Source organism: Budorcas taxicolor, chromosome 5, assembly GCF_023091745.1.
Source record: "Budorcas taxicolor isolate Tak-1 chromosome 5, Takin1.1, whole genome shotgun sequence".
In the NCBI taxonomy this organism is placed as follows: Eukaryota; Metazoa; Chordata; class Mammalia; order Artiodactyla; family Bovidae; genus Budorcas; species Budorcas taxicolor.
Window position 1 is genome coordinate 154,277,372 of NC_068914.1, and position 114,694 is coordinate 154,392,065.

The window sequence follows — 114,694 nt, forward strand, 5'->3', positions numbered from 1 at the left end:
ACTACAAAGAACTCATCTCTAAGATTCTAGCTTGTCATTAAAAGGATAACTAGGGATCTCTCTGTTTTTTAGAAAAATAATTATCTATTTGGCTGCGTCGGGTCTTACTTGGGTCATGTGGGGTCTTTTGTGGTGGTTCAGGGACTGTCTAATTGGGGAGCAAGGCCCCGGAGCCCTCAGGCTCAGTAGTGGTGGTTCACAGGCTTAGTTGCCCTGAGGCACATGAGATCTTAATTCTCCTACCAGGGATTGAACCTGCATCCTCTGCTCTGCAAGGTAGATTCGTAACCCCTGGACCACCAGGGAAGTCCCAGCAATTTCTTTTGCTTATTCTTAATCTTTAAATCTTCCTGTACTCTTCAGATTGTGCCTTCTATATAATCTCGTTGGGAGCCTTCCCCAGTCACTTGATCTTGTAAAGCAGTCTCTCCCCTCCTCAGACCTTATCCACACTGTGGATTTTAACTTAGCTTCTTCAGTGCTAGTGCTAATGCTTAGTCAAATACTCGACTCTTTGCAACCCCATGGACTGTAGCCTGCTAGGCTCCTTTGCCCATGGGGATTCTCCAGGCAAGAATACTGGAGTGAGTTGCCATACCCTCCTCCAGGCAATCTTTCCAACCCAGGGATTGAACTCAGGTCTCCCGCATTGCAGGTGGACTCTTCCCCATCTGAGTGGTTAGGGAAGCTCAAGAATACTGGAATGGGTAGCCTATCCCTTCCCCAGGGCCTTTCCTACCCAGAAATCAAACCAGGGTCTCCTGCGTTGTAGGTGGATTCTTTACCAGCTGAAGCCCAGGCTTTTCAGAGATGAAACTATTTTTTTTGTTTTGTCCAGCACCAAGCGCATAGGCAGGCTGTGTAAATATTTTGGACAAATGGAAGGGTGAGCCTTCCATTTTAGGGTATGTTTGTTTTAGCATATACGTAGTTGGACCTCCTAGGTCTCTCTAACAAAAATGCATTTCTCTTCCCTGGGGGGGTATGAGGATAAGGAGCCCTTTCTCCCAGAATATACAAAAGTGCAGTGTGTGTCCTGGCCTTCAAGTCTCTGGAACCTTCCTTTCTTGCCATCCCCCAGATGGTTGGATGACATTACCGACTCGATGGACATGAGTTTGAGTAAGCTCTGGGAGTTGGTGATGGACAGGGAAGCCTGGTGTGCTGCAGTCCATGGGGTTGCAAAGAGTCCGACAGGAGTGAGAGACTGAACTGAACTGAAACACCAAGCCCATCGCCCCCGGCATTTTACGAGTTTAACCGGCTCTCCTAGTAGCCAATGGAGCCTTTGTTTCCTCAGGTGTAAAACAGGAAAAATCACGTCTAAATCAAGGAGTCACTCTATTCATTCAGTGAATACATGATGAGTGCCTGTTACCAGATGCTGTTAGACTCATTATATGTAATTCATTATACAATTATAGTATTTACTATCTCAGTCAATCTTCAAAATCTCCTGAAACTTTAGTAAGCAAACAATTCACCAGGCAGCTTGTTAGAATATGGATTCCAGTTCAGGATAGGGTGGAGAAGGCAATGGCAACTCACTCCAGTACTCTCGCCTGGAAAATCCCATGGATGGAGGAGCCTGGTGGGCTACAGCCCATGGGGTCGCTAAGAGTTGGACACGACTGAGCGACTTCACTTTCACTTTTCCTTTCATGCATTGGAGAAGGAAATGGCAACCCACTCCAGTGTTCTTGCCTGGAGAATCCCAGGGACAGCGGAGCCTGGTGGGCTGCCGCCTCTGGGGTTGCATGGAGTCGGACACGACTGAGGCGACTTAGTAGTAGTAGTAGGGGTGCCAAGGCCACTGGTTCATGGAACACAGTTGTTTTTTCCTTTTTGGTTGCGCTGAGTCTGTTTTGGTGTGCGAGCTTCTCCTGTTGTGGAGCACAGGCTCTAGCGCATGTGGGCTTCAGTAGTTGCGGCGTACCGGTTTAGTTGATCTTCAGTTAGGATCAAACCCGTGTTCCCTGCATTAGAAGGCAGATTCTTTACTGCTGGACCACCAGGGAAGTCCCAGGACACATTTTAAATAGCAAGGCCCTAAGTACAGCTTATTGCTTATACCCATTTTATAGCCCAGGTCACTGAGGGTCAGAGTGGTTGAGGGGCCCACAGCTGGCAAAGGTGGAGAGGAGTTTCAGGGACAGAGTCCTTCACACTTGGCTGTACATTAGAATCATCCATGGAGATTTTTTTCACCACACATGGAGGCATGTAGGATCTTAGTTCCCTGACCAGGGATCAAACCCATGCATCCTGCAGTGGAAGTGTAAAGTCTTAGTCTTAACCACTGAAGAACCAACAGGGAAGTCCCTGGACCACACTTGGAATTGACAAGATTCCAGCTTGTGATTCATCCAGCCCAGCATTTCACATAATGTACTCTGCATATAAGTTAAATAAGCAGGGTGATAATGTATAGCCTTGTAGTTTCCCAGTTTTAAGCCAGTCAGTTGTTCCGTGTCTGAATCTGTTCCTTCTTGACCTGTGTGTTAACATTGATACCACATAGACACATGGGAGAAACCCATGAGTAACTCAAACATGTGGCTCAACGTCAGGCTTATTTTGCACCTGCAACAAAGGACAACCGAGTTGTAGGGAAGTGACGAGAGGAAGGAAATGGCTTTAAGCTTCCAAGGTGGCAAATAGTGGGGAAGTAAATACTGGGTTAGTCAAAAAATTCATTTGGGTTTGTCTGTAAGGTGCTGTGGAAAAAGCTGAATGAACTTTTTGACCCACTCAATATATGGGGGAAAATGAATGGAATACAGTTTGTTTTCAGATTCCTCCGGTGCTGTCTCTGGGCTAGGAGTCTAGAGTTGTCTCCAGGAAAGGAAAATTTATACCCTACAAGAGGGAAGGGGAAAGAGAGATTTTTCTGTATTTGCTACTTCTTAATTGTCTTAAGTCTTCCCCGGTGGCTCAGTAAAGAATCTGCCTGCAGTGCAGGAGACCTGGGTTCAGTCTCTGAGTTGGGAAGAACCCCTGGAGAAGGAAAATGCAACCCACTCCAGTATTCTTGCCTGGAGAATCCCATGGACAGAGGGGCCCAGTGGGCTACAGTCCATGGGGTCGCAAAGAGTTGGACATGACTGAGCAACTAACCCCCACACACACACAGTGGTCTTTTAAGTTCAAAAGGACTCTTATGTCAATGAGACGTGTTTTGGGGTGACATATTCTGGTTTCCTTCAATGATATTTCTGTATAGTGAAATAGTTTGCAGCCTGTTGACTAGAATTAGGTAGATCTATAAACAGTGACTTGAGAAATACATTGTTAAGTAAAACAAGCAATTCATGGAACAGTGCAAATGCCATAACCCTACTTATTTAAAAACTAGATGCATGTCCATGCATATACAGTGAGCAAATTAATAGAAAAATGACCAGAAGGTAACTTATCAAACTGGATACATTTGAGCAGCGTCATGGGCATAAGGGATGGGGTGCAGGTGACTCCCCAGATAGTTTTGTGTATGGGGCTCTATTCTTCACAAAAAATGTACCTGGTAATTATTTATACAATTAAAAAAATAAAAACCAATGTAAATTTCTGAGAAGAAACAAAACAAGAATCATCTGGGCTTCTTCAAAGTATAGATACCACCCCCGGGGCCTGCTGAGTCAGGAGCTGGGGGAAGGAGAAACACAGCTATGTGTAAAGGAACCCCAGGTGATTTTGATGGGCACGCCCCATTAAGCACCACTCAGCTAGGGAAAGCATGAGCAAATCATTTAAGCTTAAAATCCAAGTAACTGTATATGTCTTGGCTGTATACCAGGAAGCTCCTGTAGGATATTGCAAAGCTCATGTTGGAAGCCTTTGTTGTTTAGTCCCTAAAGGGAAACAAGGGAAGTCGCTCAGTCGCGTCCCCATGGTCTGTAGCCTACCAGACTCCTGGGTCCACGGAATTTTCGAGGCAAAAGGACTGGAGTGGGTTGCCATTTCTTTCTCCAGGTAGTCCCTAAGTTGTGGCCAACTCTTTGCGACTCCACGGACTGTAGCCCACCAGGCTCCTCTGTCCATGGGATTTCCCAGGCAAAGACACTGGAGTGGGTTACCATTCCCTTCTCCAAGGGATCTTCCGGACAGGGAACTAACCCCTGTCTCTTGCACTGTAGGCGGATTCTTTACCGCTGAGCTACCAGGCAAGCCCCAGGAAGGAGCCTTAGAGCAAATTCCTTTCCATCTCTGGAAAATGATGTAGTTGAACCAGAATCTCTTTCCTGGATGATCCCAGGCCCCTTCCACTTAGTTTTAGGATTCTAAATGGGCTGTGTTTCTAATCCAACCAATCAAAACCTAGCACTGTGCTGTTAAGAACAAAACACCAGATAACAACTCTCTTAATAAACACAGAATAAAAATAGAAAAATCACCCCTTGGTAATCCCTAATTGAATTAGGCAAGTATTGTCAAGAGACCTTAAAACCCTTGGATGAAACACAGCTGAAAAACACTCTAGTCATGCAAAGTATCAGCTACAGATTGCTTATTAATCAGCAAGGAAGAGCGCACTTCAACATCAAGGAGAGACTGACGGTCACACTTTAAGCTAACAGCAGATAGTGGGACAGTCTGGCATTGTGTCTCTCCCAACTAGATGCACGCTGAAGTGCACGACATCATGTGTGAACTACTGAAGTCCAAATGTTTCAAATACATGTTGTCGTGAGGAAACAGTGGAGAAGAAAATGGCAAAACACTCCAGTATTCTTGCCTGGAAGATCCCCACGGACAGAGGAGCCTGGCAGGATACAGTCCATTGGGGCGCAAAGAAGCGGCTGAGCACGCACTCATGCACGCATGAAGATACAGACGAGTCATGCCTCTCCGGCTTTCACTTTCACTAGGCCCCTTCTCAAGCTCTCCCTTCAGCCCTCTACATTTATTGCAACTCCCGCAGACGCGGTTTGCAGTGTATGCAGAGGTGACGTATGACAACTACAACATAAAGCAGGAAGAAAGTGAAAGTCGCTCAGTTTTCTATTTTTACTCTTTGCGACCCCATGGACTATACAGTCCATGGAATTCTCCAGGCCAGAGTACTGGAGGGGTTAGCCTTTCCCTTCTCCAAGGGCTCTTCTCAACCCAGGAATCGAACCCAGGTCTCCCGCATTGAGGGCGGATTCTTTACCAGTTGAACCACAAGAGAATTTTTTTTTCTTTTGGCTATACTGTGTCTTCGTTGCTGCAAGATGGCTTTCTCTAGTTTCAGTGACCTGGGAATGTGACATTCTGGAATGTGAAGTCAAGTTGGCCTTAGGAGCATCACTATGAACAAAGCTAGTGGAGTTGATGGAATTCCAGCTGAGCTATTTCAAATCCTAAAAGATGATGCTTGAGAGTCCCTTGGACTGCAAGGAGATCCAACCAATCCATTCTGAAGGAGATCAGCCCTGGGATTTCTTTGGAGGGAATGATGCTGAAGCTGAAACTCCAGTACTTTGGCCACCTCATACGAAGAGTTGACTCATTGGAAAAGACTCTGATGCTGGGAGGGATTGGGGGCAGGAGGAGAAGGGGACGATCGAGGATGAGATGGCTGGATGGCATCACTGACTCGATGGATGCGAGTTTGAGTGAACTCCAGGAGCTGGTGATGGACAGGGAGGCCTGGCGTGCTGCGATTCATGGGGTCGCAAAGAGTCAGACACGACTGAGTGACTGAACTGAGCGACTGAACTGAACTGAAAAGATGATGCTGTGAAAGTGCTGCACTCAATATGCCGGCAAATTTGGAAAACTCAGTAGTGGCCACGGGACTGGAAAATGTCGGGTTTTATTCCAATCCTAAAGAAAGGCAATGCTAAAGAATGCTCAAACTACCACACAATTGCACTCATCTCACACACTAGCAAAGTAATGCTCAAAATTCTCCAAACAAGGCTTCAGCGATATGTGAACCGTGAACTTCCAGATGTTCAAGCTGGATTTAGAAAAGGCAGAAGAACCAGAGCTCAAATTGCCAACATCCGCATATCATCAAAAAAGCAAAAGAGTTCCAAAAAAAAATCTATTTCTGCTTTACTGACTGTGCCAAAACCTTTGACTGTGTAGATCACAACAAACTGTGGAAAATTCTAAAAGAGATGGGAATACCAGATCACCGTACCTGCCTCTTGAGAAATGTGTATGCAAGTCAGGAAGCAGTTAGAACTGGACATGGAACAACAGACTGGTTCCAAATCGGGAAAGGAGTACGTCAAGGCTGTATATTGTCACCCTGCTTATTTAACTTATATGCAGAGTACATCATGAGAAACGCTGGGCTAGATGAAGCACAAGCTGGAATCAGGATTGCCAGGAGAAATATCAATCACCTCAGATATGCAGATGACACCACCCTTATGGCAGGAAATGAAGAACAACTAAAGAGTCTCTTGATGAAAGTGAAAGAGGAGAGTGAAAAAGTTGGCTTAAAGCTCAACATGAAGAAATCTAAGGTGATAGTATCTGGTCCCATCACTTCATGGCAAATAGATGGGGAAACAGTGACTGACTTTATTTTTTTGGGCTCCAAAATCACTGCAGATGGTGACTGCAGCCATGAAATTAAAAGACGCTTACTCCTTGGAAGGAAAGTTATGACCAACCTAGACAGCATATTAAAAAGCAGAGACTTTACTTTGCCAGCAAAGGTCTGTCTAGTCAAGGCTATGGTTTTTCCAGTAGTCATGTATGGATGTGAGAATTGGACTGTAAAGAAAGCTGAGCACTGAAGAATTGATGCTTTTGAACTGTGGTGTTGGAGAAAACTCTTGAGAGTCCCTTGGACTGCAAGGAGATCCAACCAGTACATCCTAAAGTAGATCAGTCCTGGGTGTTCACTGCAAGGACTGATGTCGGAGCTGAAGTTCCAATACTTTGGCCACCTGATGCGAAGAGCTGACTCATTTGGAAAAACCCTGATGCTGGGAAAGATTGAAGGCGGGAGAAGAAGGGGACGACAGAGGATGAGATAGTTGGATGGCATCACCGACTCAATGGACATGAGTTTGGGTAAACTCCGGGAGTTGGTGATGGACACGGAGGCCTGGCGTGCTGCAGTCCACGGGGTCGCACAGAGTCGGACACGACTGAGCGACTGAGCTGAACTGAGCTGAGTGAACGGGGGCTACTCTCCAATTGCGGTGCACAGGCTTCTCATTGCAGCGGCTTCTCTTCTTGTGGAGCACAGGCTCTAGGACACGTGGGCTTCAGCGGTTGCAGCACGTGGGCTCAGTAGTTGCGCACACAGGCTTAGTTGCTTCGAGGCATGTGGAATCTTCCCAGACCCGGCATGGAACCCTCATCCCCTGCATTGGCAGGCATATTCTTAATCACCAGGGAAGTCCTAGGGTGGTGAGGTTTTTACATTGCACTTGGATCAGCCAAGGTCCTCCAGAGAAACAGAACCGACAGAACGAATAAAAATATATGTACAGTTTATTTATTTTAAGGAATTAGTTCATGTGGTCGTAAGGGCTGGCAAGTCTAAAATCTGTAGGGCCAGCCAACAGACTGGAAATTCAGAAAGGGGCTGATGTAATCTGAATTCCTTCCACTCTGAGAAGCCTTAAGGCTTTCACCTGGTGAGATGAGAGGGCTACCCATATTATTGAGGGTAATCTCCTTTACTTAGTCAAATGAGTGTATGTTGATCACATCTACAAAATACTTTCACAAGAACCTCTAGACCAGTGTTTGACCAAATAACTGGGCACCCTAGCCATTAGCAAAACTGCGCCAGGGCATTTAATCACTCTGACCAGCTTCATCACTAATTCATTCCTCAGATGCATTCATACTATTTTCTCCACCTATTGTGTTCTTTTTGTCAATGTTTATATTTCTCATTCAATACTTCAAAGGAGTTCCCTGGCAGCCCAGTGGTTAGGATTCTGGGCTTTCACTACTGTGCCCTGGGTTCAATCCCTGGTTGGGGAACTGAGATCCTACAAGCCGAGTGGCCAAAAAACACAAAGGTTCTATTTGATTCACTTTATTTCTTTTTGGCTGTGCCAGATCTTAGTTACGGCATGCGAGATATAGTTCTCTGACCACGAATGGAACCCAGGCCCCCTGCATTGGAAGTGTGGAGTCTTAGCCACAGGACCACCAGGGAAATCCCACCACCCTACCCCAGCTCCCCCCCCCCCACCACCACATGAGCAGCCTGTGTTTCTACTCTGTGGTATTCAGCTGGTACACGAGTCAGTCTGGAGGGTTCAGGACAGTGGTGTTGGTGGCTGGAAAAGTGCTGAGTCCTAACCACTGGACCACCAGGGAATTCCCTCAGCTGGGATTCTTGACCCAAGTGTGAACATGATGTCTCAGTGGTGTCAACACTGACTCCTTACATGACAGCTCAGGGCTGAGTGTTCCCAGAAGGGGAATGTGAAAGCTGTTTTTTCTCCTTAAGTCCTGGGCCAGGAAATGGCACAATGTCATCCTGTTGATCAACGAATCTCAAACCTGCCCATGTTCAAGGGAAGGCGAACTGGACTCCACTTCTCTGTAGGAGGAGTATCAGAGAGACCATTCTTCAGTGGCCTGGTGCACAGTGGTGCTACATATATACGGAACAAATGACTCTGAGCGTGCAACCGAGGCCTGGAGCGAACTAGATCTGTGTGCGCCTCCTACCTCCCCTCCTTGGGAAAAGACAGGGATTGCTATATCAAAAGCCATCAGTTGTTTTTTTTTTAAATAAACTTTTTATTTTGTACTGGAGTGTAGCCGATTAACAATGTTGTGATAGTTTCAGGTAAACAGTGAAGGGACTCAGTCATATGTATATATGTATCCATTCTCCCCTAAACTCCCCTCCCATTCAGGCTGCTATATAACATTGAGCAGAGTTCCCTGTGATATACAGTAGATCCTTGTTGGTCATCCATTTGAAATATAGCATTGTGTACGTGTCCATCCCAAACTCCCTATCTCTTCCCTCCATTCTCCACACCCCTCTCACCATGCAACCTCAACCATAGGTTCCTTCTCTAAGTCTGTGAGTCTGTTTTGTAAATAAAAGGCACATTTTTTTAAAAAATTCAGTTGAAAGACACGGCCAAACAGCTCGCCAGAAAGGTACCTTTGGCAAATTTTTAACATTATCATTAGGCTTTGGTTCATCCACTCAAATACAATGAATGCATTTTTTGCCCAGGCAACTCCACATTCAGAGAAAACAGACCTAACACCTACAATACTAAAGTAGCCTCCAGGGGGCAGGAGACAAGGAGCAAAGGCAGGTTACAGCTCGGTCTGGGCTGGGAACTGGAATGTCCGGACAGAACAAGGCAGCTCTAGGTTTGCAAAAGCTTGACCTACAAAGGACAACCTGACTTCCTCCTTCAGCTTTGCTGCTAATGCAGAACACATAAATACAGACAGTAGAAGAGGAAGCTGTTCCTCTGACCTGCGACGATAGGTAAAAAGGAGAGATTCCTAGGTAAGTCAGGAGGCCACCCCCATGTAGGGCTTTGTTTAAGAAAATACCTACCTACCCTGTCGTACACACCTACCTTGAAGACCAACGGGGCTGGGAGGCTAAAAGCCTTTGTGTCAGGCACTATTCCAAGCACATTTTGTGCATTCTCTCATTTAATCCTGGCGGTAATCCTCAGGGATAGGCACTAAGCTTATTTCCAGTTTTCAGATGAGCAAACAGGCACAGAGAGTTGAAGCCATTTGTCCAAGGTCACACAGTGAGTGGAGGAGGGTCGGGGGAGCCAGGATGCCCACCCAAGAATATCTCAGCCTGAAGTTCAGGTTCCTAAATACTACCCTTTCTGAGATTTTTTTCATTAGTGTGATCAGACTTTACAGCTGGAAGGGCTAGAGACAGTCTCTAAACTCTTCACACTTATGGCCCTATGCCTAGCAACAAGCCTAATGCAAGGTGGGCTTCAAATAAATATTTATTGAATAAATAAATAAATGAGCATGGCTCACTGATCTGAATATTATTCACGGATTCAGACCATCAACCTTGCTCACTCTTCTCTCCATAAAAAAATATAGGAATAACTAAAACACATTGAAAATCACCCTTTTTATGGACATTTTTGCAAAATTTGACAAACATATATGGTCAATTGTGTAACCATCACCCCAGACAAGATATAGAATGATTCCATCATCCCCCCAAATTTCCCTGTGCTTCTTAGTAATAAACCCTACACACACACACACACACACACATACACAGACACACACACCCCGCCCCTCACCCCCAGCCCCTGTCAACCACTGGTCTGTTTTTTGTTCCTATAGTTTTGCGTTCCCAAGAATGTCACATGAAGGAAGTCACACAGTCTGTAGTCTCTTCTGTTTGAGTGTATTAATTGTTCATTCCTCTTGATTCCTGAGTAATATTTCATTGTATGAATGTTCCACAATTTGTTTATACAATCTACAGTCAAGGAGCATTTGGGTCATTTCTGGGTTTCAGCTATTCCCAGTGGAACTTCCATAAACATTGCTGTGCAGGGTTTTGTGTGAACATAGCTTCTCATTCCTCTAGGATCAATATTTAGCAGAGGAATTGCAAGGTCATATGGCAAATGTGTAGTTAATTATATAAGAAGCTGCTAGATTGGCTTCCTAAGTGGCTGCACTATTTTGTATTTCCACCAGCAATGTACAAATGTTCCAGTTGTTCTAAATCCTCATTAGCACTCAAAATTGTCAAATTTTAAAAATGTTAGCTATTTTAATAGGTGTGTGAAATTACAGTATCTCATTCTGGTTTTAATTTGCATTTCCCTAATGACTAATGATGTTGAGCATCTTTTCATGTGCTTATTTGCCATCTGTATATCTTCTTTGGTGAAGTGCGTCTGTTAAAATCTTTTGCCCATTTTTTTTAAAGGATTGTTTTCTTAACGATTGACTTTTTAAAGTCCTTTATATATTTAGGACACAAATGCTTTGTCATAAATATGCTTTGCAAATATTTTCTCCCAGACTGTGGTTTGCCTTTTCAGTCATTCTTTGAACAAGGTCTTTTGATGAGTGTTCTGAATTTTGATGAAATCTAACCCATTGATTGTTTTCTTTTATGGATCATGCATTAGGTAATACATCTAAGAACTCTTTGACTAACCCAAAGTCACAAAAAAAATTTGTTTTCTCTTAGAAGTTTCATACAACCATAGAATACGATTGCTGTATCAAATGAGATAACATAAGCAAAGCCCTTAGCTCTGGGCCTGCTGCAGAGTTAACATAAGAAGCAATAAACAGAGTCTAAGGTGGATATTTGTGTATGAAATGTTTATAAGAGGTGCCCTCACACCCACCACATTTCCTCTGCACAGATCTGGTGTCCTGTCATTACAGAATTCAAGATATTCTGTCATCACCGGGACAACAAAGGCCCCTGCAGATAGATACCCTTATCCAACCACCTCCTGGAACCAGTGGGGACACGGAGGCCCTGGGGACTACGAGTCATCCTAAGAGCCAGACTTGGAAGCCATCATCCTCACTGCAGTGAACAGTCTTCCATCCAGCCTCTGTTTCCATGATACCTGGAGCTCTAGGCCAAGCAGTGACGGGGTGATGGGGACTAGGGTCTGTTTACTGAGCACCTACTGTCACAACAGACTGTGGAAAATTCTTAAAGAGATGGGAATACTAGACCACCTTACCTGGCTCCTGAGAAATCTGTATGCAGGTCAAGAAGTAATAGTTAGAACTGGACATGGAACAACTGACTGGTTCCAAATCGGGAAAGGAGTATGTCAAGGCTGTATATTGTCACCCTGCTTATTTAATTTATATGCACAGTACATCATGCAAAATGCCAGGCTGGAGGAAGCACAAGCTGAACTCAAGATTGCCGGGAGAAATATCAATAACCTCAGATACGCAGATGACACCACCCTTATGGCAGAAAGCGAAGAACAACTAAAGAGTCTCTTGATAGTGAGAGAGGAGAGTGAAAAAGTTGGCTTAAAGCTCAACATTCAGGAAACGAAGATCATGGCATCCAGTCCCATCACTTCATGGCAAATAGATGGAGAAACAGTGGAAACAGTGACAGACCTTAATTTCTTGGGCTTCAAAATCACTGCAGATGGTGACTGCAGCCATGAGGTTAAAAGATGCTTGCTCCTTGGAAAAAAAGCTATGACCAACCTAGACAGCATATTAAAAAGCAGAGACATTATTTTGCCAACAAAGGTCCATCTAGTCAAAACTATGGTTTTTCCAGTGGTCATGTATGGATATGAGAGTGGGACTATAAAGAAGCTGACCACTGAAGAATTGATGCTTTTGAACTGTGGTGTTGGAGAAGACTCTTGAGAGTCCCTAGGACTGCAAGGAGATCCAACCAGTCCATCCTAAAGGAAATCAGTCCTGAATGTTCATTGGAAGGACTGATGCTGAAGTTGAAACTCCAATATTTGGCCACCTGATGCGAAGAACTGACTCCTTGGTAAAGACCCTGGTGCTGGGAAAGATTGAGGGCAGGAGGAGAAGGGGACGACAGAGGATGAGATGGCTGGATGGCATCACCTATGCGATGGACAAGAGTTTGAACAGGCTCTAGGAGCTGGTGATGGACAGGGAGGCCTGGTGTGCTGCAGTCCATGGGGTCGCAAAGAGTCAGACAGGACTGAGTGACTGAACTGTGACAAAGTAGACAAAATCCACACACTAGCAGAGGAAGACGGTGAACAAATAATACTAATTACTGGAAGCACAGTATGATGGTGGGCTGGCGTTCCTGCACGCCCAGTTCTGTCCCACACTTTGCAACCCCATGGGCTGTAGACCGCCAGGCTCCTGCGTCCATGGAATTTTCCCGGAAAGAATACTGGCGCGAGTTGCCTTTCCTCCTCTAGAGGATCTTCCTGGCCCAAGGATTGAACCGTCATCTCCTGAAATGCCAGGCAGATAATTTACCACTGAGCTACCTGGGAAGCCTGCTGGTAGGGTGGGGGTAGGCAGGACCTCTCCAAAAGAATTTATTGTCCTTCTTCCGCCTTTGCTTCTGAGCCAAGTATCGCTGACCCCTCCAGGCTGGGAGTGGAGGACACACAGGACTTGAGCAGTGAGCGTAAAAGCAAGGTGGAAGGCTAGGAGGTTGGGCGGGGGGTGGGGAGCTGTGCTTCAGAAGGCTCTCGAGAGAAGGGTTATTCATTCACGGTTCATTCATTCGAAAAGTCTTCCTGCGGCACCTCCTGTGTCCCAAGCACCCCATAAGGAGGACAAGGGCGGTCCCTCCTCGCTCATTATATTGGGGGCGAGACAGATCGCCAGGAAACCAGCAAACAAGTAAGGAAGGTGGTTTCATCCCAGAGCCGCGTAGGCTCGGAGGGGGCAGTGATGGACGCAGGGCGGCCCGGTCCTGGGGGGCGGCGACAAGTCCTGCATTTGCTGCACACACACACCCCCTCCTCGTCCCCCCGCCCCCTCTACTTAGCAAAGAGGTCACCAAGCCGGCGACGAGCGCGCCCTCCGCCGGGACCGCAGAACCCGCGCCCCCGCGATCGAGGGCGCGCGAGGCCCACCCCCGCGCCCGCCCGGCTCCCTCCGCGCACAGCGCCCCCTCGCGGGAGCCCTAGACCACGCGGGTGGCGCGAGCCGGGGAGGGGGCGGGGGCGCCGCGCACGCGCACGGGCCGGCGGCGCGCGCCGAACGGGGGGCACCGCGCGGGTGCAGCCACGATGGAAGGGGGTGCGTACGGAGCTGGCAAAGCCGGGGGCGCCTTCGACCCCTACACCCTGGTCCGGCAGCCTCACACCATCCTGCGCGTCGTTTCCTGGGTAAGGACGCCCGGGTGGCCCGGCCGGACTCGGGGTGGGGAGCCGGGGTGGGGGGTGCGGGCAAGGGCCGAGCGCCCGGACGGACGCCAACTACCCCCGGGGCACCGGGGGACCCGGGCGCGGCCGCTGGTGGGGAGCCGTCCGCGCGGGGTTCTGACGCCCGCCCCTCTTTCCTTCCCGAGCCCCCGGACGGGGGTGCCCAGCGCTCGCGGAGGCTTTCCTGCTCCCCCACCCCTGGCTTCCCGGTGACCCTACTACTTGCTCTCCCCCGCGTCGCGGTGACCTCCAGGCCGCGACCGGGCACCTCACGGCTCGGGCTGCGTGCGGCCGCTTGGGCGGACTGGCGACCGTGGGGACCAAACCCTGGTTTCAGGTGGCTTTTTTTTTGAGGGGGGGGTGTGTGTCGGTGAATCACCAGGTGGCCTTGTTTTTGAGAGTGGGGGGGTGAATCAGGGCGTGGATCGTCTCGGGGGGGTGCACGCGCGCTTGCCATGGACGTTCAAGGAGGAGAGGGCAGGAAACCGGGCTTTTGTGGCTTAACCTGGACAGTGTGGAGCGACGCGGCGGGAGCCGGATTCCTGGCTTCCACTGGGAACTGCCTTTCCCGCAGCGTGACCTTGGGCTGGAAGCCACCGGAGAAATGTTCATGGGAAACGAGTAGTTAAATTCCGAGATGGGCAGCGTCACCTCCTCTGGCTTGCCTCAGTTTCCCTGTTTGTGGCGAGATGGGAGGAGCCTCCTTGAGACCTCCTTGGGCTGGGGACAAGCGCTGAATACACCTGGATGCCCCAGCAGTGGGGCGTGGGAGCCGGAGAAAGGACCCCTGCCCACAGAGAAGGGCAGAGAGGCCCGATCTGGACCTCCAGCCTGGTGAGGGCAGAATACCCCAGTGCAGAGAGCTGAGTGGGGGGGGGGGGGGGTCCCTGTTCAAAGCTGGGGTTGAGGAGAGGATGGGACAGAACCAGCACACGGCGAAGGGTTCACATGGCCTGGGAGGCACCCCCAGGGAAGGGAGGCCTGCCCCTCTCTGGAGAGGGGTATCTGGGGCTCCCTCGGGTTGCCCAGGCCCACTCACTAGAGGGTCTTGCCTCTGCAGGCCTGGGGCCCCTGCCTGTGGGCCTATGTTAGAAGTGCCCAGACTGGGGACACTGGGCAGGGGCCCTACCAGCCACCCCAGGGGGTGCACCTGAAGCCCGCTGAGGCCAAGGCATGCTCAAGCTCCCTCACTTCCTGGATTTTCAGGGCCACAGCGTGTGATGGGTGGGACCGTTGGGTGTTTATCTCTGGCCTCCCAGAGGAAAAGGGAGCTATTTACCTTTGCTTTGTCTAAAAATGTTCAAACCTGCCTCTGGTGCCTCAGGAAGCATTATGGCAACATTTACACTCCAGGCTTCTCAAGTGCCCCCCAGATGGGGAGCTCTCTGGGGACAGGGAAGCCCGGTGATGGCCCACGGCCAGGCACCCCAGGGGTACATCTTGGAAGGTTTGTGGTGCCAAGTTCATTCATCCGTGTCGTCTCCAGCTCCGCAGAGACCCTGGCAAATCCTCGGCAACAGTGCAGCTCTGGGGGACACCTGCCTGACCAGGTGGGCCGGCTCTGTGCTCTGCTTCCCTCACCTGGCCTCTGGGCCGCTGGCCTGGGAGGGTGAAGTCACCGGCTTTGTGAGGGGGTGTGGGCGTTTTGTCTGCCTGGGTCACTTCTGCTGGTGATGGCTTCATTTAGCGAAGCTTTATTGAGTCGGCTAGGCCCAGAGGGAAGGTGGCATGACTCAGACACATCCCTTTAGTGCCAGGGAGCCTCCGGTCCTGCCAGGGAGTGAGCCAGGCACCCCCAGGCAGAGAGGCTGGGAGTGCTCGGGGAGGAATCAGAGAAGCTTCCTGGAGAAGGTGATGTCAAATTGGGCCTGGAAGAATGAGGAGGGTTGACAGGCGTGCACATCCAAGCACAGGGAGGACCTTCCAAGCAGAAGAGAGAAAAAGCCACTACACACCTACTGTGTGCAGGACTGCACTCACGATTGCTCACCTATTTCCCCCGGAGACGCACTTGAGGCATCCAAGGTTCAGAGAGGCCCAGGGTTACTGAGCATCGCGGTGGCAAATGGAGAGGATTTGAACCCACATCTTCCTGTCTCCAAAGCACAGTGCTTTCCCTGGATCAGGAAGCATTTGGAATCCTGAGATCTCAGACTGGGGAAGGATAAGGGTCATCTGGGTCCACAGCCCCCATTCAATATCCCAAAGGCCCCCACAGCCTCCCAGCCCTGCTCACTACCTTTGCATGAGCAGAGGCGTCTGATACAGGCTGATTGACACTTTTAAAAATGTACACAGGTTTTTTTCCTGATCATTAGAAGTAATACCTGCCAATAAACAGAGAACACAAGTCACTTGTGATGATTCTACAATGATATATACATACTTAGCACCACTGATCTGTACACTTAAAAAATGGTTAAGGTGGTAAATTTTACGTTGTGTGTGTGTGTGCTCAGTGGTGCCCGACTCTTCGTGACCCCATGGACTGCAGCCCAGCATGGCTTCTCTGTCCAAAGGGTTTTCCAGGCAAGGTTATTGGAGTTGCCATTTTCTATTCCAATGTTGTATGTATCTTACCACAAAAAAAAGGAAGAAAAAGCCCATGTGATCCCACCTCATAAGAAGGGCCTCTGTCTCCTTCCAGTCTTTCTCAAAAACACGTGGTGTCCTGAGACATTTTAACATGCTGGGGTCATGTCGTGGACACATGTGCCGACCTGTCCTTTGCCCTCGTGTTCCTTCTGCTCCCCACAGAGTCTGGCAGGTCTTAAGCTTCACCTTTGAGCTAGTGGAGTCTGAGCACCCATCACCGATTTTCCCTGGTTTGCCAGAACTTTCCTGCCTTCTACACAGGAAGTCCCATATCCTGGGAGCAGCCCTGTCCCAGACAGACAAGACGGCCGGTCACTCTGTCCAGGATTCCTGTGCTCCCCAGACCCTTCTCGCAGCCCTGGAGGGGCCCTAGCATTGAGAGCACATGGGCTCTTGATTGTGTAAAAATCTGTAAAAGATCTTTGTTATTTCTGTTATTTATTTGAAAGTGGGCCCCCAAAGCATGTAAGCTTCAGAGAGTCACCAAACTTGGACCTACCCTAGAACCCGAGCCCCCAGGCCCACAGGACCCCCTGATCTCATGACTGAGGCTTTTTCAGCTCCTCTCCACCCCTGTTCGCCTTCCACTCCCCTAGCTTGCTCCTTCCCCCAACATGCGAGGGTGATTACTCACCACAGTGATTGAGAAACTGACCCTGAGGGTTAAGGTAGGGAGGGAGCTGATGAGTCCCCTGGTGGAGTCCAGCTTGGGCCCTTCCTGACCAGGGCAAGGTGAAGTTCAGGTACAGCAGGTAGAGCCCAGAGCTGCCTCCTCTGTGCTGGCTGGGGGAGCAGGAGGTCTGGCGCCAGCCGTGGCCCCCACTGTGCCTCTGTCTCCCCGTCAGAGGTGCCCAGTCTGGCTCTGATCCGGCAGCCTGTCAGTGACCCCTTTCTTTGTCCAGAGCCAGGTGAGAACAAAGGAGTTTGAGCAGGGAGCTGCTGCTGCTAAGTCGCTTCAGTCGTGTCCGACTCTGTTCGACCCCATAGACGGCAGCCCACCAGGCTCCCTCGTTGCTGGGAGCTAGCTGATTTCATATGAAGGCCCTCCTTCTGTTTGAAATGTACATCTTTACTTTTAGAGCATTGAAATGACCCATGGGAAAAAAAAATAGTGGCGCTGATGAATGAGAGGTTTTCTTTTTCTTTCTGGATTAATACTCTGTTTTGGCACAAATTAACCAATAAACTGTTTGAGGTATTGCTGTTTTCAGAGTTGATCTCGTAAGGGCTTTAGCTTATACACTCAGGATGCTGTAAGTAGAGTGGGACATCTTTCCCGCCAGGATAGAAGTAAGGGGCAGGCTGGAGGTGACTCGTCTGCTCTTTGGAGACAGAGACTGGGCCTGGGACTCTCAGAGCCGCAGTTCCAACCCAGCCCACTTGGGTCCACATTCAGTGTACCACCCGTGGCTTCCCTGTCTGAGTCGCGGTGGCGTCAAGGAGTGGCTTGAGGGAACAGTTTTACACCCTCATTTTTATCAGATTCCCTCAATCACTGCAAGCAAACACTGAGTATAAAAGCTGAATTGGCAGGATATCCCTGGAGGTCCAGTGGTTAAGACTTGGTGGGTGCTTCCACCGCAGGGAGTGCAGATTCGATTCCTGGTTGGGGAACAGAGACCCTGCACGCCATGGACTTGGACAAAAAAAAAAGCCAAGTTTGCTTTGCAAAGGCAGCGCCTTCAAAATTAGACCCCCTGTCTCTATTCCCAACCATTTGCCCTCCCTGTCCTGCCTAGAAATTCTGGAGCCTGCAGTGGCAGTGGGTAAAACAGGTCCAGGGTGGTGACAGAGCCTGTGGCTAGCTCTGGCGTTCGTTCATTCCACAAACACCAAATCCCTGCTGGATGCCTGCCTGTATGTCCCACCAGCAATCCTCTCATCCAGTGAAAACAAAATTGAATCAACAGGAACCATCCAGAAGGCTTGGAATGTGTCAAGGAAGAGAGGAGGAGATCCAGTGCAGAGTGGCTACCTCTGCCTGGGGGCATGATTCCTGAGCTGATCCTGATAAAGAAGGTGGGGGAAGTGTTTATTCCAGTTGGGAGGAACAGCAGATCTGAGTGGGCTTCAGAAACAATGCTGAGCTCTTAGGGACCCTGGGTGTGTGAGTGAGAGTGAGAAGTCGGTCCAGAGGCATGGGGGCAGGCAGGGGGGCAGCCCAGGGCAAGCCTTGGATGCCAGTTGCACAAGCTGAGCCTCATCTGAGAGCCATGGAAAGCCTCAGAGAGGGAGTTCAAGCCGAGAAAAGAGGCGTGTTTTGGAAGCTTCCCTGCAGTGGGAGGTGTGACTTAGGGAGGATTCTGGGGGAAGGAGGCCCAGCAGGAAATGTGTGGAATGGTCCAACCTGTCCTCTTCTGGCACCAGGCAAGGCCCTGCCACTTACTTAGGGAGCTGGGTCCGGGGCTCCTTTGGCATTTATCGTTGAAGTTCTTGAAATCTTCCTCGCCTGTGGCTGACCTGTGCCTGGCTGGTCCCGTCACTCTCAGGCCTAGGAGGGGGTCAGGAGAGGGCTGGTAGGTTTCTGTGTGTGTCTTGGGCATCTCACGTCCTGGGACGGTATAGGAGCTTGAGGAGTCTTGGGTTTGGCTTTGACCACAGGGCCGCCAGAAGGGGACGGAAAGTCCCAGCCTCATCAGTAGCATGGGATTGGGGTACCCAGGCTCCAGGGGATACCTGACTCGGTTTGTGAAAATGGACTGATAAAGGGCCTGCTGCCCAATCCGCTCCTCTGGGCACGACATCCCTGTCCAGTGGGTTTCGTCCCTCCCCCCCACTTTAAGTGAGATTGCAGCCTGCACCTGACTTTCAGGACGTGGCCCCTGCTTCCTGCTTTGGGGAGTCCCCAGCCACATGGGGAGTCCCACACGGCCACTTGTGCAGAGCCGTGCAGAGCCGTTAGGCGGGCCTGAGCCTGGGGAGAAAGAACGAAGCCTGGGGGAGGGAGAGCGGAGAGAAGGAAAAGCCAGGAGGAGGGGGTGGGGAAGGGAAAGGGCAGATGGTAGAACTGGCATGGGAGCCGCGTTGGCACCTCCACCGGAAGAACCAGCTGTCTGGTAGGAGGGGAGGCCAGGCCGGGCGTCAGGAGTGTCTGGGGCCCAAGGCCTGAGGCCATGTTCTGCACCCACTCCGACTGTGACGGGTGGTGTGACTTGAGTAACAGGCCAAGATGGGGCCTCCGTTTCCCCATCTGTCAGATGGGAACAGGAGACAGGTTGGGCTGGTGAGTTCCCAGCCTTTCCACCCTCCAAGAACCCTCCTCTTGCTCCTAGCACATTGCAGGTGGGGAACTTTGAGACCAGTAAGTGTTTGAAGAAGCGATGTCAACCTCCCCCTGCCCCCCACCAATGCTTTGTGGGGGTCTGCAGAGCGGGCCTGGCCCTAGGGCCAGAAACGTGTGAGCCGGACAGTGTCAGCTGGAGCCGGCAGGGTGGCCCACGCCCTCCTCGTGTTTCTGGGGAAGCCCTCCCACCCAGGAGGGAATCGTGCTCACACCCCCTCTGCTGGGGAAGATGCATGGGGGAGGGGCACCGTGGGGACGGGGTGGCCTTTTGGCTGGAACAGTCCCAGGCTGTTTAGAAAGCAAGCCTCCAGGAGCCCCAACCTTCCCGGGCTCCTCAAACAGCTCAGGGTCCAGGGGTCAAGAGGACATGGTCTGTTCCCAGATCTCCGACCCTCCTCTGAACACCCCCTGACCCCTTCCTTAAAATTGCAGGGTAACCTGGTCCTGCCCGGCCCTGCTTCCCCGGGCCAAGAATGACAGGCCGCCTTCTTGGTGGGGACTACTCTTTGCTTCATGCCCTCCCTCCGCTGAGCCTGGAGATGGGACAGAGTCCTCCTGGCTCCTGAGGCTGCTCGCAGACCTTTCTCCCCCAGCTTGGAATCTCAGGCCAGCTCCGGACCAGCCACTGGTCCCAGCCCCCGGGTGGCCCAGCCCCCGGGTGGCCCAGCCCCCGGGTCACTTCCCCTGTCCCTCGAAAATGCAGACTCCACGCCGCGCCTGCCCGCCCGCCCCACCACCGTCCTGCCTGCCTTCCTGGTCTCTGCAGCTCCCTGCTTCTCTCCAGCTGGCCTCCTTCCTCTCCGCCTCAGCCACTCTCACCCGGCATACCCTGGTTCTGGCTGTCATTCTTGGTGAGAACTCAGGTGTCCGCCCCTCACCTCCCCTCCCATCTTCCCAGCTCTCTCCCTCGTGTCCTTGACCCGGGACCCTCCCGTGGTGCCCCGGCCCTCACCCCATCCTCTCTGTGCCCCTCTCCAGCTTGGGCTCCTGGGTGGTCTCACCCACCTGTTCTGGGCTCTAGCCTTCCTGCGTCACTGCTGCGCTCACCTGGCAAAGTCCTGCTGGCATCCACCCTTGGCCTCCGCTCACCCGCCCTCCCCCAGGCTCTCTCCTGTTCCGGCGGCCAGGCCAGCCTCGCAGGGTCCACCGGATGCCCCCGTCACCTGCTCAAGGACTCGAGTTCCCTCTCTTCCTCCTTCCCCACTCTCGCCTCCATCCTCCACTCTGGCTCTCTCCCGTCAGCTTACAAACGCGTCTCCTTTCTACCCCCTCGCCCAGTCCTCTGGTTCTCCAGAAGGTTTGGCTGTGGTTACTGTCCCTGCTGTTCCTCACTGGTTTTCTCTCACACGTGCGCCCCGTTCAGGCCCTTGCCCCCACCCCGCCACCTTGTCAAGATCGTCCGTGACCTTCAAGCGGCCAGATCCCACGGCCGATCGTCATTAATGCCTCTCTCGGCCGCATCTGGCCCAGTGAGGGGTTTGTGCGTCCTCCCGGTGGTTCCAGCAGGATCTCGCCTCCTCTTTAATGTGTCCGGTCTGTGCGAGGCTCACAGTCTAGCAGAGGGAAATGCAGCGGAGAAACCACTGAAGATGCGGAGGTGAGCGCAAGACCTAGAGTGAGGGGACAAGGAGACACTCAGGCCGGGACGGGCTGGAGCGATGGGGCCAGCCAGGCAGAGGGGGGATGTTCCAGGCAGAAGGAAAGGCAGGGGTGGAGGTCGAGGCCGAGAGGTACCACGTGGTGATGTAAGTTCTGGGGGGCAGGGACCGTGTCTATCAGGTCACAGTCACGTCCCCAGTGCTAGACGGCGCCTGGCATCCCGTCGGGGCTCACATGTGGGTGAATGAAGCTGGGAACTTCCCTGCCCCACCCTCCTTCCACCCACGTTCTCCATTCAAGTCTCCCGTCTTCAGGGCGAGTGGGTCTCAGTTTCCCCATGTCTAAGGGGGCTCCCTGCCCCACTGCGGTTATGCAGCCACAGGAGGGGAAAGACGGGACGCCTTCGGATCAGCAGGCTGAATCTCAGTGCCTCGGGGACAGGGCCGCTGCCCAGCAAGCCCACTCCCACCCCCACCGCGGAGAGCACACGCGGGAACAGCTTGCAGGAAGATTACGGCCTAATCCGCCGCAGGTCGCTTCCAAGGCTGCGGAGGGGGCAGCCGGGCCAGGGAGGAGAGAAGGGAGCCCGCCTGCCCCGCCTCGGCCCCGCGGCTCTGCACGAGGCTCTTGGGGAAGCCGAGTGCCCGCCCGGTGCCCGTCATGCGCCGCTGTGCTGGCTTCGGCCCCTCCCCTCACATGACTCCGGGGGAGGCAGGGCCCATTTCCGGGAAGGGAGCCGTCGCAGCCTGACTCGTTGCTCAGATGCCTGGCTGCCCCTTCATCCACCCTTCCCCTGGAGGCCCAGGAGGCGGAGGTTTCACAGGGACGCTGGCAGGAAGGCGGTTCAGCTCTCACTGAGGGAGAGGACTTCGCAGCCTGTTGTTAGGGAGCGAGCTCCCCGTGGTTAGAGGTGTGTAAGCCAAGGTGCCAAGGAGAGAATACTCTTTCAACTCAAGTGCCCATCGTTCAGGCTTGCTCTTCACTCCCGACCCTCCCTCTGGGTCTGAGTTAGAGACATACACCCAACAACAGAAGCGATACATAAGAAAAAGAAAATACGTAATGATGTTATCAAGAAAATAAGTGGGTGCATTGGCAAATACTGGGAGTCAGGTCTGGAGGGCTTCTCTGAGGAAGTGGCTTGTATTGAGATTTGGATATTGAGAAGGAACCAGCAGGAGCCAGCTTGGAAGACCTGGGGGACTCTAGGCATCCCAGAGAAAGGAAGCAGCTGTGCAAAGGACCTGAGGCAGGAATGAGCTTAGGAGGGAGCGAGAGGAGAATGGCAGGAAAGGAGGCGGAGTGGAAGGCAGGAACCCTGGGGTTTGTGGTGGGGACGGGGCTCTCTCCGTGGAGGTGTGGGATGCAGCAGGGGGTGACGTGATCTGGCTTAGGTCTGAAGAGAGCTTTCCAGCTGTGGCAAAGTGGATGGGGCAGGGGGCAGGAGTGGCACACAGGCCCTGGGAAGCTGCTGTCATCGCCTGGTGACGGGGGACGGTGGCCTGGACAAGCGTGTGGGGCGTGGAGGAAGCAGAGTTGTTTGGGGAAGGCTGAAGAAATAGGCCCACGAGCCAGGTTGGATGGGGTTTGAGGACACGCCCACTCTGGGGTCTGAGCAGCTGAGTGGGGGTCAGTGTGCAGACGGATAAGGGGCTGGAGGTCGCTGAAGACTGGGAGAGACCAGAGATGAGACCAGAGGCCCAAGTAGGGGGACCTTGGGAATCCATCTTAGGGACTGGACTTTTTGCTCAGCCCAGGAGGGACTGAAGGCTTCCCTGGTGGTTGGGTTGGTAAAGAATCCACCTGCAATGCAGGAGACCCCGGTTCGATTGCTGGGTCCCGAAGATTCCCTGGAGGAGGGCATGGCAATCCACTCCAGTGTTCTTGCCTGGAGAATCCCTGTGAACAGAGGAGCCTGGCGGGCTACAGTCCATAGGGTCACACAAGAGTCGGACAGGACTAAGCACGGCACAGGAGGGACTGATGAGAGTTGGGGGGTGGTGAGTGCCCCCTGGCGGCCATCTGGAGCCGGCTTGGAGGAGGCTGGAGAGGTGGCGGTCCTGGTTCAGGCAGCAACATTGCGGCCTGGGAGTGGACAGCAGCCCAGACCGCGAAGTGGAGAGCCAGCGAGCAGGTCAGCTGGCTGCCTTGCAGTGTGAGGCTAGGACCAGGGACTCCTCCCAGCCGCCCAGTTTGGAAGCAGACGCCCCTGTACAGGGTGAGGCAGAAGATGCCATCCAGAAATAGCAAAGGAGGTGGGCAGTATAGGCTCCCGAACTCATCTCTCCATAGTTTATGGGGAAAGACTCTGCAGGTGCCTAAAGGTGTTTAAAGCCAGCCCTCTGGGAAGTTCCTGGCAAACAGCAGTGACCTCTGCCCCCACCTCCCCCTGCCACCCCCACCCCCCGCCCACCCCACCAGCTGGGCCAACCCTCCCTGGAGCCCAAGTTAGCCTTATGCCCGGCAGTGGGCCAGGCCCAGGCTGCCAGCTCCGTGTGCAGACATGGAGGAAAGTGGGCCAGGCCCCTCCTGCACTGTGGGTGGAGACAGGCGCGGGATAGCAGCTGTCACTCCTGGGGTTCACCTGCTCCTGGAGTTTGGGGTCTGGAATTCGCTTCCTCATGGGGAGGCAGCTGAAGGTTAAGGGTTGACTCACATCCTGGAATGGGGCTGGCAGGGGCGCTGAGCCTGGGAGACCTGGCGCCACACTGACCTGCTCCGGGTGGGCTGGCCACGGGCAGGCCAAAGTCTAGAGAAGCTTCAGCTTCCCTGTCTGTGAAATGGGCTGAGTAAGCCTGCTTTGGGGGGGTGTTTTCTTGCTGCTGTTTGTGTATTGAAGTGTAGTTGATTTACAATGTTGTGTTAGTTTCTGGTGTGCGGCGGAGTGATTCGGTTTTACGTATATGTTTATGGATTTTTTTAGATTCTCTTCCATTACGTTATTATAAGATATTGAATATAGTTCCCTGTGCTATCCTGTAGGACTTGATCTATTTTATATACCGTGGTGTGCATCTCCTAATGTGTAGGGGGGTGTTTTTAGTTTTTTTTTTTTTTTCCTTGGAGGTTTTGATGGGGATTAAACAAGATGATTTTGTCAAGCACTCCCAGTGGATGCAGGGCCCCTGTGGAGGCTGTGGGTTGGCTCAGGGTCTCAGCGGGGGACAGACCCATAGATGACTCCCAAGCAGGGTCAGGGTCGGGGAGGGTGACTAGGAAAGGGTGTCCCAGAGGGCGGCTGCAAGTTGCCACCTCCCAGCAGGGCCTTGAAGGGTGTGAAGGAGTTCATTCCTATTTGAAAAATGGAAAAGGTGGGGAAGAGCGTTCTGGGAGGTGGGAACTGCTGGGGCAAAATGATCAGACAGCCTGTGGCTTTGCCCACACTGGCCCTCTGGGATGGCTGAATTGCGGGCTGAGAGAGGAAGAGATGGGAGGCCAGGCAGGGTCTGGCGGTCCTGGAGTCTCTGTCTCTGTGTGTCTAACTCCAGGAGCCTGAGATGCTGAGGTCCCTGCCGATTTATTTTTCTGAGTTTGGCATAGCTCTGCTCTAAATGCCATCTGGAATCTGGGTTTTCTTTTTTTTTAGACACAGGATTGGATTATAAAGATGGTGGAAAAAAAAAAAAACAGCGTCTTGGCCCGGTTTACTTTGGTGCTTTTTTTAAAAAAAACATTTTCTTTAGTGCAAGGGAAGGATGTTGTTTTTCCTGTGCCTGCCAGTAACCAGGGCCCCCCGAGGCCCCCACCCTCATTTTCTCTTGCTTCCCAGCTGCTGAATCTGCCTCCGCAGACCTGCCTCCAGTCCCTGCAGCAGATCTGCTCTGTGGGGTGAGCGTCTCCCTCCCATGCCTTTGCAGCTGTGGCCGGCATCGAATTTCATCTGGGTTTCATTTCTGGTTCTCTGGTGACTGCCCTGTGTACACCTTGCCATCCCTGTAGATCCAGCCTCAGCAGGTTACCCCAGAGGATGCCTGACACAGGGCACCAGCCTTGGATTCAGAGAGACCCGGGTTTGAGTCTTCATCCACCCCAACCAGCCATGTGACCTGGGCAGGCCCCCCGGACGCGGGTAGAATGAGAATAAGGACAGGGACCTCGCGGAGTCAAGAGCGTGTGCTTCACTCCCATCATGGGTCTGGAGGAATCCCGGTTCCTCCTCTCTCTGACTGTGGAACAGAAACCTGAGGCTGGGGCCTGCTTTTAGCGGGGGCTGCCTCCCACCCTCCCTGATCCTGACCCTGCATACAGTCCTGTTTGGGATACATCTGTGGGCCTGGCCCCCACTGAGATCCTGAGCAGCCCACTGAGTCAGGCGGGGAGACTGCAGCTAAACAGAGGAGTTCACCTGGGCTCAGAATGTCTGTAGGGAGCGTGGGCAGACTGCAGGGGCCTGCTTGTGTGTTCATAGCCATACTTCTTCCCTTCCTGGAGCCTCAGTTTCTTGACCAGCAGACTCTTAGCCTGGCCTGGGGAGGCTCCCTGTCCTGGCCCAGCCCTGCAGCCAGGGGACCTGGCATGACCTCCCACGCCCCCCTCCCCTCCCAGCAGCGGGCCTCTGTCTGCAGGTTCTGGTGACGTTCCCTCCACAGGACAGTCCCCTCCTGCCCCTTCACCCCATCCCTTGACCCACACCAGCCCTGCCCCCTCATCCCTCACCTGGTCCCGCTGGTCCCCCTGCTTTTCCCTTTGACCCACAGTCTTTTCTCCACCTCTCCGGGGTGATGCTTTTTAAAACCTAACTCAGATCAAGTCGCTCACCTTCTCCTGAACTCCGCCTTCCCCTTGAAGCCCTGGGCGACCTCACCTTGCTCATTCCCTTCAGCCATACTCTGTGTGCCTCTCCAGCCACCAGACTCATTCCTGCCCCAGGGCCTTCGCACTTTCGGCTACTTCTCCGCGGAGCATCTCTCCCAGATATCTCCATGGCCCTACATCCCTGCAGACAAGCATCTGTTCAGAGCTCACTGGGTGACCCCTGTTCACCCAGTCTGTCTCCTCCTGTCCCGCTTGATGCTCCTTTAGGCTCCTTCTTGGCTCAGCTCAGAAATCACTGCTCAGGGCTCTCTCCCTGATCGCTGCCACTTCCCTCCCATGAGTCATGGCCTACATTATCTGCTCCACTTGTGTAGGGTCAGTCTGGCACCTTTTGGATGCTCCAGGTCACAGGCTGATCCTTGCATGCAGGACCTCACTCATTGCTCACAAAACGTCAATGGTTTAGGTACTGTTATTGCCCCACTGTGCAGACTTGGAAACCGAGACTCAGAGAGGTTAAGTGACCGGCCTGAGGTCACCTGCTAGACAAGGGACCAGGCAGATTCAGCACCCAGGCTAATGTGACCCAGGCTCTTGCCCCCTTGCTCCTGTCCCTCCAGAGCTGGTCAGCTCCCGACAGCTGTATCTCCATAGAGGTGGTCACCCTGGACGCCCCCTCTCAGCCCAACGTGAGGCACCAAGAAGCCTGTGACCTGTGATGAATGCCTTCCCGAGGCCGTGTCTGTGGAGAGAAGGGCAGGGAGCTCTGAAGGACAGGCGGCTAGGAGCTGGCCTGAGGACCCCTCCTTCCGCTCTGCCTGTGGTTCCTCCAGGCCCCTCGGAGGCTGTTTTGATCTTGCTTCATCCCCTCTTGGGGACACGTCCTTGCCAGCACTTTCCTCTGGCCTCCCTGAGGACTCCCTGCTCCTCTCCCCCAAGAGGGCTTGTCTTAATGGTTCCTCCTCTGCCAAAGCCCAGACTTCTTCCCATCTGCTCCCCTCCCCCCACAACCTCCTGGAAGCCTGCTTTGTAGGGGGGCCACCGGAGGGGGGGCCCACCCTTGTTCCAGCCCCCAGGGAGCACGTCTGTCAGGAAGTGTCCAGGGCCTCTGGAGAAGGCAGTTAACCCCACAAAGTTCCAGCCACTCTGCTCTGGGTACTCACTGATGTCGTTCTCCCATCAGCCCTGGAGGGAAGGTTAATTTTTACAGAGGACCAAGCTGAGGCTCAGAGAGGTTATGTCATTTGCTGGAGGCCACACAGCATGAGGAGCAGGCTTGGGGTTTAAATCCATCCAGTCTGTGTGACTCCTCGTGTCTGAAGTCTCTCTCTAATCAAGAGGCTTTTAAGACCCCAGTTCGATTCCTGGGTCAGGAAGATCCGCTGGAGAAGGGATAGGCTACCCACCCCAATATTCTCAAGCTTCTCATGTGGCTCAGCTGGTGAGGAATCCGCCTGCAGTGCAGGAGACCTGGGCTCGATTCTTGGGTTGGGAAGATCCCCTGGAGAAGAACCCACTCCAGTATTCTGGCCTGGAGAATTCCATGGACTGTATGGTCCGTGGGGTTGCAAAGAGTCAGACACGACTGAGCGACTTTCACTGTCTTTGCATTTTGCTGGATCGGTGGTGTCTAGTGACCGAATCTGAAGACAGGGCCTCAGATTCCCGACCTGGCAGTTTTCTGGTAGGAGTCTTAGACTGATCTCGGTCATAGTCCAAGGGGCTGTGTGAGTGGTGGACCCTGGAGCTGTGCAGTGCACGGCCCAGGCAGCTGGCTGTCAGAGCCCACCTTCATCTCACGTTGGCGTCTGCCTTGCTCCTCTGGGCTGTGTCAGTAGCCCGGGGATCTGTCTGACAACCGCTTTGAAGTCAGGACTTCCTGCTTCTCCCCTCCTCTGACCCCGAACGCCAGACCTGCCGCTCTGGCCCCACAGCCTGCTTTCCTGCTGATCCCCTGGGTCTCTGGAAATAAAGGGTCGCCCCTCCTTTAGGGGTCTACCTCCTGAGGCCGAGCCAGCTTGGTCAGGTGGAAGAGAGCCTAATGCTGAGACTGAGGGGAACTGGGCTCCGATTCAGCCTGTACTCCTGACAGCAGTGTCACCTTCTCTTTCGGAGCCTCAGTTTTCCAGCTCTGTAATTTGGGGGCAGTAGGGATCGCCCTCACTTGTTCCATGGGGTGATTGTGAAGACCGGAGCCTGTGACTGGGCAGAGCTGTGAGCCCGGAGGCCTCCACAGGCCTGGGGTTGTGGTGACATGTACGTTCCCAACTCAGGATTGGCAGACGTGTAGCTCACGGGCCCCCACTGCCCACTTCGGTGCCCGTGGCTAAACCAGAACACAGCCTATCAGTCCTTTCTTTTTTGTTTCTTTTTTTTTGAATTGAAGAAAAAAATTGACATTACCCACAATGAGCCATTTCAAAGTATACAGTTCCGTGACGTTTAGTGCATTCACAGTGTGTACAACTGCCGCCTGTCTAGTTTCGAAGCTCTTTCATTACCCCCGTAAAGAGCCCCCACGCCCGTTAAGTAGTCACTCCCCATTCTCCACTTCCCCAGCCGCTGGTGATCTCCGGTCTGTTTGCCGTGGTTTGCCTATTAAGGGTATAATACATAAAAGAAATCATAATACTGACCTTTCACGTCTGGCTTCTTTCACTTCTTTCTTCATCAGTTTCAAGGTCCCTCTAGTTGTATCAGAACTCTGCCCCTTTTAGTGGCTGAATAATATTCCACTGTATGGATGTGCCACAACTTTCTTCTCCACTCATCTGGTAGTGGATATTTGGGTCAGAATCCTTAATACACAGTGTCATGAACCAGTGATCTCCAAACTTTAGATCATGCACTCCTTTAGGGAAAAAAATTTGAGTCAGTCCTCCCATGAAGTGTGAGTGAATCTGAAACCCATGCACTTACGGTCAATTAGCCTGTGACAAAGGAGGCAAGAATATACAGTGGAGAAAAAGCAGTCTCTTCAATACGTGATGCTGGGGAAACTGGACAGCTACACATAAATGAATGAAATCAGAGCATTCTTTCACACCATATACAAAAACAGACTCACAATAGATTAAAGACCTAAATGTGAGACCAGAAAACATAAAACCCATAGAGGAAAATATAAGCAGAACACTCTTTGACATAAATCCTAGCAATATTTTGGGGGGATTTATCTCCTAAAGCAAAGGAAATAAAAGCAACAATAAATAAATAAGACCTAATTAAACCTGAAAGCTTTTGCACAACAAAGTGAAAGTCACTCAGTCGTGTCGGACTCTTTGCGACCCCATGGACTATACAGTCCATGGAATTATAAACAAAACAAAAAGATAGCCCCACTGAATGGGAGAAAATATTTGCAATTGATAAGGCTGGTAAGGGGTTAATACCCAGCATAGGTAAACAGCTATTACAACTCAACACACACACACACAAAATCCTGTAAAAAAAACAACGCTGATTAAAAAATGGGCAGAAGATCTGAATAGACATTTCCCCAAAGGGGACATGCAGATGGCCAACAGGCACATAAAAAGATGCTTAGCATCACTAATCACCAGGGAAATGCAAATCAAAACCACAATGAGGTATCACCTCACATCAGTCAGAATAGTTATCATCAAAAAGAACACAAATAGCAAATGTTGATGAGGATGTGAAGAAAAGGGAATCCTCATACACCTTTGATGGGAATGTAAATTGGTGCAGCTACTGTGGAAAACAGTATGGAGGTGTCTCAAAAAACTAAAAATGGAAGTACCGTATGACCCAGCAGTTCCACTCCCGGGCATATATCTGAGAAAACCAAAAACACTGACTTGAAAAGATACATGCACCCCAAGGTTTATAGCAGCATCATTTACAGTTGCCAAGAAATGGAAGCAACCTAAAGTGTCCATCAACAGATGACTGGACAGGAACTTCCCTGGTGATCCAGTGGCTATTTCTATACTGCCAGTGCAGGGGACCAGGGTTCAATCCCTGGTCATGGAACTGGATCCCACGTGCTGCACTAAGAGTTTGCATGCCACAGTGAAGATCCCGCGTGCCACAACTAAGACCCCCATGCAGCCAAATAAATAAAAATAAATATACTTTTAAAAAAAAGCAACCAGATAAATGGATAAAGAAGATGTGGTATATATATGCAATGGCATACTCAGTTCAGCTCAGTCACTCAGTTGTGCCTGACTCTTTGCTACCCCATGGACTACAGCACACCAGGCTTCCCTGTCCATCACCAACTCCTGGAGCCTGCTCAAACTCATGTCCATCAAGTTGGTGATGCCATCCAACCATCTCATCCTCTGTTGTCCCCTTCTCAGGCTGCCTTCAATCTTTCCCAGTATCAGCGTTTTTTCCAAGGAGTCAGTTCTTTGCATCAGGTGGCCAAAGTATTGGAGTTCAGCATTAGTCCTTCCAACAAATACTCAGGACTGATTTCCTTTAGGATGGGTTGTTTGGATCTCCTTGAAATCCAGGGGACTCTCAAGAGTCTTCTCCAACACCACAGTTCAAAAGCATCAGTTCTTCGGCACTCAGCTTTCTTTATAGTCCAGCTCTCACATCTGTACATGACTACTCGAAAAACCATAGCCTTGACTAGACAGACCTTTGTTTGCGAAGGTCTCTGCTTTTTAATATGCTGTCTAGGTTGGTCATAGCTTTTCTTCCAAGGAGCAAGCGCCTTTTAATTTCATGGCTGTGGTCACCATCTGCAGTGATTTTGAAGCCCCCCAAAATAAAGTCTGTCACTGTTTCCGTTGTTTCCCTATCTATTTGCCATGAAGTGATGAGACCAGATACCATGATCTTAGTTTTCTGAATGCTGAGTTTTAACCCAACTTTTTCACTCTCCTCTTTCACTTTCATAAAGAGGCACTTTAGTTCCTTTTCCTTTTCTGCCATAGGGTGGTGTTATCTGTGTATCTGAGGTTATTGATATTTCTCCTGGCAATCTTGATTCCAGTTTGTGCTTCTTCCAGCCTGGCATTTCTCATGACATACTCTGCATATAAGTTAAATAAGCAGGGTGACGATATACAGCCTTGACATACTCCTTTCCCAATTTGGAACCAGTCTGTTGTTCCATGTCCAGTTCTTACTGTTGCTTCTTGACCTGCATACAGATTTCTTAGGAGGCAGGTCAGGTGGTCTGGTATTCCCATCTCTCTAAGAATTTTCCACAGTTGTGACTCACACAGTCAGAGGCTTTGGCGTAGTCTATAAAGCAGAAGTAGGTATTTTTCTGAAATTCTCTTGCTTTTTTGATGATCCAGCGGACGTTGGCAATTTGATCTCTGGTTCCTCTGCCTTTTCTAAATCTGTCTTGGAATGGAATACTACTCAGTCATAAAAAAGAAGGAAAATTTGCCATTTGCAGCAACATGAATGGCCTTGGAGGATATTATGCTAAGTGAAATAAGTCAGATAGAGACAAATACTGTATATCAGTTATATATGGAGTCTGAAAAATGCAATAAACTAGTAAATACAACAAAAAAGAAGCAGATTTACAGATATAGAGAATAATTGTGGTTATCAGCAGGGAGGGGCAATACAGGGGTTGGGGATTAAGAGGTACAACTATTATGTATAAAATAAGCTACAAGGATTTATTGTACATCATGGAGACTATAGCCAATATTTTATAATAACTGTAAATGGAGTATAACCTTTAAAAACTGAATCAAGTATATATTATATACTTGTAACATATAATATATAATTATACTTCAATAAAAAATGTAGATTTGTTTTATATATATATTACTACTACACTGATATATCTAGTACGTTATACAATCCATGTGTAGACATCTTAAAAATGCAATTTAAAAAATGATGCTTCTCATATTTTTTTCTCACACCTGCCATGGAGTCTCTACCCATCCAGGGTGTTAGCTAAGGACAAAAATGTATCTGGTTCACAATGAAATTATAGTTCCTCATTGTGGAAAAATTGGAAAGCAGAATGAAATGGGAAATGGGCAATTAAAATCCTCTGCATTAAAATGGATAACGAACAAAGACGTGCTTTATAGCACAGGGAACTCTGTTATGTGACAGCCTGGATGGGAGGGGAGTTTGGGGGAGAATGGATACATGTGTATGTGTGGCCGAGTCCCTTTGCTGTCCACCTGAAACTATCACAACTTTGTTAATCAGCGGTGTGCTTAGTTGCTCAGTCGTGCCTGACTCTGTAACCCCAAGGACTGTAGCCCACCAGACTCCTCTGTCTGTGGAATTCTCCAGGCAAGAATACTGGAATGGGTTGCCATTTCCTTCTCTAGAGGATCTTCCCAACCCAGGAATCTAACCTACATCTCCTTTGTTTCCTGCATTGCAGGCAGATTCTTTACCCAGTGAGCCATCGGCGAAGCTTAATCAGCTATACTTCAATATGAAATAAAAAGTTAAAAAAAAAAAGCCCTATGCAGCTGCACCTCAGGTTCACTGCAGGCCACATCTGAGGCTCTGTCTTCCTGTCTGAGTGTTTGTCCATTGACTGTGGTTGGGCCTCTTCATCCTCAGAGTTTCAGGGGAGGTGAGAGGCAGGAGGAAGAAGCATGGACTTCAGAATCAGGTCGCTGGGTTTGAAGCCAGCTCTGCCACGTCCCAGCTGTGTGACTCTGGGCGCATAAACTGACACCTTCACCTTCCCTGTCTCATCTGCAAAACGCCAACGATACTGACTGTATTGGTTAGCTGCTGCTGTGCCACAGCACACCCCCAAATGTAGTGACTTAAAACAGGCAATGTTCGGGGACTTCCCTAGTGGTCCAGGGGTTAAGACTCTGCCTTCCAGTGCAGAGGATGCTGGTTCAATCCCTGGTTAGGAAACTGGGATCCCACATGCGGTGCAGCAATTAAGCCCACATACCAAAACTAGAGAGAAGCCTGCACGCGGTAACCAAGATCCTGCAGCAACCAAGATCCTGCACACTGCAGCTAAGCCTTGATGCAGCCAAATAAGGAAAGCACACGTTAACAACAACAACAACAGAAGCGCTTGATTCTCTCACTTTCCGTGGCCAGGAGCCTGCTTAGTCAGGTGCCACTGCCTCGCACATCGAGGTGTTGGCCAGGGCTGCGGTCTCATCTGAAGGCTGAGGGTAGCTCTGCCGTCAGGCTCACTTTCATGGCGCTGGCAGGCCTCATTCCTTGTGGGCCGAGTTCCCTGTTGGCTGTTGCCTGGAGACTTCCCTCAGTTCCACGTCCGTACGTTTCTTCATAAGGCAGCTCCAAATCTGGCAGCCGCTTCCCTCAGAGCGAGCAAGGAGGGGCCGGAGAGGATGAGCTTGACCGAGGCCGGGTCTTTGTAATCTCCTCACACAAGTGACATCCCGTCACTTCTTGCCATAGTCTGTTTTGCTGAGAAGCAACTTGCTAGGCTCAGCCCTCAGTCAAGGGGAAGGAGATAGCACAAGGATGCAGATGCCAGGAGGTAGGGTCAGGAGGGACCACCCCTGCTGGCAGCCAACTCAGCTGAAGTAGACCCGTCTTGGAGGTTGTTGGGGGCGTTAAAGGAGGTAACGCCTGTTAGGCTTGGGGTGCTGCAGGTTGCCCTGTAATTGACAAGGTTGTAACTGGTGTCTTTGTTCCTTTGTCATTCTTTCTGCTTGTCAGCGCCTGGGCATCAGGGAAGGGTGGGACCAAGGACAGGGCCTGAGAGCCCAGAACAGCCTGTCATTCCGCAGAACCCATGATGGGGCTGGCTCATGCCACAATCAGCCAGGGGCTTGCAGGCGTGGCAGTTCACCACCTGGAGGGCTGAGACCGCTTCTTCCGGGAGGCTGGGTCCAGTCCTAGAGGAACCTTGGTGTCAGGGCCCAGGAAGGCCTCTTAGCACCTGGCTGGAAGGGGAGTGGGGCCACATCTGTGGTTGGGCGGTGGGGGGGTCCTCAGTGCCTCCAGCTGGAGAAGGAAGTGATTGACCCCACCTGTGCTGTGTGACCCCATGCAAGTTTCCCTCCCTCTCTGGGCCTCCCCCTCTGACCTGAGTGCCGCACCTCGGCCCTGTGACTGTTTGGGATGAAGAGGGCTCACAGAGGGGCAGGCAGCCGGCGCTAGGAGGGGCCTGCCCGGGTCTCACGGCCACCCCCACCCTTCCCCTGTCGCCACAGGTGTTCTCCATCGTGGTGTTCGGCTCCATCGTGAATGAGGGCTACCTCAACAGCCCCTCGGAAAGCGAGGAGTTCTGCATCTACAACCGCAACCCCAACGCCTGCGGCTACGGCGTGACCGTGGGCGTGCTCGCCTTCCTCACCTGCCTGCTCTACCTGGCCCTGGACGTGTACTTCCCCCAGATAAGCAGCGTCAAGGACCGGAAGAAGGCCGTCCTGTCCGACATCGGCGTCTCGGGTGAGCCCCACCCCAGTGGGTACTGTGCCTCCCTCCCCCCGCCAGCAGCACAGAGTCTGCCAGGGGCTGTCCTGACCGTGGTCCTGCTCAGCCTCACACACACCTGGGAGGTGGCTGCCACCCTTCTGCCCATTTTCCAGATGGGGAAACCGAGGTGCAGGTGGTTGCAAAGGGACAGACTTGGGGTCACAAGGCTGGCAGCAGGGTTGTGTAGGACCAGGGCGGGGCCCGAGACCCCAAGACAGCCCACAGCTCATGGCAGAGTAGGAACACAATGTCCGGAGGGGGTTACTCTGCTTTCACTGGTCTCCTCTGGCCCCCCTCCCTGGTGGAGCCCTGTGAGTACTAAGCCGAGCGATGGCCAAAGGCCCTGCAACACATTAGGTGCCGTGGGAGGGTCAGAACTTGGGGCTGGGGAGCTGCCCTTGCCCTTTAGAAGTGGCTTTGGCAGAGGTGCCCTGGCCTCTGTCCCAGTGAGTCTGAGAGGCTGGAGGAGGCTTGGGCTTGGTGTCCCTGGCCTGGGGCTCGGTCTGGGGCTCCTCCAGCCACTTCCAGGACTCTCAGGATGTGCCTGGTCTGCAGGCAGTGAGGCCTGGGGCCCCTTCGATTTGAAGGTACAGATATGCCGCGAGTGGTTCTCAAGGGCTCCCCAACAGTGCCTCTGGGAGTGGCTGGGCTCTAGGTGCCAGCCCTTGGGCATGCATGCTCTTCATCCAGAGCAGCTTTGGGCCTCTCTAAGTAGACTGTGGGCATCCAGAGGGGAACTTGTCCCCACAAGGCTCCCACCCCTAAAACTCCCAAACCTGGACTCTCAAAGGAACCCTCAGCCACCTCAAGGCTCCGTGGGACTGCAAACAGACGTGTCCCCTCGTCCTCCCCGGTCCAGTTCTCTGGGAGGCTGCAGCCAGGTTGGGGGTGGGCACAGGTGGCCGGCCGCCCCTCACAGAAGAGCTGCAGGCCTCAGGCTGGACCACGGGTCAGTCAGGGATTAAGCCGGGAAGCCTGTGCTGGCTGAGCTTAGAGCAGCGAGGCCGAGGCTCACTGACTTTTCTCTGTCTCTCCCTCTCCCCGTCCCTCCCTCTCTCACTGCCCGCCCCTCCCTGACTCTGGTCCGGGCCTGGCTGCCTCCTTCCCCGGGGTCTCTCTCCTGCTCCGGGTCTGGCCGGCCTCTCTGTTCTCACCTGTGCTTCCCCGCGCTCCCCGCACTCTGACCCCCCCACCTCCTCTCCCTCTGTGGGTGGGGAGTGTGGGAGACGTGCCCTTGAACCTCCCCGGTTCCTCGGTCTTTTTTCCCGTCTCCTCCTCCCCACCCGCCCTCTCCGCCCATGTGGGCTGCCTGGCCCTGCGCCCACCCCAGCCTTCTGGGCCTTCCTCTGGTTCGTGGGCTTCTGCTTCCTGGCCAACCAGTGGCAGGTCTCCGAGCCCAAGGACAACCCGCTGAACGAGGGGACGGACGCGGCCCGGGCTGCCATCGCCTTCTCCTTCTTCTCCATCTTCACGTGGGTGAGTACGCCGTCCAGCCAGCCCACACCTGCCCGCCCCAGCCGGGCTCCCGGCTGTGCCTTTGAGCACAGCCAGGGTCTCTGTTCTGCTTCCCGCCTCAATGCACACGGCGGGGCTGCTCCCTGAGGAGGGAGACCGCTGCCTTTTGCCAGCCAGGACGTCGGGGGTGATAGCAGACCCTGGCTCTGGTTCAGGGCACCCTTCCTGTGGAAACAGCTTCCCCTCCTAACCACTCTGGTCATTGGGTGGTAGTTATTTATTGTTCCCTTTTACAGACAAGAAGGTTGAGGCCTAGATGGGAAGATAAGGCTTTGAGGTTCAAGGCTGAGAAAGAGCAGAGGCTGAGAGTCAGGAGACCTGGGTTGAATCTTGGGGCTTCTCCTAATTTTCTGGGCCTCTGCCTTCCTGTCTGTAAAATGGGGAGATTGGGTTTGCAGTGGGCTGTGTCACAAACACAGGTGCCCATCTGGCAGGCAGAATGAGAGAAGGCGTGAGTGGACCGGGCGGCAGGTGTTCAGCATCCTGAAAGGGCACCCTCTACCCAGGCCCTGTTCTGAGCAGGACTGGGGACCCACAGAGGCCAGGGCCTCTGATTTTCCCAGGGAGGCCAGGAATCTGAACTTCTATGTGGATTCTGATCTTTGTGTGTTAAAAATACATGTATATTTGACCTCTACATATATATGTAGGTCAAAAAAAGCATGTCTCTGGGCGCCCCTGGCCAGAGGTCGCCCCCTTTGTGGATTTTGGATCTGGTGGTCTCGCACGCCAGTCGGTATGGCAGCGTGACTGTCCCCTCCTCCCACTGGCTCCCTGTCCTCTCAACATGTTTTTTCTTCTCCCATCTCCCTCCTGCAGATATCTTAGGTCATGTAGGCTCCCTTCCCCCTTCCCAAGGGTTCTCCCTTCCCCTCCCACATCCCCCTCCAGTCCAGGCCTTCGAGCTGTCCTCGGCCTTCTGCAAGAAGCGCCCCCCCACCCCCCACCCCCGGCGCTGTATATAGGCACCAGCGCCGGCCACTCCTGTGAGACCATGCTGCAGCCAGCCTTCCCTGTTCCCCTCCTGGGCCCATCCTGGCCAGATTTCTTCTTCTTTTTGTGGACACCTAGACATCCCTTTTCCCCTGGGGCGGGGCTTGCAGAGGAGGAGTGAGTGAGTGGTCACCGGGACTTCCAGGGGCGGAGTCTGAATGGCTGACTGACAGGTGCCGACCTGCCCCCTGAAGCCAGCCTCCCTGATGGCGCCTCTGCTTGCCCCCTCATCTTCCGCGCTGGCCTCACCCCTGCTCTCTCCTGGCAGAGCCTGACCGCAGCCTTGGCCGTGCGGAGATTCAAGGACCTTACCTTCCAGGAGGAATACAACACGCTGTTTCCCGCCTCGGCACAGCCGTAGGCCTGCACAGCTTCCAGAAGCAGGAAGCCCTAAGTATATGCTCAGTGGCAAGGTTGAAGGGCAGCCCACTGCCTGGACCAGCCAAGATGCCAGGGCGTGCAGGGTAGCGGAAGGCTGGCTAGAGGGGCCAGTTAAGGCTCACCACTTCCTCATCACCTCCTTTGTTGATTCTTCATGTGTCTATTCATTCAGTAAACATTTATTGAGCAACTGTTCTGTGCCTAGTGATGAATCACAGGTGGTTCCTGGCCCCAGGAGCCCACAGGCTGGGGATGGGAAGAGAGACAAACCAAAATCTCTCTCAAATGCACTGCCAGGCTGGAGGTGGCTCCATAGGGCTGAGAGCCCCTCCCACAGCTGCAATACGAAGGCCAATTTTACAGTTCCAGTGGAGGCTGGCTGCCAAAAGGGGCCTGGCCCAGCACAGCAGGGGACTCCTGGTCTGACTCTGCTCTCGTGTGCTGTGGGACCCTGGGCAGAGCCATGCACCACTCCGTGCCTCAGTCTGCCTCCCTGGATTGAGAAGTGATAATGAACCAAACTCTCAGGGCTGTTGTGCAGATGAAACGAAGGTTGGCACAGGGCTTGGCACAGAGATGCTCAATAAATGTCAGTTCTTTTGTTCATTCATTCATTCTCTCCAAGGAGTCAGGGACACCTTCATAACTTCTTCTTTGGGAGTGATTCCTGTGCGGTGAATCCCTGATCTTCCAAAGGACCTTGGCCTCCAGTCCTGCACAGGTTCGCTCCTTGGGGCCCTCAGCTGCCCTGGAACACAGACCGGCCCCCAGGGCAAAGCCCTGCGCAGTGGAGATGCCGCAGAGAGTGCGCCTACTCTGAAGAAGCAGAGCCAGGTGGACCACTAGGTCCCTGGGCTCTGAACAGAACTCCCAGCTTCACCTCTGCACCCAGGCCCAGCAGGGGCCCACACCCCCTCCACGGTTCCTGTCTGTGGCCCTTTGAACTGGATGGCTCAGAGAGTCCTTAACTCAACTGGGGTGAAGGAGTGACTGCAGAGATAGCACTAGCTGCCTGTAGCCAGAGTCCTGCCCTGGAAGGGTCTGCAAAGGTCATCAGCTCCAGGCCTCTGCCTCCGTGCAGGACAGCAGTAGAGCCAGGGAGCTCGGGAGGACCATGTCTGCAGAAATTCCTCTCAGGAACTGATTCATCCATTCCCTTTGTGCTCTTGTGGACTCACTGATGGCTCAAGGGGGCTGGAGACGGGGTCCCTACCCTGGGTGGGGGAGGAGCTTCCCGTCTCCCTTCCCCAGGCCCCTGCATCTGAGCACCCTGTAGCCAGGACCTCATAGTAACATCGTGGAAAATACGAAAGGGCCGCTCCTGATTTCCTCGGCCTACCTCCTTGAGGTCTGGTCTGCCTTTTCCAGGCCCCTGGCACTTTGCCCCTGCCTCTCCCCTGTTGGTCCTCTCAGGTTCCTGGTTGACTTAGTGCCTTGTCAACTGGCTGATCGAAAGGAAGGAGATGGGGAGGGCCCTGGCCTAGGAAGGGGCAGGACCCCTATGTTCAGATCTGGGTTCTGGCACTGACTCTGCCATGAGGCCCCCTTTTCTAGGCCTCAGTCTTCCTGGCCCCCACACAGAAGTACGTAGAACATAAGCATTTTCCCATCACAGGCAGATGACTTTGGTTGGGAAGACCTCTGGAGAAGGCTTTCAGCGTAAACCTGTGAACCTGTGAACACTGTCTTTTAATGACAGGTTTAATTTATTCCCTAGCTTGGTGTGATCAGTTTCATTGTCCTTAATAATAATGTAATTGCTTTTACTTAAAAAGGGTTTCACACCTATGTATATATGCTGTAGACAAGTCTTTCCCAACTGAGTTGTATGTAAAAAGGGCTTCAGTGGTCAGATAAGTGGTTGCTTGCTTGGGGATCCCAGCATACATGAAATAATCAGAGCTCTGATGACTCCTGTGGTCCTCTGTTTAACTCAGTTTCCCAAACTTATTTGATTAAGCATTAACGAATTAGGTTCAGCAGCAAATGACAGAAATCACAAATGACAGTGGTCTAAAAAAAGTCTAAGTCTGGGAAGACAGTCCAGGGCTGGCATAAGTGACTCCAGAAGTCTTCAGTGACTGAGGCCTCTTCCAGCCTTACAGTTTGGCTCATGGACCTCATGGTCCATTATGGCAGCTACAGTGCCAGCTCTCACATCTGCATTCCAGGCATCAAGTCAAAGGGTGAGAAGGGAACTTGGGGCTGACCCATTGGCTAGAGCTTAGTGATATGGCTATGCCTAGCTGCAAGAGGGACAGAAAACTTTTAGGAGAGGCCGACATTTATCTGTCCCACCAAGAAATTTTTTTCTCCATCCCATCTAACATCCTAAGAACACAGTTGGAGAAGGATATTATGGGGCTTAGGCCATTTTAACACTCCAGAGTGGAGACTCTAGAAATTTTTTTTGCCCTCAGTAACCTTTGGCATTAGGGGTCATCAGGTAGGTGATCTCCACACTTCTTATTGGCTGGACAGTGTGGTTCTGGGCTGGCTTCTGAGGACAGCTTTCCTCCATCCCCCCTCAAGCGTGTTTTGAGGATATTTAACCCTCTACTGTCCGTGTCCTGTGGACTAACCTCTACTAACCCAGTGCTCTTGTCTGTCTCTCCCCTAACCACCCCGTCCCGCCTGTCCTTGTCCCTGCCAACCCCCGTCCCCAGGCGGGCCAGGCTGTGCTGGCCTTCCAGAGGTACCAGATTGGCGCCGACTCGGCCCTCTTCTCCCAGGACTACATGGACCCCAGCCAGGACTCCAGCATGCCTTACGCCCCCTACGTGGAGCCCAGCGCCGGGCCAGAGCCCACCAGCATGGGCGGCACCTACCAGCAGCCGGCCAGCGCCTTCGAGCCCGAGCCCCAGGGCTACCAGTCGCAGGGCTACTGAGCCACAGGGACCACCTGCCCCCCGCCTGCCCCTGAGCCACCCCAGCTGCCCCCTGCCCCCTCCCTCCACACCCAGCCCCCCTGCTCCCTCTCTGGCTGCCCTGCCCGGCACCTCCAGGTGGTTCCACTGAGGTCCAGGGCCACTCAGGTGGGCGGGGCAGTGAGGTGCTGGGGGTGTCCACACGTGTGTGCAGGTGTGCGGCGCCCTGGGGGTTGCGTTCGTTCCTTATGTCTGTGAGCCTTCATTGAGCACCTACTGTATGTCATGCCTGTGCTTGGCACGAGTGCTAAGACAGATGGTCCCCGGAGACGAGGAAGAGGGGATGTGGAGGAGGCCCTGCTCTTAACCAGAGGTAGGAATGGAGAGAATCTTCCACCTGGAGGATGCTGGGAAGATTTGACTGCGGGGTGTGAGTACCGCAGGACACTGGGGGCTGTCATCTGCTAGGAGTGACACCCCCGCCCTGCTCGGAGTGTTGGGCCGTCTCCATTTTATGCTTGAGGAGACAGGCCTGGCGAGGTCAGGGTCACTCAGGCAGCCAGTGATAGAGGTGGGGCCACCACAGGCTGCCCGACTACAGAGCACTTTTTGTCCCCCAGGGTCCCCACCATCTCCCATCCCCGAGCCCGGGGTTCCGCCGCTCAGTGCTACAGTCCCTCTGGGAGGCCTTGGGGACCTCAGCCCATGAGACACCCTGATTCTGCTGCAAGCCAGGGGCCTGCTCTGCCCCGACTGTTCCGCCCAGCGGGACAGCCCTGCCTCCAGGCCCCTCTCCCCACATCCCGCTGGCCTCTCCCCTGGCTGCCTTCCCGGGCGAGAGAGCCGAGCGGGCCGGCCTGGCTCCCATGTACCACTCCGAGCTGGGTGCATCCTCCCTTGAGCTCCAGCAGGCCTTCACGGCCTCCCGACTGATTGACCACTGTCCCTGACTCTAGGAGTGGCGCGCTAAGTCCCTGCCTGGGGCTGGGTGGACAAGGAGGCCTGGAGGGGGAGTGTCTGGCCCAAGATCACAGTGAGTGAGTGGCAGAGCTACTCGCCCCAGCCACCCCAGCAGGTGCCCCCTTCCCTGCCCCTGTGACCTCCCAGGAAACAGAACTGATCTGGGACACTGTGTCATCTTTCCTTCATCCGGGGTCAGCTGGGGGCCGAGGGGTGGGGACGGCCAAGCCAAGGCCTTCCAGAAGGCCTGCCAAGTGACTGGGCTCCCTGCGGGAAGACAGGGCTCTAGACCCAGCTCGGCCTACGCCTGAAAGCTGCTGCTGTGGGACAGACTGTCCCCAAGATGGGTGGCGAGAGCCCCTCGGGCATGGAAGTCCGGGGGAGGCCGCAGGCCAGGGGAGAGGGTGGCAGGTGTCCCCCGAGGCACGGGGAGGTTGAGGAGGGACTCTGGATAATGCAGGCTCTCCACTGAGCCTTATGGGGTGGGCAAGCCTTGAAGCGGGGAGACTGTGGGGACAAGGTCCAGCCGCCAGTGCCTCGGGGAATGGGGCAGCGGGATTGTGGGTTGGTACTGCGCTGGGTAGTTCCCACCACCAGCCCCCACGAGAACCCTACGAAGCAGGTCATAGCCACTCACTTTCCTTTTGACTCAGCAGTGATGGGGCATTCGTGGCAGGAACACAAAGGGTGGGGTGTCTGCCCTCGAGGAGCTGACTGTCCTCAGAGATGAGCGTTAAACCGACCGCTGGACCCTGGGTCCCTTACGGGGGCCAGGTGCTGTGTGAGTACAGCTGTATGGACTGCAGGTCCCCACGGAGGGGCCCGGAGGACGGGCAGGTGTTAGCATGCCAGTGAGGGAAGGAGCGGGAACTCCCTTGGCAGAGAAGCAGCATCATTGCCCCCACTTAGCAGAAGGAGAAACTGAGGCTCAGCACACGAGTGAGTTGGCAGTGGAGCATGGATCAGGTCTGATCAAGTCCTCCCAAGGGGCAGCGGTGACGGGAGAGGACCCCAGACAGCCGGGTGACAGCTGCTTGTTGGGGACTTCAACTTTCCACATCTGGGAAAGGGGCTCCCCCAGGGTGGCCCAGGTCAGGACAGGCTGGGACTCTGGTATCCTCCAAGTTGAGCAGTGGAGCCTGCACTAGACCAGAGGTTTGCAAAGCAGGTCAGGGTGCAGGTGGATGTGGTCTGTTTCTGGCAGAGAAAGTTTGGTGTCCACACAAGATGCTATGAGAAGTCCTCCCCCTCGTCCCCTCCCTGCCAAAACCCTCCCTTGCTGGGGAGACCCCAGGGTGCTGCCTGTCTGTTCCCTGGGGCACTGACCAGCTGCTGGTGATGCTGGGTGAGAGAGCAAGGTACTGGGTATTTATTACAGAGTCTCCTGCCCACCCCCCCAGATTGGGAAGGTTTACCAGACCCCCTGCCAGGAGTGGGGGTGCTGAATCATTTCACTCAGCATTCCCCACTAGTCCTGGGGTGCTGCCCAGGCAGGACCCCACCGTGGTCAGGCTGTGCCCTGGTGGGTGAGAAAGAGAGGGCCAGAGATGTGGAGCGCAGGGCTTAATCGAGACCCAGGGCTCCTGACTCTCCTTCTCACTGGTTGGTGGGGAAGTCTTGCTGCTTCTGTTGGCTGAGGACAATCCCCTGGAGGCCTCAAGCCTGGAGCCAGTGCTCACAGATCAGTGACACCCTCTTTCCCTCCCTGCTGCCCCTCCTCTGCCTCCCCCCTGCTTCCAAACCTTTCCTTGGAGAAGGGCACCCCTGCAGTCTGACCTTGCTGAGTTTGGACCCCCTCCTCCCATCGAGTACAAGAGAGGGCAAGGAAAACTGGGTTCCACACGAGTTTAGAGCTTCGAGGACCCTTATGGGGCAAAGTCCGGGCCAGGAAGACAGTGACTTGTCCACGGTTGGGCACAGAGCTAGAGGTTCCGGATCCAGGTCTCCAGCCTCTGATTGTGCAGTCACAGGTCATCTGCCCGGGTGTGGCTCCTGCCACTCCTGGGGGGGGTGGGTAACTGTTGGGGCTAGCTCAGACGGTCCCAGCATCTTCTCCCCACTCCAACCTTCCCAGGTGATTCTTGATCTTCAAAGACTGTTGGGGGTCCCAGGCTTCCCCCATGTAACCAAGACCCCCTCCCCCCATACTACCCCTTGGGAGCCCCCAATCTTGGCCCAAGACCCCTTTGATTCTCTATGGAGCACAAAGGGGGAGCACCCCTCCTAACAAGAGTTCGTGGGAGGATGAACGTGTCCACCCATCTCCTGGCGCTGCCCCTCAATGTGACACTCCCCGTCCCCAGGTGCCCACAGCCCTTGTCTGGGTGCCCCCGCCTTGCCCGCAACGTAACTGCCTGTGTATAGTATAAATATATATATTTTCTATATATAAGATGTATAATATAAGGCTCCACAAATATATCTGTGTGTGTGTGCGTGTGCGCAGTGAATGGCGGTCCCCATCCTGGGCCCCCACTCTGGACTCCCCCACCACCTGGTTAAGTCTCTCAAGAGTGAGTCCAGTGGCCCCGTGGCACCCTCCTCTATGACATCTGTCCATTTGTGGTGAACCAAGTGAAGGTGGTGACTTCTGGTGACATAGTAATAAAGTGAAGACTCAAAACCCACCAGCGGATGCAGAGCGTGATGGTGTTTTTTTGTCCTTCGTGAGTGTGGCTTGGCATTTCCCTATCGCCTCTGTCTCCCCTGACCTGGAACATGCTTTATTCATAATTGTTTAGTTAAAATGTAAAATCATTACAGTTGAAGCCAGTACCCCCCAACTTGACTTGTGTACACGCACACACACCCCATCGCCACTCCGTAGCCTGGTCCCTTCTAGAGGCAGCCAAGATTAGGAGCGTGACCTCATTCCTTCCAGACCGTTCCCATGCGCTTATGTACACACATGTTTGCAGGACACTGTTTTTAAAGTTAGCTGCCCTGAGCTGTTTTAATACTTAAACAGATCCTGTAAAGTGCCAGACTCTGTACGGGCCTTAGGAGTTCAACAGTGAACCGGGTAGACAGTCCCTGACCTCACAGAGGTGGCCTTCCAGCAGGGGAGATAGATGTTAAACCAACATGCAAGCAAAAATCTCAACTGCGTGAGTGCTGAGCCCCTCTGAGCAGACGACCCTTAACCTGAAGCAGACCCCTGGGTCATGGTGGGACTGGGCTCCAACCCTTTGGGTTTGGCTAGACCCTGGGCCTCACTGTAACAGCCTTTCCCTTCAGTCTTCAAGATTTATAAACGATGAGATGGTTGGATAGCGTTACTGACTCAATGAACATGAGTTTGAGCAAACTCTGGGAGACAGTGAAGGACAGGGAAGCCTGGTGGGCTACAGTCCATGGGGTCACAGAGAGTTGGACACGACCGAGCAGCTGAACGGCGGCAGTAGTCACATCGTTCTCCATTTGCACTTTCTGTCCTTGAATCTTTATTCAGGTGTTCCCTCCACCCTGCAGTGACCAAAGCACTTACCACATATGTTACCTGTCAAAAGACTTCAAAAATTGACAACGAAGGACTCAGATCTGCCATCTGGGGTGGGGGTGGGGGAGTGATTCAAAAGACTATGTCTTGGGTCAAGAAGATGGGTCCCTAAAAGGGCTGAACGGGACATCCCAATGGAGACTGCCAGCCTTCCAAGATGACCAGCCCTCCACACTGATGTGGGTTTTCAAAAAGTCATCATATGATGGCCATTCACTGGACTGGAGGGAAGTCTGTAAAAGCCTGAAAGGCTTAGTCAGGACAATTGGGGAAAATGCGAAAATGCTTTAAAAAAATATTACTAGTTTTGAGAATCAGGGCCACTATATAATTTTCAAAGCCCAGTTCAAAATTAAATGCACAGCCTCTTTGAAAAGCAATAAAAGGGACGTCCCTGGTGGTCCAGTGGCTAAGACTATGCACTCCCAGTGCAGGAGGTCCGGGTTCAATCCCCAGTCAGGGAACTAGATCCCACATGCTGTAACTAAGACCCGGCACAGCCAAAAGAAAGCAATAAAAAGCAGTACAGTTAAAGGTACTAGAATATAAAGATTTTTCCTTTCAAAATATTTTATTACTTATACGTAAGAGGTAATAGTGATACATGAATAACACTATAAACCTAAAATTGCAAAACAAATTTTCATTGTCATAAATTTATATAATACAATACACCTTGTTAATATGATATCTAATTATTAAACTTTTTTGACTCACTTTTTTGCAAATTCAATTACCAAAACACATACTTTTGCTAGTATCATTTCAATTGAAATAATGGAAAGCTATGACAATCATTCTTGGCTAATTCACGATCACAATTTTTTATAATTTTTAATTTTGAGAAGGACCTTTCTGCTGCTGCAACTGTTGCTGGAGTTGTTAAGAATATTTCATAGGCTGTCACATTTGGAGAAATTTCTAGTAAACTTTCAAAATATAAGTTGAAGCGCATCTACACATAGTGATTCTTGTGGAACCATTTTCTGAAAAGATTTAACTCTTCATGCAAATCAATTTCATGTAAGTCTGACTTGTAATTTTGAATGTAAATTTATACAGTGACATTTTAATGTTTTCCCCAACATTTTCTGTAACTTATGGAAGTTGTATAAGAAACTGGGAGTGACTTCATGATTTGTATATAATTTTAATAACTTGTTTATACATTAGCTTGCTCTACCTTCAGTTACAAGGAAAAATTAATTTAAAAAATGCCTTCCTCACTAATAATGCAACTTCACTTGAAAATGGAATTCCTCTCTATAGAAGATGGTCTGTAAATTTAATTTCTATTTCTAAGCCTGTGAATACTTGCAATGCTGCAGCAGTTTTCAAAATGAGAGGTTCAAGCTCTGAAGAATTCTAATGACTCCCTGACATGCTTTATAGCAACATCCACGTGTATGCTTTGGTTTTGTAATAATTTACCGACAGTTTACTGCAAGAGTCCTGGCAGTTCTTCTGCAGACTTGGGCTGCAGCGTTTATATTTCTGTAGATGCTACAGGATCCACTTCCATGTGGGGTCCCTTCTCATCACAGCCTCGATGGACCACAGCCATCTTCTACTGCTGCCAGTCTGGGCACAGATCCTGGCCCCTTGCAGCCCCACAGTGTCTCAGATTGCCCAGCCATGTGGGTGCACGCCCAGTGGCCAGGCCAACTGCTCCTCACCCAGACTGCCCACTGCCCGCCGTTTTTGTTGGCCAGAGCCTGCTTGCTGCCACCTGCTGTATCTTCCCTGCTCACACACATGCTTTGTCGTCCCGTTGGATTTCTCTTACAAAACAAGCTCAAGGAGAAACTCGTTAAGAATTTCAAGATGCCACATGCAGACAGTAAACTGAAAAATGGATCCCTTCTGAGAGCAGGTCCTTGTGTGACTGCACTGGTCACATGCCCGTGAGTTCAGTGCCCTCTCTACTTCCCCTTTACCCGATTCTGAATCTATTTATTTCTGGCTGTGCTGGGTCTTTGGTGCTGTGTACAGCCTTCCTCTGATCGTGGCAGGCGAGGGCTAGCCTTTGTTGCGGTGTGGAGGCTCCCAACTGTGGCGGCTTCTCTTGTCGCAGAGCATAGGCTCTAGGGCTCAGTAGCTGTGGTGCCAGGCTTAGTGGCTCCACGGCATGTGGAATCTTCCCAGATCAGGGATCGAACCTGTGTCCCTTGAGTTGGCAGGTGGATTCTTATCCACTGCACCACCAGGGAAGTCCAGTTCTGAATCTTTTATTTTTTTTTTTTCCTCCGTTTAGTCTCCTTGTCGGGTAGACAGCTACACTTGACTGGGCCTGTAATATTGTGCTGTAATAAGAAACATATACTTAGTCTTCATCCAATCCGAGTTCCTGACCAGCACAGAGCTCCTAAAATCCTTGGAATTTCTGAATGATCTGGCTAAGAGAATTGTCTTTTATGTTCGTAATAAGCCCCTTTTAACCACACCTGACCAGATGTTCATGAGGTGACTTGGAAAGCCCCTAAGGATGGGGGATTGTTTCCAGGGGTATCAACCCTGTGATTAAAGGGTTGGAACTTTGAGCCCTACCCGCTGACTTCTGGAGAGAGGGGAGGGGCTACAGATTGAGTTCAATCACCCATGGCCAATGAGTCAATCAGTTATGCCTAAGTATTGACACTCCATAAAAATCTTAACCTAAAGGGCTTCTGAGAGCTTCTAGGTCAGTGCTGGGTAGATGGCAGACCCAGAGATAGTGTCAAAGTCCTGCAACCCCTTCCACATGCCTTGCCTTCTGTGTCTCTTCCATCTGGCTGTTCCTGAAAGGCATCCTTTTATGATAAATAGGCAGTAATAAGTAAAGCACTATCTGGAGTTCTGTGAGCCATTCTAGCAAAGTATTGAACCCGAGGAGGAGACCATGGGAACCACTGATTTATATCCAGTAGCTCAGGAGTATTTTCTGAAGTTAGGGTAGTCCCTGAAACTGATCTAACTTGAGGGATGGGACCCTAACTCCAGGTGCATAGTGTTATAACCAAATAGGGGACTTCCCTGTTGGCTCAGTGGCAAAGAATCCACCTGCCACTGCAGGAGACACGAGTTCGATCCCTGGTCCAGGAAGATCCCACATACCTTGGAGTAGCTAAGCCTGTGCTCTAGAGCCTGGGAAGCACAACTGTTGAGCCCATGTGCCACAACTACCGAAGCCCAAGCCCCCTAGAGCCCGTACTCAGCAACAAGAGAAGCCACCACAATGAGAAGCCTGTGCCCTGCAACGAAGAATAGCTCCCACTCGCTGCAACTGGAGAAAACGCCTGCGCAGCAACAATGACCCAGCAGAGCCAGAAATAAATAAATAAATACAATTATTTAAAAACAAAAAACCAAATAAGGTTTGGTTAGGACACTCAGCTGGTGTCAGAGAATTGGTTGGTGTGGGAAACCCACATACCTTTGTTGTCAGAACTGGGAGTAGAAGTATAGAAGAAAATTGTTTTTCCCTTTAGGGCCAGCTCTATGGTAGGCACTTCATAGTGTCTATTTCACTTTTTTTACACCTGTGGATAGAGGCACTAAGCTTATTCCATTCTGCCGAGGAGGAGCTGGGCTCCGCTAGGGTCACGCTGAGGCAGAGCCTGAAGTACTATAGGGCCCCACCTGCAAAACCCATGCTCTTAGGCATTTTGCTGCCTTTTGTTGAAATATTTGTATATATTTCCAGTAATTCACAGATCCTTAAAGGCTTTTATGCAGCAATTCCCCCGGCTCTGAATGTTTCTGAATCAGCAAAGGCTTTGGCTTTGGTAAGCCATCCACCCTCCTCTGGGTTCACCCATCTCTGCTGTCTTCCCAAGCCTGTCCCAATTACATGTCCTAGAAAATGCTACTTCAAATGCTGGAAAAACTTCAACAAAACCAAAAGCCTTTTCCTCAAGCTTTTTCCAAATCCGCAGGCTTTTTAAAAGTCACATCAGTTGGGCCACTGGCATCGGCTGAGCCTTAGCTGTCAACATGGCAGACGCCCAGTCCATCCTTGGCCTTCTCCATCCACACTCGCTTCCTGGGTGAACCCACCTGGTCTTACGGCTTTAAACATCCACTGTAGGAATTCCCTGGTGGTCCAATGGTTAAGACTCTGTGCTCCCAATGCAGGGGGCCTGGGTTCAATCCTTGGTCAGGGAACTAGATCCCACACACTACAAGGAACATCAAAGATCCTGTGTGCCACAACCAAGAGTATGCATGCCGCAAGCCAAGATCCCAAACTCCAGCAAAGACGCCACACGCTGCAGCAAAGATCAAAAATCTTGCATACTGCAGTCAAGACCTGTCTCCAGCCTCCTGCCATGACTTCAACCATTGCCCAACACCCCCCCAGCCCACCCCTTGTTTGTGCTGTCCCCTTGGTCCAGAACGCCCTTTTTCCCTTCTCTGTCTGCCTAATTCCTCTGTGCTCCTAGACTCAGCTCCAAGGTCACCTCCCCCGTGAAGTCTTCCCTGATCACCTGCTCCTACCTCCCCAGCACTCTGTAATTACCATCATCTTCCCGGGGCTCACCCATCCAGTCCTCACAGCAAAGTCACCTTGGCTGAGGTGACTAACAGGCCAGAAAAGCAGTTTGGTGGCCCAAATGGCAAAGGCCTTAGCACCTTCTGTGAATCTGGAACTGTTCCCAGAATCCCAAGGTCAAACGGTAAATGCGTATGGCATGAGGAGGGGGCAAGTGGGACTGGAAAAGAGAAGGAGAAGGGACAAGAACCAACACCTTTGGAGCAGATTCTATGTTCTCGTGCAAAAGGCCCTGGAGATGCTACTTCATTGTTAAATCCCTGGGAGGTAAGGATTTTAAAAACGAACTGGCGTATAAGAGTTACAGAACTAATAAAAGTAGCATTTCAAAGCAGTTCAAGCGACTATGCAATAAAAGACTTTAATATGAAATCGGCTATGTATATGGAAACAATCAAGTTGGATCCCTTACATGGCATTAAAACTCCAAATGGAATACGTTAGTTGCTCAGTTGGGCCTTACTGTTTGCGACCCCATGGACTGTAGCCCACCAGGCTCCCCCATCCATGGAATGCTCCAGGCAAGAATACTGGAGTGGGTAGCCGTTCCCTTCTCCAGGGGATTTTCCTGACCCAGGGATCCAACTGGGGTCTCCCACACTGCAGGCAGGTGCTTTACCACACAATCATTTAAGTGACGATTTATGTGAATTTGGGGTAGAGGAGGTCTTTGTCAGCCTAACACAGAAGGCAGTGACCAGAAAGGAAAATACTGAGAGACCCGACTATGTAAAAATGTAAGTGCTTCTTATGTCAACAAATAAAGTGAAAACGAAAAACCGGGGAAAATATTTCCTACATGCTACCAGATAGAAAGGGCTTCCCTGGTGGCTCAGCAGTCAAGAGTCCTCCTGCAATTCAGGAGATGCAGGTTTGATCCCTGGGTCAGGCAGATCCCCTGGAGGAGGGCACGGCAACCCGTTCCACTATTCTTGCCTGGAGAATTCCGTGGACAGAGGAGCCTGGCGGGCTACAGTCCAGGGGGTCGCAGAGAGTCAGACATGACTGAAGCGAGTGAGCACAGCACGGCACCAGACAGAAGTGCAGGTTCATAATCTAAACAGACGATTCACACAGTGAGAAATGTAGATGGGCCAAAGTTCAATTTCTCCAGTAATCACAGAAATATGAGTTAAGTCAAATTGAGGTACTGTTTACCATTTACCAAATTATCTGGGACTTTCCTGGTGGTCCAGTGGCTAAGATTTCATGCTCCCAAATGCAAGGGGCCCAGGTTTGATCCCTGGTCAGGGAAATAGATCCCACATGCAACTAAGACCTGGCATAGCCAAAGCAATTAAATAATAATGAAAGTGTCATGAGGTACCATGGGAGAGTGCACTATATAAAACTGCTGATGATAGAAACTGTCATTGTATAGGTTATAAACAGCTTTTGCAATCTCGGGCAGGAGAGGGGATCTGCCTTTGTTCCGAATTGTTTTGTAAAGACCCTTTCCTCCAGCCCTCTTAGTCAGGCAGCTGCTAAGTAACAGCCTCCTGATGCTCTTGGGGACATTCCAAGCTAGCTGCTTTAGACTAAGGTGTTAAATATTCTAATCCATTATATAAACTGGGTAGGTAGTTAAAGGACGCCCCCAGCCCCAACCCCAAACTTGATTTTGGACTGCTCTCTGCAGGAAGGTGCAAGAGCAGGAGCTGAAGCATGCTTTAGATGGGAGGCCAGGATTCTTCTCCCCTGCGGTGGTGGCTGGGGTGGTCTGCATGCTGGGCAGTAGGCTGCACGCTGGGGAATAGGGGTCCAGTCGAGGGCATTGAACCCCTATCCAGAGGCCGAGGTGGGCTAAAAAGAAAACAGTCATGTGGCCCCCGTGGAGAATCCCAGACTGTGGACTTTGGCAGCAGCGACCTCGGGTTTAAATCTGCCTTTTGTTCTCCCCAAACCTGCAGTCAGATTTTTATTAGGTTGGTGGTAGCTGTGTTTTAGGGAATTCAGGGAGAGTGTTGAGCCTAGAGAAGCCGTCCTGGGAGCTGAAGCCTGGAGATGTCAGCAGATGGCAGGAGGTGACCCATTTCTGGGAAGAAGGGCAGTGGTCCAGAGGAAGGGAGGTGGCTCAGGTGATGAGTGGCAGCCAGGTCAGAGCAGGAAACAGGAAGCACGGCTTGCAAGTCACTGGGCAAAGTGAACATTCGAAAGCTTGGTCTCACGGGCTGTGTTAAAGAGCAGTGTTGCCCAAGGGCCCAAACCCCAGAATTCCAGGACCCTTGGCTTCGTGTCGGAGGCAGGAGAACAGGCCCTTTTCTATGCTGGGTGACTGGAAATGGCAACTGCAAACTGGGAGACAATTTTCCAGTTGCAGCAAAATCCTTAAAAATGTGCGTACTCTGATCTTAGTTCCCCAATCAGGGGTTGAACCTGGGGCCATGGCTGTGGAAACACTGACTGGGACTTCCAGGGAACACTGACACTTCCCTGGGACTGCCAGGGAACTCCCAAGAGCTCATTTCTTTTTGTCTTTGATAATATTCCATTGGTTGTGTGTCCCACAGTTGTTTGTCTATTCGTCTACTGAAGGACATCTTGGTTGCTTCAGTTTTGGCAATCATGAGTAAAGCTTCTATAAACATCCATGTGCAGGTTTTTGTGTGAGTGTAATTTTCAACTCATCTAGATAAACACTAAGGTGCGTAATTGCTGGACCATACAGTACAACTATGTTTAACTCTGCGAGAAACCACCACACTGTCTTCCAAAGTGTCTGTGCTGTTCTGCACTCCCACGAGCAATAAAGCAAAATTCCTATGGCTCTACATCCTTGTGAACATTTGGAGGTGTCCACGTTTTGAATTTCAGACATAATAATAGATGTGTAGTGGTATTTCATTGTTGTTTAATTTGCAGTTCCCCAAAGACTTGTGGGGGACTTCCCCATTGGCTGTGATAAAGAATCCACCTACCAAGCAAGGAGATGTGGGTTTAATCCCCAATCTGGGAAAATCCCCTGGAGAAGAAAATGGCAACCCATCCCAGTATTCTTGCCTGGGAAATTCCATGGACAGAACGGACAGAGGAGCCTGGCAGGCTACAGTCCATGGGGTCTCAAAAGAGCTGGGTATGACTTAAGCGACTGAACAACAACAGTGAAGACATGTGGAGCATCTTTTCATACACTTATCAGCACTTCTGTTCCAGGTTTGGGGGATTCCCAGGTGGTGCTGGTGGTGAAGAGCCTGCCTGCCAGTGCAGGAGATGTAAAAGACACAGGTTCAATCCTTGGGCCGGGAAGATCCCCTGGAGGAGGAAGTGGCAACCCACTCCAGGATTCTTGCCTGGAGAATCCCATGGACAGAGAAGCTTGGCATGCTACAGCCCATGGGGTAGCAAGAAGTGGGACATGCACTGAGGTGATGGGTTCTGTTGGAGGGCTACTCCCCACCCCCGCCACTGTATCAGTTAGCCTTTGCTGTGTTAACGCACTATTCTAAAACAAAGTCACACATCTGTAGGTGTTGTGGGTCTCAGCTGATTGTGGCTGGGTGAGGCTGGGTGCTTTAAGCCGCACGGCTGGGCCTGTTCTGTCTCTCACTGTGGGTTTCCGGGTCTGCTGGGGCGGCTCTGCTCCACGGTCTCATACCTTCTTTGGACCACTGTACCCAATTTAAATATATATTTTGATAAATGCATTTCAATATAATGGATCTCCTTTATAAACTTTGGTATATTATTTTGTGCATTTTAAAATACTATTGGGGGGGTGGTGGTGGTGGAGGCTCCTGCTAGTGGTCAGAGGCTCAGAGAAAGTTAAGAAATCTTAGTCTACAGGAATTTGCAATGCAACCTTGAGTTGAATCCTGAACAGGAAACAACCAAGACATCACACAAAGAAAACTGGTTAAGTAATCTTGGTTTTACTTTTACAGTGGAATACCATTACCATAAGGGAAGTAAGAACTTTCTTGTAGAAGAATAACAAAATAAAACATTAAAATTACATTCAGTGGAAAAAAGTTTATAAAATAGTACATACAGTGCTCTCCAATTGCTTTCCGGCACCCCTGATAACCACTGATCCACTTCTGATGACTAGAGCTTTGCCTAAGAATTACTCATTAAAGAAAATAAACAATTGATAAGATGCTCAGAGGGCTTCCTTAGTGGTTCAGATGGTAAAGAGTCTGCCTGCAATGCAGGAGACGCAGGTTTGATCTGTTGGTCAGGAAGACACCCTGGAGAAGGGAATGGCAACCTACTCCAGTATTCTTGCCTGGAGAATTCCATGGACAGAGGAGCCTGGCGGGCTACAGTCCGTGGGGTTGCAAAGAGACGTGGACTCAGTGACTAACAAACACTTTCACTTTCAAGATGCTTAGAGAAGTTAGCTGAGTTGCCTAAGGCTGGGCACCTCCTGGGAAACCTTCTGCATTTCCACCTCTCCATCCTCTTAATTCCTCCCCACTCCCACCCCATCCAGCACATTACATCTGTGACGAGGTTCTGGGGCTTAGGACTTCAAATATGAATTTGGGAGGACATGATTCAACCCTTAACAACACTGTCACAGAGTAGGGGGTCACAAAGACAGCCCCTGAAGCAAAGGAGCGCCACTGCTTCCTAGCTGTGTGACCTTGGGCAAATGACCTAACTTCTCTGGGCCTCAGTTTTCATGACTGTAAAATGGGGATTGTGTGTATCGCTGACAGCTGTCTCCAGCTGCTGCCTTTCCAGATCCACCCTCATGTTGCTGCTGAGGTTGCAGGAACATGCGGCAGTGACTGAGCAGAGGGGAGCTAACGTGGGCTAGTCCCCACGAGACACATGGTGCCTTTAGCCAGGACTTCCCAGGTGGCCTGGCTGACACTGTCCTCCGACTGCACTGAGATCCTTCCTACCCCACCCCCCGTACTGGCCATCCCCCAGGCGTCAGACTTTCAGACCTGCATCATAGTCTGATGGCATATCCTACCCAAAGGTAATAGTAACACGTTCCACAGGGGTAGTTATGACAACCCTGCACAAGAAGTCATATGTGTAAAGAATTGAGAAAAGCGCTTGGCACTTGTTCGGTGCTCAATAAAAGTTTATTCATTCACAAAGCATTTATTTGGTATCTGCTGTGTGCAAAACACTGGGGTTGCAGAGATGAGTAAAACCTAGTCCTTTCTTTCTCGCTTATTTTTTAAAAAAATTTATTTAGTTAGTTATTTGGCTATACCAGGTCTTAGTTGAAGCATGTGGGATCTTTAGTTGCAGGATATGGTATCTAGTTCCCTGACCAGAGATCAAACCCAGGTCCCCTCCATTGGGAGCTCAGAGTCTTAGCCACTGAAGCACCAGGGAAGTCCCTCGTCCCTGGTATTGAAGAGGTATACCCAAGTGAGGTAAACCCAAGTGAGGATAGAAGTAGTGCATGGAGAAATTGAGAGCAGGGTATGGGGGAGGGGTGAGCATTCTGGAAATTATCTTAAAGGAGTAATTTAGGAGAAATAAAAAGCTACAAAGGTGAGGATGCCCAGGGCACTCTCCACCACTCACAATCCACCCTGCACCCAGGAGTCCCAGTGATCAGAAAGATCATCCTCAAATCCAGATCTGATCACATCTTTCCCCAGCTGCCAGGCACCTGGGGGCCCCCCAGACTCCCACGGTCACGAAGCATCAGTGGTCCAGCCCTGCCTCTGCTGCAGCTTTGGTTCAATCTCACCAACACCAAGGGCTTCCCAGGTGGCGCTAGCGGTAAAGAACCTGCCTGCCAACGCGGGAGACATACGAGACAAGGGTTCGATCCCTGAGTTGGGAAGATCCCGTGAAGGAAGTCATGGCAATCCCTCCAGTATTCTTGCTTGGAGAATCCCATGTACAGAGGAGCCTGGCGGGGGTCCATGGGGTCGCAAAGAGTCCGACACGACTGAAGCGACTTAGCACACCAACAGTGAAGCCAGACAGACCATCGCTGTAGGCTTCAGCCACCGCCTTTCTTTCTCTACCAGGTCTACGCTCTTGCAGGTACCTCTGCCTGTAACATCTTTCCCTTCCCTGTCATTTGACCACCTCCTATGTATCCTTCATGGGCTTCCCTGACAGCTCAGTTGGTAAAGAATCCGCCTGCAATGCAGGAGACCCTGGTTCAATTCCTGGGTCAGGAAGATCCCCTGGAGAAGAGACAGGCTACCCACTGTAGTATTCTCGGTGGCTCGGTGTAGTATTCCCTTGTGGCTCAGGTGGTAAAGAATCCACCTGCAATGCAGGAGACCTGGGTTTGATCCCTGGGTTGGGAAGATTCCCTGGGAAAGGGAAATGCTCTCCACTCCAGTATTCTGGCCTGGAGAATTCCATGGACTCTGTAGTCCATGGGGTCACAAAGAGTCAGATACGACTGAGCGACTTGCACTTCACTGTGTATCATTCAGGCCTCAGCTAAGATGGCCCTTCCTCTGGGCAGCCCTCCCTGATTTCCTAAGTCAGAGAGGTGGCTCTCTTCTGGGTCCCCTAGCCCCATGTCTGCCCTGTCACACTGCTCTGCCAGGGCCTGGCTCTTTGTTTTCCTTGCAGGACTGTGAACTCCCAGAGGGCAGGGACTGTGTTTACATTTCTATTTTTAGTTTTTCATTATGAAAAATTTCAGACATCTACCAAAAAAAAGAGAGAACAGCACCATGAAACCCCATACACCCATCACCCCGGAGCACACTGGTTTTGTCCCATTGCTTCACTCTCTCTCCCCCTTTTTTACTTTTTTCCTCCTTTACTAAAGTATTGTAAAGCAAATCACCCCCACCCCCCAGGTATTTCACTATGCTTCTCTAAGAAATTGAATGAATAGTTTTTAATCACATGAATGACTGCTGCAGAGCTGTTTATAACAGCTCCCAACTGGAAACATGCTTATTAGCTAACATTTGAAAATGAAGGGGTGACCAGTCAAAGGACTCTGATGCATCTCTTCAGAGGATCAATATGAAGACCACAACAGCCTCCTGGCAAGATGCTCGTGACCAAGAAAAGCCCAGAAAAACAAAGAGCTCAGTCCAAGCTGGTCTCCGCACTCTTTTTTTGGCAAGCAGGCCAACATAGCTGCCTGGGTTCCCAGTTAGAACAGAGAAAGCAAAAAGGAAGGTGAGGATGAGGGTGGTGAGATGCGGGCGAAAATGCTCTTCTCCCTTCCAAATGTTCTTCTTTGTTCTTAACATCATCTTTCCAGGCTGTTACCTGCAAACCAGACTTGCTGCGGGCTGTGTGTGAGGCTGAACAAAGTACTGGTGGCATCTGCTGGCTCCGTGGGGAGCTGGCTGGAGCCACTGAAAGCCTTGCTGCAGACCTCATGACAAACAGTGGATCCAAACTCTGGGCAAAGCCCGGAAACAGCCCGTCTCAGTTTCCAGAAGGTGGTCGACAAGCCACACGGCTGTTTGTTCTTCTGATGCCAGGGTTTTAGAAAGGCCAAGGTGTGGTGGCAGGGAGTCATCTGATGTTCCAGGCCATGTGTATGCTTCAAATGCATCAGGGTCCTCATCCCAGCCAGGTGGCCCGCCCACCTGGGCACCTGGAGCTTGCTCCGCCTGTTTGAATGGTTGCCGGGGTGAGTGGCTTTGAGATCTCTGTTCCTCTGGCAGGCACTTGCATTGATGACAAACCCTGACCCAGACGGTTGTCCTGAGGAAAACAGGACCCACTTTTCAGCTGGGTTCCCAGGCACGCTGACCCCAGAGGAGAAGGGGGCCTGTCCCCAGCAGACTTCCTTGGATCCACCCCTACTCCTTGGGAGCTCAGTTCAATTCAGTTCAGTCACTCAGTCGTGTCCAACTCTTTGCGACCCCACGGACTGCAGCACGCCAGGCCTCCCTGTCCAACACCAACTCCCAGAGCCTGCTCAAACTCATGTCCATTGAGTCGGTGATGCCATCCAAACATCTAATCCTCTGTCATCCCCTTCTCCTCCCCCCTTCAATCTTTCCCAGCATTAGGGTCTTTTCCAAGGAGTCAGTTCTTCACATCAGGTGGCCAAAGTATTGGAGTTTCAGCTTCAGCATCAGTCCTTCCAATGAACATTCAGGACTGATCTCCTTTAGGATGGACTGGTTGGATCTCCTTGCAGTCCAAGGGACTCTCAGGAGTCCTCTCCAACACCACAGTTCAAAAGCATCTATTCTTTGGCACTCAGCTTTCTTTATAGTCCAGCTCTCACATCCATACATGACTACTGGAAAAACCATAGCTCAGCATCCTGTAAACAGGAGGCGTGATGACTTCATACTTATTCTCACAAGTGCCATGCTGAGCCCAGTGTCTTCCTGCTCCCTAGAAAATCCAACTTGAGGAATTCTGGAAAGAGGACCCATCAGAGTGCATTGGGGGCAGGGATGGAAAGAGGCTTGGGGGTACATGTCTGGAAGCCCTAAGTTTCAGTTCCAGCTCCCCATAAGTCACTTGGGAACCTTAGGACTATCTCTTCCACTTGCCACATCTACCAATGTGTTCATTCATCTCCATCTCACTCTAACCAGTGTGATGCCACACATGGTCATTAAGCAGCTTCCTGGGGGCCTGCAAGGAGACCCACAGCTGACCTGCCATAGTTCCTGTCCTTGGAAAGATCACTTCAAACAATAACTATGGTTTTAAATGATCAAAAAAACGACTGAGGGCGTGATTTGTAGTGAGGGAACAGATGGGGTTCAGGGTAGGCTACCCCCAAATATGCCACTTTGGCAAATTGATTATTTTGAATTAAAGTTTCTTGGGGAACAGCCAATGGGAGAACACGTGTCCCCTTGAAAGAAGGAAATAAATCTCCCATGTGAAGCTATTCTCTGTGTACTGGGACGAGAGGAGAAATCCTTATCTCCAGAAACGTGAAATGCAAGGTCTCAAGGCCAAGAAGGCTGCCTAAACAAACTCTTGTTACTCTTTCATTAACTTGCTACCCCAAGCAAAAAGCCTTTTGTTTTGTCCAAACTTCTCAAATAATTGTTTCTTTGTCTGCAAGATACAAAAGCTGCCTGCTTCAGTCACTTCTTTGAGCTTCATATGTTTGGGGCTCCCTAATGGATGAAATTAAATTTGATTTTCTCCTGTTGATCTGTCTTTTGCCAATTTAATTCTATTAGACCATCCAAAAAGAACCTAGAAGGGCAAAGGGAAATTCTTCCTATCCTAGAGGATCAAGAAAAATGCCAAGGGCTTTCATTTGCTAAGGGACTTTGAAGATGGAGCAGAAGTTCACTGGGAAGGCATGCGTGGGAACAACAGGGACAAAGATGGCGGTAGGAAACACATGTGTTTGAGAAACTTGAAGCAGTTGAGCTGAGGCTGAGCTGGGAAGGGCCTTGGAGGGTCTGCCTCCCTCACAGGGTTTCCAGGAAAGGTCTTGGCATCTTCTACTGACGTGTTTTTACCCACAATAGCAGGACACTTCTGAGGGCAAGCTTGTGGATTCCCCCAGCAAACAATTCTCCAGTCCTCTGCAGATACCAATGGGGCGCCCTGTAATTTAATTCATTCTAACACTAACCACTTGGAGTTAGTGCAGACCCCACTGGTTAAGAGGGTTTCCCAGGTGGTGCTAGTGGTAAAGAACCTGCCTGCCAATGCAAGAGATATAAGAGACAAGGGTTCAGTCCCTGGGTTGGGAAGATCCCCTGGAGAAGGGAATGGCTACCCACTCCAGTATTCTTGCCTGGAGAATCCCATGGACAGAGGAGCCTGGCGGGCTACAGTCTACAGGGTCGCACAGAGTCACACAGCTGAAGCGACTTAGCACACACACATGCCACAGGTTAAGGGTCAAGTGCCGTAAGACTGCCCTCCTTTTCAGTTGCAAACAGAGGGTCCTCAGCTTTCCCACATTTCTGTCCAATTTGGCTACAAATCAGATCCCTTGACCCCCTTCTCCCATTCCATAATTTGCTGTAACAGCTTACATAACTCAGGGCAACACCTTACTATTGCTGGTTTATTACAAAGGACACAAACAGCTACACAAAGAGGTACATAGGTAAGCTCTGTTAGGGTGCACAGAGAGCAGAGCTTCTGTCTCCACGGAGTTTGAGGTGTGCCACGCTCCCAGCAAGTGGACGTATTCAAAACTCAGAAGCTCTCCAAACCCCTTCACTGAGGGTTTTTATGGACATTCCATTATCCAGGAATGAGTGATCGAATCATTGGCCACTGGTGACCAGCCCCTCTCCCCTTTCCAGCCCCTTTCCCCTTTCCAGCCCCTCTCCCCTCCCCTCAGGTGGAGGGTGGGGGCCCTAAAGCTCTAGCCCTCTAACCACACGGTTGGTCCCTCTGCAATCAGCCTCCACCCAGAAGTTATCTAAGAGCTTCCAGCCACGTCATTCATTATCTATAAACTCCAGTACAGTGAATAAGTGCTTGCTATGAATAACAAGATGCTCCTATCATCGCTGTCAGGAAATGTCAAAACTCTTATTATTTTTAATTTTTAAAAATTGCTTATTTTGTTTTGAAATATTATTTGGCTGCACAAGGTCTCAGTTGCAGCATGTGGGATCTTCGCTCATCACTGAGGCATGCTGGTTCTTTAGTTGCATCATGTGGGATCAGAGAATGACTGACGGCGTGATTCGTAGTGATGCCCTGACTGGTGATCGAACTCGGGCCCCTTGCATTGGGAGTGGGAGTCTTAGCTACTGGACCACCAGGAAGACCCCCAAACCCTTTGAGAAGCTCTGTGCTAGGACCTGGGAAGAAGACGAAGAATCAGAAGACTGGAGTTCAAATTCTGACATTCCTGTTGGCTGACTTGCTGAATTGGAGTTTTCTGCCTTATGAATTAGGATGATTACAATACCCATCTCACCAGGTTGGAGTGAGAAGTAAATAAATGTGTGATGAAAAAACATCCAACAAGTTCCTGGCATCCAGTAGGTGCTCAATGTATATTCTCTTTTTAAAACATTAAATTGTAATCTGAATGTAATTAACCTCAGCACCTGCCATAGGTCAGGTCTTCCTGTGGCATCTCATTTAATCCTTACAGTCATTCAGCCAGGTAGATTATCACTCCCATTCTATAGAGGACACTGAGGCTCAGAGAGGGCAGGTGGCTTCTTTAAGGTCACACAGGTGACAGCATATGGGGCAAGAGTTAGAAAGAAGTGGGCTGGACTCCAAATCTTAATTCTTTCGACTTTTTCTCAATAGACAAACCACCAAGCCTCTCCTACCTTCATTGCAGAGACTGCACATAGCCTCTTGGTATTCATTTCCCAATCTTTTTCTGTAACACGACTTGTAGTAGGTCACTTTGTAGCTCCATTCAAAGCCTTCATTTCCTGACCTCCTTTTCACCAAGATGTGGTCATGGGGGCTAGGATACAGCCATTGAGATGTAAGGAGAAGCGTCATGAGGCACCTCTGGGGTCTCCTTGAAAGAGAAGGGAGATTGTGTGCCAGGCTCCTTTGTCCATGGAATTTTCCAGGCAAGGACACTGGAGTGGGTTGCCATTTCCTACTCCAGGAGATCTTCCCAGCCCAGGGATTGAACATCTCATGCATCTCCAGCATTGGCAGGTGGATGCTTTACCGCTAGTGCCACCTGGGAAGCCAGTGAGATTGGGTGCGTGCGTGCATGCTAGGTCGCTTCAGCTGTATCTGATTCTGTGCGACCCTATGGACTGTAGCCCACCAGGCTCCTCTGTCCATGGGGATTCTCTAGTCAAGAATACTGGAGTAGATTGCCATGCCTTCCTCTAGGGAATCTTTCCTAACCCAGGGATCAAACCTGTGTCTCTTATGTCTCCTGCATTAGCAGGCAGGTTCTTTACCACTAGCAGCACTTGGAAAGCCAGTGAGACTGGTTACAAGTAAATGTTAATTTGAAAAAAAAGGAAAAAAAGGAGGAAGACAACGCCATCTTCCTACTTTTCTCTTTCCTTTCTGCTGGCTGAACTGAGATGAAATGGCTGAACTCAAGGAGCCATCTCGGGCCGTGCGGAGCTAGCTGTGTTGGTAGGACAGCAAGATGGTGAATCACCATTCCAGTCGTAGACTGCCTCCCTCTTCCCCCTTCTGAATGTTAGCTCTTCTCTATTAAGCCTTTCTTTCAGCTTCCAAACAGGCTCAAGTTTCTCCCAAGCTAAAAGAAAACACCCTCCCTCAAACCCATGTTCCCTTCCCTGCCTCTCCCGAATCCACCAACTGGGAGGAACCACCTATTCTCAAGGTCTTCGTGTCTCCATTTCCCTGCCACTCCTCAACTCACTGTATCTGGGTTTCTGTCCTACCATTCCATCAGAATTGCCTGGGTCAAGGGCCTGGGATGGCTAAATCTAATGGGCTTGCTTCGGTTACCTTCTACCTGGGTCTCTCAGGAGCATGCCCTGTTGTTGCCCATGCCCCACCTCACCCTGGTTTCTGGGGCACCTCTGCTTCCCTTGCCTCTCCAGCTGCTCACTCTCTGTTGTCTTTGCTTGCAAACCCTCTGCTTTGAGCTCTAGTCCTCTGTCTAAGGAATGATCTGATTCCTTTTCTTGCATGTCTCAAAAGCATCTCAAACTCAAGACGTCCAGGGAATCCTCTGGCAGTCCAGTGGTTAGGACACCAAACTTCATTGCGGAGGTCCCAGGTTCAATCTCCAGTCAGGGAATTAAGATCCCACAAGCTGTGCTGCACAGCCAAAAACGAAGCAGAAAACAACAGAAATAGCATCAACATGTCCAAACTGAAAATCCTCCCTCTCCAGAAACCTAGCTGTTCTTGTCGGAAATCTGAATCTCTGACACATCTCTTCCCATCATCACCCACAACCAATCCACGGTCAAGCCTTGACAGTTTCATCTCCTAAATAAAGTCCACCCGACGGCCATCAGCTGACTCAGGCCACTCCAGGGGCTGTTGCCTCGATCTAGTAAACAGTCTCCTAATCTGTCTTTTCATCTCCACTCCAATCCTCTTCTAAACACCAGTTCTGCACACAGTAGTCAAAGGAATCTTTCTACCAACAGGGTCATGTCAATGACTTGCTCAGAAGTCAACAACTTGCCTTTGTCCTCCAGATGAATAGCCCAACTCCTGCCTGGGCCAGCAGGGTCAGAGTCCCCCGTCTTACCCACTTCCCTTCACTCCCTCTCCCTCTCTGTTCCCGCCTCTGGCCTTCTGTGACACCCACGCTTCCTGAACTCACCACTCCCTTTCCTCGCGCTGTCCCCTCCAGTTCTTCCTTGTTGTCAGTTAACCTGCCACACTCTCATGCCTGCTACATCCATAAACTCTCTTTCCAGCAAGTAGCACCATTCAAATGACTTACATATGTTAATGTTGTCCTCCCCTGTCTTGCTTGCTGCTTCACCCCCAAAGGGTCAGGCACAGTTATCCAAAGAATATTTATTGAGTGAATGAATAATTCGCCCGCCTCCACCCCCACGCGAAGAGCTCACTCATTGGAAAAGACCCTGATGGTGCGAATGATGGAAGGCAAAAGGAGAAGGGGAGGGCAGAGGATGAGCTGGCTGGGCATTGAATCGGATGGGCATCACCGATGCAGTTCATGGGGCGGCAGAGTCGGACACGACTAAGCGACTGAATAACAACCGCCCCCAAACTGCTCATAAAGTACCCCAAACTTTTAGGAGCCCCACCTGACACGGATTCTGGAGAATGCTCGCAAATAAAGGATGAGCAGCAACCGCAAAAGGAAGCGCGCTTTTTCCCGCTTTGGAGCAAGGACTCAAAAGCGCGCCTGCGCAGTTCGCTTCGCTCCGGCCGCATCCTGCTCCGGCCGTGGGGTGGCGCTGCGCGCATGCTCCCTGATAGCGTGGTCCTCCTGACTGGCTCCGGGCCGCTCTAGCCGCCCTTTTCGACTGCTCCGCCGGGAGGCGGGCGCGTCCGCGGGGGTCCCTCCAAGATGGCGGCGCAGAGGAGGAGCCTGCTGCAGAGTGTGAGGAACCCACTCGTTCTTCGGGCTGGGGGTTGGGAGCCCCGGGGGAACTGTCGGGTGCAGGCGCGGCCCCCTCTGAGCCTTTGGGCTGCCTCCCAGTCCCTGTCCGGGTGTGGCCGTCACCCTTCCCGTTTCCCGGGCCGGCCCACCCCCCTCATTCGTGACCGGGGGGCGCGTGCAGCCCCGCAAGGCCTGCGCGTGCGCGCTGCTGCCCAGGCGGTCGGGGGCTCGGATTCGCGGCTAGCGGCCGCGAGCGTCAAGGGCGCGTGGAGGGTGCGAGCGTCCTGAACCCTGCAGGGACACTGGCGCGCGGCCGCCGAGAGAGCCCGAGCGGCGAGCCCACCCCGGGCCCCGGGCAGGTCGTTCGGTAATCCTCATAGCAACACCAGCCCGTTGTGTATGGCTTACTGTATTCCAGGCTCTGTGCCAGTCGCTTTACATTTGTTTGTAAGTTTAATTTTCATATCAGCCCCGTGAGGTAGATACTATAATTCTTCCTGTTTTACAGATGAGGAAACTGAGGCACAAAGAGGTGGTCCTTTGCCCAAGGCCACACAGCTGGTAAGTGGCAGAGGCAGGATTCAAGTTAGGGATTCTGATTCCAGAAACTCTCTTAACCTCTAGGTTATACGGAAGGAATGGCTGGGTTCAGACCCTGGTTCTAATTCACTATTCCGCCATTGGCCTCAGTTTCCTTAGGTGTTAGGTTAGAGTAGGTAGTGTATGTGTGCGGGAGGTGGGGGCGTGTCTTGAGATTCCACTCCTCTCAGTCTGGACCCTCGTGGGCTTGTCACTGTTGTCTTCCAGCCTCTGCATCCTTTTGACACACGTTCACGTCCATGGTGCATGTTGGCGCCATGGACCTATTCTGACTTGGAAGGGCAGGTTGGCAGTCACCTGGGTCCCCCTCAGACATGGCAGTCTGTTGTACTTGTCTGTGGACTTGACTGCCTCCCGTAGTGGAAAGTGAAGAGAGGGATTTATGATCTACAGTGAAGAGTGTCACCATTTCGTACCTCCACTGGGTGGGCATTTAATACATTGTAAAGCGTTTGAAGGCAGGTCCAGTGCTCAGCCTTCCCTGGTGGGGAATGCTCTCTTCCCCTCCACACCTTTGGCTGCCCCTTTATTTTACTGCTGCCTGGCAGTTTGGCCTCACCCTTGAGTTGGTTAGGCAGGCCTAGCCTTCTGTTTTTTTAGGAGGGCAGGGCCCCTGTGCAAATGTCCCCAGTGTAGTAAACATTGAAGAAATACCGGCTGGATGGTGGCAAGTGCTGGAGTGGTAACTGTAGGCTGACTTGGCTTGCTGAAGAGAGTGGCTACCAGCTTCCCTCGCTTCTCCGTGCGATGGAGCCCAAGTGACTCGGATTAGACAGAGGCGAGCTTTGCTAGCTCCAGAATGTGTTCCTGGGTGGTGTGCATTCTTTTAAAAAGTTGGCTGGTTAGCTTGAAGCACATAGCATTGTGATGAAAGGCGAAGGAATGGTGGGCGTGCCCACATTAGGCCCCTCCCACCCTAATGACGTTCAAGACATCTTTGCTCACAGGGTGTCCAAGCGTCCATGCACAAGTGCTAGGCTTGACCTGCCCTCCACTGTCCCGAGTCTAGTTGAGAGGAGCTCAGACAGCATCATTCCGCAGGTAGCTGTAAGGGATGCTGATCTGTAGTTACTGCACCTGGGGATACGAAGATAAACAGGGCGGATGTCCACCCGTACTGCATTTGCCGTGCTGCATGGAGAAGCTTGTATCACAAAGGCAGTGATGAAGGCACTCTCCTGTCAGTGTGAAGAGGGCCTGCTGATGGCCTGATTTGACCAGGTCATTGGAGGCTTGTAGGAGGGGCTGGGGACCTGTTGACATGGGGTTGGGAGGGGGCGCTGATTAGCTGACAGATTAGCTGAGTGCTTCATGGGATGTCGTCCTGAGGAGTTTCACCTTTGGTCCCCAGGTGGTGTAGTGCCTTGAAAGGTCTTTTGAAGAGAAGATGAGCTTTTGAAGTAGCTTCAAAAGAACACGGGCCCTTCACAGCCTCATAAAACAGCTCACCAGTCCTGTATGCCCTTGGGCAAGTCACATAGCATCCCTGAACCTTGATTTTTCTCTTAACTTCCCTGAACCTTGGTTTCCTCAACCGAGGGTACTCCCGGGAGCGTTATTAGTATTAAATGAACATATTACATGCCTGACCTGGTGTGGTTATGCTCCAGCCATGAACCTCCACCTGCAGTTCTGCTCTGAATGAAGGCTGCATTTCTTTTCCTGCAATGTCACCGACTACTCACTGTGTGGCAGGCACTGAGTAGGGGCAGGGGACTCTGCCCTCATGAAGCTTATGTTCTGGTAAGGGAGACAGGAAACAATAAGTACAGACTGTATATGGTATTACAGTTTCTAGGCTATAACACAGGAAGTGGTACGAGGAAGAAAAGGCAGGATTCACAGGTAGGATGATGGAGAGCCTGTTGTAGAGAGTGGTCGGGGAAGACTGACGTTTGATGAGATGCACGGGCCATGTAGGAGGGAGTATTTCCGCATGAGGCAAGGGGGATGCAAAGGCTCTCCTGTTCAAAGAGCATCAGGAGGCCAGCATGGCTGGAGTGGAGTGAGTGTGTTGGGGGAGTGGTAGATGCCTGATGTCTGAGGGAGCTCTGGGTTCTGTGCTAAGTGTAATGTGACGCTCTCAGGTTTGAGTCGAGGCATGGAGCCATCTGATTTGTGGCAGGAGCAAGAGCCTTCCATGGAGAGGCGGGCACTTGAGTGGCGAGAGTGGAAGCGCGGTGCTCTTGGTCGTCCAGTAGTGAGATGACCGAGGCTCGGCCGGCGATGGCAGAGGGGTGGTGAGGAGTGCTGGGTTCTAACTGCATTTCGGGGAAGAGCTGATAGGATTTGGTGGCAGATCAGGCACGGGGTGTGGGACAGAGGAAGAAGAGTTGAGAAGGACTACAAGGTTTTCATTGAAACAACAGTGGTGCCATTTACTGAGGTGGGGGACCTTGGGGGCAGGGAGAATCACTAGTTTGAGTTTGCCTAAACTATTACTTGCTTAATTGTCAAAAAGTTCACTTGAAATCAGTTTTTTTCCTGAGCAGTTATATCTATGATATCCCAAGTCCTAGCCATATTTTCCCCCCAATGTGTATGAAAATAAACATACAGCCTTAGAGTGAAAACATCCTTTAGGTCATCACCTGTAACCATCTCATCACCATCAAAATGTGGTCTAGCTGCTCCGCTGCTGCTGCCGCTAAGTCGCTTCAGTCGTGTCCGACTCTGTGTGATCCCATAGACGGCAGCCTACCAGGCTCCCCTGTCCCTGGGATTCTCCAGGCAAGAACACTGGAGTGGGTTGTCATTTCCTTCTCCAGTGCGTGAAAATGAAAAGTGAAAGTGAAGTCGCTCAATCATGTCTGACTCGTAGCGACCCCATGGACTGCAGCCTTCCAGGCTCCTCTGTCCATGGGATTTTCCAGGCAAGAGTACTAGAGTGGGTTGCCTAGCTGCTCTAGGGCACAGTAAACTCCGTGGTTATCAGGTCTTTAAGAGTGTATCAGGTCTATATCTCTGATGAAAACAGAGAACCTTTGATGGAAACCCTAGTGAAAGATGCAGGCGCCAGGGGTGGAGTTGCTCCCAGAGAAGCAGGGAAGGAAAAGGAGATCATTCAGAAAGATGGAGGCGGCATGAGGCGTCAGGGTGTTTTAGGCTTTTTGGAGAGAAAGAACTGTCCGCCCCCCCCACCCGGAGTCATCTTCCTGGGGGCTTTATTCTCCCTTTCTGAGCTTTCTTTTTGCCTCTAAGGAATCCGGGTACTTTCGCCGCAAAAACGCTTGGCCTTTTCATATAATAATTTGATATTCAAGCTGTGGCCTGAACTTGGAATCATGCTTTTGTCCACTTCTGCTGCCCAGGAGTTTGAGCTGTGTCTCCACAGGGGCTTTTATGGAGGATTTTTTGTGACATGGTGACATATGTACATGAGGTGCTAATGCGTAAATATATGTGCACAAGGTGTAACGTCCTTAAAGGGTTAAATACAGTTGAATCACTAGAGAAATGCATTCCAAAATATTAATTTTGGAAACTCCCTCACAGTCAAAGTTAGGCTTTTTGAAACAGATTCTTTCTTGTGAGAAATGAATTTGTAGCCTATCGAAGAGCTAAGTGGGCCATGCTCACAGTTGCCTGTGTTTATTCGGCTCTGTGAGCCGTGAGATGCCCCCTTTCCAGCTTCTCATGACTTGTGTTCAGGCGCTCTAGCGCTGCTTGCCGCTGGCGCTTCGGGCCTGGCATTTGCAGGCGGGGGAGAAAGCATGCATCAGTGGGTGCCGGCTGGAGGGGTGGGTGGTTTGTGTGAATAGAAAATAAATGACCTTTCCGAAAACTGTTCAGAAATGTGGAGGAAGGAAGCAAGAGGGTAGGCAGTCTGGTGGGTTTTAATAGAATCAGCAGGGAATGCTTGGTGTGGATAATCCCCATGGAGGTGGAGAAAGGGGGGAGAATAGAACTGAAGCGTACTTAGCCACAGCGGGGTGAGGATGATTTTGGGGGCCACTGCTGAAATCAGGGGGGACCCAGTACTCTCCCACTCCAACATGGGCAGCACCTCCTGGAATTCTCTGGCGACTTGTTACTGAACATTTGCGCTGCCATGGGGACTGCAGTCTAGCTACCTGAGAAATCGCCCAGATGTCATCGGGTCTAAGACGCTTGTAAGGACACATCATTATTTTGTATACTACTAAGAAAGAAAGCACACTGCTGATTAACTTGTAATACACCAACTGCCGAGATAGTAAAAATGTTGAAAACACGTCTTCTAATCAGTGAAATAAAGGAGCCAATTAACAGTACCAGGCTACAACCTGAGAGTTGCCGCAAAGCCAAAGAACTAACAGCCGGGGGGCGGGTGCCCGGTGTACATGGTTGTGCAGGGAAAGGGCCCTGCCGCCTTGGGCGGTATTTTCCCAGAGCCTAGGACACATTCATGAGGTGGTCAGTGTGTGCTGGTATAAAACTCATTGCTACTTATGAAAGTTATTTGTTCTTTAGTTCTCTTTCAAACTTTGTGATGCTCTCAAGAGAAAAGCTACTATGTACGTAGGACCAAACACCTTTCTGATTCTTGCTAATCTCCCTTTTTTTCAACAGAGAGAACAGGGCTTCAGCTCACAGTGCAGTGGGCCAAGAGATCAGTTAGAATTTCCTAACCTTGTTTTGTTTTCCTTTTTATCACCATCAAGATCTGGCAGGCAGTAATGTTTTCCACTTGAAATACTAATAAGTTCACATTCAAAATGAAACCATTTGAATTGAAAAAAAAGGGGGGGGGGGAATTAAAGAAGAAACATGAAAGACCTCCCTGGTGGTTTAGTAGCGAAGACTCCACACTCCCAGTGCAGGGGACCCAGGTTCTATCCCCGGTCAGAGAACTAGATCCCACATGCTGCAGCTGAGTTCACGTGCTGCAGCTGACACCTTGCACAGCCTAAGAAGTTAATAATATTAAAAAGAAAAAACATGAAGTGGGTGATTTGTTGAAGATAGTGAGTGGATGGTTGAGGTTTGGGAAGCACGAGCCTCCAGCACCAGTTAGATTTGAGCAGGGCTTTTGGGGATGGGCAGGACTTAGAAAGACAGAAAGGGGAAGGCCTAGCCCTACCATAGATACTTTTTAATATGCTTTTTGGGTAATTTTTTTTGTTTCTTCTTTTCTTTCTTTAAATGGCAAACCAAGTTAAGCTGTCTAGAAACTCAGCGTTTCAAGAGTGCCAGTGTGAAATAAGGAGAACTTTGCTCAGCATGGTTCCTATGCATGAATAGTTGGTTTTTTTAAAGTGTGTGCTTGTTTCTGGGACTGTACCTCTAGGGTCAGTAACCTCTTCATTTGAGGCTCCAAAAATACACATGGCTTTTCAAGTATCATAAACCTTCAGTGGAGGTGTTACTTCCTTTCTGTGTTTGCTGTGGACACGTCCTGTCAGAAGTGGGTTAGCTTTCCACGCTTTTTGTTCTGGTCACAGTTTTTTGGAAATCATTTGGAACACTCTGTAGCAGGCCTTATCTGTACAAGACAGCTAAGTGAGATTGTCCATCTGTCAAAGGGTGAGATTCAAAACTGTGTCAACAGGCTGGAAGGCTGAGATGAAAGCATTACGATGTAATCCAACCGATAAAAATTTAGGCTTAAAAAACCCTCTACAGGAGTGTGGTTGCAGGGGACTGCCTCAAGAGAACTTCAGAGAGAAAAGATTTTGCTATTCTAGTTGACAGTAGGAATCTTCCCGTGGAGGCTAGATGCCCATCTTTTCTTTAGGTGTATGAAGGCTTTTGACTTTTTGTGTTGATTTTCTATCCTGCCACCTTTATTTATTTCCTTTGAGTGGGTTTTATTATTTATTCTTTGGGATTTCCAAGTACTGTCATATCAAATTCAGATAGAGATAACTATGTTTTTTCCAAGTCTTAAGCCCTCCTCCTTTTCTCTTGTCTAATTGCATGTGCTAATACCTCTAATTCGTTGTTAAGTGATGGAGGTTGCAGTATCCTTGCTGTGTTCCTGATCTGAACACAAATACCTCTTGTGTTTACTCACTAACTAAGACGTTGGTGTTAGGACTGACTGAAGTGTACGTAGAATAGTACATTAAGAAAATATCCATCAATTACAGTTTCCTTAAGTGTCTTTATGGACAAAGACTGCCTTTAAGTAAAAATAGCCCTGGAGTACTTACCCGTTGACCTAAACACTGATTGCCAGTTAATAAAATAATATATTTCCAAAATATTAACAGCTCATCATTATGAAAATCAAATATCAGAAAAACCACTTGACATTGTTTAAGTATCCAGACAGTAGGCATAAATACTCTCTGAAGAATAAGGTGCTTGCTGAGTAGATTGACCACTGTCAGACACGCAGTCTCTCTGGTTTGGGGAGCTTGCTGTGCTCACGTCAGCCCCACGCGGCTGCAGCCGCCAGTGCAGCGTCAGCCTGCGCCCGAGAGCAGCATCGTGTGTTCCCATCATGAAGTGCTTTTACACGAATGGTTCCCCTGCCACGGCACACTGACGTGGCGAGTTCCCCAGTCATCCACCTGAATTTGTTTCCTTCCTGTGAGAGAAACTAATGTACCGGTCTTTCTCATAGTGTATTTCTCAGTGCTGAGTGGGGCCATAAGTTGCTGGGGTGATAATTTATTTTTTGCTGGAAAGTATGAATGTGTTGGAAAGATTCAAGTCCCTGGAAACCTGTGTCTGTCCCTCATGGGGGTTAGAAAATGGCAGGGGAAGCACGGTGATTACAGCATGGATGACAGGTTTTGCATCGTGGGGGACATATTTGTATCGTTCATCTCATATTAGAGGACGAGTTCAGTCCATCTTAATCTCAGTGTTAATCACAGGCAGGATTCTAGAACATGTAAATGTATTCTCCCATGCTTTAAAACAGTTAATGGCATTTCGGAGTGCCAAATATTGGCTTCTTGGCCCATCTTTTCAAGAGGACAAGTGACAGTTGTGATTGAGGAGTTGCTTTTATGCCTCTGCTTATTCTTGTGCTTAACTTCATCCCAGTTGGAGGCAGGAGAGAGACCCTAGAAAAGGAGTTTCTTGTGAAAATTTACTTGCCAGGTTTCCTGAGACCTTTGTGAGGTTCTTGGGGATGAAGATATATTAATCAGATCTAAGGTAATAGGGGATGATTGGCAACATGTTTCTTTCTCTCTCTTTTTTTAAATTAGTTTATCTTTGATTGTGCTGGGTCTTTGTTGCTGTGCACGGGCTTTCTCTAGTCGCGGCGAGCTGGAGCCACTCCTCACTGCGGTGCACAAGGTTCTTGCGGCTTCTCTTGTTGCAGGACGCAGGCTTCGGTAGTTGGGAACATGGGCTCAGCAGTTGCGGCTCGCCTGCTCGAGAGAGAGAGCAGGCTCAGTGGTTGTGGTGCATGGGCTTAGGGCAACATCTCTCTCTTGAAAAGTAACTCCTTGGCAGTGAACTCCTTTCTGTGGCCTGAAAGGCCTTCCTGTGTCCCCACCTGGGCACACACGTGCATGCATGTGTGTGACACAGGAACAAGCTACTGTTCCTGCTCCTCACCACAGAGGCGATGCCCGCCTCATGCTCCCTTAACCCTACTCATTTTATGTTCTTCCTCAGGGTCTTTGCGTGTACTGTCCCCTCTAACTGGAAGGCTCCTTGAAATGACCACTGCTCCATCATCACTCAGGTCTGTCTCAGAGGTCACCTCCCCAGGGAGGCTTCCTGTAACGTCCTCGTCTAGAAGAGCCCTGCCCATCCCTGTCTGTCCCCTTACCCTGATGTGTTTTCTCCGTAGCGCGTTTCCCTGTCCAGAAGTGCCTTGTTTATTCATTGTATAACATGTTTGAAGTCTCTCTCCCTAGCAAGGAGATTTCAAGTTAAGGACCCTTGGTTGTTTTTTCTGCTGTGTCCACAGCAGCAGGGGTAATGTCAGCCTTTTGTAAATGTTCAGTAAATATTTGTTGAATGAATATATGTATTAATCAAATATACTTTCATCATGTAATGTTGTATGGGGATTCCAAAGAGTCAAGCTTGCACTTACATTGAAACAGACATTTTTGTTGCTTTTAAATGAGACAGGTTAGGATTAGAGCAAGAAACAATTTTGTGTTACCATGAAGTAGTTTTTTGTTTTGTTTTATTTCCCTGTAGCTCAGCTTGTCAAGAGAGTCATTAGGTTGGTGAAAAAGTAATTGCGGTTTTGGGTCATGAATTTTAAATCATTATAACTAGGCTGAAACACAGTTATTAATCAAAATGTGCTGTGCTTAGTCACTCAGTCCCATCCGACTCTGCGACCCCATGGACTGTAGGGATTCTCTGTCCATAGGGATTCTCCAGGCAAGAATACTGGAGAGGGTTGCCATGCCTTCCTCCAGGGGATCTTCCCAACCCAGGGATCAAACCCAGGTCTCCCGCATTGCAGGCAGTTTCTTTACTGCCTGAGCCACCAGGGAAGCCCCAAATAGTCAACACATTACAAAGTCAACACATTTTTGCCAATGAGAAATAAGTCTGTTTATTCCTGTAGCATAAAAATCCATGCTTCAGAATTCAGTGAACTCTTAGAAAGCATTTTCTGCCTCCTGCTGGTTGTGGAAGCATTTTTCATGCAAAAAGTTGTCAGGCTGCTTGGTGGTAGTCCGTTGGTGAGAGGTCACATCAATATGGCAGATGAGGCAAAACTTCATAGCTCAATTCATTCAACTTTGGAAGTGTTGGTTGTATGACGTGTGGTCGGGCATTGTTGGAGAAGAATCGGGCCCTTTCTGTTGACCAATGCTGCAGGCCTTGTAATTTTCAGTGCATCTCATCTATTTGCTGAGCATACTTCTCTGATTAATGTTTTCGCCAGGACTCAGGAAGCTATGGTGGATCAGACAGCAACAGACCGCCAGTGACCATGACCTTTTTATTTTGGCGCAAGTTTGTCTTTGGGTCTAAGTTTGAAGAAGCTTTGGATCTTCCTCTCAGTCCAGCCACTGGGCTGGTCATTGCCAGTTGTCACATAAAATCCTTTTTTGTTGCACATCACAATCCAAGTGAGAAATGGTTCATTGTTGCTTCGCATAAGAGAAGACGACACTTCAAAATGATTTTAAGGGTCTCCTTGGTGTCTCAGTGGTAAAGAATCCACCTACCAAGCAAAACAATGATTTTTCTGATTGCGATCAGCTCCTGAGGCACCCACTTATTGAGCTTTCTCACCTTTCCAATTTGTTTCAAATGCTGAATGACTGTAGAATGGTCAACACTGAGTTCTTCAGTAACTTCTTGTGTACTTGTAAGAGGACCAGCTTTGATAATGGCTCTCCATTGGTCATTGTCAACTTCCTGGCCGGCCACCACGCTCCTCATCTTCAAGGCTCTCGTCTCCTTTGCAAAGCTTCTTGAACCACCACTGCACAGTGCATTCGTTAGCAGTTCCTGGGCCAAATGCGTTGTTGATATTGCGAGTTGTCTCTGCTGCTTTATGACCCATTTTGAACTCAAATAAGAAGATCACTTGAATTTTCTTTGTGTCTAACATCATTTCCCTAATCTAAAGTAAATATAAACAGCAGTAATAAGTCATTAGCAAGAAAAATATTAAAGGGAGAAATGTGTATTAAAATTATGTATAACATAACTACATTTATTTAAGGATATATGCCAGTATCAAACAGCAAAGTTCATCAACAGTGCAAAACCAGTTACTTTCACACCAATCTAATAAATAGCCAGCATCACCGGGAGCTGAGCAGAAACTCAGCTCTTATTGCTGTTCCTATTCCACTCACAGGTTTCAGTCATATTTTATGTTGTCACGGGATAGTTTTTTAGCCCTTATGGTGAAATTGTGTGTATTTTTAAAAAATCCTGTAAAGAAAACACAAGGGCATTTAAAGACATACCATGTTGATGAATTGCAAGATTCAACCTAGTGAAGGTATCACATCTCCTCACATTGATCTATAGATTTAAAACAATTCCAGTCAAAACTCCAGCAGGATTTTCTGGTGGATACAGACAAGCCGATTCTAAAATTTATAGGAAAGGGTAAAGGAACTAGAATAGCCAAAACAATTCTGAAAAAGATTAAGGTTAGAGGCATCACACTAACCAATTTTATAATGTCGATTTAAAATATGGACTTAAAATCACATACGACTGAGCGGCTGAACTGAACTGAACTGAACTGAAAGTCGCGGTAATCAAAATCATTGGATTGGTTGAGGAATAGACACATAGATCAACAGAGTAGAACAGAATCCAGAAATAGACACATACAAGCATGGCCAGTTAATTTCTGACAGAGATGCAAAGATAATTCAGTGGAGAAAGAACAATCTTTTCAACAAATAGTATCAGAAAAAATGGACATCCATTTGCAAAAAAAAATTGACCAAAATCTCCTGCCTTATATAGAAATTAACTCAAAATGGATCGCAGGTCTAAATGTAACACGATAATACTTTTAGAAGAAAACAGAAGATCTCTTGACCTGGCACTGGGCAGAGAGTTCTTAGACATGACATCAAGAGTATGAACCATGAAAGAAAAAAATGATTAAATGGATTTCACTAAAGCTAAAAAGTTGCTTTTCAAAAGACACGAGTAAGTGAATGAAATAGCAGGCTACAGACTGGGGGAAATATTTGCAAATCCCATATGCAAGAAATGACTTTTATCCAAAATATATAAAGAACTCTCAAAATTCAGCAGTTAAGAAAACAACTCAATTAAAACATGGGCATGAGACTTAAACAGATGCTTCACCAAGGAGGAGATGTGGATGACGAAAAAGGCCCATGAAAAGATGTTCCACGTCATTATTAGTCATTAGGAGATGCAAATTAAAGGTGTGATGAGATATAAGTACGCACTTCTTAGATTGCCTGACTTAAAAAAAAATACTACCCAGTGGTGAGGATGGAGAGCAGCTGGAACTCTTGTGCGTTACCTGTGGGATGCAACTGGTACACTGCTCTGGAAGACAACTTGACAGTTTCTTACAAAGTTAAACAGCAGTCTCACTCTTAGGTATTTACCCTAGCGATATGAAGAGCTATGTTCACACAGAAACCTGCCCATGAGTGTTTATAATAGCTCTCTTCATAATTACCTCAAACCGGAAACAGCCCAGATGCCCTTCAGGGGATGAATGGATAAACTCTGCTACATGCGTATGATGAAATACTGCTCTACGATAAAAAGGGACCAGCTGTTGATGCAGGCACCAACTTGGATGAATCTCAAAGGCATCATGCTGAGCAAGAGAAGCCAGCGTCCAAAGGTTATGCCCTTAAAGACCTGGAGTACAGTAGTGGTGGCCTGGGGCTGGAGGAGGGGGAGAATGGAGAGTTTTTGTTTGATGGGTTTAGAGTTTCAGTTTCACAAGATGGAAAGAGTTCTGGGGATGGATGGTGGTGATGCTGCACAACATTGGGAATTTATTTAATAGCAGTAAGATGTGCACTTACAAATGGTTGCAGTGATAAAGCTTATCTTCCATGTGTTAACCACAGTAAAAGAGGGAGAAAGTTATGTACCCTGTGATTTCATTTATGGCATTCTTGAAAAGACTGCATAGTGATGGGGCACAGGTCAGTGGTTGCCAGGAGTTAAAGGAGGGTGTGGCTTCAAAGGGGCACCTGAGGGTACGTTTGGGGTTGCTGGGCTGTTCTTTGTCTCAGTTGTGGCTATTCGGTGTCTCAGTTTGTTACACAAATCTCTACAAGTGTTAAAATTCATAGGCCTACCCACCAGAAAGGCAGTGTTACTATAGGCTAATTTAAAAATAAAAATGAACTCCCACAGCCTGCTGAAGTTGCTCCATGGTGCAAAGCATACAACTAAACTGCTGAAATAAGTGCAGCATAGAAGCAATTAAAATGGAAAAAAAAAAAAGCCGTAAAGTCCCTCCCTGTCAATATGTAAATAAACAAAAGACGAAATGTGCCACAAAAGCTAAACCACAGGCGTTTTACATATCTGATTGCAAAAGCCGGCTGAAGTGGTTTTCACATCCTTTTTTGAAGACTGCGACTGCTGACTTGTAAGAAGTTGTGCACAGTATTCGTGCTTGTTCAATTTTCAGTAAAGCTTTCGATCCAAATGTTACTCTCCTTGAGCTGAACTTGGATTTTCCCAGCTGTTTTAGTTTGCTCTAGTTCAACATGGTGGGCACAGGAGTGCCTCTGTGAACCAGGCACAGCTCCCCGGTGGGGGCCGGGTGGAGGGGAGGCTTCCAGTGGGACGCCGTGGATCACACCTGGGCCTTGTGTCAGGGTCGTTTCCGGGGCTTAGAGAATGCAGGTGTTCAGAGTGTCCCCCAAGGAGCTTGAGGAAATGCAGAGTCTGTCTGAGCTGGCGCCTGGACAGCTGTGCATGTTTTAAAGCTCCATCTTGGTTGTACTGAACAGCCTGCTTTGAGACCTATGGGATAGAATGGGAGTCAGACACAGGCAGGGTTGGGGGGACCAGGTGTAGTAGGGATACGCAAGAGGGCTGGCAACCAAGTCTGGAGGAAGGTCTTCCTGAAGGAAGACTGCTTGGAGGTGGTGACTCCCTAGCCAGAGTCGCGAAGGACAGGGAGAATTACTAGACAAAGAGGCTGTCCATACAGGAAGAAAGAGTGAGATGTGGGCAGGCACTCCAGGCATTTGATACTAGTAAAGAAGCATGTGGGGGTGGGCGCAGATGGGACTGGACTCCAGGGTGAAGCAGGAACCAGGGGTGGAGACCCCAGTACCAGGAAGAGTGAGTGCGGCTGAGCTTGGTCAGTTTCTCAAGGTTGGGAAGAGCTGCCTGTACTGCAGACAGCCTGAGCCCCACCAGGATCAGACACTCTGGAAGGGCCTGGAAATCTGCAGTTTGAAACAGCGCCCCAGGGGCTGCAGTGTGAGGTGGGGACCACCAGGGAGTTTCACGCGAGGAGTTTCCTTCACTTGTGTCTGTGACTCGTGCTCCGTCCGTAGTGCAGCACCTTCCTGGAGACCACTGCTGAGCCTTGCGTTTGGGGACTCCAGTCTTTTCCAGGTGTCGTGGGGACCGTTTGTGGATTAGACGGAAACCATACAAACCCTTCTGCAGGTGTTTGTTCATAAATGCATCGTTGTTTTCCAGGAGGAAGTGGAACCTTCTGGGTGGGGCTTTGGGCTTGCTAGGTTTTTGCTGGGGAAGAAAAAGAAGATGAGGTGGGGTCTGCCCTGGGTGAGAAGGTAATGTGTCTTGGTGTCCTGGTGTCCTTCCCAGGAGCAGCAGCCCAGCTGGACGGACGACCTGCCGCTCTGCCACCTCTCGGGCGTCGGCTCAGCTTCCAACCGCAGCTACTCCGCTGACGGCAAGGGCACCGAGAGCCATCCACCAGAGGACAACTGGCTCAAGTTCAGGTGAGGTGCCGCCACTGCTCTGCTGGGTGGCAGAAGCAGGCTTGCAAGAAAAGCAGTTTGGCAGCTCTTTTGCGTGGGGCTTACCAGTGCAGCGTGGCCCATGGGAGGTGGTGTCTGTGCTGTCCCTTCCGCATCTAGACCTCAGACTAGCCGAGGGCCTGCTCTAGGGGACAGAGGGCATCCCAGAAGGTCATGGCCAGAGAGAAATGATGGTCAGAGTGGGACCCAGGTGCTCACCTGAAGCCACAGACGCTGTGTCTTTTGTCTCCCTGGCTGCTTTCCTCATCCTCTCACTCTGGAGCTGGAGTCAGTCTCCTACGAAGCCCTGGTCTCAGGCCTCTCCTGCCCTGTCTCCCTGTCAGGAGTGAGAACAACTGCTTCCTGTACGGGGTCTTCAACGGCTACGATGGCAACCGGGTGACCAACTTCGTGGCCCAGCGGCTGTCGGCGGAGCTCCTGCTGGGTCAGCTCAACGCTGAGCACACCGAGGCCGACGTGCGGCGGGTGCTGCTGCAGGTACCGGGCTCGGGCAGGCCGACTGTGACTTCCAGGGTTGGCCCAGAGGAGATCCTCCTGGGGAAGGGCTTATGGGCATCACCTTGGACCCAGGGCTGAGGTGGGAGTTGCTGAGCCCTGGTAGAAGCAGGGTGTTTAGGGTGACCCCTTTCTTTCCACGAGGCTCAGACGCTTGGCCTGGGTGACTGCAGCTCCCGGGCCCTGCTCCCTGCAGCCCCTCACTCCTGGTTGGCTGGTGTCGTTTTCCAGTTCTGCGTTCCTGCTTGCTGCGGTTCTGGAGTTTCTCCTCCTGGCATCTCCTTTTGGAAGCGAGTCCCAAGGCATTAATTGTAGATGAGAATGGTGGATTCTGGTTCCTCGATAACAGCGTTTCCAGCCTTTTTCCTGCCTTGGCACCCAAAGGCCTGATCACTCGGGGCCAGGGCCCAGAGCTGTCAGCTGCCCCTGAGGAAGGTGGTGGCATGGCCCATGTCAAGGGGCCTTCAGGATGTGGCGGTGACATTAGCTGTCACTGACCTAGACTCACTCTGAGCCAGGGCTGGGTGCTCGGGGGGATGCTCTCAGTGACTCTCAGGCAGCACTTTCTCTGTGTCATCGATGAGGGGCTGAGACTGGCCGGCAGGGGCAGAGCTGACGTTCACCCCCAGGTGGCCTGACTGCAAGCCTGTGCCCTTAGCCTCTCTGCCATCTCTTGCTTCTCTGGTTGCTCTGTGATGCCTCCTGGAAGGTACCAGCCCCACGGGGCCGTCTTGGTCAGACCTTGCTCTGCAGGAGCAGCAGTGCCTGGCGGTTCCCTGTGTGAAGCCTCATCACGTGGCAACCTGTGGTTGCTATGACTTGTTGCTATTAATAAGGGGTGTATCAGCCTCAGGTGACAGTGGTATTTCAACCTGCCTTCGCTTCCTTGTCCCCTGCATCTAGGCTTTTGATGTGGTGGAGAGGAGCTTCCTGGAGTCCATTGATGACGCACTGGCTGAGAAGGCGAGCCTCCAGTCCCAGCTGCCCGAGGTGATGTCCTCAGCCTGTGCCCCTGGAGAAGCAAGGCCCGTCTTTGCTTGGAGCAAGGACTCATCTGCTGTGTCCCTCCCGAGCCATTGACACAGCTGGGCCAGAGCAGCAGGCATTAGGGGGATAGTTCCTGATGGGATGTGGGTGGGCGAAAATTCTGTCCTTTAGGGACCTTGTTGGCTAGCTGTGAGCAGCCGTGCTCTGAGGCTCTGCTAGGGTGGGCAGGGGTGTGAGAGAAGCCCCTGTCAGGTCGGTCCTTGGCCCGAATCAGTCCAGGCCTCGTCACCTGCCTGCTCATGTCATGCTTTAGGCGCCTTCGGGGCTGCCGGGACAAGTGAGGTCGTGGCCTGGTTGTCCTGAAAGACACCTGCTCTGGCGCTGCAGCCAGCTTCCCTCCCGGCCGGGCCTCAGATGCCCGCTCTTTAGGGGGGGCAGGTGGGTGAGATGGTCTCCAGGTCCTGGCCTGCTCTGAACCCCCATGATGGCTTCTAGGGTGTCCCTCAGCACCAGCTGCCGCCTCAGTATCAGAAGATCCTCGACAGACTCAAGGCCTTGGAGAAGGAGGTCTCGGGAGGAGCCATGGCCGTCGTGGCAGTCCTTCTCAACAACAGGCTCTACGTGGCCAATGTCGGTGAGCCACCTGCCTGTCCCGAGGCCGCGGTGGGGAAGAAGGTCACCTCAGGATCCAGGAGTCCTTTGGGTAGCCAGCCTGCTCCCCAGACACAGAAGACGTGCAGCTCAAGTGTCCTGAGGCCGCTGGGTGTTTCCCGTTACTCCACACGATATCTCGGTCCCAGCCCAGAGTGTTTGAAGTACCTGCTAGGAGGCGGGCATCCCAGCTTTAGTCCCTACTCTGTCCCTAACTGGCTTGTGGCTTGGGGAGTTGCATCCTCTCTCTGCTCTACCTCAGTGGCTTCCTCTGAGAAGGAAGAGGCTGCCTGGCTGTGGAAGACCCATGTGGCGTCCTGTGAAGGGGACCAAGATGGGCTAGGTGCAGCCTGGAGGTGGAGCGGGGTCCCAGGGCTGATGGGGTTGTAGGCAAAGAAAGGCCATCTGGGAACCCGAGAAGCTGGTGCCCCGTGGGTGCAGGCTACTGCAGGGGCTCCGAGAGATCCCTCTGACATGGTGCCTCTTCTCTTCCTCCTTCCCTTAAGATTTCATTATGGGAAAAACTCAAAAGTGTAAACAAATAGAATAGCATTTAATGAACTTCCGTGTGCCCCTCTCCCAGCCCCAACACCCCTTCCCCCGGCCAGTTTCGTTTCATCCACAGCCCTCTGCCCCTGCCTTGTTGTGGAGCAAATCCTGACACTGTCGTGTTATCTGTAAATATTGCAGTGTGTCTCCTTAGAAAAAAGGTCTCTTACTCAAATCATAATCATCCTTGGTTGACACTGGAAAAGTCTGAACGAATTCCTTAATCTCATCAGCTGTCCCCAGCTAGTGACTTGCTCCAGTGGTCTGAGCCTGTCTTCTTTGCTCTTTTGAAGGAGTTCCGCATGTGAGACGCCTGCCTCTTGTCTCTCTTTTTTACAACGTGTCCTATTCTTCGCTGTGCTCTCAGTCTTAGCTCAGCTGCTCACATTCTGCTGCAGGTACGAACCGCGCACTCCTATGCAAATCCACGGTGGATGGCCTGCAGGTGACGCAGCTGAACGTGGACCACACCACAGAGAATGAGGATGAGCTTTTCCGGCTCTCGCAGCTGGGTGAGTGGGGGCGGGCAGTGCAGGCCGAGGGCTCTGGGGGGAGGGGCTCGAACCCAGCGGCTCATTCTGCACCTTCTGGTGGCCGTGTAGAGAGAGGCACAACGTGGACAGGCTGTGACCTTGGGCTTGGGACCGGCCTGCCCGGGCTCGAATCCCAGCTCGGCCACTTACTCGCTGGTGGTTTGGGATCTTACTCGAGTTTTCTGTGCCTCACTTTCCCCTTCTATGCACCGAGGATAGTAGTAACACTCAGGATGGTGTAAGGGTTGAAAGGGTTATCACGTGTGCGTTGCTTCCAAGTATCCCTGGTTGCTCACTGTTGCTGGTGGAGCCTGAGAGGCCAAAGAAGTCCTGGGATTCCAGCCCTGCCACGGCCACCCCCGCTCTCCCCTGTGAGCTCAGGCCACAGAGGGAGCCTGGCTGGCCGGTGCTAGGTCTCGTCTCCCGTCAGGGAGGGACTCTGAGCCAGGCGTGTTCCGACAGCAGGGGGGCTGGGGACACTGGGGCACTTGGGGTTAGCTGCCTTCCAAGGCTCCCTGCTGTGACCTCGCTTCCTGTTCAGTGGGTCCCCATTGCTTTGTTTTTGTGGACATGTCTGTGTTGTCCCCTTTCGGTTCTTTTTTTTATTTTTTATTATTGGTTTTGGCGGCGCTGGGTCCTTGTTGCTGTGCACGGCTTTCTCTAGCTGTGGAGAGCGGAGGCTCGTCTCTGGTTGCGGCATGCAGGCTCCTCCCTCTGGTGGCTTCTCTCATGCAGCACAGGCTCTGGGGCCTGCAGGCTCAGTAGTTGTGCACGTGGGCTTAGTTGCTCTGAAGCACGTGCTATTTTCCCAGACCAGGGATTGAACCCTCGTCCCCTGCACTGGCAGGCGGATTCTTAACCACTGGACCACCAGGGAAGCTGCTGGGTTCTTCTTTATGAACAAAGCCTGAGGTGTGTTTTTCTCCCTTTGGTAGGTTTGGATGCAGGAAAGATCAAGCAAGTGGGGGTCATCTGTGGGCAGGAGAGCACCAGGCGCATCGGGGATTACAAGGTCAAGTACGGGTACACTGACGTCGACCTACTCAGGTAAGCGCCGGCCCAGCTGCCCCTCGTTTGTCTGGAAGACCAGAGGCCCAGGGGCAGATAACAGATTGTAGGCTCTGGGGACAAGAGGTAGAGTTGAGGTAGTTCAGAGCCCAAGGAGATTCTTTCATCCTCCCAGAGAGGTTGGTGTAGGGCAGGCCCTGGACCCAGTAGGCTAGGAGTCAGGATCCTGTAGACCAGGCTGGCAGGGGGTCAGTTAGGGAGCTGGGTCAAAGCCACAGACAGCATCCGGTGCCACGGGGCCTGGCAGGCCAGAGTTGGCATGAGCGGCCTCGTGTGGACAGAAACAGACTGAAGCCTGTTGGTCAGCGCTCTCGTGGCTGAGGCCAAGGCGGGGGTGCTAGATGGGTTGTCCCCGCTAGGCGCCACCCAGTGCTCGCAGCAGACGGGAGAGGGTAATAATTGTGAGCCTTCATCTAAGCCGGTGCACGGCTCTTCACATCCATGCTCTTATTCCGTCCTCACTCAGGCCCTGTGAGGTGGGTGCTGTTTCTGCCCCAAAAATATTTTCATATGAGGAAACTGACACATGCAGACAGTGGGTAGCCTGCTTGGTCTCAAGGCTAACAATGGGCTGAGTCAAGACTTGCACCCAGGGAGCCTGGATTCAGAGCTTGGGTTTAAATAATCAAGTTTGGAACCTTTTGTCTAATTCACAGGGTTGTGTTTGCTTTATGGGAAGGCACATTGCATTTTAGAACAATTCAAGAAATGCCCAGGATATGGAGTGAAAAGTGGATCTTCCCCCCACCCCAGGCTCAGACTCCTTCCTCAGAGGCTGCTAGTTTCTGTGCACGAGTGTATACGTGGTGGGGGGGGAGGGGGGTGTGTGTGGGTGTGGTGGGTGCAGGGAGGGGGCAGATTTCTTTTTCAGAACAGCTACAGATCTCACATCCCATGCCGTGTTGTGCACCTGACTGTTCTCAGCATAGGCGTGTGGCTCTCCTTCCCTGCACACCTGCAGTCTCGGCTGCCGCATTCTTGGTAGCTGCAACTAGGATTCCAGGGTGCAGCTGTCAGCACCCGCCTAACCTGCCCCTGCTAATGGACTTTTGGGGTGTTTCTAGACTCACTCTTTTAAATCCTATTGCCAGGATCATCCCCTCATCCTTGCCCTGCGTGCATGTGTTGGAACTTGCTGACATTGCCCCAGCTCTGATGGACCAGCAGCTCATGGTCCCTTTGCAGCTGCAGTGTATTTGGACTCTAGTCAGCTTCGGGGAGATGTGGACTTCTTTATGGACAGGAGATGTGGGGTGGGGCCAGGATTGGGCCTTTGACCTTGGCTGTTCTGACCTCAGCTGCCCACTGACTTTCCTGGCCTGCTGAGCTTTATTTTGGCAGCTGTCCTCAGAAGACAGGTCTGTTTTCTTGGTTTTGCTCTTTCCTCTATTTCTTTTGCTCTTGTCAGAAGTATGTTTTATTTTACATTCTGGGTGTAGATTCTTCTCACCAGGATAAATGTCCCAGGGCCCATTCCAAGCACAGCTCTCCCCTCCACTCTCTTCCCACAGCGCTGCCAAGTCCAAGCCGATCATCGCGGAGCCTGAAATCCACGGTGCACAGCCCCTGGATGGGGTGACAGGCTTCCTGGTGCTGATGTCCGAGGGGCTGTACAAGGCCCTGGAGGCAGCCCACGGGCCTGGGCAGGCCAACCAGGTGAGCTGGGCATGGGTAGAGCGTGGCTGACCAGCCTGCCGGGTGGCATGCTCCCTGGGGGCTGCAGTCAGCTCTCCCGCTCAGCTCCAGGGTAATCAGGGACGTAGAGTTCTGATTCTCAAATGCTTTTGCTAGACATTGCTGTGTTCAAAACTGGGAGAAGAAAAAGCCCAGAGTTCTAAGCAAACCCATCCCACCCAAAAGCTTTGCTCTTCCGGACCTGAAGCAGTGTCAGTCCCCAGGGCCCTGAGCGGAGCCTCAGGGAAGAGGGTGAGGAAAGTGAAGGCAGGCATGGCTCTGGAGACTGTTGGGAAAGGCCTGGCCTGCAGGGGTGCAGCCTGGTACACAGAGTGCCAGATGAGGACTCGGGCCTGCTCAGGTCCCACTCCACTGCCTCTTCCACTTTGCTCTTTGAGCTGAGACGACTTATAGTTTGAGCCTCATTTCTAAGATGAGGATGCTGACCTCTTAACTTTGTGGGGCTGCGGTGAGGGCCGGGCGAGGAAGGCACAGGTCCTTAGCCCATGGGAGATGCTGCTTTCCCCTCTGCCTCGGAGCGTGTGTGTGTCTCTGAAGTGGGACTCGAGGCAGTCACTTGAAGGATGACCTTGAAGGGAAGACCTCGGCTGGCGGGGCCGGGCAGGGAAGTTCAGCTGGTGCTCCTCCTTCCATCTGTGATTCTGTCCTAATGAGAGTAAGAAGGGTAAGTCTAGGCGCCTAACTGTCTCTTACCACCCGTGCTCTAGGTTTTCGCCTATTTTATCTCATTCCTTCCAGTTGCCTGATAACGTAGTGGGGGTGAGGGCTCACTGCCATGTCAGATTAGGGACTTTGGGGCTCACAGAGTCCAGGGTCTTGTCGGAGGTGACACAGCTGCTCGGTGATAGAGCTGAGCCCATTTCTGCCACCTCCCCCGGACCATGCCCAGGTCATTTCCTGTTACCTGCTTCTGCTCTCCTACCTCCAGGAGACTGCGGCGAGCAGTGTGATTTTTTTGTTGTTGTTGTTTCTTTGGTCTTCACAATAAGATTATGTAGTGGCTTTTTCTGGCTTCTAGAATGCACTGAACAGTGGACTTTTCTGGGGACAGGGCCCCGTCTTCATCCTGTGTCCTCAGTTTCTGGCAAAACTGGCATATTATCTCCTACAGTAAGTTTGTTCCAGGAAAGAAAGCTTATTCATAATGACGGTTTGTACTGGGCTTTGTAGTAGTCTCTGAAGTGTCCTCACATCCGTTTTATCCTCATTGTAATGCAGTGAGGTGGATGTTACTCCCCCATTGTTTTGGTCTGAAAGCCAAAAATCAGAGAAATCACAAGGTCACATCTTCTCTAATGAGAAAGTTCCGGGAGAGTTATCCTGACTAGCTTGAGAAGCTCAGATCGCAGGCTTGGCTGGTGACCCCTAAGTGTCCTGATTAGACTGTGAAGACGGTGCAGTTGGGGCCTGCAGTCGCTGGGACCGCTCATTCCTCACCGGCTTGGTGCTCGCCTCACCCCCAGGAGATCGCCGCCATGATCGACACGGAGTTCGCCAAGCAGACTTCGCTCGATGCGGTGGCCCAGGCCGTGGTGGACCGGGTGAAGCGGATCCACAGCGACACCTTTGCCAGTGGCGGGGAGCGTGCCAAGTTCTGTCCGAGGCATGAGGACATGACCCTACTGGTGCGGAACTTTGGCTACCCCCTGGGCGAGATGAGCCAGTCTGCACCCTCCCCAGCCCCAGGTGTGTATGCCACGTGCACAGGAAGGCATCCGAGGCCACTGTCTGGGGCTGGGCTCGGGCAGAGCAGCTGAGGCCTTGGGCCTCGCTGCCTTGGGTGGAGTGGGGTTGGGAGTCCTGCCTTTGAGCACTTCCAGGTCGGGTTCTGACTTGAAAGCTCTCTGAGCTGCGCTTACATTTCCCTTTTTGTCTGTGAAACCAGGACAGTACCTTCTGCCCTGGCCTCCCCCTAAAGACCTGAGCTGCGGGAAGCACTTTGCAGTGCCATGGGCCACATCTCTGGGACCATGGCACCCGCTGGCCCAGGGCCTGCTGTGCAGCAGGCACCTCACCTGCCACATTTCCTTTCATCCTCATTAATGACCATTTACAGAAAGGAAACCAAGGCCCTGGGAGGAAGGGACCTAGGCACAGTTGGCTGTGTTGGAGGTGATTTGGTTTAATTCTGAATCGAGCTGCCCAGGAAGAGAGGCGATTGTGCTTTTGCCCTCCCTCCTAGTGCTGTGTCGTGTCAAGACCATCAGTTCCTGAGGCTGCGTTTCCTTTTCTTTTTTCAAACAAGCGAGCCCCAGCACTCAGGCCTCCGCAGAGGGATTCGTTCTCCCACGGACAGCGGGGTTCCTGCAGTTTTAGGTTGTTATTGCAACCATATTTTTGTTGGGCCAACCTCACCCAGGAGCATTCTTAGCCCTCGGGTTAAAGCATCGTGGGAAGCCATGCAGTAACCCTTTCATTGAGGCAGCGCAGCCCTGGTTTTTTCTCCTGCTTGAGCACCAGCGATGCTTTGCTGCTGAGAGCAGGCCCCCGCCTGGCCAGGACCTTGTCTCTGCCAAATACTCCTTCGCCGTCCCAAGAGGCAGAGGGCCAAGCTCGGGGCACCAAGCCGGGCCCCTGCCTATCTTCTCAGCTCCCGGCGCAGTCCTGTTCCTGCCACCCCAGGGTTCCCCACCAGCTGCATCCCGTGGCCCACCACTCTCTTCCTCCCATAGCCGCTGGAGGACGTGTGTACCCCGTGTCTGTGCCTTACTCGAGCGCCCAGAGCACCAGCAAGACCAGCGTGACTCTGTCCCTCGTCATGCCCTCCCAGGGCCAGCTGGTCAATGGGGCCCACAGCGCTTCCACCCTGGACGAGGCCACTCCCACCCTCACCAAGTAAGCGCCCACCCCCACCCCCAGCCGCTTTCAGGCAGGCCTGCTTCCCCAGGACAGCCCTCGATCCCTGGATGGAGTGGCCACAGGCCGCGTCCTGTAGGGTCTTGTTCCTCTCAAACTCCCCAACTCCACATCCCTGGGTAGGCCTGCGTAGATCTGGTTCCAGCAGCTCCCTGAAGCCGGGCAGAGAGGGATGGGGACAGGCGGTTCATGCCGACAGCCTGCCATTCACTTCTTCCTGCAGGTGCCACGGGTCAGTTTTCATTTAATAGGAATGTTTTCCTCTTGTTCTTTGCTCCCGGCTCAGAGTGTGTGGTTTGGGAGGCCACCCCATGGCGCCCGTGCTTGTGGGGCATTGTTTGACCTGTGCTGGCCCGTGGGAGCTGGTGCGCTCTGACTGAAAGTGTCCAGTGTTAGCTTTGAAGTGAGGCCTCTAGTTTCAGGCTTGGGGAGGGGTGGCTGCAGCTGGGGGGTCTGGATCCTGGGGGTGTGGCAGGCAGGTCTTCTCCTCACTCTGCAGGGCAGACCTGCCTGACAGGTCTGGTGTCTGCCCCACCCCCTCCATTCTGGGGAGTGTGTCCCGCCCCCCAACCAGCTGCCACAGCAGGGGGTGGGTCCGGTTTCCACATTCCAGCCCCCGCAGAGAATAATAGAGATGCCACACCCGACCCACTCAGGAGCTGGCCAGTTGGAAGGGCCACCAGTAAGGTTTCCCTCTGCCTTGCAGGGGGCCTTTCCAGCTCCCTGCCTGCCTCCCCTGCCACTGCCACTGTGGGATCAAGGGGCCTGCCAGGCCACTGAGTAATGGGCATCTCCCCGCCCCTGCAGCAGAGCCACCAGCTGTGTCCACAAAGGCCGGGAGTGGTAGCGGTCGTCCCGGACCAGGCAGGGAGACTAGGCGTTCTGTGCCTCCGGCTCCCCAGGACCCCAAACAGCCTCTTACCTCCACCCCGCGCTGGAGCTTAGTTGGGCCCCCGGGGCTGGCCCAGTGCAGAGTGCTAGGCAGTGCGCGACGTTTGCAGGATGGTGGGTTGGCAGGTAATTCCCAGATGTTACAGGCTCTGAGGGTGGGTGCCTGGGGGGGCCTGTCCTGACCCAGCAGTGAGAGGAACAAGGAGAAGGAGTGAGGAGGTTTCCTGGGAGAAGAATGCTGGCCTCCCTGCAGTCAGTGGGGTCTGACGTAGGGTGGATTCAGAGAGCCTGGAATAGATGGCATCCAGCTCAGCACAGCTTGGAGGGCGACGCGTTCTGTGTCCCACACAGCAGCCAGTAGCCCCTCGTGATTGTTGAGCACTGGCGTGAGTGGTCCGTTTTACTTAATTCCAGGTAATTTAAATAGCCACTTATAGCTAGAACTTCACAAATGCTTTTCACTTTTCACCTGCCCCAAAGAACACCTGGCCGGGCTGGCTTTCGTGATGGCCTTTGTCAGAGAGGCCTGTGCCCAGAGGGATTGGCCAAGGCAGGCGCCATGTGTCCCCAGGCCAGAAGCCAAGGCCTGTGACTGACTTGCCTCTGTCGTGCCCACAGCCAGAGCCCGACCCTGACCCTGCAGTCCACCAACACGCACACCCAGAGCAGCAGCTCCAGCTCGGATGGGGGCCTCTTCCGCTCCCGGCCCGCCCACTCCCTGCCGCCCGGCGAGGATGGCCGCGTGGAGCCCTACGTGGACTTTGCCGAGTTCTACCGCCTCTGGAGCGTGGACCACGGCGAGCAGAGTGTGGTGACAGCGCCGTAGCCTGGTCCTGGAGTGCTGCCCAACAGGATGGGGCCCAGGGACGAGGGGCCCAGCTCCGGGCAGGATGGACCTTTTCCTGCCATTTGCCTGTGCTGTAGGGGCCGGCAGGGCCCCATCCTCAGCCTGCGTCGTTCTCTCACCCCACAGCCTTCAGTGCTGTGGAGAATGTTCTCCGAGTGTGCCAACGCAGGCTGGGCCCCTTATTACGGTGCCGGCACGGGGCTTCCTCAGCCAGGACCGTCGTGTTTCTCCGAACGCGGGGTATGCGTGCGGCAGCCAGGAGCCCACCAAGTGGGGCCTTGCGTGCTGCAGGCCTGCGGCCCTGCTTTCCCGAGCCCATCCCTTCCCACCCCCGCCTGGCCTGGAAGAGCCTGTGGCCACTGCTGGCGCCCCCCTTCACCTCCATGGTGGTTCTTGCCTTTCTTCTCTGGCCTCCAGAGGGGAATTCCAGTTGGCGTCTGCACCTTTGAGGCCTATACCTGTCCCTGGGCCCGCCTGGGTTCAGGCGGACTGGGATGACTGCAGAGGGGTGGTCAGGTGGGAAGGATCTGGAAGGAACTGGTCTAACAGGAGCAGTGGTCCTGGAGCCCACCAGAGCTGGGTGAAGGAGAGGTGAGGACATGCCTGGCCTGAGCGGGACAGCGGCTGCTCTTCTCCGGGAGCCGGTGCAGCTCTTTCCCTCCCAGACCCGGGGAGCCCCAGGTTGGGGAGCCACTAAGATTGCAATCTTTACCACTGACTGTGAGTCTCTGCTGTTTTCAGGGTAACAAACAGGTCTTCGGTCAGGCCACGGGGCTCATTAGAAACAGAGAATGGTGGGAAATGGTTCCGAAAGGGAAGAGGTCTTGGAGACGAGCTGCTCTGGGTGGTCTGGAGCTTTGGAGATGCGCACTGTTTCTACAGACTCTTAGGGCAGGATCAGGCCAGCCCAGGCCCCGAGTCAGATCGTTCCGTGCCTGTGGTCTGCCTTCAGCGGAGAGGGGTGCCACTAGGGCTCTCAGCTAGAATTGCCCTTCGTGTTTTCAGAGGAGGAAGCAGGCCCAGGTCACACAGTTAGGGGTGGCGTGTAGGCTTAGTCGCTCACTTGTGTCCAACTCTTGTGACCCCATGGACTGTTGCCCTCCAGGATCCTCTGTCTTTGGGATTTCCCAGGCAAGTGTACTTGCTCTGCCCTTCTCCAGGGGATCTTCCCAATCCAGGGATCAAACCCGTGTCTCTGGCATCTCCTGTATTGACAGGCAGATTCTTTACTTTTGTGCCACCTGGGAAGTCCAATTAGTGGGGGGGCAGAATTTGCATCTTTCTGTCAGTCTCTGAGGTCCCCGGGATTCTTACCACCCCCTCCCCAGGTCCCAGGCTCCTGCCCACCACTCCCCAGACAGCTAACCAGGGACTGGCCACAGTGTGTGGCGTCAGGTGTGCTTGGAGTGTGAAAAGTCTGAGGCTAGTTCCAAGGTCCCCTGTTGGCTCTGTGGTCCAGGAATGTGTTTCCCTGTGGTGGGGCAGGGCCCCGTACGGTGCTGGTTTCCATGAGGAGCGGATCTCAGCAGGGAACCCTTAGCCCGCCCCAACTGCGAGGCCGTCTCTGTTGTGCAGGTGAGCAGATTTCAGATCAGTCACAGAGGCTCGGGAACAAAAGGAATTCTCTTCCAAGAGTGTCTGTGATGCTGTTTGGTCTCTAGAAATAGAATCACTTTTTTACTGCAGTAAAGAAATAATAAAGGGTGGTATTATATGCCGTGGTGTTAAGAGTCTTTCACTCATATCTCGTGTAACTCTCAGTGGCCCTGGGAGGTGGCTGCTGTTGCCTACCCTGCTCGGCACCTGGAAGCACCAGCTCCCCAGGCCGAGAGTGGCAGAGCCGGGATGCGGACCCGGCCTCCTGACTGGACCAGAGCTGCCGTCTCCCAGCCCCAGGGAGAGCGCTGTGTTGTCCAGGGCCCCCCAGGTCCTTGCACATCTGGAGAGGCCAACGGGTCTCTCCTGCTGCGGGCCAGGTCCTCCAGGCCTGTGGATGGTGGTGGGGCTGTTGTGTGGCCCCCAGTCTTCCTGGTGGCAGGCTCGGTTCTCAGCACAAGTGTGGTGTGGCTGGCTGGGCTGCAGGCCTCCCATCCTCACTGGTTAATACATGTTGAGAGGGTTGCTCAGCTTCATTTCAGTTTTGTCTGCGTGGAAGCTATTCTATGAATACTGGTCCACAAAGAGCCTCTTTCTGCTTTACGGGACTTGAGACCTCATCCCTCTAACACTGTGGAGTCATGTATTATGAAGACTCTGCCTGGTCATTGCATGTAGCAGGTGCTACCGGCCGCTTATCCCAGGAACCCAGACATCAGGCCATGGGTGTGGTTCAACCTCTTCTCAGTGAAGCCCAGAGGGAGGCTGTCAGCCAGGCTCCCAAACGTTTCCTCCAACAAGAGCATCTTCTGTGATTCTTCTTTCTGGGCCCCCTCCTTTGAAACCAGACAACGATGCAGATCACTGCTAACCCGGACAGGCTTGGCATGAGCACACGCTTGGTTCCCCCACACAGGTGATGTCAGCTTAGAGCGGAGCTGGATGTTTCCATGAGTCCAGGTGGACTCCTCGAGGACAGACAGTGTCAGGCGGCCAGTTTTGAGGAGTATTGACACCAGTTCATAGTCTCCATTCCTGCCTCTGTGACCCCCTCTACCCCCCCACCTTCAGGCTATCGGACCAGCTGGCTCATTCAGCCCCTGCTTGCCTTGTTCTCCCAAGTCACTCAGTGGGCCAGGGTGGACCTCAGAGCCCCACCCTCTCTTTCGAGGCCAAAGCCCCTGCCTGTTTCCCGCAGTTGTCTCTTCAGCAAAGCCTTCCTGTTGTCCAGACGATGCTGAGCTCAAGAACCTTCCATACCTCCTGCCTCCACCTCCCGACACCTGCTGTGTTGCAGTCCTTCGTGTTTGCTCACTCCTCTCCTCCGCCCCCTCCAACCTAAACCCTCTTCTTCAGTCATCTCAACAGGCCAGCGCCTGGGCAAGTCGAAGAAACATCAGAGGAGCAAGAACAGGCAATGGGTGAACTGCCTGGGGGAGAGCTTCTAGAACTTTGCTACAGGAAACATCTCTAGCCTATAGAAAACTACTCCCACCAGTACCCCCCTCCCCAGAGTTTGGAAGTGTGTAAGCAATTAGATGTCTTATAACTTACTTTGAATATCTAGGTGAGTTAATTACTTACCACCAAGTAAATCGATGCTTCAGGAAGCACTCCATGTCAGACCTGTAGATTCGGAGGCCTCGGCACATTGCAGGGAGCCCAGCAGTTCCCAGGTTGAGGGACCCAGGTGACCCTATAAAACTCTTTAACTACTCTGTGCCAGGTGGGAACCTGCAAGGCATTAACTTGTGAGGGAGGCCCTCAGGGTGGCCGCCCCCCACATGCCTCCCAGTGCCACCAGGCGGGGATGTGTGCCCGAAGGTTCGCTGGGTCCTGTTGGTAGTCCTCGCTTTAGAAATGAAATAAAGCACAGGTGGGACTTTGAAGAGTGATCAGGAGACAGAGTTCTGCTCAGGAGAAGGACTTGCTAGTAAGCCTGTGAGCTGTTGAACGTCAGAGGGGGCTACCTGCGCACACCGTAAACGTGGAGATGTCCATCTTCCTGGTGTGTGAGCCGAGCTGCACCCCTGGCATCTGCTGGAGCGGAAGGGTTGAGCTCTAGACCCAGCCTGTCACAGACACTGAAGAGGGCGTAGTTATTAAAAATACAGATTCCTTGGCCCTACCCTGGACTCACAAATCACCCCCTCCAGAGGGAGACCCCTGGTCTGGAACCCCACAGGACCAGGTACCCCTGGAGTTCTTGCCTGAAGGCCATGCTGCATGGCCTCTGCCTACCTGCCCTCTCTGGGTGGCCTTCCATGAGTTGGTGCTTCTGTGAACGGTACATCTCTGTGCCCCTGAGTGGCCTTGGATGAGGCCCCAAAGCTCTCTGATCCCTGTCTCAGTTCCAAATGAGGGTTTACAGCTCAGCTTTCTGTGAAAGCCCACAACTATCATTTAATGAATTGTACTCATGTACCAGGCAGGTACCTAACAATGAGGTCTCGCGTAATAGTTACCAACCTGGCCAAGCAGCAGATGTCAGTGACCTCACCGTAGAGAAAAGGAAACCAAGACTCAGATGAGCTGGTGCCCAGGATCACGTGGTAGCAGGAATTTGAACCTGAGGCTTTTCTCTACGCCCCAGGAGGTTGCCTCATGATTTTCAAAGGACTTTCCAGGCCTGAGAGGTGGGATTTGACAGCAGTCCCTCAGTGTGGGTTTAACATATCCTGACCCCCCGGGTACAGGAGGGGAACTTTCACAAGGACCCTCTGAGATCACAGGTCACACTGGAATTTTCTTGCCAGGTCTGACTTGTCCTCTGGGATTTGGGGACAGGGGAGGTACCAGGCTTTCCCCCACACTGGGACGTGGCCCTCAACTTCAGACCAGGCAGGAATCGGCTATGGCCCTGTCCTGGCTCGCAGTCTGGGGTTACACCTGACCAAGATTCAAGGGCTCCTGGAATATCGTCTGGAGGGAGTGGGGTGGCATCTTGACAGAAGTAGCATTCAGCTGGGTAGAGAAGGAAAAGAAGGCAGCTCCGGGTGGCCCGAAAGGCAGGAGCACAGGCCCAGGGTGTGGAGGGCCTGTAGGGCTGGCGGCTGCAGTGGGCCTGAGGAGGCTGTGGCGGTCAGGCCACCCTCTCCGGGGAGGAGGCGGCACACGTTTTAGCAGGGAGTGGGGCCGGGCTGACAGAGCAGGCGGCAGGGCGCTGGGCAGAAAGTCAGGCCCAGATAGTGGGGGCGGGCGGGTGTGCTGGGTCCAGCCCTTCCCTGAAGGTCCCAACCCTGGGGCTGTCTGTAGCACCTAATGAGGTTGGCCCTGCCTCTCAGTGACCAGCAGGGCCTCGGTTCCCTTTAGTGGGGTGGCCTGCAGTTGAGGGCCTGGTCCCAGCCTTCCTGAACTGAGCACTCCTGGGGTCTCAGGCCCAGGAAGAAAACCCAAGGAGAGTTCAAGGACAGGTAGGAGGTGATCCTGAGATGAAAGCAGAGGAAGGTCCCCTCACACTCCGCTTTCGTCAGCTCCAAGCCTTCGCGCAACAGTCGCTTCTTCCCATGTATCCTTTGCTTTCTTTCTCTGTCTAGTGGCAAAGCACGCTGAGCGCCAACTGTGTGCAGCCCTGGGTCAGGGGCTGTGGGTGGGAGGGTGGAGAGAGGGGGAAGTCCAATGAGATTCCTGCCCTGGAGGGAAGATAACCCAGCACCTGGAACTCCAGCTGGAATAGGCCCTGAGACCCAAGCTGAGTGGGAGCCCCCCTTCTTGCTGACGGGTTCGGAAACTCCCCAGAGCCGGGGCTGGCATACTCCTTAAGGATATGGGCTTCTAGTCTAGTCACGTCCCAACAACTTTGCTAAAGATGGCAAACGAAACAGGCACTTTCTTCCCCTCTGAAACCCTGTGAAGACTACACAAATTTTTTTTTTAAGTATAGAATTCCCTGACTGTCCAGTGGTTAGAACTCTGCACGTCCACTGCTGGGGGCCCAGGTTCGATCCCTAGTTGGGGAACTAGGGATCTGCACCTGCAAGTTGCATGATGCAGCCAAAAAAAAAAAAAGCATAAAAAGAAAAAAGATAGCAATGTTTTGGCAATTCCCTGGTGGTCCAGTGCTTAGTGTGCCACACTTTCCCTTCTGAGGATCCAGATTCAACCCCTAGTCTAGGAACTAAGACGTAGCAAGCTGAATGGCATGGCCAAAGAAAAAAAGGTGTAAGCCATGAGGATGGGGCAAGCAGGACGGGAGACAAGCCAGTGCAGTTCTGAAGCTGGAAAGTAAACACAGAGTGGTGGCCACGTGCCGAGCGAGCAGGGTGGCAGCTGAGCCCCAGTGTGGTTTACCCCATAGAACCACCAAGGGTTTAGCCTGATGGGACAGCCCCAGGTAGGGTAGCGGGAGGGGGCGAAGTAAAGAGTAGTTGGGCCCCCAAATCCTATTGCAGAACTGCTAGGTAGCCACCCCTCCCAACCCCAGCAGGAAAAGAGTCGTTCTCTGGCGACAGGGATCCCTGGCCTGGGGATAGGGGCGTCATACTGAAAACACAGAGCCAAGAGGTGGGGGCTTCTGAGTCCAGAGCCCCTGCCTTATCTCCTGTCCTGCTCCAAGCAGCAGCCAGGCCTTGACCCTCCAGGCAGGACATTGAAGGACCCTCTGGAGATTTGAATCCTCTAAGAACAGATTCCTAAAAATAGTGACATGGGGGGCATCCCCAGCAAGTACCTCCCAGACCCTACTTCAGCAGGTTCAAGGGTGTGTCCTAACACACCGCAAGGAAGCTGTTGGCTCTTTGAAAATGTATATCTAGGATTTTGGTACATAAGTAAGGTAAAAAAGACAAACAGACACAGCCGTTACCAAGTGACCCAGGAATTCCATCCCAGGAAATGGAAACAGATGTCCGCACAGAATTTATACACAAATGTTCACAGCAGCACAACTCATAACAGTCAAAAGGCGGAAACAACCCCAGCATTCCTCAGTGGGTGGGTGGATCAGCTCATGGTGGTCTGTGCATACAGTGGAATATTATTCAGCCATAAAAAGCAATGAAGGACTGATGTACTCTGTAAAATGGCTGAGCCTTGATGACATTATGCCCAGTGAAAGAAGATAGACACGTAAGGCCATGTGTTGTCTAATTCCATTTATATGAAGTGTTGGGAATAGGCAAATGCATAGAGACATAAGGCAGATCAGTGGTTGCCATGGCCCGGGGGGGGGGGGAGGGGGAAATGAGAGTGTATCCTTAGTGGATATGAGGTGTTTTTCTGGGGTGATGAAAAAGTCTGAAACTAGGGAGAGGTGGTGGTTTTCCAAGGTTGTGAACACACCATGTGCCACATAGAATTGTGCTCTTTAATGTGGTTGAGTGTATGTTATGTGAACTTTCTCTCAATTAAAAATAAACAAGAGAGCCAGCCAAGGCTTCCAAGCTCCACACTCCTCCTCTAGACTCAGCAATCACCTGGATTAACCTGCCAGGGTTATGTTTTCAATAGACAGGAAGTTTGAATCACAAATGCCATGCTGGATTCCTTCCGAGTCACACTCAAAAAGTGAAAAGATACGAGTGAAACTGATAGGCACAGAGTAAAGGGACAAAGTAGGTGATTAAATGGTTCACCGCCCTAGGGGATCATGAGTAAAGAAAAAAGCGTGGGAGACCTCTGTAAGCTGACGGCCACTCGAGAAAGCAGTTTTGCTTAACCACAAAACTGGGCAATAGGAGCACGATGCCCCCAAACAATAAAATAATGTTGGCGTGAGCCCCACATCCAGCCTGGTGAGCTCAGTAAGTTAACGATTCGTAGGATACACTCCTCTGTGTACCCTAAAAGCCAGACTATGCGGAGAGGGTGACTTTATACTGAAACCTGAGATGACTTGCCGTATTTTAGTGTGTGTCACCACCTTTCTGCTCATTTCTGTTGCGCTATGACAGTCCAGGCTTGGCCATGCAGGGACAAGAAAACTCCTCCTTCTGTACAGGAGGAGCTGATGATGGAAGCTTGACATCTGCTCCAGAATGAGGAAGAAGGCGGTCCCCTCCTCCGCCCCACTTTTCCTTTGACTATAAAACTGTAGTCCATTAAGTTCTCGGGGCAGAGCACCCTCTTGCCTGCCCACTGGTAAGCCTCAAAAGCATCCCATTCTAATCAATCGCTTCTCATCTACCACTTTGCCTCTCACTGAATTCTTTCTGCGCCGAGACAGAGAGAACCGCGTGTCTGTGGTTTCAATATTAATTGTAATACTCTACTTCCTTTAACCCAGTATAGCCAAAATATGATCATTTCAACAGGTAATCAATACAAAAATTACTAATGAGAGGGCTCTTTCACGGTCAATCTTTGAAACACGAGTGTCTTTATCTGCACAGAGCATCTTGACGCAGACTGCCCACATTCCTGCACTCACGATCACTCATGCCGCAAGGTCATCCCAGTAGGGCTGTGTAGCTCTAGCGGGTCTCAGCCTGGAGTCTTGGGACATAACCTGCAGAGTATGAGAGTTTAAAAATTCAGTGAGTTTTGGGTTTGTGAATTAAAAACAAATTGACTATAATCCTATTTAGGATCATCTGAATAATCGCTTAAAGATAAGTCCTAAATTAAACATAGAATTACCGTATGATCCAGCAATTCCATTTCTGGGTAAACACCCAAGAGAAGAGGAAGCAGAGACTTAAACAAATATTTATACACTGACATCCGTAGCCACATTATTTACGATCGGGAAAAGGTGAAAGCAACCCATCGATGGATAAAACTCCCACCAACGGATGAATGGATGAGCAAAAATGTATTGTATCCACACAATGGGCTATTATTCGATGGTAAAAAGGAAAGAAATTCTGATACAGGCTACAACATGTGAACCGTAAGGACATTATATTAAAGAGAAATTAGCCAGTCACAAAAACACAAATACTGTGTGACTCACTCATACACCACACTTAGAGAAGTCAAATTCAGGGAGACAGAAAGCAGGAGGGTGGGTGCTGGGGGCTAGGGGAGGGGCAGCTGGGGGGCTAGGGGAGGGGGTGCCGGGGGCTAAGGGAGGGGGAGCTGGGGAGTTAGTGTTCAGTAGGGACAGAGGTTCAGTTTGGGAGGAAGAAAAAGTTCAGGCTGTGGATAGTGGTGGTAGTTGTACAACAGAGTGAGTGTACTTAATGCCATTGGATAATACACTTTAAAATGGTTAAAATGGTAACTTTCATGTTATGTATATTTTATCACAGTTAACGATATAATATGTCCTGCCACTCAATGTGTTTTGGTTTGTGTTGACCACGGCAGTCACAAATTTACAGTCACTGGTGTTAATGAGAAAAGATGGGGGAAACTTCGTGCCTGGTGAGGACTGGGTGCCCAGAATGGCCATGTGCTATTCAGGCACTAACTCTTCAGGGTCTCTCTAGGCTGGTGAGGGGTGACGCAGGGGGCAGGAAGTCCCCCCGCACTGTGGCCAAGTACCCTCAGCCCCAGAGAACCAGTTCCTCTTTGAGTCCCCTGAACTGCAGACATCTGTGGTGAGAGCTTGCAAGGTCCCTTTCAGTTTGTATTTTGGTTGGTTCTGTAGGGGAGAGGGTGTGTGTATCCTGGGTCTTGATAGGGGAGTTTGAGAAGTAGGCGATGGGGACAGGGAGGGGCCCATCTCAGGGGGAGGCACCAGCCCAGAGGGTGTCAGGGCTTCCAAACAAAGTCGGGGGTGAGCGTCCAAGGGATCAGCCTTCCCCGCCAGACCCTCCAGGACTCACTCCTCCCCCCAACCCCAGACATTGCCTAGTCCTGTTGGTCTCACCTCCTCGCTCAGCCCCCACCTCTCCTGGCCCAGCCACCCTCACCTCTTCCCCGCATCACTATCCCAGCCGGTTAGGGATGTACTAGGCCTGGCAGGTGTTCACTCATTCACTCCGTAAACATGCACTGATTAGCGTAGCGCTGATTAGGTACCAGGCAGAAGCCCTGCCTCGTGGGGGACGGAGGACCAACAAGGAAATGTAAGTGTATCATATGACGGAGCTGGGAGAAAAACAAAGGGAATAGGGGGAGGGGTCGCCTGAAAACTTCCCTAGGTCCTCAGGGGGGTTGGTGGCTCCAGGCCCCTCCGGGGAGGCCGGCTGTGAGGCAGCGGCCCACCCCCACCCCCCACCCACTGGCTCCTGGAGGGATCTGATCACCGAGGCTGGCAGCCCTATTGAAAGCTCCAGCCACAGTGGTGAGAAAGCCAACATGGTGTGGCCTCAGGACAGGGGGCTTCCCAGGGGGCTAAAGAATCTGCCTGCAATGCGGGGGACCTGGGTTTGATCCCTGGGTCGGGAAGATACCTTGGAGAAGGGAATGGCAACCCACTCCAGTATTCTTGCCTGGAGAATCCCAGGCACAGAAGGGCCTGGAGGGCTATAGTCCAGGGGGTCGCAAAGAATCAGACGCAACTGAGTGCCTAACACTTTCAAGGACGGGGGAATCTCAGGAAAGCGACACATCCAAGGCCACACGCTTAGAGGGTGTGCTCTTGCCACTGGGCCCAGGCCGGACCCCTGTTGGCCATCACATGACTTGATGGGGCTGCCTGACCTTGGGCAAGTCAAGGTCCAGGTTCTGAGCCTGAGATTCCCCAGCTGTAGGATGGGCCCGGGGTTGGTAGGCAGAATCGCTGCAGGGACCCGGCAAGGTCTGAATCTTCCAGGGAGGCTGGTGGGGTACAGCCTAGGGAGGGATGAGTGACTGTCATCCCAGCCCGATTTAGAAGCAGCTACTCTCCCCGCTCTGGAGCTGGAGATGTCGAAGTCTCACAGTTGTTTGCAAACACAAACATAGGATGTCTGTCCTGCTCTCTGCTCCCATCAGATTTTGCTGTGGGAGAAGTCCAGGGAACGGATGCCCCCACCTGCAGCCTCAGGGTCTGCCATGTGACCATCAGTGCCTCCTCCTGCCCCCAGATCCTGAGAGGCCTGGGAAATGGAGGCAAACAGCTGGGAAGGCTGGAGGCTGGCTCGGCATTGCTGGCCCTGGGCCTTCCAAGCCTCTCCCAGCCTCAGTTTCCACATCTGTAAAGTGAAGCTGATCCCTCCTCAGGTGACAGGAGGAACAGATCCTGATAAGTAAACCATCCTCTGCCATTGTCTTGCGGTGGGGGTGGAGTGGTGGTCCCCAGAAATGGGGTGTGGGGGGAATCCCAGTCCATGAGGCCACCCCAGTCCTCCTTTTGGCCTCAGAGGAACCATTTCCCCTGGGCTGCCGAGAGTTCGACCGGGAAGCTAAAGGCTGGGTGCAATTCCAGGCCTGGCCCCGTCTCTTTCCCGCTGTGTGATGTGGGCAGGTCACTCCCCCATCTCTGGGCCTCTGTTTTCTCTCTGGGGGCTGGTCTTGAAGGTAGCATGGGGCAGCCCTCTAAGCACAGGCCCCAGGACCTGGCTGCTTTGTACACCCTCCGTACTCCTGCCCAGAGCGAATAACGAGGTCTGCTTCGGTGCTCCTGGCACCCGCCCGGTCTCCTTCCTGCACAGGGATGACCCACAAATAAAATGGCGGGAGTGTGGGGACATGGCGAGACCACAGGGGGTGAGCCGTGCACCTGTCCAGGCCCGCAGGAAGGAGCGGTGGGGGATGGGGAGGGCAAAGCTGGGCATGAGGGTCGGTGTGGCCCCCCCCCAAATGGGGGACAGGTACATACAGACAGATGGCCCCACAGTGGCCTTGGCACCCTCAGCCCCAAGTAGACAAAGACGCATCTCTTTCTCAAGGTTCCCCCTACACAAACCCCTCCTGTGCAGAAATGTGGTCTGACAGTCCCACCGGGGCGGGCTGAGCACCCTGTTTCTGGCAGTTTCTCAGACAGGAGACCCTGGAAAGAGCTGGTGGGTGAGGGGAGGAAAGCCTGGCACTAGGGGAGCACGTGGGCTGGGCACTGCCCTTTCGCTGTGTGTCCTGTGGACTCAAAGTCCCCCACCCAGGGCCCTTTCCGCTCAGCCCTCCATACCTGGCCTCACCCAAGGGACCCTGGGCTGCAGGGGTCTGGTGGGATGAGCAGAGGGGTGGTGGCAGACGGCCTTCTGCTGACCCTGAGGAGCCTGGGCAGGGACCAGTGGCTCATCTCCATTTCTCCCAGACAGGAAAGGACTTGGGGGTGGGGACGGAGGACAGGCGGGGGGCCACAGGCCTGGGTGGAGTCAGGGAGTCACCTTGCCTTTCGGCCTCACCCTCTCCTTCTCTCACCTGGGGCTCCATCGTACGCCTCACAGGATGGTTGGATGCTCCCAAGGAATGGTGTACCTATGCAGACGTGGTGCCTAGTTGGTCCCTGAAGCCATAGCCTTGGAGAGCGTCCTGGTGTCTCCAGGTCCCTGGAGACTTTGGCCAGCTTGAGAGAGTCTGCCTGATTCAGTCCTGGAGACCTTTTTAACTCAAAAGAGCCTGGGGACTTCCCTGGTGGTCCAGCGGCTAGGACTCCATGTTCCCAGTGCAGGGGGCCCTGGGTTCAATTCCTGGTTGGGGAGCTAGACCCCACACGCCCCAAGTAAAGATGCTGGGTGTCGCAAGGAAGATCAAAGATCCCGCCTGGTATAGTTAAGACCTGGTGCAGCCAAATAAATACAAATAAATATTTTTTAAAAAGACCCAAACTCCAGAAGTCTGGTGACTTCCTGAGGTGGAGGAGGAAAATGGCCCTCTATACCCTCCGCTCCACACCTCTCAGCAGGTTGGGTGGAAGCAGCAGTGCCCGCCACACTGCTGCCAGAAAGAGATGGGGAGGGACCATCGTCCTGCGTGGCAGAGCTGTTAGCCCAGGGAGCCCCACCCCCACCCTGGGAAGCAGGAGTAGACGAGACTCCACAGCTCATGTTTCTCCAACACAACCTCTGGGCCAGCCTCTCTCTGCCTCCTCACTCTAGGCCACACGGTGCTACTGTTATCCTTGCTGGGGAGGAACCAAGACCCAGAGAGGTGTTGTTAACTGGCTCAGGCCACCAGAGGAAGCAGGACTTGAACCCAGTGGGATTGACATGTTGCTGAGATCTTGAGATTTCGGGGCCTTAAGATTGATGACTAGAAGTGTATCGGCTGTCTACTGCTGCATAACAAACATGCCCCAAACCTAAGTGTCTCAAAGCAACCACCAGCATGGATCTGCTCACTACTCTGCAGTTTGGCATGTCCAGGTATGGACCACTTGGCTCTGCTGGGGCAGCCTGGCCGGCCTCCCTCACATGTCTGGTGCTCCAGCAGAAGGGTCGGGAGAGGGGAGGAGGGGCCTCTCTCCTCTGTCTTGACTCTAGGGCTTCTCAGAGCAGAGTAGCCTCTCTCTAGGAAGGGAATCCAATTTCCTTACATGGCTTCCAGCTCCCAAGCTGAGAAAATGGGTGCTTCAGGGCCTCTGGAGGCCTAGGCCTGGAATTTTATCCCATTAGTCACAGCAAGTGGTACACAGGCCACCCAAATTCCAGGGAAGAGGAGAGGGTGGGTCTCACAGCAAAGTTACAGGGTTGGGAGCAATTGCTGGCAGCCATCTTGGCAGACTTGCTTCCATCCAAAGGACTTGGCCTGAAGGCGACTGCTGCCGGCTAACAGGCTCCTGTGTGGAAGAGGGTGGGAGACAGGATGGAGAGCCGTGAGTATGCGGACAGGGGAGAGCCAGGAAGCTGGAGGCTCAGCAGGGGGAGACAAGAAGGACAGGCCAGCCCTGGCCAGGTCCAAGGGGACCAAAGACCCCTGAGCCCTCTCTCTCCAGGCTTCTGGGTCTTTCCTTCACTGCGTCCCAGTGGCCCTGCCCCTGAGGAGAGAGGCAGATGAGCCCCAGTGGGGAATGAAGCCAGGCCTGCTCGTCCTGTGGGTGACAACACTCTGCACCCTGCCTCGGCCCTGCGGGGGGTGTCCTTGCTGGCAGGGAGCAATGCTGTGGCCCTGCTTGCCACCTGCCACCCACCCCGCCCTGCCCCTGGGCCTCCCTGATTCTGAGAAACTTTCTTCCAGGAGCTCCACCTCAGCCCCACCCCAGCCTCACAGGTTCTGAGGAAGTGCTGTCCCCAGACAGTGACTGTGCAAAGCCTTCCCCAACCACCAGCCCCCTGAGGACCTCAGGAAGCGCACAGCGGCCATGGATTCAGTCCCGGCTCTGATGCTCATTAGCTCTAGGATCTTGGGAAAGTTACCTCTCTGTGCCTCAGTTTCCTTATCTGAAAAATGAGGAGAAGAGAGGACGAAACATAAACAGGCCCTGTTCTCAGCACTTTATATCAAGCAGCTCATTTAACCCTCCCAGTGACTCTATGTGGGCTGAGGGCAGGGCACTCTTATTAGTCTCACCTTACAGATAAGGCAATGAAAGCCCAGAGAGGTCAAGCAACTAGCATGGGGTCACACAGTCATCATTCTGGAGTCTACGCTTCATCACTGCTGCAGTGTCTGCTCCCCATCTCCCAATCCCTTCTCTTTTTTTATTATGGAAAAATATACATAGCAAGTCAAGGCTGTGGTTTTTTCGGTAGTCATGTGTGGATGTGAGAGTTGGACTATAAAGAAAGCTGAGCACTGAAGAATTGATGCTTTTGAACTATGTTGTTGGATAAGACTCTTGAGAGTCCCTTGGACTGCAAGGAGATCCAACCAGTCCATCCTAAAGGAAATCAGTCCTGAGTGTTCATTGGAAGGACTGATGTTGAAGCTGAAACTCCAATACTTTGGCCATCTGATGCAAAGAACTGAATCACTGGAAAAGACCCTGATGCTGGGAAAGATTGAAGGCAGGAGGAGAAGGGGACGACAGAGAATGAGATGGCTGGATGGCATCACCGACTCAATGGACATGAGTTTGAGTAAACTCTGGGAGTTGGTGATGGACAGGGAGGCCTGGCGTGCTGCAGTCCATGGGGTCGCAAAGAGTTGGACACGACTGAGTGAACGGAACTGATACATAACAAAACTTACCATTTTAGCCATCTTCAAAAATTATTTATTTTGGCTGTGCGGGGTCTTTGCTGCTGAGCGGACTCTGGTTACGCAGAGGGGCTGCTCTCTAGCTGCTGCGCTCTGGCTCGCGGTTGCTGTGGCTTCTCCTGCTGCAGCGCATGGGCTCTAGATCTCAGTAGCTGCGGTGCATGCGCTCAGCTGCCCTGCAGCACGTGAAGTCTTCCCGGACCAGACATAGAACCCGTGTCCGCTGTACTGGCAGGCAGATTCTTAAACCACTGGCCCACCAGAGAAGTCCATATTCACTATTTTAAATTGCATAATCCGGCGGCATTGTTGTACAACCATCACCGCCATCCATCTCCAGGACGTTTTTCTTCTTCCCAAACTGAAACTACCCACTAAACAGTAACTGCCCATTTCCTGGCAACTGCCATCCTGTGTCTATGAATTTGGCTCCTCACAGAACTACAATCATATGCTGTTTGTCCTTTTGGGACTGGTTCATTTCACTTAAATGACTGAATGCACATGAGTTTGGGCAAACTCCGGGAAATGGTGAAGGACAGGGAAGCCTGGCGTGCTGCCGTCCATGGGGTCACAAAGAGTCCGACACGCCTGAGTGACTGAACAACGGCAACATTTCACTTAAAATGCCTGCAAGTTTCACTCATATTGTAGAATCTGTCAGAGCTTTTTTCCATTTTTTGGCTTTGGAATCTTAGTTCCCCAACCAGAGATGGAACTCGGGCCCTCAGCAGTGAAAGTGGAGTCCTAACCACTGGACCGCCAAGGAATTCTCTAAGAATTTCCTTCTTTTTCAAGGCTGAATAATATTCCATGGCATACTTTCACCATGTTTTTGCTTATCCATTTATTCCTCAATGGACGCCTGAATTGCTTCTACATTTGGCTATTGTGATTAAAGAGGCTGTGAACATGGATGCACAATGATCTGTTCAAGTCCCAGCTTTCCGCGCTTTGGGGTACGTACCCAGAGGAAAAATTGCTGGGTCATAGGGTAATTCTCTGTGTAATTTTTTGAGGAGCTGTTGTGCTGTTTTCCACGGCAGCTGCACCATTTTACATTCCCACCAGCAAGGCACAAGGGTTTCTGATTCCTCTTTGCAATCGTCCAAGCCCAGGGAATGCTGGCAGCCCCACTGGGTGCCGGGTAGGGCTGGGTAAGATGCTGGCAGAGATTGTCCAGCAGCTCCTAAGTGAGGAATGTGTGGGGTGGGGCAGTGATGCCGGCCCTTTGGGCAGGCACCGGGGGAGCCTGTCCTGCCGGCATCCTCACCCATGGATGCCAAGCCCTGGGTTCAGTCCTCTGGCTCTGACCTTTCCTGACCCTGCTCTGCCAGGCCACCTTAGACCAGGGCAAAGGGCATGAGAGGGGCCAGCATGGGGGACCCTGGCAGGCTTAAAGCCATGGCACAGTCGAACCCTGGGGCAGAAGGGTCCCTGCTCAGCAGGACCTCACCCTGCCCTGCCACACCCCTCATTCTGCCATCACCCCTCCCTGGCCTCAGTTACCTCTTCTGCTTTGTAGGGGCAAGCATGAGAACCGACTTGTGACCCAGGAGATGCCAGGCTCCCTTTAGGAATTCCCAAGGCCAAGCCCCTCACTGGGCAGGTGAGTCAAGGCGGGGTGGGTGTTCTAGAACCCTGGCTCCAGGCTCCCACCCTGGCTCTCTCCACACCCTGCCCAGGCTGCTAGCATCTTCCAAGAGGGGTGAGGCCATCAGGTCCTTGAAAGTCTGAACTCATTGAAGGCTCTGGTCCCAGGCTGAGGGTGGGTGCTCTGCCCTCCAGAGAAGATGTCAGAAACAGAGCCTCTTCGGGTCCTCTTCCTGTCTCCTCACTGATGTAATGGGGTTAGACTGGGACTCAGTAGCCTTTAAAGGCCCTCCCATCTAGAAGATTCCATGACCCTAAACCTTCAGAAGAGGAGGAGAAGTCACTGAGGAGGGTGGCTGCAGTTTGTGGACCACATGCATGCTAAGTCGCTTCAGTCATGTCTGACTCTTTGAGACCCTATAGACTGTAGCCCACCAGGCTCCTCTGTCCATGGGATTCTCCAGGCAAGAATACTGGAGTGGGTTGCTATACTCTCCTCCAGGTGATCTTCCCCACCCGGGGATCGAAACCGCAACTCTTGCGGCTCCTGCTTTGCAGGTGGATTCTCTACTGCTGAGTCACAGGGAAGCCCTTCTGGACAGTAACCATCTGCAAACAGGAATAATGGCACTAGCTGCGTTTTCTAAGCATTTTGACATGTATAAACTCGTTCCATCCTTACAACAACCCTATGCAGAAGATACGATTCTTATTCCTATTTTACAAAAGAGGAAACTTAACTGCAGGTAGCAGCTAGCAGGAAGTGTATAAGAGAGGCCAGAAACCTGACCGCAAAAACAGGCCACACAGAGCTCAGGGTTGGCCTGTCAGGGGAGGGAGAGGCCCTCGGGCTGTACTAGTCAGGTCGTGTCTGGGGAAAGGCAGGGGCAAGTGGGAGAAAGGCCAGGATGGAAAGTTCTGACAACCCTGCATTGGAGGAGCCACTAAAGATCCTGGGAGAAGTGGTATAGGGACTCCAACCAGTTTCTGAAGGATGGTGGTGCCAGTGAAGAAGCTGACTCGCTTGGACCAACTCCAGGCAGTGGGATCTAGGACTTCTAGCAGCTGAAGCTGTCCCACCGAAAAGAGCTGTCAAGGGAGACAGGAGCAGCACATCACAGGAGGCGTGTAAGCAGAGCCACGTGGGACAGAGGTCAGAGGAGATGATCTTGAGGGTGAGGCTCAGTCGAGCCACATCTAGGCAGCCCTGGCAGCCTCACGGTGCACATGGCCTCAAGGTTAGCAGCTGAACCCTTGGGGCTGGCTCAGGTCCCCAGGTGGAGTGCCAGCCCCGCCCAGGGCCTTTTCTGTGGCCAACCCACAGACATATTTCTGGGTGAATTTTTCTGTTCTTCCACTCCCACCCAGCAGCCCGGCTCCAGCTGGACAGCCCAGGCTCCCCGCAGCACCCACATTATTTACATTTTTGGTCATCAAAAGGACCAGAAACCTTGCTGACCCAAAGGACCTCTGAGACCCCTCAAGGACCACCTGTGGTCCCAGGGCGTACAGGCTCAGACAGGGAAACCAGTCTGGACATCCTGAGGTTGCCTTCCAGGTTGGGGAGAGGTGACCGAGGGGGTGTGGGCCAGGTGGTGGCTCAGCAGCTGTGAGGCTGGAACCTCGCTGTTGGCCCAGGAGCGGAAGCTGCCGGCGGTGGACAGGCCGTGAGTCAGCAAGGTGGGCTGTGGCCCCACCTCTGTTTCTGGAGTTTCAAGGCACCCTACTTTGAGGGTAGGTGCGGGGGCCGCGGATGGGAGCAGCGGCCACAGGCCGGAGGGGCCTCCAGGTGGGCCCAGCCCAGTCCTGGCCTCCCGGCTGAGAATGGAAGGCATGTTGTCATGTGAGTTTGTGGGGAGCGCCCAGTAGGGTTTTGAGGGTTGCAGGGTGTGTGTCCTCTGTGAGTGTACAAGGGGTGTGTCCGTGGGTCTCTGTGTCCAAGGCTGAGTGTGTATGTGTAAGCGGCCCTGAATGGGAAGTCTCCTGGTGGGCATGACCTGCTCCAAGCAGGTGCCAGGCATAAGCACGCAGGTGTGGTTGTGTACCTCTCTCTGCTGGTAGGACCACTGATGTGACCCAGAGCCATGCCCTCGGGGACCCAGCCCGGGGCCTCCCTCCAGCAGGCCACCCTCCTGGGCTGCCATCTGCCACAGGGGGTGTCCCTAGCTCAGCCGGTGACTTAGCCCAGTGTTCAGCATCTCTGGTGTCTTTGGAGCTTGTGGAGACCCTCGGATTGACTCATTCCTGCTTGTCCCCTACATGCTTTCTGGCTCTAACTAGTCCCTTCCCTGTCCAGCCTTGTATTGGATGCCCATCTCCAAATCTGCCCCAGCCTTCGAGGCCTGGCTGAAATGCTGCCTTTACCTTCCCAGCCCCTGGGGGCCTGGGGCTGTCTCCTGTTGTGTTTCAGTCTTGTCCTCGGCACCCCACTGGCCCAGCTTCTCCTGGGGGCAGGGATGAGTCTGACTGCTCTAGCCCAGGGCCTGACGTACAGTAGGTGCTCAATCTGTGAACAGATGTAACCCTGCCCTCCCCCTGCCCCATGTGCTCGCCTTCCTCTCTGGATGGGGTCAGCTGTGAGGATGAGAGGACTCGGGGAGGGACCCAGGCCCTGGTCACTGGAGCCCTGCCCCTGGGCTTGCATCCTGGCTCTGCTCTCAGCTGTCGGGGGGGCTCTGTCAATCAGTTTCCTCAATGGGGGATCCAGTGTGCAAGGCTTGGGGGCCTCCAGGGAAGGCAAACATGGTGGAGAGGGAACGGGCTCCCGAGTTTCTAGGCGAGGTTGCCAGGGTCCAGCTAAGTGTGCGGTTCATGGCACAAGACGTGACTGGGCTGCTGGGTCGTGTTGGTTTACAACCACACAGCAGCCTTGGCCCCAGTGGGGGGATTCTTCCAGTCCAGAGGTCTTCCCTTACCTGGAAGGGTGGCACTTCTCTCTCTAGGCTCCCAGCAGTGTTCAAGCCCCACACAAAATACACTTGCAGATGACACATGCATGCATGCTCAGTCATGTCCTACTCTTTTCTGACCCCGTGGACTGTAGCCCTCCAGGCTCCTCTGTCCATAGGATTTTCCAGGCAAGAATACTGGAGTGGGTTGTCATTTCCTCCCCAGGGGATCTTCCCCACCCAGGGATCAAACCCATGTCTCTGTGTCTCCTGCTTTGTAGGCATGTTCTTTACTAATGGCGCCACCTGGGAAATTTCAGGGGTGATCCTCAAACACACACGGTGGGGGGCGGGAGGGAGGCTTCCTTCCTATGAACAGAGATTACCAAGCCGCTGCTGTGTGCCAGGCTTGTGGGTACTGAAGAACCAATAGCGGGGTCAGGACAAATATCACTGTGCTGCTAAGGGTTATGTCTAGTGGGGGAGACAAGCAAAAGGACAGGACACAGGAAATTACCTAGTATGGTGAAGGTGAAAAGTTCTAAGAAAAAAGAAGAGAAGGCAGAGTGATCAGGAAGCCTGCACCTAAACAGAGTGCTTGGGGAGCCCTGAGTCTGCACCGAGACTGGGAGGAGGAGCCATGTGGTATCTGGGGAAGAGCATCCGGAGGAGAGAACTCCGGAGGAGAGAACAGACCACCCCAAGGAGGCAGATGCGCTCAAGGAGCATGGAGGGGATGGGGCGGGGGGCAGCAGGCGGGCCCTTGTGGCTCCTGAAGGGCTCTGGCCTCATGCTGGGTGAGATGGGAGCCGTCGCAGGATTTGAGCAGTGGATCTGCCTTGTTGCTTTCTAGAAACACACTGACTGCTCTATAGGGTGGAGCAGACACACCAGGGGCAAAGCTATGGCAAGCATGCCAGTGAAGGACTTCCTTGGTGGTCTCGTGGTTTAGACGCTGCGCTTTCACTTCGGGGGTGCACAGGGTCGATCCCTGCTCGGGGATCTAGGAGCAGCCAAAAATAAATAAAGCAACAACGGCTATTTAAAACAAAAAGGAATGCAGGTGAGAGCCTGGCACATAGCAGCGGCTTGGAAATCTCTATTCATAGGAGGAGAGGACTGGGGAGCCCACAGGACCCTCTGCTGTGGGAAGAGCATGGGAGAATTGGGAGAGGGGCCTCTGAAGGGCCAGGGGAGCCCAGGAGCCCCTCAGCTGGTCCCCAATCCTTTGAGGACTCAGTAACACCCATGGGCCCGCTTCCACTAAAGCACACAGGTGTGCATGCACACGTCCACAAGCCACATGTGCTCATACACATTCACACACGCAAGCACAAAATCACATCCTCATGCAGGTATACTCACACCCATGTTTACCCACATATGTGCACACTCACAAACACACACCATGCCACAGGAAATTTTAGGAGATTCCTGGACCCCCTGACCTCCCAGGTAATGGACTCCTGTCCAATCTATCCCCTCCGCTTGACAAGTATGGAAACTGAGGTTTGCAGAGAGAAAGGGGACTTATCCAAAGTCACCCAGGCAAAGAGGGTCTGACCAGCAGCATTTGGCCCAGACAAGACTAGACTCCCTGCCTTGGGGCTCTCTGTCCCCCTGTACTGAGCAGGGTGACCCATCTCATTTTTATGCCCTAAGAGCTCACCAGGAGGCCAGTCATGGAGGTCAGAATATCTGACAGGAAGTGCTGAGGGGCCTAAGAGGGCCCTGGACACAAGTAGTGGGCCATGAAGGTGAACTTCAGGAAGGGGAAGTCAGAGAAGATTCCACAGAGAGGAGGCATTTGTAACCTCACCCTGGAGGACTGGAGGGGTGGAATAAATACTTAGAGATGAGGCTGGGGAGGGCATTGCAGGCAGAGTCTGGTAGCACCAGAGGCCTTGAGGTGGATACTCTCCAAATCAGACATGAGCAAGGCCTCTGGGAACCAGAGTGGCTTTCAGGGTTAGGGGTTACATGGGTTGGGTCTTGAAGGACGAGTAGGAGTTTTTTCAGAAAAGCTCTCTGGGCAGGACTATTATATGTCAAGGTGCAGAGACAAGGAAGGCTGGAGAAACTGCAAGTATTTCAGAGAGCTGCTTGCTGTGTGCTTGGGAGATGGGCTCAGTAATGAATGAATGAATGAATGGGGTGCATGTAGGGGAGGGTAGGAGAGCCAGTCTGGTGACTTCATGTGGCAGGTGATGAGGAAGGAAGGGGACTAACATCCTGCTGCTGCTGACAACCCACAGGCTCTCAGGCGGCCACCTCATGCCCATTACACAGATGAATAAGCTGAAGCTTCTTTTTTCTTTGGCTGCACCACTGTGAGGCTTGCAGGCTCAGTCCCAACCACCGGACAGCCAGGGAATTCCCTAAGCCATAGCTTTGAGCCAGCTCACCCTGCCTGTGGCATCACAAGGCTCCTGGCCCCTGAGGAGCCTTGGCAAGGCAGGTGTTCGGGCCTCATCACGGCTCAGGGGACTTCTCACCTGGAGACCTAGGGCCAAGTGAAAGAGGCGGGGAGTATGGCTCCCACCGGTCAGGCAGCAGCTGCCAAAAGGGATAACAGACCTAGCAATTGTTCCCAGAGCCAAACAGGCCCCAGGTGAAAGGGGACAGCAGATCTGTAAGGCGACACCTGTCTTGGGGTAGATAATCTTGTACCTGGACCTCTCTCAGCCCCAGGCTCCCACAGCCTCCTTGTCAGGTGGCCTGGCCCCACGGGAAGGGTGGGGAGGGAGGAGCACTTCCCAAGCCTCTGCCTCTCCCACACCCCCTTGGATGGTGTGGAGACAGGAGAGGAAGTAAGCAAGTGGGAGGGAGAGGATGGAACTGTCCCGGTTCCACTGATCTCAGTGTGATGACTGGGCAGCGATCATTCCCATTTTCTGGATGAGGAAATGGAGGCTTAGTGCAGCGACATGAGTATAACAGATAGAGAAGCTGATTAGAGCCCAGGTCTCTTTTATTTATTTATTTGGCTGCACTAGGTCGTAGTTGCAGCATGTGGGATCTTTGATATTCATTGCAGCATGCGTGATCTTTTTTAAAAACTATATTTTATTTATTTTTGGTTGTGCTTGGTCTTCGTTGCTGCATGTGGGCTTTCTCTAACTGTGGCAAGCCGGGCCTACTCTGGGTTGTGCAGGCTTCTCATTGTGGTGGCATGTCTTGTTTTGGATCACACTTTGGTAGTTCTGGCTCCCAGGCTCTAGAGCACAGGCACAGTAGTTGTGGTGCGTGGGCTTAGCTGCTCCACAGCATGTGGGAATCTTCCTGCACCTGTGTCTCCTGCATTGGCAGGCAGATTCTTTACCACTGAGACATCAGGGAAGCCCCTTTGAGTGGCCTTATGAAGGAAACTTCCTTATTCCCATTTTACAGATGAGGAAACTGAGGTTTAAGTCATTGACACAAAAACTCAGACTGAAGCCAGATGTCTCTGGTTCCTGAACCCAGTTACCAACATGCAGTGACCTGCCCACACCCTTATCTCCCACTCAGCCCCACAGGGAGGGCCTGGGGGCTCAGTGATAGACGACCACATCTATTTTGCACATTGTTAAAAAAAAAAAACAAAAAGGAGTCAAGCTACAAGTGTGATGAATTAGTTTTTAGGTCACAGCAAAATGGCTTCACATCAAATGAGCTGCATCAAAAAAAAAAACAAACAACTGTCACAAGGGTAATCCTTACATAGAGGGGATCTGGGAGGCCTGGGCTGGGACTAGGGAGCTTCCTTTCCACTGGCTACCCTTCAATAATTTTCAGATTTGCACTGTGTGAAATTATTCTCTACCCACCCAAATCAATCAAATGATTTCAAAGGACAAAAGGCACATTTGTGGCTCAGGCCTTGATTTGGAATTGTGGGGCTCGTGGTCTTGTGGGGCACCAGCGCTTGTCAGGGGCAGAAAGAGCACATATTAAGTGACACATGAAGGCTATGGACCACCCACCAGGAGCATCCTGGCAAAGAGAGTGAAAACTGAGAAAGCCCCATAAACCTGAACTTGAGCCCGGGGCACGTCACTTTACCTCCTCCCCTTTGCTGGGAGCTGTGAAAAGTGAGGGATGTGATATTTTGTGCCCAGCTTGGTGCTGGGCCAGCATCCAGGTTTCTGGACAAGTTCGCTAGGGGAGTCAGACCTGCAACAGAGCTTCTCTTTTGGGCCGAGGGACGTCCACAGTGTTGCAGGAGGTCGTGGGAGAAGATTCTCCTGCGGAACATGGCCAGGCAAGGAAAAGTGTCTCTGAGAGGGTCCTTTCCAGATGGCGGGAATCCCCAGGCAGAGGTGGAGTGATGGCTACGGCAAGGTGGAGGTGAGTGTGTGTGAACAGTAGTGAGGATTCTGTAGGGGTTGAGCAACAAGGGCGGAGTGTCTGCTAGCAAGGCAAGTGGGGGAGAAGCGGAGGCTGACATTTTTCTTTTTAGCATTACTTAGTTGTCACTTGTTGCAATGCACTTTATTTATTTGACCTGGTCTTAGTTGCAGCATGTGGGATCTTCAGTTGCAGCATGAGAACTCATTTGTGAAATGTGGAATCTAGTTCCCTGACCTGGAATCGAACCTCGGTTCCCTGCATTCGGAACACAGAGTATTAGTCAATGAACCAACAGAGAAGTCTCAAGACATATTTTCAGGGTAGAATAGTTGGGGTCTGGGGGAAGGGCTAGTGACAGAGTAACTGAAGCAGGTGAGTCATGGAGATGATACATAAGGCATAGTATGGCTTCCCTGATGCCTCAGCAGGTAAAGAATCCGCCTGCAGTGCAGGAGACAGGGGAGACTCGCGTTTGATCTCTGGGTCAGGAAGATCCCCTGGAGGAGGGCATGGTGACCCACTCCACTATTCTTGCCTGGGAAATCCGAAGGACAGAGGAGCCCAGTTACAGTCCACGGGGTCATAAAGAGTTGGACAAGACTGATTGACTAAAGTTTCTTTTTCTTTTTTTTTTAAGGGTAGTGCCAGCTAGGAATGGTTTTTACATTTCCAAGTGGTTGGAGTAAAAAATCAAAAGAATAATGGTTTACCTTGAGTGTCCCTAAATAAAGTTTTCTTAGAACACAGTCATACTCATTCCTGTATACAATATCTATGGTTGATTTTATGCCTTAATGGCAGAGTACAGTAGTTGAGACAGAGACCCTATGAGCAACAAAGCCTAAAATATTTACTATATCGCCCTTGCAGACAATAGTTTGTTCATTTTGGGCTTAGACGGAACTAACCGGCAGAGATAAATAGCAAAGGGTCTAGGTCACGAAGGCCTCCTTTTCTGCCCAAGAACTGAGCTTAAGCTGAAAGCAAGTGGGAGCCATCAGGTGTTCAAGGAGGAGAGTGTCCTGCTCAAGTAAATGTTGAAGATTGACTGGCTGCTTAGCAAGAACAGACAAAGGTGGGCGAGGAGCACCTGAACCAGGAAGAACAGCAGGAGAGGGCTCTAAAGGCCCTCTCCAAAGGCTCCAAAGGCTGCGGTTGAGAACCTTGTGGGCGCCTAGCTGGGAGGCAGCTCACTGCCCTCCCGGTGCCTTCGCCACTGGTCCACAGCGAGGCTGCTGCATACCCGGACTCGCTTACACGCATACCCGGACCCGCTTACACACATAGGCGGAAGTGATTGCTAGAGGGGCTCACATGAGCGGAAGCCGGAAGCCCACAGCCCTGAAATGGCGGGAAGGACGCGGAGGCCGCCTCGAGCCCAGTGCAAAAGCATGAGGAGACAAGGTGTGAAATGGTGGGCGCTTGGAGAACCGCTGCTGGTTGTGCAGCAGAAGAGGAGACGCAGGAGGTGGGCAGGACCGTTGGGCTTTGAGTGCCCGCGGAGGGGGACGGGTTGGGGGTGGGGAGCAAAGGTCTCCACCAGGTGTCAGTGGGCCAGGCCTGGAATAGGGGGAGCGCAGAATTGCATTGGTCATATGCCTGGATGGAGGGGGTCAGAAGGATACAGGCGGGCCAAGGCCCAAGGCCCACAGGCCAGTGTACATCGGCGATCTTCACAAACACACAGACATGTGTAGAAGCGGTCACAGGCCCGCAGCGATACACACACCACAATACCAGGCCCTTTGCACACGGTCACAGCAGCGTGTACACATCATCTCAGCCGCCCAGGACCAGGCGCGCACACAACACAAGACCCAGAGGCCTCTCTGCATAGTCACAGATGTGTGCACACAAACACCATCCAGGTACACGCAGGCACAGCGGCTGCGATCCACGCCCGTGTACACACAGGAACAGACTCGGGTACACGCCGCAGGTCACCCAGACCCATACATACGTCAAAACAGACACATGCATCCACGCGCAACAGAATCGGACACGCAGATGCATGCACATGCCAGACACGCACACACTCTGACCCGCTCCGCCTCTCATCTCATACACACACACACAACCGCACAGGACGCACCGGGCCGTGGGTCGGCGCACGCACGGTCACAGGCAGGATCGCGCGCTCCCGGGCACGCGCGCGCGCGCGCGCGCGCGCGGACACACTCACACACACACACACACACACACACATTTGATCGCACACGCGGGAGGCGCAGAGCAGCGGCTGCCTGAGACTGCGGTCCTAGGCGTCCCCGGCCCCGCGCGGCGAGCGGAGCCCGGCTGGCGGCGGAGGGAAGGGGGCGCTGGTGGGGGCGGGGCGGGGGCCGGAGCCGCCCGAGCCCGGCGGGAGCTGCCCCTCTGCGCGCCGCGCTCGGGCCTCGCCTCCGCACCCCTCGCCTGCCTCCCGTGGGGCCCTCCCCCGCCGGGGTCCGCTCGCCGGGTCCCCGCCGCGGCCCCCGGGTGCAGACAGGCGGCCGCGCCGGGCCCGTGGGACGGGTTGGAGGTGGGGGCGGGGGCGGCGGGGCGGGGATCGGGGCCGGGCCGGGGCCGCGCTGCCTGCGATGCCGGGCGCCCGCCGCAGCCGCCGCCGCCGGAGCCCGGGATGGGGCGAGAGGTTGCGGCGAACGCCAGCATCTCCCCGCCGGGGGCCCCGGGGGCCGCGGAGCCGCCGCCGCCGCTGCTGCTGCCGCCGCTGCTGAGACCCGGCGGGCGATGGGTGAGTTGACCCTGGCGTCCTGGGGGCCCGCGTCGCAGCCCCCCGCATCCCGGCACTCCCGGCCCTGCGCCTCCTCCGCGCTCGCTGCGCCCCCCGCCCCCGTCACAGCTCCTACAGACCCCCTCCCCGAGCGTGACCTTTGGGGGCGGGGGCGGGAGAACTAGGATTGGGGGTCTGGGTGGGGGCCGAGATTGGGGGCGGATGCTGGGGCGGCTACTCAGCTCTGGCACCCCCTCCCCCAACCTGGCTGCTCAGCTGAGCTTTCTGTGGCCCGGGAGGGCAAAGCCTCATTCCCTCGACCCCCCCACTTCCCCAACCCCCGGCCTGGGCAGGGGGCGTCCCCGAGGCGCGGGGTTTGAGCTAGGCTTTGTGCACCGCGCCCCCGACAAACCTCCCGCGCGCCGCGAGGCTGGGGGCGGGAGGCCTCGGCTCCCGCCTTCCCCTACCCCCCGACCCCGGGCTGCGGCTCGGCCGCGGCCGAGGCCCTGGCGCTGTCGGGGTGCTGGGCGGATGCGGAGGCCGGGATCAGACCGAGGGAGGTGGAGAAAGAACCCCAACCCTCTCTGGTGGGGGGGGCTCCCGCTCTTTCCACCGCACTGCCCAGGGCGGGGGAGGGAACCTGGCTGGGGGAGGGTGCTATAAATATCTGCAAATAGTGAGTTCTGGAACCGGGGGTGGGGAGGGGACTGCACCTGGGTTGTATTGGGGAGGGGGGTCTGTGCCTGAGCTGGAGTGCCAGAGGGGCAGAGATGGGTCTCAGCCAGCCCTAGTGACCTGAGGTCGGGTGACTCTCTAGGCTCCAGGAGACTTCCTAGAAGTGGGCAGGACCACTGCCCCAGTGAGCTCTCTGGTCCCCCAGCCGGCTCTCTCTGGGTTCACATAGCACTCCACTCCTGGGCCACCAGCTCAGATCTGCCTCGATGAGGAAGACTTGTGTCACCTCCCAGGCAGTTACTAAAAATCCAGGCAATGGGCCAAGCCTGGGGATGGAAGGAAGAGCAAGACAAGTTCCTCCCCCCACCCCACCCCACTTCCCCCAATGCCCCACCGGGAGGAGCTGACCATTCTGCAGGGTTATCAATATTTCTGCCA

The 114,694-nt window shown here is 52.4% G+C and overlaps 1 protein-coding gene across 1 annotated transcript; it reads left to right on the forward strand.

Annotated features, from left to right (window-relative positions):
• Window positions 1-13,648: 13,648 nt before the first annotated feature.
• TAB1 (TGF-beta activated kinase 1 (MAP3K7) binding protein 1) lies at window positions 13,649-89,270 on the forward strand. The gene is made up of 13 exons (XM_052641517.1): window positions 13,649-13,778; window positions 34,176-34,413; window positions 35,771-35,916; window positions 76,827-76,963; window positions 77,326-77,479; window positions 78,401-78,487; window positions 78,980-79,118; window positions 80,083-80,196; window positions 81,153-81,264; window positions 82,797-82,941; window positions 84,444-84,666; window positions 85,653-85,815; window positions 87,346-89,270. Exons 1-13 carry the CDS (start codon window positions 13,680-13,682, stop codon window positions 87,551-87,553), a joined length of 1,965 nt encoding a protein of 654 aa, XP_052497477.1. The 5' UTR covers window positions 13,649-13,679; the 3' UTR covers window positions 87,554-89,270.
• Window positions 89,271-114,694: the final 25,424 nt, after the last annotated feature.

Bases quoted from the DNA above. Each gene is read 5' to 3' on its own strand.
- TAB1 (XM_052641517.1), top strand. From the start codon at position 13,680: ATGGAAGGGGGTGCGTACGGAGCTGGCAAAGCCGGGGGCGCCTTCGAC. The intron at 13,779-34,175 runs GTAAGGACGCCC...CTGTCGCCACAG, and splicing joins TCCTGCGCGTCGTTTCCTGG to GTGTTCTCCATCGTGGTGTT. The intron at 82,942-84,443 runs GTGAGCTGGGCA...CCTCACCCCCAG, and splicing joins GGCCTGGGCAGGCCAACCAG to GAGATCGCCGCCATGATCGA.